The 144,179-nt window shown below is 36.3% G+C and overlaps 7 protein-coding genes across 8 annotated transcripts in view; 5 read left to right on the top strand and 2 right to left on the bottom strand.

Moving 5' to 3' along the window:
* Window positions 1-43,554, top strand: part of LOC109061811 (histone deacetylase 7-like) — an 85,032-nt gene extending 41,478 nt beyond the window's left edge. For both annotated transcript variants that reach the window (XM_042750833.1, XM_042750834.1), the window contains exons 3-26: window positions 6,675-6,853; window positions 8,120-8,207; window positions 12,307-12,424; window positions 12,527-12,627; window positions 15,406-15,528; window positions 17,095-17,204; window positions 18,444-18,545; window positions 19,692-19,854; window positions 20,969-21,150; window positions 21,412-21,594; window positions 22,474-22,690; window positions 22,777-22,910; window positions 24,566-24,686; window positions 24,909-24,958; window positions 30,754-30,861; window positions 32,315-32,370; window positions 33,649-33,736; window positions 34,407-34,526; window positions 34,753-34,850; window positions 38,554-38,672; window positions 38,803-38,936; window positions 39,143-39,224; window positions 40,329-40,467; window positions 40,569-43,554. In XM_042750833.1, coding sequence (XP_042606767.1) covers window positions 6,675-6,853; window positions 8,120-8,207; window positions 12,307-12,424; window positions 12,527-12,627; window positions 15,406-15,528; window positions 17,095-17,204; window positions 18,444-18,545; window positions 19,692-19,854; window positions 20,969-21,150; window positions 21,412-21,594; window positions 22,474-22,690; window positions 22,777-22,910; window positions 24,566-24,686; window positions 24,909-24,958; window positions 30,754-30,861; window positions 32,315-32,370; window positions 33,649-33,736; window positions 34,407-34,526; window positions 34,753-34,850; window positions 38,554-38,672; window positions 38,803-38,936; window positions 39,143-39,224; window positions 40,329-40,467; window positions 40,569-40,611 — 2,858 coding nt within the window. In that variant the 3' untranslated portion in view covers window positions 40,612-43,554. The remainder of the gene's footprint in view (window positions 1-6,674; window positions 6,854-8,119; window positions 8,208-12,306; window positions 12,425-12,526; window positions 12,628-15,405; window positions 15,529-17,094; window positions 17,205-18,443; window positions 18,546-19,691; window positions 19,855-20,968; window positions 21,151-21,411; window positions 21,595-22,473; window positions 22,691-22,776; window positions 22,911-24,565; window positions 24,687-24,908; window positions 24,959-30,753; window positions 30,862-32,314; window positions 32,371-33,648; window positions 33,737-34,406; window positions 34,527-34,752; window positions 34,851-38,553; window positions 38,673-38,802; window positions 38,937-39,142; window positions 39,225-40,328; window positions 40,468-40,568) is intronic.
* A 6,056-nt stretch (window positions 43,555-49,610) lies between these two features.
* On the bottom strand, window positions 49,611-50,828 carry LOC122134050 (twist-related protein-like). The gene has a single exon (XM_042750657.1). It carries the CDS (start codon window positions 50,358-50,360, stop codon window positions 49,743-49,745), a length of 618 nt encoding a protein of 205 aa, XP_042606591.1. The 5' UTR covers window positions 50,361-50,828; the 3' UTR covers window positions 49,611-49,742.
* An 11,641-nt stretch (window positions 50,829-62,469) lies between these two features.
* LOC109061812 (E3 ubiquitin/ISG15 ligase TRIM25-like) lies at window positions 62,470-66,764 on the top strand. The gene is made up of 2 exons (XM_042750655.1): window positions 62,470-63,310; window positions 65,093-66,764. Exons 1-2 carry the CDS (start codon window positions 62,567-62,569, stop codon window positions 65,972-65,974), a joined length of 1,626 nt encoding a protein of 541 aa, XP_042606589.1. The 5' UTR covers window positions 62,470-62,566; the 3' UTR covers window positions 65,975-66,764.
* Window positions 66,765-67,444: 680 nt separating this feature from the next.
* LOC109061818 (PTB domain-containing engulfment adapter protein 1-like) lies at window positions 67,445-70,330 on the top strand. Its single transcript, XM_042750656.1, has 9 exons — window positions 67,445-67,526; window positions 67,741-67,811; window positions 67,947-68,018; window positions 68,130-68,225; window positions 68,321-68,458; window positions 68,784-68,888; window positions 69,260-69,319; window positions 69,561-69,633; window positions 69,908-70,330. The coding sequence occupies exons 2-9, from the start codon at window positions 67,767-67,769 to the stop codon at window positions 69,955-69,957; spliced, it is 639 nt and encodes a 212-aa protein (XP_042606590.1). The 5' UTR covers window positions 67,445-67,526; window positions 67,741-67,766; the 3' UTR covers window positions 69,958-70,330.
* Window positions 70,331-74,190: 3,860 nt separating this feature from the next.
* LOC109066123 (transmembrane protein 106C-like) lies at window positions 74,191-80,008 on the top strand. The gene is made up of 8 exons (XM_042750735.1): window positions 74,191-74,347; window positions 74,700-74,939; window positions 75,820-75,883; window positions 76,336-76,495; window positions 76,860-77,000; window positions 78,168-78,217; window positions 78,304-78,357; window positions 78,711-80,008. Exons 2-8 carry the CDS (start codon window positions 74,735-74,737, stop codon window positions 78,865-78,867), a joined length of 831 nt encoding a protein of 276 aa, XP_042606669.1. The 5' UTR covers window positions 74,191-74,347; window positions 74,700-74,734; the 3' UTR covers window positions 78,868-80,008.
* Window positions 80,009-83,563: 3,555 nt separating this feature from the next.
* Window positions 83,564-89,688, top strand: LOC109066122 (2-epi-5-epi-valiolone synthase). The gene is made up of 5 exons (XM_042750387.1): window positions 83,564-83,818; window positions 85,253-85,886; window positions 87,174-87,413; window positions 87,506-87,758; window positions 89,278-89,688. Exons 1-5 carry the CDS (start codon window positions 83,640-83,642, stop codon window positions 89,367-89,369), a joined length of 1,398 nt encoding a protein of 465 aa, XP_042606321.1. The 5' UTR covers window positions 83,564-83,639; the 3' UTR covers window positions 89,370-89,688.
* A 2,772-nt stretch (window positions 89,689-92,460) lies between these two features.
* LOC109066995 (microphthalmia-associated transcription factor-like) lies at window positions 92,461-134,059 on the bottom strand. The gene is made up of 10 exons (XM_042750386.1): window positions 133,776-134,059; window positions 115,714-115,962; window positions 103,485-103,710; window positions 101,199-101,297; window positions 97,570-97,687; window positions 97,313-97,405; window positions 96,162-96,218; window positions 95,874-95,949; window positions 95,587-95,734; window positions 92,461-93,752 (listed from the first exon to the last, which is right to left on the bottom strand). The coding sequence occupies exons 1-10, from the start codon at window positions 133,877-133,879 to the stop codon at window positions 93,372-93,374; spliced, it is 1,551 nt and encodes a 516-aa protein (XP_042606320.1). The 5' UTR covers window positions 133,880-134,059; the 3' UTR covers window positions 92,461-93,371.
* Window positions 134,060-144,179: the final 10,120 nt, after the last annotated feature.

The raw sequence follows: 144,179 nt of genomic DNA, 5'->3' as shown, positions 1-144,179 counted from the left end.
AGTGAGAGAGAGTTATGCTAGTCACTCAACACACTCCTAAGGCTGATGATAGACTCTATTGCAGTCAGGGCTTGTTTTCAATCTCTTTGGAGTGCACAGATGCACTGACAGGTCTTATCTACACACCATAACCCTTTCGCACACAAAACTGCTGCCAGGGTTGAAGCAGTCATCACTTGGACATCAAACGTTGACCACTTTTCACTTTTATGGACCATATCAAATCGAACCCTTCAAGAATCCAACTTTTCAAGAGAAAATCTCTCTCTTTTTGTACTCTTCCCTGCCCTGAGGAAGCTGGTTTCTCCCCTCCTCTACTGTCAGATGAGCATAATAAACAAAAGTGGGCATTGAAATGATGGGAGCTAAAAAAGAAACGTCACTCCCTCCCTCACCAGAATAACTGTGGAGCTACATGCCAATTATGCAGCCTAACATCAACATCTCTCAGCAGGGGGGCGAGGATTTTGACCCCGGACAAGCAGATGTCACTCGTTCCGCACTTCCTGTTTTGCTGGCTGGTGTTATTTTCAGAACAGCACACACACATGCACAAATACACAAACCAGCTCTTTTTCTAGGCTCCCAGATTTACATCGACAGCTTGCCTTCTATTGTTCTCCATTTCCCATTCTGCAGGCCACATCGCTGGCCAACAGAAGCGTGTGTGTGTGTGTGTGTGTGTGTGATGTAGCTCACACTCGGCCGAAACACAGCCCTTGCAGCTGGTGTTCTTGGACTGGACTTGTTCGTGAAGGTCAAGTGGTGTAGGATAGGGCTGTCAAAACGGCTGAAAAACTAAACTAGAATTTTGTACTGAAATATTATCAATATTCGAATTATATTCGAATTTAAAAGGCATAATTTCAGTTAGGGGTAAAAAAAAAGCTTTTGGCTTCTCTCCTGAGGTCATAAGAGGGTGCAACGAGCAAATTATTACTAATGCATGTTTCTTCAAAATGTGTGTAGTTTAATACAAATAACTGAAAACCAATCAGGGGAAGTGTGTAGTGGTTAGATACAAATCCCAACTTGAAAGTTCAATCACAAATGTGAGTACTTTTCTCCATTCAATAAAAGCATTGAAGATCGAACCCAACCCAGCCGGGATGGGGCAAAAATGGCTGCCCACTGAGAGACACTGCTTGTTTGTGCAAAGTTGAACTTGATATGGGTCACCATACTTGGCTGAATCAAGGCACTTTCTTAACATGCAGTAGTCTTGTGCATGAAGATGCACGCGAGTGCAGAGACATGTTTTTTAAAAGTGATTAGATGTCCCTCTACATGGCTTTCTAAAATGCAGCTCTCTTGTGCGGATAAATATGCATTCTGTGTGAACGGCTTGGTTTCAGTTTTGACATAAACAACATCACTTTATCAACAACATTTGTTCCATTTCATTGCAAATTTTATATTTAATTACACCTAACATGTTAATTGCACATACCTTGCACAAACAACGCACTGATGGTGGACCAGTAAGATATTTAGTTTATAACAAAGTGAACTGTTATATTTTATAATTGTATTTTCTTCATTCTTACTTCTTACAACGTATGTCAGAATGGTTTTATGTACGGTTTTCTATTGCTGTTTGTTTCTATTTATGCATTTGGCATCAGTTGATGCATTCTCTCAGAAATCAAACCTACAGTTTGACCTTGTTGTTGCAAACTTCGGTTTGAGCTACAGGAACTCAATCCTGAATGCGAAAGTACTGTGCAATGTGACAAAACCACAGTCAATGAAAACAGATTTGATGTTGAGACAGTATATAGTAGAATTTTGGACCAACAAGATCCTACTGTGGGAAATGAGAAACTTTTCAAGATATAAGACATAGAAATGAGCCTGTGACTCATCCCTTCATGTAGTTGTGAATGACTTCTAAAGAAACTAAGAGTTACATAGAAGAAAATCAACACTTCTCACATTGTGCCTGATGAGATGCTGCTGCTTCTACTGAAAAATGTAATTCAAGAAGATTTTATTATAATGTTACAATCATTTTACTGCTGCAATATAGTGTTGCAATAACTGTATTCTCTGATTTATGTGTGATTACACGAGTATGAGTACCTCTATCAAGAGATCACCTTTGATGGCACCTGTAAGAGTTATTTTTGATCCACAGAGATTTTGAAGTTAGTCAGCATCTGACTATATCAACACACACCCCCACACACACACACGGCTTGACTTACAGTCAGAGGACTTTTAAACTGGTTGTGCTGGTCAGACAGGTCAGGGTGTGAAAGGCTGGAAGTGGCACTGTGTTATAAATTGGAACTTGTGTTGTTTTCTGACGCTCTGATGCTAGTAATGGAAATAAATGTCTCATTGTAAATTTTTTGACCATACACCTAGTTGTAGTTTAAAAATAGTGTCTGTTTTAGCATTTATGCACTGAAAAGACTGGTGGTGATAAATAGACCTTAAAAAGGACTTGTTGGGGCTCTTTTGACTTGAGCCAGTAGTAAATAACCACCTAGCAACTGCTTAGCACAGTTATGAAGCACTTTAAACACCTTAACAACTGCATGGCAACAGCCTGGCATCGCAGTGGCATGTTTTGCAAAGGCAAACACCATTTTTAAGTTCTACACAGAGCTTTAAACAGGGAATTCTATGTAAGACAACCCCAAAGCAATGCACTGAACTGAAGAACTTATAAAGTAGCATCAAAAAGGTCTTTAATCTTCAAACTTCAATTCAAGAACCCTGTACAGCAAAATAATAGTTCTTGGCAAGTAATGGGATTTTATGGTCTGAACTGAAGCACTGAAGAGCCTTTTAAGGGTTTGTCAGCAACTCCTTCACACTTTATGTTCTGCATAAATTACATGAACAAGTGACATATTGCAAAAACCTAAAATTATCTCTGATGTGCCAGCATCTCTTCTTCACTGCATAATGAATAGGCAGCGACAGGAAGTAATTAACTGCAGTCAAATATTGAGCAAGAATCGACATCATTTAAGGAAAACATGCACCGTTTGCCTTGTCCTAAAATACAGTTAGGTTAGCGCATCACAACTATTAATAATTACTATTAGTGTTGCTATTGCTCTTATGCCGTGATTTATTCCTTTATAAACTATCAGAATTATAGAATATTATTATTGGTTAGAATAGCAAAATTGGGAAATATTATTACAATTTAAAAAAACTGTTTTCTATTTGAATATACTTTAAAATGTAATTTATTTCAGTGATATAAAGCTGAATTTTCAGCATCATTTCTCCAGTCTTCAAAATCACATGATCCTTGAGAAATCATTCTAATATGCTGAATTTATCTTCAATGTTGAAAACAGCTGTGCTGCTTATTCTTTAGTGGAAACGGAAACCATGATTTATTTTTTCAGGACTCTTTGATGATTAAAAAAAGAAAACTTTTGTAATATTAGAAATGTTTTTACTGTCATATTTGATCAGTTTAATGCATCACTTTCTTAATAAAAGTCTTAATTTATTTTTGAAACAAACCTTACTGACCTCAATGACCTGAATGATAGTGTATTTTGAAACTCAAGTGTTTGTTCATGAAGACTAAATTAAAAACATCATTTCTCCCATTAGACAACCAGTTTGTAGTCGGCCTCACAACTCACAGTTTCCTTAGAAGCAGATTCATACTTACACATATTTTCCTGCAGACACTTAATCTCTCTCTCTCTCACACACACACACACACACATTCCTGTGTGCATTCCACTGCACATCTGCTTGTCTGTCACTTTTATTAGTGTATTTGTTGGCCTGTTTCTATTGAGTCGGCTCAGAGTTATGCTATTGTTTGCCTTTCTGAGTAGGAGTACAAAAAAATGCATGCATACAAACACACACACACCGCTTGCCTCAATGCACACACACACATGTATTCATGTTTTATTTATATGTTACATTTATTTATTGTACATTATCATAACAGGTGTTGTAAACGTATTTGGCACTGAATGATTACCATATTCATAGATTTACAAGGCTCTTCAAGTAGCGTGATAGTAGTATAGTCCTTTTTTGGACGATTATTCATATCCGTAGGGAAAACACCATATTGCTCAATTCCGCCTTTCCACTCAGTTCCTTTCCTGAGGCTGTCAAGCCTGGGCCGACAGGTCATTTCTGGGAATGCCAGGCAATGCTGGAATAATCCAGGGTGGAATATAGTACGTGTCGTGTTATCAGGAAGGGAATGCTGAGGAAAAAGAAGTGTGGGAGTCGTGTTATTTCCTGCAATACAGTGGAGCGCTGCGGATCGTGTACACTGGGTCTGGGTGGGAATACTGTATGCTTGATATTGAGAGCTCAGGGAAGCAAGAACCCAAAACACGTTTGGCATCCAGGGCTGCGGTGCCAAGATGTTCCTCCTCTCCATTTCAAGATCCTAAAATGGGGCTGAGGAGATCCTGGTCTGTATCAGAACATGTCAGGACATCCCTTGACGTGTAAACAACTCCAGCGGGTCACCTTTGGCCGTTCTCTTGCTGCTTATGCTCGTATGCTCACCAAGGCTGCATTTTTTGTTCAAAAATACAGTAAAAACAGTAATATGACAATATTGTTATATTTAAAATAAGCGTTTTAATAAACATAAAAAATAATCAAAAATAACTTAAATTATTTAATTTATTCCTGTGATGGCAAACCTGCATTTTCAGCAATCAGTTGAAAGGTATAAAATAAACATATAAAATAATCCACAATGGCTTAAATATAACAGATTTTTATAGATTTTAACATATCATCAGCATGAATTATAAACAGAAAAAAATACATGTTTTATCATATTTTTCACGTTGTATTTAAATATCAGCCTGTCCAGCTTTGATCTTGGAGACTAATAGTAAATAATATAAGTAATATTATTAAACTCTGATAAAATAATAAATTAGAATAAAATTCAAAAGAGTAAAATGTTTCATTTTTGTTTAAAGAGTTAAATTCTCCTATTCTCAACAATGCTGCATTTATTTGCTTAATAATAAAGTAAAAATGTAATATTGTGAAATATTGTTACAATTTAAAATATCAGTTTTCAATGCATCTTTAGTCATATTTTTTGACATTAGATTTAAAATTTAAATTATAATTAATATAAATTAAAAAAAAGTTAAAATAGGTGTTTTCTGTGAAAATATTATAAAAATGTAATTTATTCCTGTGATCAAAGTTGAATTTTCAGCATCATGACTCCAGTCTACAATGTCACGTGATTATTCAGAAATCATTCTAATATGATGATTTGCTGCTCAAGAAGCATTTCTCATTATTAGCCTCTTTTGATCTCATTTCTTATTCTGTTTCTCAGTTCTTGCTCTTGCATAACACACATCAGCTCAGAGGTACATATTGTTCCTCACCGGTTGAAGTCAGTCGTGAGTCATTTTCGCCGCTGCTGATTGGTCTGCTGTAGAAAGCTTTTTTGTTCTGTGACTTTTGTGTCAGAATAACCACGACAAAGCAGTCACAATTGACAGGAATACAATAGTAAGTGTGCTTTGAGGCGTCAAAAGGGCATGAGTCACTGTTTCTGAAGCACTGGGTCTTGTGAATGTGGGAAACACAGCATGACTGACATCAGTGCGGTGAGAGCCCAGATATGCACCGACATACATGTACACGGCGGCTTTGTGATTTTCCTGTCTGCTCTGTGTGAGGGTGAGGCAGTCCGTCCCATTGAGTCACTGGTACCATGCAAATATTCTTAAAGCAGCATGCAAAAGTTATGGAAATCAGGCCGACTTTATATCACTGTGGAATGTGCCGTAAGGGAAACGCTGGAACATGTGCTTGCGCTGATCTCTCCATCTCTCTCTCCATCCCTTTTCTCTTTCTCTGTGTATTTACCTGCTTTCTTCTGCCTTCTCCACCAGTGGAAATGTCCTGCAATCGAATTAAACAGCGTAAATTCTTAAATCAAAGCGATGTGGGGTGACCGGGGCTAGTTGTCACATGGGCAAGTCATTACAATCTCAGTAACTGTAATGATATTTTAATGAGTTTTATTAAGGCTGTGAAGAATATTCCACACACACGCGCGCACACACACACACACACACACACACAAAATGAAGCCTGTTTCACACACACACACACACACACACACACACAAAATGAAGCCTGTTTTAGGATCACAAAAAAACATAAATAGGTACAGAATTTAATGAGAATTATACTAAATTCCAAGACACTTGTATAAAAAAAATATCACCCATAATCACCCATAAAATAGACTTCATAGACATTTCACAAAGATTTCTATTTCAAATAAATGCTGTACTTTTGAACTTCCTGTTAATCAAAGAATCATGAAAAAAGTGTGATTTCCACAAAATATGAAGCAGCACAACTGTTTTCAGTATGGATGATAATAATAAGAAATATTAACTACAATAAAAGCAGCAAATCAGTATATTAGAATGATTTCTGAAGGACACTGAAGACTGGAGCAATGATGCTGAAAATTCAGCTGCACATCACAGAAATCTGTTACATTTTACAGTAGATTCAATTAGAAAACAGTTACTTTTAATTATAATTATATTTTACAATGTTACCGTTTTTGAGTCTAGTTTCACATATATTTTTATTCTTCTATTTCTGAAGTTTTTTAATGAATAATGAAATCAAATAGTGAATTTCCCTGTATGTCTCTGTCCATCCAGAAGACTCGGTGTCGTCTCCCACGGGCCCCGCCCCCATGGACCTGCGTGTAGGTGAGCGTCTGGTGCGTCCGGGTTCAGACCCGGCCTTCCTGTCCCCTCTGCACCCCCCTCTGCTGATCAACCCCTTCAATCCACAGCACTGTTCCCAGTACAGCCAGCAGCAGCTTCAGCGCATACAGGTACATCTCACACTGAGCTCCGTGCAGTCAGAGACAAAGACACCTCTCATACCACCGCAAAACACATGATCAGTCTGTGCAAGAAACTGACATTATTTACAAAATTAATACCTCTAATCCATAGCATCAGGCAAGCAAGGAAGTCTGATTATTTTCTGCTAACTGGTTCTTTTCAATTTAAGCCCAATAGGACACATTTTATGGTTAGGGTTATTTGACTGATGATTATCCAATTGGTTTTACACCTGAATGCAGCAATTTCAGATCCTAGGTACAACGGGGCTGAAGGTGCCTTTGAAATAATCCACTAAACCACTAGATCGCACAAAAATGTGGCGTGGCACTTTCCAAAGCATCTGCTTTTCAAGATGCACGTGTATATTTGTCTGATCCTTGACGCAAGATAATTAATAGATGGTTGAATTTTCCATTTGTTGACATGACATGGTTAGATTCAGGTGGTAAATATCATATATTATGTTGTGTGTCCATCTTAGAGATAATCACCATGTTTAGAATGAAACCATCATATTTAAAAACATGATCATATTAATCATATCATATAATAAAATATAATTTGTTGTTACTGCTGTAAATCTATATTAAATTATTATGGGATCTCCTTCAATGGTTTCAGAATCTTTACTTTTTAAAATGATTTATGTTTCTGTACTTTAAAATATATTTTTATATTAACATATTTTAATGGCAGTATATTTATTGAACATAAAATATTAATTTATCAAAATTAGCAGAAAATAGTACAGACTTTGCTAAAGTGATTGTTTTGAATGAGTATTAACTTACATTATTATTACAAACATTATTTTAGCTAAAGTATTTATATCAAAGGGGGTTTTAAAACAAAATAAATGAGTTATAAATGATTTATTTCCACACAAAATCTGTTGCTCCATAACACCTACAATAAAAATACCTATAACAATACTACAATTATACATAGATAATGTGTACCTAAACACCCGTCGTACCTTAACACCTAGCATTAGATTAGCATTAGCATTAGCTCATTTTTACCTGGACAATGAGTTTAAAGGCAACTTATCTGTAATTGGTTGCTAAATTGATGAACAAATAGGTTAAATTCATGAATAGAATAAATTTATGAACAAATAACTTTATTAGCCAAATTTATTTCATGAATGAGACCAAATGTATATGTGTATTTACTAGGCACTTAATGAGCTTGATAAACTAATCAGCATTGTTATGAATAACTATGACTGACAACTCCTCTTTTTGTAGTCATATAACATGGAGCAGCATCTACGAGACCAGGAACTAGCGAAACAACAGCTACAGCAACTTAAAAACAAGGACAAAAGTCAACAGAGTGAGTGACACACACACAATAACACAATATGAGATTCTGTTTGTGTCATTTCATGAATGAAATGCCTTTAAAATGAAGCACTTGGATTATTGATCACTCAAATGTCACTAATATGCATCTTAAGCACCGAGAAAGAGATTGACAGTTTAATTTGTCACAGTTCTTCAACTAAGAAGAACCGAACATGTATGTTGTGTTGTGGAGGTTGAACAAACAGTTTCAAGAATTTCGGTCGATATAATAAATGTACTAAATCGACTGAGAAAAAGAGTTTTCCATTGTGCCAGTGCCCTTTTTAATAGTAGCTCAACTGAAACAGGGCCACGACTGCCTCAGGAAGTAGCTCTGAGAGTAAAAACAAAACTTTGTGGTTGAAAACACATGGGAGGAGTCTGCCCTGAACATGGGAACCCTGTTGTTCTATAAAGGTATTTACTGTCTGACTGCTGCTAGTGACCTGCCAGTTACAGCAATTACAGTTCGTGCCATGCTGTACCATACAATAGCATGGGGATTTTTGCAGACATACATGAACGGATGGATAGTACTGAATAATACTGAATAATAGTTAACATATCTGCATGTATTTACCAGTTTCTCCAAGTAATTAAAATATTACCTTGAAATTTCTATGATATACTGCATCACCAAAAAATCTTGGTGCCATGTCCAAAACATAGGTAGAAGGATAGATGGAATGATATTATAGAATGATAACAAAATGATAGATAGATAGATAGATAGATAGATAGATAGATAGATAGATAGATAGATAGATAGATAGATAGATAGATAGATAGATAGATAGATAGATAGATAGATAGATAGACAGACAGATAAACAGACGGACGGACGGACGGACAGATAGATAGATAGATAGATAGATAGATAGATAGATAGATAGATAGATAGATAGATAGATAGATAGACGGACGGACGGACAGACAGACAGATACGATAGATAGATAGATAGATAGATAGATAGATAGATAGATAGATAGATAGATAGATAGATAGATAGACGAAAAACAGACTGGATGGATGGACAGATGGACAGACAGACAGATAGAGTAGATAGATAGATAGATAGATAGATAGATAGATAGATAGATAGATAGATAGATAGATAGATAGATAGACAGACGGACGGACAAACAGACAGATACGATAGATAGATAGATAGATAGATAGATAGATAGATAGATAGATAGATAGATAGATAGATAGATAGATAGATAGATAGATAGATAGATAGATAGATAGATAGACTATATGATGGATGGACGGACGGACAGAAGGGCAGACAGACAGATACAGTAGATAGATAGATAGATAGATAGATAGATAGATAGATAGATAGATAGATAGATAGATAGATAGATAGACGGACGGACGGACAAACAGACAGATACGCTAGATAGATAGATAGATAGATAGATAGATAGATAGATAGATAGATAGATAGATAGATAGATAGATAGATAGATAGATAGATAGATAGATAGATAGATAGATAGACGGACGGATGGACGGACGGACGGACGGACGGATACAGTAGATAGATAGATAGATAGATAGATAGATAGATAGATAGATAGATAGATAGATAGATAGATAGATAGATAGATAGATAGATAGATAGATAGATAGATAGATAGATAGGGATTTTGCACTTTTGCCCTCTGCATGTCTGTAGTAGCACTGTGTGTGTGTGTGTGTGTGTGTGTGTGTGTGTGTGTGTGTGTGTGTGTGTGTGTGTTCAGTAGAATTGCTCCATTGTGATCATGAGCATCTCCAGAGCACTCCAGAGCTGTGTCATGCTGCAGCGCTTGGTCACGCTGCCAAACATTAATACCACTTATGTTGTTGTTTATTTTTCACTGAATGAGAGCAGTAATTATCCTGTTGAATCGTGTTGCACTGTTACAGTTAAACAACATCTAGAGTCTGAAATCTATTGTCACCAGATTTTCTTTTAGATAAACCGCACATTAAGCAGATAGTGATTTGTTGTAACAGTCAGTGCTGTTCTTGTCAATTCAAATCAATTACTCACTTAAAAACACATTTCCACATCAGAAGTGAAGGTGATGCACAATAGTCTCTCGCACGGTGATAATTCACTGCAGCTGGAGGTTTTTTTTTTATCTAGCTGATGCTATGACTGTTGTGAGAGAAAGCACCTGCAGAGAGGTAAAATTAATCGCTCAGCGCAAACTGTAACTGTGTCAATATTGACCATATTGGTTAGAGCCAGCGTGACATAAAGCCGCCACATAAAGGCCGCTCTGGAAGGACAGGGAGGCACTGAGTCAACATTCAGTTTCCTTCCCTCGACCTCACTGCAACCTCGGCCGCACAGCTCCACAATAGAGCTCAACCACACTCACAATGCAAGCCCTCAATAGAAACATCGCTGACATTTTTCTGTGGGAGAAAACTGCCATTTTAAAACAAAATTGGGTCAGTGACTAGTAATATCAGATTTGCCATGTTTAAAAAAACTTGCCTTACTTTAGTTACTTAACATGGCCTATTACAGTACCAACTAAACTAAACTAAAATACACTAAACGAAAATAAAATATAAAATAAACAAAAAATTAGGGATGCACAAAATTATTGGACCGATATCCGAATCGGCCGATAATGGCTTTAAATGTACATATCAGCATCGGCCCGATGAATAACATGCCGATATGCCGATATGTCTTGCCGATAAGAGGAATATGTTAACTCACATGTGCTCAGGGTGTGCTAGTGATTAGATCACATCAGCAGTGTGACTCATACTTGAAGCAAAGTTTTGCCTGAATGATGATTAGATTCATTGCTTTGGATCGCTGCATTTAAATGGGGAATGCACTACAGAATGATGAGTTCGGTGAGTGATAGAGTAAACAGTAATAGCTCGTGCAGAAAGTAAAATACACGAATAACATTTAGACTATAATCCATATCTAATAAAAAAAAAAATTATACCATAAAACAAAAAGAGTTGAAAAATATCGGCATATAGGATATCGGCAAAAATCCAATATCGTAAATCACAAACATGACACTTTATTTAATTTATTCATTAATGCGTAACATGTTATATTTTTAAGAGCTCTGAAAGATCAGAATTTTTACAACTCTTTTGCTTTAGACCCTCTACAAATGTTAAATCTTAAAATAAAATGTTAAAGTTATACTGCGGCTTTCTGAAAAAAAAAATGCAGCGATTGATATATAGTTTATTTATAGTTATTTTCAAAGCTTCAATGTAATGTGATTATAAAAGAACTTCATTATTGTTTATTTGATTCTAACAAAATAAGTTCTTGTTAAAAACTAACCAAAATGAAAATAAAAATAATTTGCAAAATATCGGCATATAGGATATCGGCAAAAATCCAATATCGTGCATCCCTACAACAAGAGTTGAAAAATATCGGCATATAGGATATCGGCAAAAATCCAATATCGTGCATCCCTACTAAAAATAACATAATACATAATAAAAAATTCAAAAATTAAATTAAAAATGTAAATTAATTTTAAAATAAAAATAAACTAAAAAATAACAAACAATAAAATAATTGTAAAAAAAAAAGCAAAAATGAAAATCAATAAAAATAAAAAAATGTAATTAATTTAAAAATATTAAACCTTACAACAAAAACAAAAAAAACCAAAATAAAACAAAAAAAAAAAAAACAAAAAAATATTAAACCTTACTTTATTTACTTAAAATGGCCTTGTCCAACTAAACTTAATTAAACTAAAATAAAATAAAAAAATAAACATGATGCAAAATAAAATCAAATATAAAATAAAGAAAATAATTTAATAGAATAAAGAAATAAAATTAATATTATTGAAGAAATATTTCAAATTAAATTTAATTTAAAAACAATATTAGTATACTTGACATTGAAAAAGATTTATATTTGCATTGCCACTTTTTGTTAAAAATGTGGTTTGGCATTATTTAATTGGCTGGTTGTATTTATGGAGGGCCACACTCTCTGAAAAAATTAAATTGAGAATATTACATTTTAAAACTGAGAATGTTTTGCTTTCTTTGTTTTTAATTGGCTGCTTGTATTGATTGACAGGTGCTGTGGCCAGTGCGTTGGTGAAGCAGAAACTGGCGCAAGTGATTCGGAAGAAGCAGAAGGCGGTGCTGGAGAGGACCAGCTCCAACCCTCTGAGCAGCCCGTCGGTCGCCTACCGGTTAGAAACAGCTCTCATATCCACCCGCAACTGTTAAAGTACACATGAAAACTACATGCTTTTCTTCAGATCTTAAAATAAAGGTCTTCTGTGTTCCCTCAGGGAGCTGGTTCCAGATCCCAGCTCTTCAGTACAGCCGCTCCTGTCCTCCACAAATCCAGCTCTCAGCGAAGGGCCTGACGAACCACCCCTGAGACGAGCAAGTATGTCACCGTCACACATGCATGTAAACAACATCACATGACAGTTCATTCATCAGCATCCAGATACAGATCAGCTGAGAACGGGTGGGATGAGTGTGGAAGCCCTTCAGACAAACTCTCAGCGTCTCTCTTTCCTCCAGGCAGCAGTCTGTTAACAAGGCCTTGCGTAACTTCTCATTTACCTCTGAAAGACACTCCCCTGTCAGCCCCACGGGCAGAACACCGCGTCTGGACGTCCAGTTACTCACATGAAGCCACACAGTTTAGTGGTGCTAATCAACACTGTAATTATTGCACATATTTTTATGGGTTCAGGATTTGCTCTAAACCTGTAACTGTAAAAGTCTGTTCACACCAAACACAAATGTGTGGCACAAAAATTCAGTCCAGTTTTCACATTCAATTAGTGCAGTGCAGATAGACTCTCCGACAGAAGGTTAAATAAAGAGATGAAATTAATAAAATAAATATTGGTCAAATGAACCCCAAACAGACTGAATGAAAAGGCAGATTCACTCACTGACAGTAGGTGAAAAAGAAATAAAAAGAATAAAATAATACAATTAATATTAATAAAATTAAATGAAAATGCAAATTTACTCTTACAGTTGGTGGAAAAGAAATAAATAAAAAGAATAAAATAAAATTAACATGAATAAAATTAAATGAAAATAAAAATCACAGTCAGTCAGTCAGTGAAAAGGAAATAAAGAAATAAAAATAATACAATTTATATTATAATGCGAATGCAAATCCTCTCTCTGACAGTAGGTGGCGCTTATAGAAAAAACAGCACAAAGAACACCAAAAGTTCAAAAAGGGAGTAACAGAAAAGATAAGGAAGTAAAACAGTCGTTACATGTTTTAAAACAGCCGTTCAGATTTTTTATTCGTGATGCAATACTTAAAAACAAAAATACTTCCCTGTTATTCAGTCACTCATCAAAATAGTCTGTTTGTGTGTGTCACCAATTTGTAGTTTTATGTAACAGCGTCAACTCTGGTCATGTGACAAAAAGGCACTCATTGACTGGTCAGTTTTCATCGCTATGTGTCGGAAAAGACATTAAAACACCTTTACGTGTCAGTCTCAACAAACACATTTAAAGTTTTGTACTGAATAGTCATCTTGATATGAACAGGCCTCAAGTATTTAACTGTGCGGTTTCATTCAAATAGTACAAACATAAATGCAATATACAATAATGCAAATCCCACAGCTGGTTCAGAAGAGCCAGCTTTTACTTTATTAAATGATTGAGTGGTATGGATGATAAAAAGTGCACAAATTGTAATCACATATGCATAGGGACCAAAATATGATTCTGGAGACGTTTAAGCAGCCATCAGAAAAAGTTCAATTGTGACTCTTATCAGCCAGTTTTCAGCATCGAACAGAACGTTCTGCAGAAGAACAAGTTTTCAAGTAGTCCTCGAGAGAGTTTCCAAATACTTGACCTGTCCACTTCATATCAGTTCAGGATCACTTTGTACTCGATGGTCAAAAGAGGAAGCGTTTAACATGACGCTGCGCAGAGCCATGCCATTCACTGGTAATGATGAGCTAGTACAGCTGTGGAATTACAGTTCTCAACACGTCCGCTGCCAGAACTAGTGTTTTTACAATGACAAAAACAATTAGCAGGAAGTACAGCAGAGATTTCAGAACCACCTTCTTTTCTGAACCAGCAACAAAAGCTCAGAACTGTGACTGTGTGATCAAACAGAGGAAGTAGATGCTACGTTTGCATATACTGTAAGTAGTTACAGGTCAATAAACGTGCAAAACCACATCTACTGTAAATCAACTAATTACTGGGTTATATCAATGAGCAGGCGAATAGTTGGTCTTAAAGGGATAGTTCACCCAAAAAATTACAATTCAGACATAATTTACTCACCCTCGTCTTCTAGGCATGTTTTAATGAAAACTGAGATATTTCTGTCTGTTGAAATAAAAAAAGACAATTGAAAAAAGTTCAACTTCAAAAACTTATAAACTTCAAAAAGTTTATAAAGACATTGTAAAGGTAATCCAAATGAAGCAAACACACGTAATACAACTTTTCTGAAGAAACACGAGAGCTTTATATGATGAACAGATTTAATTTAGCTGTTATTCGAATATAAACATTGCTAAACACACATACATAGAGCTCATCAAATGTGTTAAATGCAACAAACTTACTTGCAGGACAGAATCAAGAAGGAACATCGGAAGTCCTGAAATGTTTCTTTATACTGAGCTAAAAAATAAATGTAGAGATACAACAGTTACTGCTAGACGTTAGCAAACATGCTAAACATAGCATGCTATCAGTGCACTTTAAAGCATCTCCCCTAAAATCAGAGAAAATAAAGTTACCCAAAGTTACTCAGCTAGTTACCCACCCTAATCGTCTTCTGGCTAATTTTTATTTTTTTGGTGTGTGTGTGTGTGTGTGTGACTATGTTATTTATATCTCAGGTGTTGACATGCGGTTATGTCGGCCTGTAGGTTGTCTGTGAAACACATGCTGGTTGTTTGTTGTGGTTATGTCGATTTTATTGATGGTACTGTATATTTTCATTTATACACATGGTTGTTATTTGTCATCATGAATGGTTACTTTTTAAAGGGCGCTTTGGCGACACGTCAACACAGGCGTGTGGCACAAATAAACTACAACTGAACCTGCAAAAGTACAGCAAACGATCTTGTTGACAGTTAACTAAACGACCCAAACTGACTGGAAACTTCCTTTTGGTTACGTTATTGTTGTTTTGTTGTTGTTGCAGCCTCAGAGCCCAACCTGAAGGTGAAGCACAAGTTAAAGAAGCACCTGAACACCCGTAAGAGCCCGCTGACCCGCAAAGAGAGCGCGCCGCCCGCCGTCAAACACCGCGTCCCTGATACGCTGGGTAACTACAACTCATGTGTGAACTCTTTTGATGTATTCGTATTGTATGCACAGATACTTATTTAGTTGTTTTTTTATAATTTTGTAAAAATGAAATATTGTTTAGGTTTTTTCTTTCTTTTAGTTGTACATATTTTGTGAGATTAAACTAAATGTTCTCATGTAGGCCTTCTGTCTGTTAAAGTAACGTTGTTGCATAGTTACACTCATTTAGCATACATGAGCATACAATTTTAAGAAATAGTTAAAGTTAAAACTCTTTCATCATTTACTCACTCTCATGTCATTCCAAACCTCTTCAGAACACACATTAGGATATTTTTATGAAATCTGAGAAATTTCTGTCCCTCTATTTCTGTCCCGCAGCTACCACTTTGATGCTTCATAAAGAGATCATAGAACGAATCCAAATGAATTGAGCAGTTTACATTTTTTGAAGAGACTTGATCGCTTTATATAATGAACGGTTTTAATTTAGGCTTTTATTCACATATTACATTAATTAAAGCTAGGGCTGGGCGATTCTTCAGATTTTATCAGTTTATTTGCTGCTTCATGCATGAGAGACTGCAAGAGATGCGAGCGCAACAGTCAAACACGTCCATGTTTACATAGAAAAAACTACGGAAAAGCGGTGCAAGCGAATAAAAAACCTGTAAAGAATAACTACTGTATGTCTGATATTTCATGTTTGCATCATGGTGACCGGCTGAAAAACTACAGAACATTTACAGTTAAAAATAGTCTACTGGTGTTATACCTTCAGTCATTTTGAACTTGAATTACCTTCACTTTTGAGATTTTTTTTTTTGCTCATTTTTTTGCTCATATTATTTCTGAACATGTATAAGACAAGTTTGTACAAGATATAGTTGTAGCTCATGCATCTTTTCTGCAAAGATATTTATTTGTTTAACATTTACATCATGTTGACATCTTTGTGTGCGCTGCACTTGGAATGGAATGTGCTTTAACTAGAGGGTTAATAAAGAACAAGTTACTTGAATCATGTTGCAGTAGTTATATTTTCAAGTTGACTAGTTAAAAATCGTGAAAAATCCAGAATCGGTCAAACGTTCTGAAAAAAAAATCTAGTTTTAATTTTTTAAAGCACACAATATTTACGAGGTCCGTTCTCGTGTTGCGCATTATGTTTGAGCTTCTGTTTGTTCTTGTGCATCAAGCAAGTATGACTGAGCTTCAGTTTATGTCTGATGATCAGTGTTTATATGTGAATAAAAGCCTAAATTCAATCTGTTCATCATATAAAGCGGTCAAATCTTTTTAGTAAATTTGGACCAAACTATTTGATTCATATGGATTCGTTTTACAAGCCTTTTGAAGCACTAAAGTAGTAGTTGTGTAGAGTATCAATGGAGGGACAGAAATCTCTCAGATTTCATTAAAATGATCTTCATTTGTGATCTGAAGATGAACAAAAGGTTTGGAACACCATGAGGGTGAGTAAAGGATGACAGAATCTTCATTTCTGTGTGAACTGTCCCGTCAGTACATGTAGTGATGTGCCGCTCATGTTTAGACTGACAGATGTGTGTGTTGCTCTCAGATTCGTCCCCCAGCAGCAGCAGCACTCCAGTGTCCGGCTGCAGCTCTCCAAACGACAGTCTGCCCAATGAGAACGGAGTGCTGCCCGCCGCCGCCAGCCTGTCCCATGAGGTAACAGTCCTCACACCCCCAAAATACACTCCTCAGCCCGGTCTCTAAGGTGTATCTTGGCTTCCTTATGATGGGAAGTTCTGGTAATGCAATTATAAATCCTAACAATTATGGAAAATGGCTCATTATGTAATGATGTAGTCAGTCGGTGCAGTTTAAATGTATTTAGCTTCTCCCTTTTTAAAAAAAAAAAAAAAAAACTTTTTTTTTTTTTTTTTTTTTTTTTGTGGAGAGGACAAACTCCCAGAAACACGCACACACACACACACACACACACACACACACAGAGGCATGATGGGACGGTTCTTTAATATTCCTCTGGTGGGTGTTGTTTGTTGAGAAAGCGGAGCTTGTTTCAGGAGGTTCCTGCTTCGCGCCGCCCTTTGGCATAATGACATGTTTTAAACAAAGACACAGGAGAAGGACAGCTGCAGGCAGCTGCCAGGACACCCAATCTCCAGTTTCCATCCCAAGCCTCCTCATCCCTTTATTACTCCATTTTTTATCAAGAATAAATACACACCCCATGGAAATTAATGTAAATTAAATTCTTTAACATTTTTTAACATTTATGATGGTTTTTCTTTTTCTTTTTTTTTTTTCTTTTTTTTGCAAAATCCGTAGTCAACAAAATATTATTATTTCTTTTTTGCAAAATCCGTAGTCAACAAAATATTATTATTTCTTCAATTGAATCAATTGAATTAAATATTCGGTAGGAACCAGTTCTCACTATTAACTAGTTGCTTATTAGCATGCATGTGACTGACATATCGGCTGTTCATTAGTACTTATAAAGCACATATTAATGTCTTATTCTGACCATATTTTAGATCCCTTAATCCTGCCTCATACCTAGATTTAACTACATTACTAACTATTAATGAGCAGCAAATTAGGAGTTTATTGAGGCAAAAGTCATAGTTAATAGTGAGAATTAGTCCCCAAACTGAAGTGTGACCCAATTTTATGGCTGATTATTATAAAACAAATCAACATCAAATATAAAGGTATCTGTAAATTAAATGCATGAATAATGGTTTGCTGAAACATATTATCCAAAACTAGGCCTACTGTGAATAATAGTAATCGAAAATTTTTAATTATAGAATACAGATATGAAAAAAAAAAGTCAAATGTTGACTGTCTGTGGTTGTTTTTCTTACTTTTAGCTGCATTTCCCCCACCAACACCATCACGATTCTTCCTCCCCGGTGTGTGTGTGTGTGTGTGTTTCAGGCTCAGAGGCTGCTGTTGCAGGACGGCTCTTTAGCTCACTTCACAGTGCAGAATCCCTCCGGTCTCCCCACCATCACGCTCGGCCTCCCCGCCAACACCAAGGTATCGCAATCAGCCTGACAGCCGTGGTTTCTCTTACACTCAGGGATCAGTAATTCCTTACAAGTATTGCACAACTTTAACAAACTACAGTTAAAATTATAGTTACGTACTTCACATGTGCTTTAGTTTGTTAGTCTGTTATCAAAATAAGTGTACTTCTTTAAAATATTGCAAAGGGTTATTAAAATAGAATGACTGAAAATGTACTTTAAAGTAAAATGTTTAATTTGACATTGCAAAGTTTAGTTAAACAAATAGGTTGGATCAGAAAATGTATAAACTTAAGTGGTCTTTTATTTCATTAATATTATATTATCTGCAAGTACAGTTTTTAAATATTCTTTTAAGGTTTGAAGTGCACAATTAAGCACACTTCTTTATCGCAAGAGATGTTACTTTTTGAATTTACACAAGTTTTATTTTGGAGTTGTTTTTGAGTTATTTTTCTGTTTATAAAAATAATGACAATACAAATAATTCTGTTCCTAGATGATACTTGGTCAGTATAATTCATAGTAAAAAGTAATATATTTAAAATACATTTATTTCATACAAAGTATAGTTCAGTTCAAACCTATTAACATATCTGCTGACATATTGCTCGAGACTTACTGATATAAAAATTATAATTAAACTTTATTTGGAGTACAAATTGTGCACAATGCACATTTCTTCTTATTAAGCCTAAAATGTGTTTTAATGTCACTGTTGATGAGGATTGTTCTATCTTTGAATAATATCAATTCTTGTCAACTTAAAAAAAAAATACCACTTTGAATTTTAAAATCATCCACAAGTAAGTGAGAGCCTCAGATAACATGAGAATAACTAAAATAAAAGTAACATATGAAAGTAATGAATTAACACACTAGTTCTCATTTAGTTTAAACATCAAGTGTTGACAAAATACAGTACCAAAAATTGAGTTGTGATAGTTTCATGTTGTCTTAGTTGCATAAGTTTTTTATGTTTAGTATTATTTTTTAAATGTGTCAGAACTGATAACTCGTTTAGAATCACTGTAATGTACTTTTCTAGGGTAATGCATCATACGATAATATTGATGTGAGTTATTTTGAGGCTGCAGTTTAACTCAGAAGCTGGAAGCGTGTTGTGAAGTGGTCTCTTGTGGTGGTGTGTCTGCAGGCGGAGAGTGAGCTGGGCTCGCTGAAGCTGGGTCGTGTGCCCGTGGTGTCGGGGGCGTCTCCGGTGCTGCTTCCTCTGGGTGTGGAAGAGCAGAGCGGGCCGCTCATGCAGCCCGTCCTCATCCTGGAGCCCTCCGGACTCGTACACACCCCTCTCCTGGCCGGTAAGAGATCTGAACACACTCTTGAGAGTTTGACTGTGAGGAAATGCTACTCAAGTACTATATGCTTGATGTCTCCGCCATCTAGTGGTCACTGCTTGAAACAACAGTCTAGCTGTTGGGAATAACTTAGCAGTGACAAATTATTTTCAGAATATAAACTATATTTATTTATTTATTTATTTGTATTCGTATTCATAGTGTGTAGTTTTTATATTTGTTTTACACAACAAACAAATATAGGATATCAGGAAAAATATACATTACTTTTTAAAAATTTTAATTTTTTTTATTTAATTTTATTATTTATTTTATTAATTTTATTTTATTTGTAAATTTTAATTTTTTTTATTTAATTTAATTTAATTTAATCTTTTTTTATGAAATTAATATTTTTAATTGGCAAGGAGACATTAAATTGAATTGAAGTCTTTTAAATTATTAAACAATATATTTTTGTAATAATTTTTTTAATACAAATTTTCAAATAAATGCTGTTCTTTTTAACGATGCTGAAAATTCAGATATGCATTACAGGAACAAATTTGAAAATATATTCAAATAGAAAACTGTTATTTTAAAATAATAATGTTTCAGTTTAAAAATAAAATAAATATTTTTAAAGATATTACACAATATTAATATCAATATACAATACAAAATTAATTTACTTTATTTGTGATTAAATAAACAAAACCTTTGCGAGCATAAGAGACTTCTTTCAAAGACAGTTTATATTGATAATATTTATTTTATTAGATTATTTATTATATTTATCAGATTTTATTTATCAGAAAATATTAGTTATATTATTATTAAGAAAACAAAATCCTAAACATAAAAAAGGGACAGTCTAATATTTAAATACAAAATCAATATCAAAAATATTAATTACATAAAGTATGTATTTACAATTCATGTACTATGTTCACCGAGTTCCTGATGTTATATTCATCTATTGTTATATTAAAGCCATTGTGGATCGTGTTTATTTTCTGATTTGTGTGATCTTAACTGTGTGGCATGATATTTTGATATCTAGCAGGAATATTATGCTTTCATCTCCTTCTGTGGTTCTGACAGTATAATCAGATTTGTCCCTGCTGTTTGTGATCAGTTCCAGGTCTGGGTCCGGTTCCCCTGCAGTTCAGCGCGTCTGGTCCTCATAAGCCGCTGAGCCGGACCCGCTCCGAACCGCTGCCCCAGAGTCCCCATGCGCTCCATCCTCACCTGCTCCAGCAGCAGCAGCACAGCGCGCAGCTCCTGGAGAGACTCAAGCAGCAGACTCACCTGGGCAAGGTACACTGCACACTTTACTCTAGGACAGGGAGGATGCAATGGTTTTTGACATATCAGAAGCAAATCTCTTTAGATGTTTGTAGTCTGGATAGAAAACAGCATGAAATCTGATTTATTTTACAAACCTCATCCAAAATGCATTCATATTTGATTTGAAATGCAGTTAAAATCAGATATTGGAAATGCTTTTTTTTTTTTTTTTTGTGGATGTGTTTCCCAAATGGAAACAGATTGATCCTGATCTCTGTGTGTTTGCCGCAGCTCATGTCGAAGTCCAGCGAGAAGCCTCGCCTCCGGCAGATCCCGTCAGAGGACATGGACTCCGAGGAGGTGGGGCCGTCAGCAGGCGACGCCCATCAGGGCAGGGTGAGGGCGGAGTCTCAGAGAGAGCTGGAGAATCAAGAGGAGCAGCTCAACCTGCAGCACACCCTCATTCTCAACCAGGTTAGACACAAACCACCACATGCTTGAGAACAGCAAAACTGTGAAATATTTTTACAATTTAAAATAAATGGTTTCTATTTTAATATATTGTAAAATATAATATATTCCTGTGATCAAAGCTGAATTTTCAGCATCATTACTCCAGTCTTCAGTGTCACATGATCCTTCAGAAAATTATTCTGATATTCAGATTTACTGCTCAAGAAACATTTCTCATTATTAGAGTTTTATTATGTTACAATATTTACAATATTTTGTAATTTTATAAAGCTATTTACTGTCACCTTTGAACAATTGAATGCATCCTTGGTGAATATAAGCATTCGTTCCTTATAAAAAAATAATAATAAAAAAAAAAAAACTACTGACAACAAACTATTGAACGGTAGTATGAATAATTTCAAAACCATAACAAAAAAAGTTATATTTTGTAAAGAAAATAATACATGCTTGTTTTTACCATTGGGATTTTTTTGTACATCTTTTTTTTTTTTTGAAAACAATTAAGTATGTTTTCCCTCCAGTTCTCATTTAAAGTAATGTGTGTCAGTGTTTCATTTTTGAGTTTGTTTGAAATTCTCATTATTATTCATTATAATTTCCATTAGATGTTCATAACTCCGATACAACAAAAAGGCAGTACAATGATTAAAAAAAAAGTTTTTATCATCTTATTTTATTTTTATGTTCATTGTAATTTACATAAGCTACTATAAGGTGTAAATACCATTCATATATCATACACTGTATCATAATTTTGTCACATCACACAAATTGCATGTACTGTAGTAATACTTTTCAAAATAAATTATTATATTTTATTACAGACATGTATCTGATGCGGTTTTCATAAAACATGCTGAAATGCTTTCTTTGCAGTCACGTCTGTGGGAAACGCAAAAGCAGCTCCAGCACCTGCGCAGACAGACGGCTCACATGGAGACACTGGCGGTACCCATGATGCTCGGCGCCGCACACCGGCCGCTCTCTCGTACGCAGTCGTCTCCAGCCTCCACCTCGCTAACGCTGCCGGACAAAGCCTTGCCTCTCACCACGGCGCCGGAGCCGCCCCAGAGCCAGCCGCGCTTCACCACGGGTACAGAGTCTCCACCAATCACACGCCGCTCTGCAGCTGATCATACACTTACACTGACTGACACCTCAATGTGTGTGTGTGTGCAGGTCTGGTGTATGACTCCCAAATGCTGAAGCACCAGTGTACATGTGGAGACAACAGCAGCCACCCAGAGCATGCTGGGAGAATCCAGAGCATCTGGTCACGCTTGCAGGAGAGGGGCCTCAGGGGCCAGTGTGAGGTATTTACAGCATGCACTTCCTCTCCTTTCCTAAAGGGGGCACTGATTAATCTGTCCTACCATTATTTTCAACAGTCTCTTGAACACATCCACATTAAAGGCACAGTTCAGTCCGAAATCAACATTCTGTCATCGTTTATACACCCTAATGTTGTAACAAACTTGCATGACTTTCTTCAGTGCAATGCACAATAATTTGGGTCCTTTATTAATAAAATGTATGTTAATAAGTCTCTGTAAAGCTTCAAAGTGACATAATACACAATAAAGGTGTTATTAAAGTAGTTTACATCACGCATCCAATATATTCTGTATTATAGTCCACTGTATTATAGTCTTCTGAAGCTATGTGATTAATGTGAGGAACAGACTGAAATTTAAGGGGATAATTAAAATGTAAGTTTCATCTACTTGTTCCAAACCTGTATGAGTTTTTTTCTTCTGTTCAGCACAGAAAAAGATATTCTGAAGAATGTTGGTAACTAAACAGTTGACGGTAGCCATTGACTTATATGTTAACTAAATATTATGAAAATAAATACTAGAAGTCAATGTCTACTGTCAAGTGTTTAGTTACCAGCATTCTTCAGAATATATATGTTTTTCTTTCTTTTTTTATTTTTGTGTAAAAGAAGAAAGAAACTCATAAGGTTTGGAACAAGTGGAGGGTGAGTAGCCTAAATGAAGACAATTTTTATTTTTGGGTGAACTATTCCTTTAAGTAGGGGTGCATGATAAATATCGGCCGATAATTAATGCACATTTTTTGCATTAATTTGCATTAATCAGGTTTGTGAAGGACTCATTCACACCTGTTTTGTGAACTAATTTTCAAATAGCCACTTAAAGGTAGGGGTGCACGATAAATATTAATTAATGCGATAATTAATGCCGATAATTAATGCGCATCTTGTCAGTAAAGCCGGTTCTCTAATCAGTGGTAAATTCCATCAGGTGCTGATTTCACACAGAGCAGCTGTTACTACACAGAGCCGTTGTTAACTGACAAGCTGTGCAAATCCACTTTCATTATCACCTGATGGAATTTACCGCTGATTAGAGAACCGGCTTTACTGACGAGATGCGCATTAATTATCGGCATTAATTATCGCATTAATTAATATTTATCGTGCACCCCTACCTTTAAGTGGCTATTTGAAAATTAGTTCACAAAACAGGTGTGAATGAGTCCTTCACAAACCAGGTTAATTCAGAAATGAAAACGATTTGCTCATCCTCAAGCCATCCTAGATGTATATGACTCTCCTCTTTCAGATGAATACAATCAGAGTTATAGTAAAAATGGTCCTGGCTCTTCCAAGCTTTATAATGACTATGAATGGTGGTCGAGTTTTTAAGCCCATAAAAGGACATCCATCCACCATAAAAACTTGCTCCACATGGCTTTAGGGGGTTAATAAAGGTCTTCTGAATTTAATTGATGCACTTGTGTAAGAGTAATATCCATATGAGACAGCGGCGTTCCAGCGGATGACTTTTCGAAAATTAATTCTCATCTTTTTAATTTCTCAGTTCACATTCACTGTCATTATATCGAAGAAAGATATTCGAAAGCTTCCCTGCTTTTTATAACTCCAAAGGTGACACCATGAAAATCCTCTCTCATGTCTTTGATGTTTTTGCTTCCTCTGCAGAGTATTCGGGGAAGGAAGGCCACCCTAGAGGAGTTACAGTCTGTCCACACCGAGCGTCACGTTCTGCTGTACGGCACCAATCCACTCAACCGCCTCAAACTGGACAATCGCAAGCTGGCCGGTAACACATCCTCACACACACACACACACGGTTCACATCTGATAGACATGATTCAACTGCAGCTTGGCCAACACAACACCTCATTTTTCAAAGCTAAGGCATGCAGGCATGCCAATACACACGAATATAAGCGACTTTCAAAATGACTAAAGGGTTGGAAATGTCGAGCTGTGAATGCGAGAATGACAGTTAATCTGCTTGACGTCACTCTGTGTTCAACAGGCATACTGTCACAGCGGATGTTCGTCATGCTGCCCTGTGGGGGAGTCGGGGTAAGTGAAAACACACACACAGTCGCACACACTCCGTAACTTGGTAATAACCCTGCAAGAAACATGTTAGATAGGAAATTAAGTAGACATGCATGATATGTTGGTGGCCAGTGTATTACTTGTTGATAACTGGGAAAATTTAATTGAGTGCTGTCAAACAATTAATCGCGATGAATCACATCCAAAATGTCTTTGTTTACATAATATATGTAATACATTTATTATGCATGTATACATATGTAAATACAAACACATGCATGCATATATTTAAGAAAAATATGTTGTTTATATATATATATAATGAATGAATATGAATGAATATATAAATATATAAACGTAAATATTTTCAAAATATATACTGTATCTGTTTGTATTTATATATACATAATAAATATACACAGTACACACATATATAATGTAAACGAAAACTTTTATTTTGGGTGTGATTAATCATGATTAATCGTTTAACAGCACTACTTTAATTATTATTATTGATACGGAAAGTGGATTTACAGCAATTTTAGCAAAGAATGTTACAGTATTTTCATTTTTGGGCACGTGCAGTAAGACTTAACCTGTCTCATGAATTAGTATGTGCATATGAGCATGATGCGGAAACATTTTATTTTGATGATCCACGTTCGACACTATTTACTATTACTACATACTGTAAGTAACTTTCCAACAACATGCCAGCTGTCTCTCATTAATCTGCCACTACATGTCAGCTAACTCTCATTAGAGTATGATTAGTCTGTTAGGGTTAGTAGATTAAGTTGATATGTACTTGCAGAGTTACTTACAGTCAGTAAAATGTCTGTTGGGGAAGCATCAAATAAAGTGTTAGCAGATATTATGCAGACAGTCTACTCATACTCTGATGACTTCTGCTAGTTGACATGTAGTTGCAAAGTTACTTATAGTTAGTAGAATGTATAAAGTGGACCATCAAAATCAAGTATTACCACATATGTTGTTTTTCGCCAAGTTCACATCTTGTGTGCTCTGTGAAGGTTTAATTCAAGACCCATATGTCATTTTCCATTGTGTTTGGACAAATTTTAATTGGGTTCATCTGCTATTAGTAATAATAGACCATGTGTTAACACATTAGTTTAGGGACCAATTCTCACTAGTTAGCATGCATATTACTAACGTACAGTATTAGCTGTTTATTAGTACTTATAAAGCACATATTAATGCCTTATTCTGCATGGTCATATTTTAGATCCCTTATTCAGACCCCATTCCTAAACTTAACAATGACCTTGCTAACTATTAATAAGCAATTAGGAGTTTATTGAGGCAAACAAGGTCGTAGTTAGTAGTTAGTTAACAGTGAAAATTGGTCCCCACTGAAGTGCACACAGACCATTTCACTTATTCTGTTTATGTTTTAAGAAGTAATAAGTAAAAGTAAAAAAAAAAAAAAGTGACAAAAAGCAAATGCTTTCTCACATACAAATGCTTACTATAGTTTTTGAGTGAAAAAAAATATTCTTTTATTGTTATAGTCAATTTGTGGCACATCTATTTGATGTTTTATTATAAACATATTTCGTAAATTAAAAGGGATATAATGCAAAAATACTGTTTATTGGACATTGTTATCGTCCCATAATTCACCCAATAAATGAGAAACCTGTCAAAATGTACTCACCCTCATATTGATCCAAACCCATGAAGCTTTTGTTCTTTTTCAAACACAAATGAAACATTTTTAATATTCTCAATCTATTGGTAGTCTACACAACCAAAACTTTAACACATACAAAAAATTACTAAAACAAAGCAAAAGCAATCCTCGTAAATGAAGCAGTTTAATCAAAGATTTTCACATCTATTGCTCAACACATAAAGCTCAACAAATATGGTAAACAGAAACTCATCCGTACATGTCTGATTCATAAGAAGAAACCTCATTGGTTCTCACACATCGTACAATCACGATTGAGCTTCTGTTTACCATACCTGATGTGCTCGATGTATGTACTGTATACTGATGAGTGTTTATATGAATAAAAGCCTAAATTAAATCTGTTCATTGAAGAAAGTGGATGTGTTTCATCAAAATACTTGGCTTAAAATGCTCTATTCATATTGATTATTTTTGTGTGTCTTTTTGAAGCATCAAAGTTGTGGTTTCATGGACTTTCAGTGGAGGAACAATTAGGCAAAACAACCACTAAATGGTGACCCAGCATTAATCTTGATGCACATGTATGTGTGGCTGAAGTACATGATGCCATAGAGTGTCCCATTTGTAATTGTAAGTTTAAGAACAGTGATCATGACATTTGTGGCCACTAAGTTCCCTCAAAGCAAGCCCACACTGACACCTGCTCTAGAAGAAACCACTGGCTGACACTCAATATGTTAAAAGTGGACTCGCCGGTCCCTTCTGGGACAGATCTGAGGTCAGAGAGCACTGATCCCAGCGCAGTCTATCCGGGCAGAACCGGCTGAAAATTGGGAGAAAATGTTGAAATCTTCACTCTGACGATCAAGCTCAGAGCAGGTCCATGTGGAATGATTGGAACAATATGTGCCATGAAGGATAAAAGAAATTCCAGCCCTCTCATTGTTCACGCTGCCAAACCACAAGCAATGTTAAAGTTCGGCAAAAAAAAAAAAAAAAAAAAAGGATGAGGGAAAATGAAAGAGAAAAGAGAGAAGGAAGATGTGGGGAGCAGGGCAACAAACAAAAGGGAGAGAGGGGAATGTATAACCTCATTCTTTCTTCTCATGGCCACCCCGTACTCTCCTGCCGCGTATGAATACAGTTTTATATGTAAAGTAATGATGATCTCTTTTCTCTTACTAGTGCTGTTTACTAAAGCGAGCATCACTATTGCTTCCACTCAGAGTTGGGGGTTTGTTCATATCACATGTATTAAGTTGCACTGTTGAATTATACCTCAAATTGATTTATTTAAATAGATTTTGACTTGGCGGCTGATAAAACGCATGATAAAATCCTATAGACTTGAGCACGTGACTGTTTTATCAGAGTTTTGGAGCACTTGGCTTCCCATTTAAAGGCATAATAATAAAGGCATAAATTTTGTTATATATTTCGCTACCTCAGGTTTTCCCAAACCTGTATGAGTTTGTTGGTAACCAAACAGTTAACGGTAGCCAGTGTGAAATTAGTGTTATCTGGTGTTTATTTGAGAACATATGATTCCCAGTGAGTGCCCTGTTCGAGCGTTTACTTTTACTTATGCTCTTCGTCAACTTTGTGAAAAACACTACTATAATATGGTTACAGATGTCTAAAATTACAAAAATACAAATCTGTTTAGGTTATTGATTTTTACATTTTTAATAAAAATATCTCAATATGTTTAGCAAATATTATGTAAAATAAATATAATTTCAATTACAGAAATTCTTATTCATGTGTTAATTACTATCATTAAAATAAATTGTGCAATATCATATAGGTCTATTTCAACTTTATATCAGGCATCAGCCACCCTCCACCCTGCACCCTAAGAAATATTAATATTAACCTAAGACATAATTTTTTTTTTAAAATTGTCTGTTTTGTGCCAGTGTGAAAGTGTAGCTATGCAACTACCCAAAACATCTAAGAAACCATCTAAACTTCCACTAGCAACCAATCAGAACACCCTAGCAACTGCATTTAAACACCCTTGCGTCTAGTACATTTCAAAAGTTTGGGGTCATTATGATTATGATGATTTTATATATATATATATATAATACTTATATTCATCAAAGCATTGAATTAAAAAAAATGTCACAAAAGATTTCTGTCAAATTAATGCTGTTCCTTTCAACTTTATAATTATCAAAGAATCCTAAAAAGGAATTCTATTATGGTTTCCACAAGAATATTAATCAGCACTGATAATAATCAATGAAACATCAAATGTTTCTCGAGCAGTAAATCATCATATTAGAATGATTTCTGAAGATCATGTGACACTGAAGACTGGCGTAATGATGATTAAAATTCAGCTTTACATCACAGGAATAAATTACATTTTTAAAATATATTAAATTAGAAAAACAGGTATTTTAAATTGAAATAATATTTCACAATAGTACTGTTTTTACTGTATTTTTGATCAAATAAATGCAGCCTTTACAAACATATAAACTTGAGAAAAATATAACATTTTAGGCATGATAACCTACAAGCCGGTGTATCGATGAGAGGCCATGTTTATGGGAATATGGAGACCACACACAAAGAATATTTAAACATGCCATTAGTATGACACATAACAGGAAATCAATTTATAGTTTCGCTCACTCCAGCCTCTTTCTTTCAGTGTATTCTTGAAATGTAGTTTATGTTCTGTAATTTGTAACACACACTTCGCCTTGTGGATGCTTACAACAAAAATAAGCATCTAAATACTTTAGCACGCATGAGTGATCTTTATACAAATATGGTTGGATAAACATGTTTCGTCAATGCCATCTGTTTGAAAGCATACAGCTGGTTATTCATTCATTTGAATAGGATTACACTCAGTTTACTGATTGGTTTAAATTGTGGATTAAAATTGAGATGGTTAAAATATGAGTTCAGATTCCACCTCGTCTTGCCGTCTGGGGTGTTGTTGACGAGCACATCTCTAACGCATCAGTTTGCTGTATGTGACGCTGGCATCGTGCAGCCGTGCCCTTCAGTTGAACCGCTGTTTGCGGCTTTGCAGATTTATGAACGCTGATCACGGCTGTCATAATGATAAATGTGCTAGTGTACGCCAAGACAATTCAGCTACATCATTTTATTCTGGCGGAATGGGTGACTGACAGAGATTATTTGTCAGGGATTACATGAGCCAGGGCTTGGGTGGAGGCGCCTACTCGCAGCAAAAAACTGTGAAACATTCACAAAATCATGTGTTAACTTGGGTTTAAATGCACATGAATCACTGGAGCAAAGCAGAGTGGTTACATCTTAGTGGATTAGAAGACTCAAAATCTGCAGAGGGGTAATTAAATGTAACAAATAATGTAAAAATGTAGCATATTTTGGAAATAAAAAATTGCCTTAATCTTGCCATAATCTTTTAAACAATTGGGAGATGTTGAATCACCTCAGTTTCTGCGAGGGAAGAACACATGTATACTCGAGTGCATTATGTATTAGGTATGTTATGGTCTTTGACAGACATCATGTTATCAGGCCGCTGTTTTATTTTTTCTTCTTTGAAAGCACTGGTGTAGTCAAAACATCAGCTAGTGTGGGTTTTCCAGGAAACGCATGTAGTCTCGTAAATACTACCGCATATTGTGCGTGTTATTTTTTGACAGACATTGATGTTGTTATGATTCAAATGATGTGGATTTGAAAACAGATGGACCGTAAGTTAATAATTATTTATTTTTTAGCCTGTCGCAAGTTTTCAGAGAAGTGGTCGAGGCCGATGTGAGTGTGATGTTGATGTTTTTAGTTCTTATATACGTGAGGGGTGAACTACCTGAGTGTTTTTTGAGTCCTGGAGATGTTCGAAGTGCCTTTTGCGTAGTTCATTATGCATGTTTTATGAAATGAAAGTGTATATTGTGGCTTAAATTAATTACATGTTACTCAGAGGTTGACATGTTTGTTGGTCAGAAATGTTGCATATAGCAGTTGCAAATTCGTTGACTTTAAAAGAAAATCAAGTTCATTTCTTTTTACCGGAAAAGGAGTGGTTTTGATGCACAAATTTGTTTTTATTGTCTCTTATAACAAACATATTTTGTTTAAACCCATGAAAATGCAGATCCCGCTGTAAATAACTAGTGTTGTGCTTGTATTTCGACAGGTGGACAATGACACCATCTGGAACGAGATGCACACGTCCACAGCGTCCCGCATGGCGGCCGGGAGCGTGACAGAGCTGGCCTTCAGAGTGGCTAAAGGAGAGCTTAAGGTCATTACAAAAAAATATACAAAACACTGTTGATACCTAATAGGTCAAATGCTTCTTCTTAGACAAATGAGTACAGAATAACTGACAATGAAACATTGTTCTACTGATAATTAATGCAAGCAGCAGCTTGTCTGTGGCACTAAGGAACATTCTTTGCACCTTGTTTACCCCTAAACAGTACTATCTTAAGGGTATATATTACTTTTCTAAGGTACTAATATGCACCTTTTATGGGTAGATATGGTACAAAGCTGTCCTTTTAAAGGTACTGTCCAGTACTTTTCAGGTGTGCAGCAGCTTTCTTACACCACTGGTTAAGTATCTTACTAAGAAACAGCCCGATCTGATGTTACTAGAACTGAAACAAACCCTGAGCTCTGTCATAGCTGTGCACAGTGTTGATGAAGCTGCGTTGAAACTGTAGCTTAAGAAACTACAAAATACTCAAAGTAAACATCAACATTACAACAAGAAAAAGAAAACATTAAAATGTCGTTAGCCTAAACATTTCAGTGTAAAATGAATCACTGAATCATTTATGTGACCATGCAAACAAACTGATTCACTAAAATGATTCAGACTTCAGTAAGTATGATTACAGAGTGGTTTTATTTTCTCAGCTTGCTCTGCTGTAAAGCTGCATGAGAATACAGTGTGATTTAGCATTTTGTCACGCTATAATGCAACTTGTTGGAAAAAGTTGCTTGTTGCTATTTTGATTCACTACTTTCAATAAAACAAGTCTACTATCATGCTACTGAAAAATGCACTTAGTGCCACCATCAGCTGTGCACCAACCCTGGCTGTGCAGTTATAGAAAATTCAATATTATGCGTGTTCACGTTGCATTGAAATTACCATAATTACAAGATGACAACTCTGAGATAATTACTTCCTTAGGCACAGAACTTAAGCTCCAGAGTGAAATGCTTTGCATTAATTTACCTCTCACAATGCTTTGAAAAAAGAAACCACACCAACTACCACTGGTTATGGTAAAACAGCATATCAAACGAGTATGTGTAGCATTTTGGTGAAATATTACATGAAATGAGTCTTCTGTAACTGTTTGTTGTAATTCTGACATTACACAAATGCATCTTCAATCTAAACACTTGGACCGTGTGTCAACCAATCAGAATCAAGTACTTTTTTCCTTCAGAGGGTCTTTGTAATTATCGTTGCTTCAAATAAAATTTAACCAAGTAGCAAACCGACCAGATCAAGCTGATTAAGACGTGGAAAACTGTAACGATCATAAAAGAATAGTTCAATCACTCGAGTCCCCTGCTGGTAATTAAACTTAATGAAGGTTATAGGGGATGTTTCAGTTTTATGGCTTTAACTGAAAGCGGAGGCCAGCTTGTTGAAGCAGTTTGGTGAAAACATGGTTTCTGTGTGAGAGGCGACTGGTAAATGCGGAGTTAATGACATGTTGGTTTCAATCTTTCAGAACGGCTTTGCTGTGGTCAGGCCACCAGGACATCACGCAGACCCGTCAAACCCCATGTAAGTCTGCCTGTTACATTCAGAAATGCCTCTGGACATAATTTTTTCGCGTTTAAGGATGTGGGTCTAGTGGTGGTTGCAGGTTCGAGCCTGGCCTGCGTCATGTTTCGATCATTTTTTTGTGACTTTCTGTCTGCTTTTCCACTACTGTAAAGTTCTTCAGATAAAAGAAATGCATAAAAATAATACAAATTTAAAAATTATCTTAGATTTAGTTAAGTTTAATTGTAGATTTGCCATTTTTTATTTTAAAAATGTCTGTATAGTTTTTATTCATTTTTATTTCAGTTTTAGTTGTAGTTATTTTAGTACATGTACAGTAGTACATGTTTTTTTTTTTTTTTTTTTTTTTTTTTTTTTAATTGGTCACACTTTAGTATAGGGAACAATTCTCACTATTAGTTGCTTATTATCATGCCTATTATTAACATATTGGCTATTTATTAATTAATACTTATTAAGCACATATTCTGCATGACCATATTCTACATTCCTAATCCTACCCAAATTTAACAACTACCTCACTAATTATTGATAAGCAGCAAATTAGGATTTTATTTATAAGTCGTAGTTAATGGTTTGTTAATAGCAAGAGTTGAACCTTAAAATAAAGTGTGATCATTTTATTTTATTTCACATTTATTTTTTTATAGAGAAAAACTGAATGGTTTTAGTTTTAGTTAACTAGAATAATCCTGTATAGAGTATGTAGTGCCGTTGAGTTTGGCTCTGTTTATTGTGGACATGAAGTGAAATTCTTCTTCCTGTACATGTGTGTTGATGGCATGTTTTGAGCAGTGGTGTGTTTGTGTGACGTGGGTGTTTGTGTGTGCACTCTGTCACCTCGCATTCGGGCAAGTGTGTGTGTGTGTGTGCAGCGTCAGCACGCCTGTCTGTGTGTGTGGATATTTATGGCTTGATAATGAAGGTTTGGAGGGAGCGGGAGGAAAGACGCTGATTTATTTCAGCAGTTATTAGCCTGCTGAGTTCGCTCTTTCCAAATTTCTCAGCGTTTCACCTCGCTCCCTTACTTCCAAGTGCATATCTAATCATCTGCTGGAAGATTCCACGTTTATTATTTGTGTATATGGACAGCATTTAAATGCTTTTAGATGACTTCAAGAAGTTATAGTGAAAAATACTAACAGCAGACCTGCACATCCGCTGAGTTCAGTTGCGTGAGAAAACTTGTACATAGTTTTGTTGTTCCGTTTCCAAATCCTCTGGCATTTAGTGTGGTTGGATGCCTCACTTTATCTCTTTCTCTCACTCTCTCAGGGGTTTTTGTTTCTTCAACTCGGTGGCGATTGCTGCTAAGCAGCTCCAGCAGAAGCTCAGTGCCAGTAAAATCCTCATCGTTGATTGGGTGAGAGCTCTAAACTCAGCCAGTGTTAGTTCTAGGGATGCAACATTCTTGCACATACCAACAAGAACTTGATTAGTTTCATGTTATGGCCAATAACTGATATGATGGCTGATACATGAAAACCATACTATTATGTCTGTTCAATTTATGGAAATTAAAACAATAATGCTGCTATCAAGAGTTTATTAGTTAATGCAGCACAACAGAGTGACACAGAACGACAATAGAGAACAATTTATTTCAATTAAATAGCCAATAATGGTAGATTAAATACAGTATATCAGCAAAAAAACAACTAATATTCTCTTATAATCAATATATTACCAATACACTATATATAGTTGGCTATCAGTGCTAAATGATTACTAAAAAAACACTACAATTATTCTGGAATATTTAAGTGATGCCTATTTCAACATATTGTTCTGAACTGATGTGAATCTGAGTTACTAAACTGTATTGGTTAACAAGCTGAATTGATTGAGTTTATCAGTCACTGAATCAAATCACTTCCAGATTTTGGTCTTTTTTCGTCCTAATAGACCAGAAACGAAGGTAATGCTGATGTTAACTGAACAACATCCAAAATGCTACCATTAAAAGCTAACAAATGTTAAACATCTTAATGTGAATGATAAAGTAACCTGATTGTGTTTCATCAATCATGCAGGATGTTCATCATGGCAACGGCACCCAGGAAATCTTCTACAATGACCCCAGCGTCCTCTACGTCTCTCTCCATCGCTATGATAATGGGAACTTCTTCCCCGGGAGTGGTGGACCGGCAGAGGTTAGTACGCAGAGATTATTGATCATAACATACGAGCAAATACAACACTCCTTAGTTTGTTTAGTGCTGTGAAACACTATAAGCTCACAAAAAACTCAGTGTGTCACACTTGCGCAACTGTGTTCCAAACCAGAACTGGTTGCATCATGGCCTTCAGCACAAAAGGATCACAGTGAGAGGATGGTTTTCAGTGTTTAACAGCAGTGCCGTGTTTGATTTGTCCCAGGTGGGTTCTGGTGCCGGTGAGGGATTCAACGTTAATGTGGCGTGGACCGGTGGTCTGGAACCTCCCATGGGCGATGCTGAGTACCTGGCTGCCTTCAGGTATTAGTTTCACTTGGTTCATTTGCTGATTTAAACTAACTGAGGGGAACAATTCAGCAGGGACAGTACTGAGTGGAAACCAGGGGTGTCCAATCCTTCTCCTGGAGGGGCAACGTCCTGCAGAGTTTAGCTCCAACACACTTGTATAGAAGTTTCTAGTCATCCTGAAGACCTTGATTAGCTGGTTCAGGTGTGATTTATTAGAGTTGAAGCTAAACTGTGCAGGACAGTCTCTCCAGGATAAGGATTGGACACCCCAGTATAAACTGTGCCTTATCTGAATATATGGATCCATTTTCACTTAAATAAATGCTTTTGGTTTCATAATAAGTGAAGAAATGGGAAGATACCGTAATTATTTAATGAAATGAATTTGCTGACTGAAGGGTGTTAAGACTATGCTTTAAGAGCTAGTTGAGCAAACTAGCAGTTAGTCAAATTAGATCAGTCCAATTTTTTATATAACTGAAGTAAAAAAAAACATTATGACAAAGAAAAAAGTTAGAGGACTTAATGCCCATTCACACCAAGGATGGTAACGATAACAATATATTTCACTCTAAATCATTCTAAAATCGTTCTAAATGTAAAAGAATAGCCAAGCCCCCACTCCAACTATAATGGTACAGAAGAAAACTGGATGATAAAAACATTGACAGCCAATCAGAATCCATCCTGCTTTATACAGCTCAAGCATTTAAAGCGGCAGATGACAAAACTGCAGTGCATGCTTAAAATAAACAGAGCGTTAATCCAGGCCATTTATAAGGCCATTTATAATTAAGTCTTTTTGTACCATTTAAGAATGTTAATGGCCTTAAATTTAAACAATTAAACTGAGGACCCGCAGAAACCCTATAAGAACAGAAACCGCCTAAGAACCGACAGTTCAGTGCAAACATTTCTGTCATGCATTTGGCAAAAAGGTTTTGTTTACTATGCATTTTACCTTTGAAATTTGAGGCAAGTGCAAGTGTTTGTGAGCAGTGGTGTGATGGTGATTTAAATAAAATACAGATTTCCAAAAAATCCAAACATATAGTTATCCCCTTGAACTTGGTAAAAAGATCATCTGTTTTCCATCTTGACTGAAAAATACTGTGTTCATGGTCAGTTTTTCATTTATTATTTGCTAATGTTAGTAAATGTTTACGTTTGAGTGCACGTCCTACTGCGCTGTAATTAATAGTTGAGCGGTTGAAAACTAGCGACCTCTCCTGTTTGGAGACAGTATTAACATCATAAACTGAAAGCGATCTTTTTCGTGACTTACTTTTCAGATGTTTTAAAATTGATCATCTGAGTCTAATATGATCCAGCGGGCTGTACTAAAATGGCCTGCGGGCCGCCAGTTGCCCATTCCTGGTCTAGACACTAATATAATTTTAGTTATCTTTGTAATCATTATTCTTGGGATGAACAGGCCTATAAAAGGGATAGTTCACCCAAAAAGAAAAATGTTGTTATCCATTTACCCTCACGTCGCTCCAAAACTGAATGAGTTTCTTATGTTGAACACAAAAGAATGTATTTTGAACAACGCTGGTAATCAAACAGTTGATGGTCCCCATTGACTTCCATAGTATTTCTTTCCTTACTATGGAAGTCAATGGGGACCATCAACTGTTTGGTTCATTTTTGGGTGAACTATAACTTTAAAGGGATAGTTCACCTTCAGTTGCTGGTCCCCATTGAAGGTAAACTATCCCTTTAATTTTAACTAGTCTAAGCAGTTCATGCAACCGGTTTGATTTATCACCTGAGGAAATAACGCCCTGAGCAGCATACCAAGATTAATTACCCAGTTGCTCACATTTTATTACCCAAACTTTAATTTCAGCTTCAGTTTCAGTTTTTGGCTAAATGCAAACTTTTATTCCGTTTTCTGTGTTTCTAATAAAAATTTCTGCAATTTCTGTGATGGTCTTGTTAGTTTCCATTGTCGTTTCACAAACACAGTAATTTAGCATTAATCCTTATGGTCTGTGGTTGTGCTAGTATTTGGTAAACGATAACCGAAAACGCTGTCTTGGGAGTAAGCTGGTGTTAAGTGTTGTGTCAAGGACACAATGGTGTTAGCAACTCTTCTTTCAAGGATCTCCTGTGGTCCAGATGTTTAACCACAACCCCACCACAATGCACTTTATATGTCTTGTAAAGTCCTTACATGGCCTGATTATCATCAGGTCAGAGTTCAGGAAGAAGCATTTGACCTTCCATCATGTTTCGCCAAAGAACCTGGTCTTCTTCATATGGGCGTCCATCATTATTGCATTGGTTTCTCTCCTGCGTTCTTGTGCACTAGTGTTTGCACTGAGACATTTGGGATTTTGTCAGGAATTGGACGCCCGATCATATTGTGATCAGTCTTTTAAGTTGGACTTCCCCCTCTGCGTCTGCCAACCTGCATCAGTCAAGGTGTTTATTATAGTCTGAAACGCTTGCAGGGCTTCAAATGATTCCCAGCTTTTTCATTGTGTTGGGATCAAACTCAAGCTTGGCCACTTCCACATGCCACTTAATTGCCGCCGGTGGGTGGTTTTATTAAACGTTTTTAGCATTTTTTGAAGGAAGCCTGCTTCGGGATTTTGGTTTCGGTCCAAGGAGGCGCTGCTAACCACACACTAACCAGGATCCCTGTGTGAAAGTGGGTGGGCGTCTAAAAGGACCTTTAAGATCTTTCAGGACTGAACATTTTGGGAATGTTCTTCCTCTAACCAGCCTGTCTCTCTTTGACTTCCTGTGTCTTGTACACTCTTTCTCGTCCTTTTATTGGTCTTTAATGAATGCTGCGCTCTCTCTCTTTCCCTCCACCCAAACTAAAATTATTCCTCTCCACACAGGGGAGCGTGGGTAGTTTTATTGGTCTAGAGGGGAGGCGGAGTTGGTTACAACGGTGAGGGTAGGCGGAGAAGGGGGGAGTAGTGGAGGATCCTGGGTAATTAAGGCAAATGGCTCCCAGATGGTGGGCTGTCAGTGACGTGAGGAGAACGACAAGCTCCAAATGGGAACCAGATGCAGCGGCGGTCGCTTTGAACTCGCCGGTGATGCGCTCAAGAGGCGAAATCGCTGGCAGGGCTGGCGTCCTCCGAGCGCAAGAAAGAGGGAGATGAGGAAAAAGAGGAAGGAGGACGGTTATTAACAGAACCCAATTCAGACACTTTAGTCACTGGGATTGTCACACTGTGCTTCGGCCAGCTTCATTTTTGTCAAATTTGTCAAATATAAGAGGAACGCCACTAGTCTTTTTCTTCTTTTGAGTCTTTTGGCCAAGTTTTTTGCATTTTTGGAAAGGTTTGATCAGATCTGATGTTAAACTGACAAAACAATTTATCTGAAACTATTTAACAGCAATTTTACAAAATCGACTTCTTAAAAAAATCTACTAATTAAAGATAAATAGTTTTGTCATTCTCGTGAGTTAGATTGTTTTGATGAACCAGATGATTCATGTTCATAACTGAATGATACGATTCATTTTTCGAGTTCAACTCACTAGTTGCAGTGGTTAACGGGTGAAGATTATCTATAAATAATAAACTAAATTGGAATGACATGAGTATGAGGAAATGATAGCTATTAACCAGCCATTTAACTATGGTTTAAAATTGTGCATAAAGATTTTGAAAGAAAATGCAGTCTTATAAGTGCAGATATAACATTAACCGAATGTTTTTTTTTTATGCATTGTTCTGATGTTTAGGACGGTGGTGATGCCCATTGCTCAGGAGTTTTCCCCAGACGTCGTGTTGGTCTCTTCAGGGTTTGACGCTGCAGAAGGACACCCTGCTCCTTTGGGAGGATACAAAGTCACTGCTAAATGTAGGATTTTTCTTGCATATGAAATATAAATTCTTATAAACAGCTTCAAATTGTATCGAATTTATATACATTTTTAAATAGTCACAGAAAATGTACTGCGACGCTAATGTTGTCATTGGTTTCTCCGCAGGTTTCGGCTTTTTGACTCGGCAGTTGATGGCGTTAGCAGGAGGACGCGTGGTTCTAGCATTAGAGGGAGGTCACGACCTCACAGCCATATGTGATGCTTCTGAGGCCTGTGTCAGCGCTCTGCTGGGACTGGAGGTCAGATTTCATGCACAAGCAAACATCATCACAAGAATGCATTTATTATAGCTTTATAATCCTGTTGTACCATTGCTGGTAACAAATAATCAGCAGTGTTGTTATGTAAGGGTGTTAACATTACTTTTCTGGCAAAGTCTTGCATGACGTGCTCTTTGTTTTAAAGGAAAAACAAAAACACCCTTCTTCATCTTGTTTTCTCTTAGGAGCCTCTTCCTGAGTCGACTCTCCTCCAGACGCCCAATGCCAACGCCGTGCTTTCACTCCAGAGAGTGCTGCAAATACAGAGTGAGTGTCTCGCGCTCCTCTCGTCACAGTCTGCCTCTAATTATCCTGAAATGCACGGGTTTCCTGGTAGCACACATTTGTTTAATTCTTTGTAATTAATTATAATCATGATCGTCGTTGTTTCACCACATGGTTCCTACTGAGCCAAAATATTCCTATAAAACAATGGTATGGGATGCACTACGTGGCGTACACTACCTCTCTCATGCTTTCTGTGTGCTACTGACAGACATCTATTTCCAGTTTTCAACACTGTTGTTGGTTAGACTTGTAATTGTCATTTTAAAACCTGTATGACTTTGTTTCTTCAGTTGAACACAAAAAGAAATGCAGAAAGCTGCTTTTTTCTGACCACTAAAGTGAACAATGATTCATAAAGTTGAGGTCCAGTTGTAGTCTGTATGAGGTCATACAATATCTGACCAGAAAGTCACCATTATCTTTCCCTCTGCTGTAGTTCTCAAACAACATGGAGACCTCACTGGCTCTTGCACATCAAGCTAGCATGTTTGAGCTTGTTTACCATATTTGATGTGCTCTATGTGTGTGCACTGAACAATGTTTATATGTGGAAAAAAGCCTAAATTAAATCTATTCATTTTATAAAGTGATATTGAAAAGTGTATCTCCAGAAGACTTGGATTAAATCGCTTGGTTCATATGGATTACTTTTAGAATGTCTTTATGAACATTTTAACACGTCAAAGATCTGGTTATGTTGAATTTCCCAAATTTGGGACAGAAATCTCTCAGGTTTCATTAAAAATGTTTTAGTTTGTGTTTTCAAACATCTTATGGGTTTGGAACGACATTATTATGAGAAAATAATGATGGAATTGTAATTTTTGAGAGTACTGTCCATTTAAATTTCAGTCTTTTCTTCACACAAAGGCTTCAGAATACAGCACACAAGTTGTATGCAGTATTTTGCGATTGCTTTTAATATTTTCATTTTATGGAAATGAGCAGCTTTGACATTCTGCAAAATATCTATTTTTGTTATTCAATTCAGATAGAAAGTCATACAGATTTGGAATGACATAATGAGTGGTAAATTATGTCACAATTTAGTCCAGTCTGTTAATTGTGAGATTTCTGTCTCAGGTCAGTATTGGTCATCACTGAAGCCGTTGATGGGCACAGTGGGGCAGTCGTTCCTGGGTGCCCAGAGGAAAGACTGTGAGGAAACGGACACAGTGAATGCGATGGCGTCCCTCTCCGTGGGGGTCTTGACCAACAAAAGGTGAGATCTGATGAAGAAATTGTGTTCGATGCAATTAATGCAATTGCTTCAGAGCTTTTGTTGCATTCTTCGATGCTAAACATAAACCTATTTTTTTACAGCCTTGTTGATGAACCCATGGAGCACGACGAAGACTCCCTTTAAACCAGGTCTTTACACGTCTGAAAACTGTCCAGTACCAAATGGCGCTCCACAACATGTGAACGAGCCGTGCCTCAAGACCAGCAGTGCCTCAGGGGGCGTGGCTTCCTCATCACGGCCCCTCCCCCAAGACACCACCTCAACACTGACCACCAGCGCAGCGCGGCTAAGCTAACAACCCGCAGCCACAGTTCTGCCGGGGCTCTGGGATCCACGTCATCTTCTCCATTCACGTACCACACAAACAAACACACTAGGACGCATGAGTGTGTTTTTAACATTCACTAATGCGCTGAAGGACCCCAGTCGCTCAAATATTCACCTCCGGTGCCTCAAAAGAGACTATTTACTTTAGCTGGAGATGCGAAAGCAGATTTGCAGGAACGGTTGAGGATTATTTAACCTTTTTTAAAGGCAGCCCACTTTACTACCCCGACAAGCGGACTGTGCTGAGAGAAAAAGAGGGGTTTCCTTGCACCTGGCAACCACAACGTGGCTCCACTCTATGATGTCATTAATATTAACCAATTTAACCACTAAAGAAGAAGAAAATTATCTCGATAACTGTGGGTTTTATAAATTGTATTTTTTTTTTTTTTTGCACTGTGCATTCCATAATGTGAACCGTGAAATTTTCCAAACCTCTGGGAAAAGAAAGATCTAATTCTCTATCTAGTTTTACGCTTAACGTTCATTTTTTTTTTTTTAAGTGAAGCAAAAAACAGTTGCATTCTTGTCAGGTTCAGTTACATTCTACTTGCATTCCCAGCATGAAGGCTGTAAACTTGAATACTTCGAGATACTTATTTGTACTGATTCTGTGTATCTGATTCAATGCCTCATGTTTTTAAAGGCCAGAGGGACAAACCAGCTATGAGCAAGTTTATTGCACACACCCACCCACCCAAAAAAACACACATATACGCCCATATTTCTGTGCACACGGCGCATCCTTATGACCACTGTACAGTTAATATCGTGGACACAGGAAGTGCTTAAGCTTTCCCTAGACTAACTGTAACGCAAAGTAGCTCAGTCTCTTTTTTTAGACCAAACTAATTTGAATATGATGTCTATATGTGTGTGCGTGTGTATCTATCAGTCATATCTTTTATCTGTTCTGTACTCACAATCAAACCTTGATTGACCACAAGCAAAAGTGCAAAACGACATTTGAATGGGCTCTCGCCGCCACTTTAACGGCAGTGTGTGAAATTCTTTTATAACACAATTGTCTGTAGTATTCACTGATCTTTGTTGTTTTGGACGAGGGAAGTGACCAGCCTGTTAACCTGTGGAGAAGACATGTCTCAAGTTGGTGCGCATTTAATGAGTTTCTTTCATTGCTGCGCACTTACATTTTTTAATAATTTTTTTACGAGGGATGCATTGTTTTTGGATGGCGTTCTGTTTTCCACAGCCTGCACATAGATGTCTAATTCACACCAGTTGTGTGGATGAAGTTTATGGTGATATTAAATATGTCTCTCAGCCTCTGGGATTCACATTTACGCCATCATCAATGAACCGAAATGAATATCACACCAAAACGGACAGACCTCTTTAAATACTGTGCCACTCATCAGCATGTCCGGTTTCAAAAACCGTGTAATTTCTAAACAAAAATCTGTCTAGTTGCGTAATCCTGATGGGCCAAACCGCCAAAAATATTGCTCTGGAAATATTTCTGTAACACATGCTGTATCAGTATCTCAACGTTAATGCCGTCTGGATGGTCACTGGTCGGGACATTACATTTGACTAGTAGCACAGTTCATGGTGCTTGTTTGACTTTTGCATTATGCTTTTGGTTTAATGAACGCCCCGACGGCTCTCTTACAAGTTTCGGATTTGTATCGATATGCATTGACCAAATCTCACCTTTTTGAGTTTGTGTTACTCTGCACAACCCTTTAGCTCTGCATTCACAACCAAATTCACACGTTGACATGCTTTCCTGCGTTCACTACAAGAAACAATCGTGACCTGGCAAATTGCTGTTATTGCGAACATGTGGAATAAAAATAGAGGCATTCCTTGTGCGAGTTTTCTGTAATGCTGCAGATACAAGTATCCAGCACCTGCCCGACCAATAAGTCTTTAATTCATCCCTTTCTTGCCTTGTACCAAACCACTGTGGATAGTTCGACATTTGTATGATTCCATGTAAATAGCACCATCCATTTATCGATGTTTTGTGAGGTTTCATGAAGACCCTGGGTAGCCTTTGCCCATCAGACCCCCGTGAAGACTGTTGCAGACGTTCACTCATTAATGAAGTCATAGCTAATCGTTCAGAACTAGCGGCGATCTTGCTGCATATTTATAGTACTTCAAACAGTGCACTTGCATTTCACCATCAACAAAACATTCCTGTTCATCATCAGACAAACTGAAAGCAAGTTGGTTAGCAACAATTCGACAGCACTTAGCCACAGTTTCACCGCTGTGACTAAAAACAGATCTTGACATTCTGTTGCAGTTTGGACACTGATACGCGTCTTACATACAGTTCTATTTTAGTGGTGTATTTTTACAATAGCTTTGTGCATTTGTACTGTTTTGATATACCTCTCAAAGCGCTTGTATTCTCTCATCTCTCCGAACCCTTTATGAAGTAAAACGGAGAGCGTGTGCTGTCGTCATCGCTCGTGTAAAAGCAAACCAGCGTCGTCTTAATTCTGTCATTTATTCCCTTTTGCCTTCTTGTATGGACAATGTAAATAGTTTCATACGACCAAAAGACTTCACCTACGTGCCTTGAAGTACTTTACCTGTCGACCCCACTAACTGGATCTGTTTAACAAAGCATAACAGAAATTATGTTTTCGAATCTTCCCTGTTTATTTCCCATTTCTTTTATTTCTCTGTGTAGAGAAAAGAATGTCTATTTTGTACTGTTTCTTTCTTCCTAATTAAAAGAAAAGCATTTTTTGTTTGCCTGAATTTCATTCGGTTTTGTCATTTTTGTGTGTACAATCTATTCTGCTTATAATGTCTGAACATCAAATACCAGCGAGCTGAAAGAAATAAATCAAATCCATTCGCACACATCCATTTGTTTTCTATTAATTGAGAAACATTCACTCAGATTTACAGCATGCTCTTTTTATTTTAGCATAGCAATGCTGTTAGAAAAATATAAGATAACTATAGTCCCTGCTAGAAATGACTACAATGCCAGCATTTTCCACCAAAACACAGCTGATGTTGCTGTTATTACTAACTATTAAGTTATTACTAACTTGTAAAACTTGGGAAAAACCACTAAATTCTTCAAAATAATAATAATAAAAAAGCTTACTCTAAATGCATCTCATACTGTTTAAAGATGCCATATTTTAAGTTTAACATGGTGCCATGATACATTTTTTAGAGGTTTTTTCATGCATCTATTGAAGCATCTAAAAATGAATCATTACAATTAAATATTGCACATGCACACAATTCTGAAATGCTTGATTAATGACTGGCCTGAAGAAACTAAATTGCCGATACTGGTTCATCTGGTCACTGGTTTATTCAAACACATTTAGGCTTCTGCTTTAGTTTGGGCCACTATGGCCGTGTGTTTTGCACTTCGATTCAAACATGTGTCTTGTAATTGCTTTACCTAATTACACGTACTAAACAGCAGAACGTGGCACTCTTGTGGCGAGGCGGTCTGTCTTATTTCTTGCCAACCAGACATATATTTATTGAAGCCTCAAACTAAACTGGATAATGCCAAGTTTATGTGCAGACCAAGTTTAGCTGACTTTTTTTCTAATTAACTAATTAGCAGTGTCTGGATTCTAAAGAACTCGTACGAGCAGAACAAGAACACCTCGATCTATCACTTAAATATTTTTAGATTAATTTCTGGGTTTTTTCAATTTCAAATTTGCTAAATGATTTATTTTTCTTCAAATGTTTTTTACTGCACTAAAAGGCATGAACATGCTTGTTTTAAAGTAGCTCTCATAACTTATGAGTGATAGTTCATCCAAAAATGAAAACTCTCACCCTAATGTTGTTCCAAACCCGTAAGACCTTCGTTCATCTTCGGAACACAAATTAAGATATTTTTGATGAAATCCGAGAGCTTTCTGACACTGCATAGAAGGCAACACAACTGACACGTTCAAGGCCCAGAAAGGTAGTAAAGACATCATTAAAATAGCCCATGTGACATCAGTGGTCCAACCTTAATTTCATGAAGTTATGCAAATAATTTTTGTGTGCAAAGAAAACAAAAATAATGACTTTATTCAACGATTTATTCTCTTCCGGGTCAGTCTTCGAGAATCACAATGCATGCGTGTGGTGCTGCTGACGCAGGAGCTGGTGTTCTGACGTAGAACCTGGATACAATTCATTAAACACAAAACATTCTTCGTAAACACGTCTTAAGATTTCAACAGAGAGGATGAATTACTTATGCGAACCAGAATATACAGACGATGAACTCTCATAAACGTCGAAGACTGACATGGAAGAGAAGAACATTTTTAAAGTTACTTTTGTTTTCTTTGAGTACAAACAGTATTCTCGTAGCTTCATAAAGTTAAAGGTGAACCACTGATGTCACATGGACCATTTTATCGATGTTCTTACTACCTTTCTGCGCCTTGAACGTGTCAGTTGCGTTGCTGTCATGGACAAAAAGCTCTCGGATTTCATTGAAAACATTTTAATTTGTGTTCCGAAGATGAACGAAGATCTTACAGGTTTGGAAGGACATGAGGGTGAGTAATTAATGACAGAATTTACATTTTTAGGTGAACTATTCCTTTAATGCATTTGCTAATCACCTAGTCATATTGCAGAATTAAACTTACAGCTTTATTTTTTAAAAACGTAACAACCTTTACATTTAGATGAATGTGGTATATACCATGACACAATTGTTACACTGTCACAGAAGCAATAATGTTGGCTAATATACAGCATAAATGACAAGCGCAACAACTCTGAAATGATCAGATCTGTATATCGGGGAATATAGTGAGTCTACGTAGCATTTTTCCATCAGGCTAGCTGGTATAGGTTAGCTATAAGTGTAGAGTCCTTATGACAGTCAATATCTGCTTCTGCGTGTCCATACATAATCAAAGTCAACGAACGCTGATCACAAATCAGCACTCTGCCACTCAATCAGAGTCATTTCCAGAGTATGATTCAGAGTCGTGTGGAATAATCTGAACAATTTTAGTTCCTTTAGATGGTGGAGGGTCATTTTTATATTTATTTATTTATTTATTTTTTTCGCATTTTGTTGTATTGCTCCATTAGAAGAAGGGAAGGATTGTTGGCTTGTAGTCGAAGCATGATGTCCTCTGGGATAGTGGGATACTGTTGAGACAGACAGAAGGGGAAGAACATGTCAGAAATGTGTAAAAGTAAAACATTTATATGGACAGTATATAGTCATTTTTATATATGCATGGGTTGTTCACAAATAGCTTTTGTGGTCAAAGAAAATAATAATTTAAAGACTGCATGGAATATTTAGCAATTTAAAAAATGCATTTGTCACATAGCATTTGAAAATCGACTTGTGAAGGTGTAAGGGTTTGGATTAAAGACAAACATATTGGATGAAACATTGAGGAGAGGAAGTATTCGATGTCTGGATCTGGATTACTTCATAAACAGCTTTATTTAAATTGCTCAATCAGTTTGCTGGAATCTGCTTATCATCTCAGCCTAAAGCGAAAGAATAATTCCCATGAACACCGACAAACACGTTGACTCATCTCGCATAAATGAAAGACATTGCTGAAGTAATACAGTATGTGGTGAATATGAATAGTCCAAGGAAACCACAGCCTAAAATAAATCCTGACAAAGAGCCGTAGTTACTCTGTTTCCATTAACAGCACACATTTTTTCACAAATTAGCCAATCAAGACTGGATGACTAAAAAAAACAATACCTGAAAATGCAATTTTAATTTATTAAGATAATGATAACTGCCAGAAATGGGTAATAAAAGTGGTACAAAGTTGAACTTCAATGGTATTTGAAGATTTTATTTTATTTTTTTGTTATTTGCAGTGTTCTCAAACGATTAATCGCGATTAATCACATCCAAAATAAAAGTTTTTGTTTACAGAACATATGTGTGTGTACTGTTTATTTATTATATATAAATACACACACACATGCATGTATATATTTATTTCAAACAAAACTTGTTTATTTATGAAATATATTTATATAACATGAATTATATGAATATAAATATATAAATGTAAATACATTAAATATTTTCAAAATATATGCTTTATGTGTGTGTGTATTTATATATGCATAATAAATGTACATAGTACACACACATATATTATATAAACAAAAACTTTTATTTTGGATGTGATTAATCGCATTTAAATGCAGAATGTAAGAAAATGCTTCATAGAAAAAAACATAAAACTCTGCATACCTGTCATTTCTATTGGTGCCAGGGTAAGTTCTGCACATCCCTTGCCTGTTCTTTTGTTAAGTATTTAAGTTAATTTGATTACAGTGACAGCTAGATACTCCAACAGCACATTTTCTCCCAAACTCAGTGCAGAGATGTGAAAAATGTTCACAGATTTAATCTGGACCTGGGCTCAACTAACTTGTTGCTGAATATCTTTGTTCAGTTGCGTTTACAGGGGAATTTCACCATCCTAAAACTACACGGTGCCAGCTAAATATTTCCCAACTCTCGAAGTGCCCAAAAATCAATACCATCGATAAGTCACACGTTCACTAAAATCCTATTCTTCCTATTTGCTAACATCAAACTGATATATATCATCAAACTGAATTAGTGTGTGTTGTATGGCTAGTATCTCTTACACACACACACACACACACACACACACAGACACACACACCTCTGTAACACCCCACAACTGTTTCCAATCATTAGGTTCCTGCATGTCTAGGGCCGGTCGCCTCTGATTGCACGACACTGGATACGAGATCCCGTGAAGGGCAGAGGGAGGGCGATTTACACCCGTGGGCTAAAGGAGAGTCCTCTCCACCTTTCCCTGCTTCCTGTTCACTCACTTTTCTTTTCCTTTAATGATTTTTCTTTGTTCCCTGTTATCTTTAACAGCAACACATGGCCCCTGGTGCAGACTGAGATCACAGTGAAAAATGTGAAATAAATACATATTTGTTTTAAATATGTATTAATTACAAATATATAAACATAAATTTAGCTATAAGTATAGAATATGTATGACCAACACAAAATTTCTTTTATTTTTTTTTTTTTTTTGGAACTTTATAAAAATGTCTGTTTTTTTTTTTTTTTGTTTGTATACACAAAAACAAACCATGGTGGTGTTGTTGAAAAGATACTTACGTGCAGTATGTTTAAATGTACTTGTGGTTAAGGCAATACACACTATGAAATCCAAAGAAAAGGCTACACCAGTAGGCCTGCGTATGATAACCTCAGCAGCATATTATCACAAGCTGGAAGCTGTGCTGAGTCGTATTTAGGTAAACTTGACAAGTCACATGAAATGAATAAATAAGAAAAACATCTGTTTTTATGCTAAGGTGTGTATAAGTGGAAACTCCAGAACCTTAAGAGGAGTTTCGCATTCATGTTGTATTATCAAAAGGGCTATTATCTCTCAAATTATTGAGACAGCATGTTTTTTATGCATTTCATTTTCATACCGTTTACCTGGGGGTGAAATTATTATTATTATTATTATTATTATTATTATTATTATTATTATTATTATTATTATTATTATTATTTTAATTTAAACCAATTGACATATGTTTGGAGTTACAAATTCCTATTGCTGAATACCAATTCCTATTTGCTCAAATCTTAAATTGTTAGCATTTAGTCTATTATAAATGAGTACAACATTAAGATCAGATTATTTCTGCAAAGAATTATTATGTGGTTAGTAAAGCCATTAATATCCAGCACATTGTAAAAATGTCCCCCCCAGACAGTTATAATAAAAGTAATGTCTTGACTGGTTTTTTTGTTTGTTTGTTTTTTGTACCTTTCTGTTGTGTGATAAATAAATTAATAAATATACAAACAGTTTGCTTGTAATGCCTGAAGATCTTTAACCAGATATTGAGTCTAAAGTCAAGATAAAAATTAGCACAATACTTGGAAAATTATTATGCATTATATTATGCATTTATATACGTGCATACGTGCACTTCAGGCATTTATTTATTTATTTGTTTGTTTGTTGTTGTTTCATTCTATTGAATTTGCTGTGTAAATGTGATTCTGAAACAGGTTAACTGTTCATTAGACCAATGGCATCAGTTCAGCGGGCGAGAGCTACTCCAGCTGGTTAAAGGTCCAGCCACAAAAACAGGTTCTGTTCCAGTGCTGCCCAAGCCACAATAAGGGCCGGGAGGCAGTTACAACAAACCCCTGAGAGAAAAAAAACAAAAACCTTCAGGTGTTAATACCCTTACAGATTATTATATTACTAAAAATAATTCTTAATTTGAGGTTTGTTGTAACTGGGCACAGAGCGTCCACGATCAGCGCTATTTAAAACAGCACACAGTACAACCTCTGTCTGTATGAATTCTGATATATATATATTTAATAAGATAATTCACTCTGCATTCTCTGTGGAATTAATTCAACAACTTGGGTTTTGGGTGCCTGTTTGATTATGCATGATTCCACATACACCATAAATGGAGGAAACACTGATCGTATGATGTAGCCTGTGTAATAAAATAAACCCAACAAGTCCATAATCAATGAGCAAGTCATTTTTTTTGTATTTGTGATAGAGAAGCTTAAACTGGCAGATCAACAACTTGGACTAAAGCAGATCCATGTGCTCATATCAGCTACCATATTTCATTTATAACATTTCACTGACATACCTGTAGAGGGTTGCTCTGAGAAAAAGTCAAAAGTTCGGTGTTGGAAGGTCAGAGGTCAGCTTTAGGCAGGGTCAAGTCATGGCAGCAGGAATAAGACTGCTGCTGCTGAATAATAAGAAACAACAACAAATAGACAGCGATAGATTTAAAAGTCAGAGTCACTTTCTCTGGGGCAGAATGCAGGTTCAGAGTTCAGAGGCTGGTTGGATCTGGAGGGTCGTATAGGGCTGTAGGGTCGGCAGGTAGGATCAGGAACGGCTGAACGTCTAGTGAGTGGCGGACATGGACCAAGCGCCCTCCATCCTCCACACAGAGAAGGCATAGCTCAGCCTTTCGTGGGCCAGGTAGTTACAGCTGGCCAGCTTGGCATCCATCTCATCGCTCTGGAGAACCTGGTAGAGAAAGTCGATGTATCTCGAAGCCAGTTTGAGGATCTGAATCTTGCTTAGTTTGTCTGAAGGCAACGTGGGGATGATCTTCCGCAGCGAGGCGAAAGCGTCATTTAGGGACTGCGTACGCTGCCTTTCCCGGACGTTAGCGATTACTCGTTGCGTATGGAGGTCCTCGAATGGTTGCCCGGGCACAGGTGACACTGAGCTCACGGTGGGCACTAGGGAGGCCGCAGAGGTCGATGAGGAAGGAGGAGAACTTCTCTTGGGCCGCTTGGGACAAGAGGGAGCGAGCGTAGATGGGCCCTCCAGTGACTTCTTGTCGTCCTCTGTTAGGGGTCCACCAGGCTCTTTCTTGGGACCTGTCAGCCGCTTTCGAGCACCTGTTGGTGGTGCAACAACGACAGGGCACTTGTTAGGCCGACGTTCTTGCTCCTCTTCACTGGGTAGGACCCCACCCTCGGGAAAGTCGCCACAAGACTGTTCCTCTCGCATGACGCTCGGCCGTCCTTGTCAATCCCGTGCTTCTATCCTATTTCGCTTCTTCGCTTGCGCCCCAGTTCTTTGCCTTGGACAATTTTTAAAGGAAAGCAAAAAAAATGACTCCAAAAAGCGAGAAGGTGCTTTTTCTGAACTCAAGAAGGTGCCAGATTATGCGGCCATTCATCTGGGTTCTTAAAATCGCCCGTCTCCTCAGTATGTCAAGTAGCTCTAGGTCAGTTCTTGAAACCTCAAAACCACTATCTGGTTTTCAGGTCTTTTATAAAGTCTCCCAAAGCCCTTCCTACTTTGATCAGCGATTGGTTAAGAGAGGGATTGGTTGGGGGTGGAACCAGCTCAAAGGAAACAGGAAGGCGATGCACATCGCAATTGGAGGATAGAGCCAGAGGGAGGAGCCACCATCTAAGGTAGCGGCAAAGACTCTGCTGTAGAGTTTTCTTGAAATTGTCTAAAGCATATTGGTTCCAGATTTCTCCATACACACCCCCTCCACCACTCCAACACCCCCCACCTCCTCTTTTTTCCTCAGCACAGCCCAAGACAGACAATAGGAAGGAGCCGAGAAGCAGGCTTGCTGTTTTGCATGCTGTTTCATGCTGGCTTTATGGCACGGTGAGGTTTTCAAGGGGACACTCAACTTTATTTTGAACATGCTGAGTGAAAACTAAACATCGCTGAGTGTCTATCTATGTCGCGTGTCTATGAACAAGAACACTTCTCAGACCTGTACTTGCATTTAAAAGTGAGACTGTGAGTCAGTTGTTGTATATTGCTGATTGTGTCAAATTCATCTGTGCATGAATATTCACCTGTGTGTGAATATGCATATAGGTTAGTGGGAAAAGTTGCTATCTCACATGCACATGTAGTTTCAAATAACCATAACATAACATAAACACATAAATAAATGAGTGTATCACATTTTGTTTCACTTAAAATATTTTAAAGCATCATATCATCATATCATATCATATATTTGTTTGAGTCTAAAGAAAAACGGGCTGAATCTGGACATGGATTAAAACATCACATCAATATTTTTAGCTTTATTTTGACCTATGACTAAATACGATGTGTCAATTTAAATGAAACCAAACCTGCCTTGATTGTATCCTGTCATTGTGATTGTTCATTTTCATTTCAGCATCTCATAACGAGTGTCCTGCTAAACTTAATTGGTTTCAGAACCAAAGCATATGCTATGAAATTCAAAAACACAATTAATTCCTTTCTGAACAGAATCGGCGCTCTAATCAACAGTTAAATGCAAACAATGGGCCTCATTTTTCGGTCTCTCTCATGTCTCTCAAGCAGATTAAGAAAACTGACAGATCTGTTATGTAGCCGTGGGGTGCAGCAATCATTTTGAAAGAGAGAGAGTCAGAGCGTTGAGTAGAAGACCAAGACATTTCTGATCAATGACTAAGTGACCTAGTCATGTAATTGTATCCTATTTGTATTGTCTTGCTATTTTTATTGTTTGGTAATAAAGAACAGAACATCATGCATTTTCAGGAGTGATCAGAAGCCAGGCTTGGGCTGAGCTGTGTGTGTTAGATCAGTGTTTCTCAGCACTGGTCCTGTAGTACTCCACATCTAACACACCTGATTCAACATTATCAGCACATTAACAGAGGCCCCATGAGCGGAAATAAGTGCCAGAGAAAAATGTGCATTGTTAGAGGGCTATTCGCAGTTACATCTAAGAGATACTATGCAGCATACAATAGCTCCAACTTGTATATTTCAGATATGCAATGGACACAATTTTCAGTAACAAACCTTTATCCCTTGTGCTGTGCTGAAACTCTTTTACCTAAAATCCTTTATTTGTGAATGGTGCTCACTTTTATAGATGTTTATATATATGTTTATAATTTATAATATATATATATATATATATATATATATATATATATATATATATATATATATAATATATATATATATATTATACATATATATATATACTATATCATATATATATGTGCATGTATATATAAAAGAGATGTGCATGTACAGTGACCCTTTCCACACTGCTCCATTTTGTCACAAAGAGTTGGAGGCACTTTCACTGGCATTTTAGCTTGTTTAGATTTGCACCATGGTGGTCCCTGTCAAAATCAGCCTCCAGAGCAAATCTGATCACATGTCCTTCCCACACCGCGCACCTGCGTCTGATCAAGACATTTATACACCACAACGTCACCGAAACTCTCTGACAGGAAATAAACAGCTTAGGGGTACCAGAGTTATGGAGAAACTATACGCCGGCTGACATAAACAATGGTGCGCTGCGAGAGTTTTGGACAGGAGTAGATTAGAATTGGGTCAGTGAGAGTAACACAGTAACCCTGGTGAAAGTGGTACTGGGGTCCACAAGCCTCTTGAGTCTCTACAAACCTCTGTCCTGAATATGAAGACCAGGGCAGATAGAGGAACGGTAGCATGTGCACGCGGCACATTACGGGCACAATATCTAAAACCTTATCAAATGTTGCATCTGGTGATTACAGTTTACTCTTTATTTGTGTTATTGCTGTGTTGTTTTGGCAACACTTTAGCATAGAAACAATTGTCATTATTAACTAGTTGCTCATTAGCATGCCTATTATTAACATATTGGCTGTTTATTAATACTTATAAAGCACATATTCTGCATGAGCATATTCTACATCCCTAATCCTAAACTTAACAACTACCTTCCTGACTATTAATAGGCAGCAAATTAGGAGTTTATTGAGGCAAACGTTGTAGTTAATCATTTGTTAATAGCGAGAATTGGACTTTATTATAAAGTGTGACCGTTATTTTTATATGTTTTTAAATGGGCCAAAATATGTGTAATGTTATACATTGACACAACATAAACTTATTTCTTCAAAAGGAGTGTGTTGTAAAATGCATGACCCAATCCTTTATTTTTTTATGTATCTATATCTATTAATTTGTCCCAAATCACATTAAAATTAATTTCAAACATAGAATGATGCCTCTTTTATGATGAGCATGGTTAATTCTTGTATTAAAATTTATTTTGGTACTTTTTAGGGGAGGCATAAAGTTGATTAAAAAAAAATAATAATAATAAAACGTCAGGTTGATACAACTGTCCAAATATTATACAAGAGAAGAAAAAAAGCCTCATTAAAGGATCATTCTTGAGAAGAAAATGTAATGCTTACTTAATTACATAAATTAATTCTTAATTTAAATTAATTAATTATTAAATTAATTTTTAAGAAGATGTGGCCTATTTTAAAAGAATCAGGTTTCTCTTTTTAGGTCCCCCCCATGTGGTGTGATCAAAATGCAGAATAGAATAAAAATAAAACAATAAATAATATTGTAGCGAGGACATGTCAGTGTTTATAAGGGTTTTTTTTTTTTTTTTTTTTAATATCAGAACATTTGACCTTTTTATGACAAATCCAAGTCAGTTCAGGTATAAAATAGTCATGTGGTGCACCTCCCCAGAAATTAGTGATATTTGTGATATGTATATTAATAATTAATTATATTTATTAAAAATTAAAGCAACACTATGTACATTTTGGCGCTCTAGCGGTTAAAAAAACAGAACTGCACGCATCCCGCGGAAGAACATTCCTACCGGAGCTACTTCTCCGGTAAGTTTATGTCTATGGCGATTCACGCAGGTGTGTTATTCCGCAGCGGTGACGACCCGAACAGGCTACAATAGTCCAAAAAATAATCACTTATTATCAGGGTGCGATTTGCCGGGGGGGATGGGGGGATTTCACTCTGGTCTATGCATCCTTGCCTCTTCTGAATAACTTTTATCCCCGGTGGGGATAAAAACATTATGCAAACCCGCTCTGAAGTCCAGAATCTGAATCAAATGATTCGCGATACACGCTTTGAAGTCCAGATCTGAATCAAATGATTCGCGATACACGTGAATTGTGATATGCATTAATAAAATCATTCGCGATACGCGATCCGATTGGAGCGCTTCGAAACAGTGAATCATTTTGCGACGCAATGGTTTAACTGATTCGGAGTTTCAAAAGCTTCGTTGTGTTCTTTGCTCGCTTTCTCTATGTAATTTGTTGTTTGAATAACCGTGGACAAAAATCATTACAATTAATAGGCCTAACGTAGGCTACAATGTTTTATTAAACTGAGATCACACTAAATACAATTTCCGTCGTATAAAAACATTTCATAAAATTTTTCAAAAGCATCCCCCCTCTGTTTTTTTTCACAAATCGCACCCTGCGTATTATAAATGTACCGTAGTGATTTGGGATAAGACAAAAAAGGCGGTTTTGGTAGATAATTTATGATGTACTCGCTCATTATATACATTTTGCAAATTTTGATTTTAGAAATAATAATAATAGATAAAATAAGATGTGTGCACAATAATAATAATAGATAAAATAAGATGTGTGCACATGTCAAGGTGTAAGGAAAACGTTCATTTTTACTTGATGGTTACACCACATGACATAATTTTTTCGTTTGAAAATGACATAAAAGTTTTTCAAAACCATATGAAACAAACAAAAATACAAAGAGTACATTTTTAATATTTGGTGCATGTTTTAAACTAGATTTGTAAGATTTTTCCTAGGTTTTTACATGGACACTCTCCCTGACCCATATACAATCCATGTGCCTTCATGCATTTTTCTGCACAATCTTTCACATGCGCAAATGCATGCCAACCCTGAATTACCAGCACACACATATACGACATCAACCAATGAATATACTGTAACAGAGTATATGATGCTACAAACAGGACCAGGAAAGAGAAACATGAAAGAGTGTGCAGAAAAAAGGAAGAAATGTTGGCGAGACGAGTGTGAACCAGAGAATCTGTGGCAGGTTTGGTTTTCTTAGACCTCTCACCTTGCGTGCTACCACGTTGTTGCCTCAGTAACGTGGAGGAATTTCTGACGGGGAAAAAACAAAAGGCCCGCTCTCAGAAAAGAAGAAAAAAGCGACTGAGAGGCTGAGAAAAAAAGCAAAGAGGGAAAAAGCAAAGCACTGGTCAAACAGAACCATATGGGAGAGTGTGGGGCTGGCTTTGATCTTGGCCCAGCGCCTGATTGATGCTGCGCTTTTCATTTCCTCGTCAAGGCCGTGACATAATGTTTCACTAACACTGGAGACCCCTCGCTCTTCTCTTTCCTCGTCTCAATCCCCTCGTGCCTCTGATTCACCCTGTTGCCACCTCACCGACGAATGCTCGGGGACGAAAAAGTTTGTGCCTCGCTAAACAACACATCCGTCAACACGGCTACATCAGAGAAAGATGTGATCGATACATGGACTGGGATGAGTCTTTCAGTATCTGAAGGTGGACATCTGCGAGGCTTGTTTGATACGGCTGCGATGACCTCACTGTTGCTAGCGTGTGGAAAAAGCCGTGTCAAAGATGAAAGACCATTGTAATCTGTGTTTGTGAGTTTGTTGCTACTACAATGACAATGCAGACATAACAAACGTCCTTGTTAAGCCTCTATAAATTAACAATGGTATAAGAAAATAATGGGATCAGAAGAAAGTGCCAAACACTTGCAATGGCTTCAAAAATGTCATTGTAGAGCCTTTGGCTGCATCAGAATTTTTTATTTTTTTTGAACATTGATCTCCTAACTGTGAGTTGCGAAAAAAAAAACTATCAAAACTAGAGATGTTTTTGAAGATACCTTGGAAGGTGTTTAAGATATCCAAAAATGTTTCGAGAGATTTTGACTGACAACTCTCGGAGGGATTGGCATGGTAATGTACATGACAATGTTAATGTGTTTGGTCTTGGTGGAATAGATCTACTATGCTGCTGCTGCACCGAGACTTGCTACTGCCAACACATCCACAACATGCTGCTCTGAGCATGTTGGAAATACTGCTGCTGCACATAAAACATATATGAAATAACTCCCATAGCATACATGAATCACCCTGTAGCAGATCTATACAGGTGGAGCTGGGGGAGGTGGAGGGTTTCTGGGGAGCGCTGCAACTGCTGCAGCAAGCACTAGCTGAGTATTTAAATGTTGAGCAGCAAGCTCATTGCCTACTGGGACAAAAATAACTAATCAGATGAACTATACGAAATAATAATGACATTTTATAAAATTTCAATAAACACATAAATTACTACCCATCAAAATATCTAGTTTGAACTATAACTCCTATCGGAGTTTCATGCCAGAACTTTGTATTTTGGGGACCAATTCTCACTATTGCCTCAATAAACTCCTAATTTACTGCTCATTAATAGTTAGTAAGGAAGTTGTTCAATTTAGATATCAGGTGGATTAAAGGGTTAGTTCACCCAAATATTAAAATTATGTCATTAATGACTCACCCTCATGTCGTTCACGGCTAAGACCTCCGTTCATCTTCTGAACACAGTATAAGATATTTTAGATTTAGTCCGAGAGCTTTCTGTCCCACTATTGAAAATGTATGTACGGTATACTGTCCATGTCCAGAAAGGTAATAAAAACATCTTCAAAGAAGTCCATGTGACATCAGACGGTCCGTTAGAATTAATTGAAGCATCGAAAATACATTTTGCTCCAAAAATAACAAAAAATACGACTTTATTCAGGATTGTCTTCTCTTCCGGGTCTGTTGTGAACGCGACTGCTGTGACTGTTGACGTACGACGCTGCTGACGTGTTCTCTGGTGCACCCAATATAACAAAGATAACACATCAGCAGCGTCGTACGTCAGCGGCGTCACTGCAATGTTGTGAACGCGCTCACAACAGACCCGGAAGAGAAGAAAATGGTGAATAAAGTCATAATTTTTGTTATTTTTGGAGCAAAATGTATTTTCGATGCTTCAATAAATCCTAACGGACCCTCCGATGTCACATGGACTACTTTGATGATGTTTTTAATCACCTTTCTGGACGTGGACAGTATACCGTACATACATTTTCAATGGAGGGACAGAAAGCTCTCTGACTAAATCTAAAATATCTTAAACTGTGTTCCGAAGATGAACGGAGGTCTTACGGGTTTGGAACGACATGAGGGTGAGTCATTAATGACATAATTTTAACATTTGGGTGAACTAACCCTTTAAGGTAGGGTGAACATATGTCCTCTTTTCTCCGGATATATCCTCTTTTTGAACCAAAAAAAATGCGCACGGTCGGGATTTCTAAATCGCCCAAAATTTCCGGGAATCGGCTTTTGCTTTCTACAGTTGCCCTTCATTGTGTGCGTTTTTGTATTAAAGCCCTGTGCGGGACTGTTTCTGGCCCGCTCCCACAAACATTCTAATATTGAATATAATTTTCGTGCATCAGGAAGCCCCTATTAATTCACGGAGTATTTTAATCACTTTGGATGAAGTTCATGTTGGATGCAGGGTTGCCAAATCCACATTTTTTTTTGCACAGAATTGGGCTGATTTTAAACTGTTGTGGTGGGTTGATTTTCTCCCGTGGGTTAAAGGTTTGAAATATTGAATAAATTACATTTGACTGAAATGCTTATATTGAAATATTTAGCATTCTACCTGTGATAATTTTTTTATAGATGTTAAGTTTTATGAAGGGTGCACTGGTAGGAAGCATTTTAGCTGTGTTTAAGATCAACCTGCATAACAGTGACTATAAAATATGTATTTTAGGAATGGAAATTACATGTTTTGAGTATTGATATTTGGGATATGGACAGTGCACTACTTTGGGGGCTACTTTAACCTCCCTCAAACCCAACAACCAGTCAATATGCTATTGACTGCTATATTAATAAGCAGCTAGTTAATAGCAAGAATTGGTCCCTAAAGTGCTACTGAAACATCATATAGCAGTGTCCTGTTTATTTACAATTAAAGGTTTAATTTAAGAGAACAGTGTAAACCAGTGCAATGAGAAATGCATCTGATTTTTGTTTTCATAACAGAGTATAAGCAGATGAATTGGAGCATCATGTTTTCAGTCAAAGTTACAAATGTGTTTTTCTTACGCAATCCCAAACGAAGGTTGTGACACTCTGTTGTCCTTCTTCTCTTCTTCCCTCAAGACTGACCTTCGCTCACCTCTCTCCCCAGAGCTCTGGGTCACCTCCACACATCTGGGAGCCATTTCCTCCCCAAAGGACTCGCTTCCTGTGGGCAGCCGCTTAACATGGAGGTGTTTCTGCAAGAGGTCATGGTGGGATCATAGGAAAAGGTGAGACTGATCCAGTTCCAGGTCATGAGAAACCTACGGCTGACCTCTACGGCAAGACCAAAAATATGTTTTATTTTTAAAGCAAGAGTACAATAATGAAAATCCCATCAGTTACTCACCCTCATGTCATTCCAAACTTGTTTGCTGTTATTTAGTCTGTGGAAAGTTTGAAGAATCTTCACAGACCTTTTTGTTGCCAAGCTCCAAAACAAAATCACCTAAGAACAATATGTATGAATAACCCTTTGAAAGCATTTAGTTTGCAAATCAGTGGTTGATAGAACATTTATTCATAAATCCATAAGTACACAAAAATACTGACTTTTATGAAATTAAATATCCTAACACTTACCCTGATTCTGACTTCATATATTCTAAAAACAGCTTAAATTTTAGTCGAAATGCCAAAGGCATCATAAAATTGATTTTCATTAGCTGACCAAACATCAAAACAAAGCAAAGTCCCACGGCACAGGCAAAGCTTTAAAGATCTAAACAGAACTGTAAATTCTGATGGATATTGCATAAATAGCTTTGGGCTTTTGTTCCGCACACGCGGCATTTCCTTAAATTCGTTTTGAAGCTGCGTCTCCAAAGGACCTTTTAATGTCAGCATGGGCATCTGGTTTCTGCCCGATTCAAGATGGGTTCTTTTCATTCATGTCTTATGTAAATGCTATTGAACAAAAATAACCGCCAGGCCAGAGGATTCTTCCCATAACCCCATAACACCATATGCCCGCTCTCATCTTTACTGCTCTTAATTCACATCACTAATGCATCATTCAGTCTTCCAGCAATGAGGCTGATGAGCACAACTGTGCCGGAAACACAATATCTCAGCTAGCACAAGGCTAGAACAAAAGATTTATTCACATTAAAAGACGGTTCATTTTTTTTTTTTTTTTTACAAAATTATTGTTTTCCTGGATTAACTAGGATATAATATTGTATAATATAATAACAATATGTCATTTTGCAAATCTCATTTTCTCTTAACATATGCAATGGAACTAGCACTAATTTAATAACTACCAAAAACTATCAAATCTGATATCCCCAAAACAGGGCTGTCAATTGAATGTTAATTTGCAGTGATTAATTATATTAAACACATACACAAGCATTAAAATGAGTGTAATTAATCAAGTCAACTGACCCTGAAAATTCCATGAGGAATCCCACCATCAGAGCAATTAGTCTAAAAAATGTTGCAGCCATCAGTTAAAAAAAAATAATAATAAAATAAAATAAAATCATGTATTCACCCTCCTGTTGTTCCAAACCTCCAAACACAAAAGAAGATCATATGAGAAATGTCTCAGTGTTTTTTGTCCATACAATGGAAGTCAAGTAACCATCATCATTCAAAATATCTTCTTTTGTGTTCTGCAAAAGTAAGTCATTTTGGATTTGGAAGGACATGAGGGTGATTAAATCATGACTTTGGGTGAACTTTACCTTTAAGTCAATTTTACAAACCTCTAATGACCAAGACTAACATACAAGACGCCATCAGATAGGCTAAACTACAAAGAATGAACACAGCATTGTTTCCCTGGATGTATTGCTGCCTAGTGCACCTTTGTTTCAATTTTTTTATTTTATTACAGCCTAATTAAATTTAAGAGGCAGAACTGTGTGGTAGGTTGTGGGGAAAGGCAAGGTCTGCTGGGCTCATGTTTGTTCCTGTGGGAGGAGGGGAGCCAGAAGTTGATTTAATAGCGTTTCCACTTCAAAGTGTCTGTTATTGCTGGGTTAGGGTCCCCTATTACCTGCACAACCCACGGATGCTTTAACAAGCACTGAGGAAAGGAAAGGCCTCTTTGAATACTGAACCTCTGTTACAACTGGGTCTAAATGGGAATTACAATTCCATCCTTATTATAACTGTGGCTTATTCACAAAAACGTATGCACATTTGCTTTTTAAATCATAGTAAAGACCACCCAATGACTTGAAATGAAGCCAATGATATTTATTATTGACTAACCCTAATTCGGTGCCTATCTCTAAACAGAGTCTGTAGTTTAGTGTGTAGTTTTCCTCATTTGGTCCACAGTGTACTCACAATTTTTGTGGAAACTTTTGGACACTGTAGTCCACATTGAAAAACTGTAGTTTTGCTTTACTTTAAACCTGAAAATAAACCAAACATGAAGAAATATTTAGAAATCCTATCTGAACTTCTTTGCACAGACGAGCAGATGTTCTCGCTTCCATTGAAGTACAGTACAAGATGCTCGCTGGATCATTATCAAACCATGATTGTCAAGTTTTGTTCATGTCAACTTAAATACAGCTGACATTACAGCAGAGGAGTCACAAACCAAATACTAATGTATTCTGAAATTCCAAACTCAACTTTACTGATCGTTACATTGATAATATAATTATGTAAGAACAGAATTATTACTATTATTATTACATTAAAATTGAGTGCAAGGCATGTTCACTAGTGTTCTCAGACTTTTTATAATGCATCAGATATGTGGTAGACCACGAGATGGCAGACATGCATGACACTGAGAACGGTGTTCTGCCTGGTGCCTTCACTCCCAGCTGTTCCTTAACTCCCAATTCTGTGAAGAAAACGTACTAGGAATATACACCAATTTCAAGATGCTGATTGTTAATATGAATGAATATCACATCAAAACAAATACACATTGTGAGAAATCCAAAAATGAAACTATCTGAAATACAGCTTGTCAATTCGATAACTTGTATTCCACAGCAATAAAAGGTTTGATTGATATGAATGTATGAGTTGGTGATGAAGATAAAATATTCCAATGAAACGGATTTCATTTTCATTTTAAACCGAAAGCGTTTGTCAAATGGGAATTGGCATGAGGCCTATAATTAAACCTGATGCACAGGTTTGCATAGGTAGATTTGCAGGATATACTGTTACGATATTTTTTTTCCGTATCTAAAGGGCTTTGCTTAAAGATTCCACGCAGCAACTTCACATTCTTCTGAATGAGACAAGAAGACAACAGTGAGAGGTTTTTTCTCTTTGATCACAACACCTGGACGTCTCCCACAAATCAAACGACAGCTGCTTATAATTTTTTTTTAAATATATATCCTACAGATGGGATGCTTTTCCTGAGGAGCTTCAGTTGTCTGACTCATCCTTAAGAGACACTTGAGCACTTTCAGAGTTTGATAAAAGAGTCTCGAGATTTGCTCTAGACTTGTCATGCACTTACTCAACACTTGCAAATTTGAGTTGTTTCTATGCCTTGTTCTGACAGGACTGACTGTGGTATAAAGTTCTGAGCCAATCTATTTGTTCATCTTTACAAGACAATCTGATAGACACACAAGTATTTACTTTAAGATTATTAAGCTTTGAAATAAAAGTATTATCTTCCCCTGAATCTAATTTCTTCACCAAATATGTTTCTAAATATTTCAACACAATCCAAAGTACTGGATTTCTATTCCTTCTCAAAGAGGGCATAGCGTGACTGTGTTAGACCACGTCATTTTCAGACAGTCATATCCTTTCCTTGACAAAAGTACCGAACTTTTCTGGTTAGAGCAACAGGATGAAACACTCTCAAGGTTTTCAGATGTGGCACAAAGAGAGCCCCCACATGGAGGAATTAGAGTTTACTATAAACACGGAGAAGCATAGCACATGTTCTTTGTGAAAAGTTGCTTTCATTATTATTAATTTCCTCTGGTTTCATTTTTTTTTTTTTTTTCAATGACCATCTGAATGTCCACCATTGAGTTGTGACCGCAGAACATGATGTGCTTTATAAAAAGCCTAATCAGCACGCATAGATACCCACAGTGTTTCATTTATCCAATATTCCATTAGAGATTGTTGTTTTGTCCATAAACATCATGTCGTTACTACAAAGCATTCTCACCATGCTGGTAGAACCAATTGCATTTCTTGGCAATGTCGTCTTTACCTGGAATGTTGCAGCACAGCCTCAAAACAGGCTATACCAGTAACCGCTTCTCAAAGCCGACACGCAGAAGTGCTTTCACGCAGTACCTGTAGACATGTCTCAAAGCAAACCTGAGGAGCGTCTAGCTTTGGAGTTGAGCTGTGCAATCTGTTTGCAGCTGTATCGTGATCCTGTGGCCCTTCCATGTGGACACAATTATTGCTTGGGTTGTATACAAAATGCTGCCAGCGCAGAAGATCCCAAGTCCCCAAAACGGTGCCCGGAATGCAGGGAAGAATACGGCAGCCCGGAGATGCTTCCCAAGAACTTCAAGCTTAGCAGTATCGTGGATGGGTTCCTAGTGGCCACGACAGGCGGCGGACTGAAAGGAGGCCCTACTGTGCCATGTGACCAGTGCCTGGACGACCCTGTAGCTGCGGTGAAATTCTGCACACGCTGTGAAATGTCACTGTGCCCCGGCCATCTCAAAAAACACGAGGAACGGCACCGCTCGCTACACGTTTTAGTGGAGCCGTCTGCAGAACGGGATGGGAAGAGGTGCCCGGTGCACTTGAAGGTCACGGAGTACCTGTGCGCACAGGAGCGCCTGTTCCTCTGCTCCGAGTGCTTGATGGAGGGCACTCACCAGCACCACGAGGTGCAGACATTCGAGGTGGCGAAGGAGGAGATGAAGAGAGTTCTTGAGGAACTGGGGAAGTCTGTATCTGACAAGTTACAGATTACAGAAGCTCTGGTGAAAAGTGCCAGTGAAGGTCCTACAGATAAGGCCGAAGATAAGCTGGTGGCCAGAGCAAACATACTGCTGGACAACATGACTTCACTTATAAGTACATACAAGGTAAGAATGAGGTAAAATGATGCTACTAGTTCAGACTGATGTGTTCAGACAAAATGTTCATGATGTGGAGGCAGTCTCTTTTGGTTTTAGTCAACCCAGACTCATTGGAAATACGTGCTTTTCCACTGAAAACAATTTGTACCAGGAACTTTTTCCCCCCAGACGTGTTCCTGTCTGCATTTTCATCGTGGGCTAAAGTACCATGAAGAGGGTATAATGTCGTCAATAAGTGAAAGCAATGTGTGTCACTATGGTAATGCAGGTCGAATGTGTTTTGGTAGTAGCCTACTGTGTGATTTAACAGCATATATTAGTTCTGTGAAACAAAGGAAAACCAATGTTACTCACCTATCGAGAAGAAACAAAGCAACCTCGTCATCCGATCGCAGGCCTTCCGCTCCTTGAGTTCTGCACTGAGCGCTCTCTCCTCCTCATCATGAGTAGACACGCCCCTTACTGCTGATTGGCTACAAGTTTGTTTTGGTACTGGGCCCGACTCAGTTTTCTAAAGTGTTTTTGAAAAAATACATACCCAACCTTTAATAGAATAACAGAATAAAGATCAAATATTACCTGTTAGATTTACCCCAAACAAATTATATCTATATCATATCATAATATTATATCAAATTATGTATGTTTAACCACTACAGAGACATCAGAGCCAGCGGCAAATGTCAGAAGGACTAGCTGAGTTGAAGCTGCTCTCAGTGGGATACATGAGCACTGAGTGCCTGGTGATCGCATGGAGCTCACGTCTCCGAAATCGACGAAGCACATTTTCAAAAAGATGCTGTCTTTATAAATAAACAGCAGATTTGAGTTTTAAACAACTACATTCTCACCTGAAATACTCTTGTACATTTCATGACAAAATAACAGTAATATTTAAATATATATATATATATATATATATATATATATATAGCATGTTCAAAGTTCAAGTCCCGCCCCCGACAGTTCCTGACCTTTGAAAAAGTACTACCGCATGAGCAAGGACTTTCTGAGGGGCAAATTTTTACCCAGAACTTTATTTAGATCCTGGTTCCTGTGGAGGAAACACCCAGAGTACTGGCCCAAAGTCCCTATAGTTCCTGGGGAAAGTTCCTGCGATGGAAACAGGCTTTTAGAGGTGACATTTCATTATCACCGATACCTCAGTGAGTGGAGCTAAAACACGCTTTCAATACGTGCCGTTACATGTTTTTATTACGTGCATTGTTTCAGGTACATATTGCGCTGTTCAGAATTCAAATGTCTGGTGAGTGTCGCCAACAGTTAATGATCTATCGTGTTGGAAAATTACATACCCCCTACACCAAACTTGACCCTAAACTTGACCAATATTGTTAACAAATGCAGAAGTCATATAAAAAGCATATCCTCAACCCAAAAACTCAAAAATCTATCAACAAATCAACAAAGAATAAATACAAAACAGGATTCAAATCTCACAGCATGTAAACTTGTTTTGAAGTCATAACAGAATATTTCGCGATGAATTGTGTGAAATTAGGCTTTCTTAATCGAAACTCGGGCCCTATAAATCATACTTCGCATGGAAAGGAATGAAAGTTGTCCGAGTTTTATTGCCTCTAGTGTTAATTTCAACTGGAAACTGCAGTGATTTGTATGTATTGGTTTTTTGAGTTTTGCAGAAATTTAGATAGAGGCACGTATTTCCAATGAGCCTGGGTAGGTTGTAGTGGTCATGCCAAAGAAATGTCACCATCACTTATGTCGAGAGCAACAGATTTACACCTGTTTATATGTGATGTTCTGAGTCGTATGAGCACTGTGATGAACGATGAGCTTCATTCTCGGGACAAAAGCTGGCAGGCCAATCTGTGCGACTTGGAGGGTTGTCTACACCAGCTGCAAGAAGCCCAAAAGTGCACCGGTGAGGTTCTCTCTCAATCCTCAGAGTTTCTCTTCATCCAGAACTACATCAACGTCGAAGCAAGGGTCCGCCAGGCTGCTAACGTCACCATTCCTGCACTACCTTCACAAGAGTCTTCCAATGCCAAGCAGCTGCGCTCGATCCTACGTACAGATGCCTTCCATGCCGAGATGAGTCTTCTGTTGGAGTACCTCCATGGCTTGATGAACCCTCTAGACCTGACCTTCAACCCAGCCACGGCCCATCCTAGTCTTCTGCTCTCCAGCGATCTCAAAACAGTCAAGCAGTGTCCCGGAGTTAAGAGCAGCACCGCTGGAGATCAGAGCGAACGCTTCTCCACGGCCACTCAAGTCATGTGCACCCAGAGTTTCTCCACAGGGGTTCACATGTGGGCAGTGGAGGTTGGTCCTGGGTGTATGTGGTCTCTGGGACTGTGCTATAAAAACATCTCACGTAAAGGTGACCACAGCAGGCTGGGGCATAATACCAGTTCCTGGAGGTTGCAGTGGAAAAACAAGAAGCTGACGGCGTGCTATGACTCGGCTAATGTGGCCGTAGCTGAAGGGCTGGTCATGCCGCCAAAGAAGGTTGAAGTGACCCTGGATTACGAAGGAGGAACTATTGCATTCCACAGCTCAGGTAATGGAGGGCGAAGGCAGCACCTTCATACATTTAGTGCTGTGTTCAAGGACACAGTATATCCTGCGTTCGCGATCCACTCTACTTCGGAGGAGTCATGGATAACTCTTCTGACTGGAGTTTGACTGACACCAGCATGCTTTCATTTTCACTCTTGCATCATTCTCTTTGTCCTTTTTTCATTCTTTATGCATTATTATGCCTAAACATATGCACTTGTAAAGAAACACCCATGTCATGTCATGCACATTTAATTTAAAATATTGTAACAACTTGGCAGTTCTTGATGTATAGGAAAAATGTTGGTATGATATTAAAGTCTTCATTTAACATGTTAAATAAATAAACCAACAACTTTCAATGGGCATGATGCTTCTGGAACAGTCATAAAATACCAGAGCAAAGCAACCAAAATTACAAACTTACTTTTGAAAAACTGTGAATGAAATGTTTGCGCAACACCTATAAGTATTGGCATAAACATAAAAATAGGAGAAACTGAATGGGTTTTGTTTAAATGTTACATAAAGTATAGTTTTTTTGGCCCTAAATAAGATTTAGAAATGAAGAAAGTAGGCTGTACAAAGTGTGTTATATCTAGAGGTCAGATTTTTTTTGTCTCTGGGAAACAATCAAATTCAGACGCTCTTTAAGAGCATGAACATTATCAGTGCATTCGAGGTATGTCATAAGAGTTTTGCTTGTAGTTTGACTTGAACAAATGCTAGGGACAGTAAAAGAATGCACTGCATGCACATGATGAGTACATTTACACACATGCTAATGAACAACATTCTTCAGGGGCATATATGTGCTGTTTTACTAAATATGCAAAAACACCTGCAAAGTTCTCTGTGTATACCATGGTCTGAACATGCTTTCACACTGAACAGAAATAAAAGCAAATGTACATAAGCTTGTCCTGTAAAACGAGAATTACTTGTTCACACTTCCTTATCACATCATTTAAATAGTTTTGACTCAGATCAGTCTGACCTGACATAATTTCCCCTTCAAAAAAGTCTCTGTCTGCATTCTTTCTAATGCACTTTGACAATAAATCTCAATATATGTAGAGTGTATGTTACACAGACTGGATGTACAGAATACACACTGTGTTGTGTATGAGCTGATTACTTGAGGTTCTTGAATTATTGCGATTCGTTGCTTTATTACATGTTCAGGATTATTTAAACTCATTTGATCTGCCAAACCTACATCACTTGAATGGTTATAACTTGTAAATTAGCTAATTATGTAAGATTTTTTATTTTATTTTCGTCCGTTTATTAATTGTCAACACATTATGATTTTTTTTTTATCTACAACAGCACCATCTACTGGTTACAGCAAACTTGTTCTTAATCTGTATAAAATTTCTTTCTGATCAGTTAACCTCGCTTGCACATATAAACTGACTATAGCATAAATTTCAAATATTAAACTGAAACAATAATTCAGGTAAATTTTTCTTTAACTTTTCTGTCAGGCTACATAACATGTTCAGAGACAGATATGACATAAAAATTAATAGATGGTAATAGCTGACTTGTTATCAGGCCTAATGTGCCATAAAGAAATGATGTTTTACAGTTAACCATTAACATCATACGACTTTAACCCTGAAAGGCCGCGGAAGAGAACATCACCTCAGCGATACGAAGTTCTCATCCAAACGTAAGTGCAGAAACAATTTCTCATGTGTGTGATCCAGTTTTGGATAAGTAGCATTTTTGTGCTTTCTGATTTGTGTTAATAATAAAAGGGAAGCTAGTTCTCAGAAAAGTAGTCCAAATATTTTAGGCCACAGCGTGCCATTGCTTTATTAAACTATTTGAAATATGTCATCTTGCCTTGTTTACTACTCTGTGTATTTTGTCATTTTAAACAGACGCTAGAGAGGATAGAGGGGTGAAAATGAGTGACATAGATGACGATAGCGAAATATACTTCTCAGTTAAAGTGAGTATCAATTAAAGCATATTGTTTCTACATGGTCTAATTGCCAGCAATGTTGTGTCATTTACTAAATAACGCTCTTAAAGTGATTTGTTATCAAAACTGCTGTTACTCACTCACGTATGAGCTTGGGTGTAGTTTTTGGGTCGTATCCAGGTGGTCCGTCCAGGTGGGATGCAGATTCTGACAGATGCAGTACAAGCCCTACAGGTGATAAAACCATAAATGTCACTGTACTGTAGTCATTAGAGATAGAGATATTTTATAACTTGACCCTTTGTCCTGTGTCCCATTATTATCATCACTTTCCTTCCCTTTTAGGATCCAAACACAGAAATGGATGAGAAAATGAAGAAAACTAAAGTACATCTGTTTCTGACCAGAAGTGCTATTGACATTCTAGAGCATAAAACAAAGGTGTGACTGAGGACTATGTACTCAAACTCAGACAGTGACACACATGTGTACGATGGAGAATAACTGTCGTCACTGTCTCCCTCTCGTTTTCTCAGTTCATGCTGTACTCCTGCGCTCTGCCCTCTGTTTCTTTCTGCGCAGTGCATCCGACTCGGCCCAAAATACTCGGCTTTGTAGCCAGACACCCAGCGGCGGACATGTACCACTGCTACATCTTCCAGAGCAAGAAGTTTGTGAGTTCTGGAAATCCTAGAAGCATCACATTTGATATGCATGATGCTTTTAGTTCACTATTTTTTCGGGCCCTATAGTTTTCATAGTCTTCTTATTGTTCTGCTTCCTCCTCTGCCTGGAAGCCTGTGGAAAGCACTTGAACTGTTTTAAAGGCAAGTCCGTAGAAAATGTACTCGCAGTCTAAAAAAGCATCTTGTGCTATGTGAAAGCAGCAGATGGCATGCCACACCATCTTGCATAAACCTTACATAAACATTGTTGCAATGTTAAATCTTGCCTTATATTCTTTTTCGAGTTGATTTGCATTGTTTTTCTTTCTGTCAGTCCCATTTGCTAGTGTCTATCATTGGTGACACCTTTCGGGCTTATAAGCAGGATGAAAGTCTGCAAGGCGATCGTGACATGATTGTGGAGGCCCTGAGGCACAAGGTAATGCGTCATCATACAGAACTGTTTAATTTGGAGTGATTGGAGAATAGATAGAAAACAAACTATAAATAGAATTTTTAAAAAATCATAAGAAAAATCTGACATTTGTGAGGCATGATACATTTTAGGGCATGGCATATTAACTTGTCCCTGCAAACAGTGACTCACACAGTCATAATAAAACGCTTAAAGATGGCTACAAGGCACACATGAGTCATGACCCAAGCTGTTGACCATTACTGCTTTGTCCAGTCGTACAAACGGAAAGGCTGTCTTTTTTAGGTTGTTTGTTGCTGTTGGATGTTGTGGCTTTGATCGAAGAGTGTCTATTTAAATGCCTAAATCATCTAATATCTCCCTCTGCTGTTCAGAATAAAGTACTGGAGCGAGAGAACGCAGAGCTGAAGAGGAGACTGCAAGCCAATGGAGAAGTGGGTTATGTGTCAGGCATTGAGCTAATGCCACAAAAGCACACAGAGGCACACACTTATCTGAAGTGTATCAATGTACTGCTGAAAATAATAATTTTAAAAACTTAAGATAAGAAAATGATAACACGGGGTTTAAGAAAGCATTTTGTGTACACATAAATCTGTAATATTGAGTATACAGTACTGAATTCATCACAAGCAGCACTGGTGTCCTCTGTGAACACAGATATCTATCTTGCAGAGCGCTGATGGAGACCAGACCATTTATGAAAATGAGTCTGATCTTGATCAGATTTCATCTCGATCAGGACAGGGTATGTACACAACACACATCATCATCCGTATATATGCACATATCCTTCCTGTTCACGCTGTTTGCAATGGTTTGTACCTTAACAGTAGAATTTAGAGATTTTTATTTACTCTGAATGTATGGAATGTTTTTCATGTGTGAGGGATCCCACCATGTTTTGTCATAGTTTTGCTCAGCCTTTCAAGAAATTCATCACCATAAGTTGGCATCGTTAAGATGATGTGTTGGTGATATGCAGGCTTTTGATTTGTCTCGTTTTTGTTTTTTTCCCCCAGTGAGATTCTTTTCTGAAGATGACAAGACTCCTTTGCACAGAAACTTCTAAGAGGAAACGTGAAGTCAGATAAATGTTCAAGAAACGATACTGACTCCTAAAATACCACCAACATCTCCAGCAGATGTGTTGAACACTGAGCTCCTTCAGACACTTCAAAATATTCCTAAGAACATCAAAAAAAAAAAAAAAACTTAATTATTAAAAAAGGTGACATTTACGAATCTGAAGGATCTGTAAACAAACTTGCATGTTTGAGTTGCTATAAGGCAGTTGTTTCTAACTCAATCAAATGCCTTTTCTTATCTTGCAGACAGCTAGCATTGATTTACAGTAGGCTATGTAACATCACATAATCATATTAATGCAATATATGTACTTTGCTATAATTCTAGTGCAAAACCATTAAAATCATGAATACTGAGGTGGGCTACAGAGTAAAATTGTATATTAAATTTGAAGTAGCAACTTTTTAATGTGGGAATGACAAAAACGTTTCGTAAACTGAACATCTTCTTAACATTAGATTAAGTGGAAGCTAACTTAATATTGTATCTTGTTTATAATGCATATTTTTTTTCCAGAAAAAAATATCATAACAAGAAAATATCATAAAACTGTTGGTTGCAATTCACTGCCATTATAAAGCTCGGAAGCGTCAGGGTGTTTATTAATATAACTCCGTTTCGATTTGTCTGAAAGAAGAAAGTCACATATGGCTTGAGGGTGAGTAAATCATGGGCTAAATTTCATTTTAAAGTGAACTAATCCTTTAAGACTTTTAGAACCACACAACCGATTCAGTTGAATGAACGAGTCATTTATGCGGAAACGGCTCCAAACGGTTCAAATTAAAAGATAATTCATACCGGTTGATAAGAAAAACGATTCAAAAAAAAGATAATTAATTTTACTTATTCCATAGAAAAAAAAAAACGGGGATTCAAGTTTCTGATCCACTGCATCAGTACAGGTGCTGGTCATATAATTAGAATATCATCAAAAAGTTGATTTATTTCACTTATTCCATTGAAAAAGTGAAACTTGTATATTATATTCATTCATTACACACAGACTGATATATTTCAAATGTATATTTCTTTTAATTTTGATGTTTATAAATGTTGATGTGTTAAACTGATGTTTATAACTGACAACTAAGGAAAATCCCAAATTCAGTATCTCAGAAAATTAGAATATTGTGAAAAGGTTCAATATTGAAGACACCTGGTGCCACACTCTAATCAGTTAATTAACTCAAAACACCTGCAACGGCCTTTAAATGGTCTCTCAGTCTAGTTCTGTAGGCTACACAATCATGGGGAAGACTTCTGACTTGACAGTTGTCCAAAAGACGACCAGAGAGGCATTGCACAAGGAGGGCAAGACACAAAAGGTCATTGCAAAAGAGGCTGGCTGTTCACAGAGCTCTGTGTCCAAGCTCATTAATAGAGAGGCAAAAGGAAGGAAAAGATGTGGTAGAAAAAAGTGTACAAGCAATAGGGATAACCGCACCCTGGAGAGGATTGTGACCCATAAACCCATTCAAAAATGTGGGGGAGATTCACAAAGAGTGGACTGCAGCTGGAGTCAGTGCTTCAAGAACCACTACCACAGACGTATGCAAGACATGGGTTTCAGCTGTCGCATTCCTTGTGTCAAGCAACTCTTGAACAACAGACAGCATCAGAAGCGTCTCGCTTCAAAAAGGACTGGACTGCTGCTGAGTGGTCCAAAGTTGTGTTCTCTGATGAAAGTAAAATTTGCATTTCCTTTGGAAATCAGGGTCCCAGAGTCTGGAGGAAGAGAGGAGAGGCACACAATCCACGTTAATTGAGGTCCAGTGTAAAGTTTCCGCAGTCAGTGATGGTTTGGGCCATGTCATCTGCTGGTGTTGGTCCACTGTGTTTTCTGAGGTCCAAGGTCAACATAGCCGTATACCAGGAAGTTTTAGACCACTTCATGCTTTCTGCTGCTGACCAACTTTATGGAGACGCAGATTTCATTTTCCAACAGGACTTGGCACCTGCACACAGTGCCAAAGCTACCAGTACCTGGTTTAAGGACCATGGTATCCCTGTTCTTAATTGGCCAGCAAACTCGCCTGACCTTAACCCCATAGAAAATCTATGGGTTTTTTGTGAAGAGGAAGATGCGATATGCCAGACCCAAGAATGCAGAAGAGCTGAAGGCCACTATCAGAGCAACCTGGGCTCTCATAACACCTGAGCAGTGCCACAGACTGATCGACTCCATGCCACGCCGCATTGCTGCAGTAATTCAGGCAAAAGAAGCCCCAACTAAGTATTGAGTGCTGTACATTCTCATACTTTTCATTTTCATACTTTTCAGTTGGCCAAGATTTCTAAAAAATCCTTTCTTTGTATTGGTCTTAAGTTATATTCTAATTTTCTGAGATACTGAATTTGGGATTTTCCTTAGTTGTCAGTTATAATTACCAAAATTAAAAGAAATAAACATTTGAAATATATCAGTCTGTGTGTAATGAATGAATATAATATACAAGTTTCACTTTTTGAATGGAATTAGTGAAATAAATCAACTTTTTGATGATATTCTAATTATATGACCAGCACCTGTAGATGGTGGAAAAGACCAAATTTTCCCATTTGGAACCCGCTTTGTCCGCCAGAGATAAACAAACAATGAAAGTGAAATCCCTGAAACGTGACCCCACTATTATTGGTGATTTCACTGCTTCATCAATAAAATATCGTCGTTACTGAAAAGACGAACCTTTTGGAATGAATCGAAACGCCACACGCTGTGGACACCTATCAAAAACTCCACAAAACATTCATAAAAACAGCTCTTTTTTTGAATGTTTTGTGGAGAAGTGTAAAACTCCTGTTTTACACTTCTCTATTAACTTTTTAGCATGAGTAGCAAAAGTCAGTCTTTGATCCATCCATCAAGGTATTTAACTGCGCCACTTGCGCCTGTGGATACCTATCAAAAAATAACTTGAGATCCACAACCTAAAGCCCCATTATTTGCCCATAAAACAGCTTCCACTGCTTGTAAACAAATAATATTACGTCCTCTTTTCCAATTGCCCCATCGCTGCAAATATACCTATTTTAAGATTATTAAAATCATTTATCATTATATAAATAACACTGGACTACAAACACTTCCTTGAGGTGTCCCATTATCTATCTTATATGCTTGGAATACTCTACTCCTACCCTTACTTGTATTGTTCTTTCAAAGAAAGTCCATAATCCAACATTTTCCCTCCGATCCCCATGCATTTAAGTTTTATTAGAAGGCCCTCCTTCCAAAGCATATCATATGCCTTCTCAATGTCAAAAAGAACCCCAACCAGAACTTCTTTATTTACTTGAGCTTTTTCTGATATCAGCTTCCAAGCTTAACACAGCATCCATTGTATTTCTCCCTTCCCGAAATCCACTTTGTATGGTGACATAAGTCCTTTACTTTCCAGAACATAGTTTAGCTGTATATAATAAATTTTCGCCATCAATTTACACAAATTGGAAGTCAAAGCAATTGGTCTATAACCAGTTGGGTTTGATTTATCTTTACCCGGTTTACCTATTGGAACAATTATTCCATGCTTCCAAGAGGGTGGAAGCTTTCCCTCATTCCAAATCCTATTAAACAGACATAAAATCATATTTAAATATCTTCAGTCAAATGCTTGATCATTATATATTAGTCTTTTCAGGAGATGTATGTTTAACTCCACCTAGAGCTCGTTTTAATTCATATAAAGTGAAATCTGTATCTAAAGCGTCTCCAGAAGGATTCCTTTTAATCATCACATCTGGGTGCTGATTCTTATTCTGCTCTCTAAGTCTTTTTGCTTCCTCTGATACATTATCATCACTATGAACTCTGACAAACACTTTAGCCAACATTTCAGCTTTTTCATTGTCGGTTACTGCTATTATTCCTTATCATTTTTTAAAACTGGAAGAGTTTGACTTCTATATATTCCACCCATTTTTCTTATTGTCCCCCCACTTCACTTATTATCAACATCATCTCCAGTTGTACTACACCAATCTCTCCAGTATTTCTTTTAGCAGCACGAACAGTCCTTCTGACCTCAGCTTGTGTTTTCTTATATTTAATAAAATCCTCAAATAAATAAGTTCTTTTAATTTGTCTAAATGCTTTATTTCTGTCCTGTACAGCTTTACTACACTGTTCTGTCCACCAGGGAACCGAAGCTTTGTTCAGTAAGTAGCCGAAGCTTTGTTCCGATTATGACACGCTGATCGTATATTAAACCGTATGCAGTTGATCTCCAAAGCGGCAGGTGGCGGTAGAGAGTCGATCTAGTGACCACTGACTTCAGACAGAGACCGAGAGAGACACAAACACAAACAACTGAGAGGAGTCGAACCGCAGCAGCGCTGATATCTGTGTGTGTCTGTTCAGCTTAATAAAGGTAAGCGATGCCTTCTCAGTCTCACGAGCTCGACCTATACTTTATTTATTTATTTTGGGTAACACTTCATTTAAAGGTGTCCTTGTTACATATGTTACATGTTCTTACTATTATAATAACAATAAATTATGCATAATTACACGCAAGCAACCCTAAGCCAAGCCTTAAACATATAGTGAGTGCATGTAGTTAATTAATATTACTCAGTACTTCAATGTATAGTTACACTGGAACAAAGACACCTTAAAATAAAGCGTAACCTTTGTTTTGTAATGAAATGATGCAGTTCTGTCACGTGTCAGTAGTTCCTCCCCAGCACTGCTCTTACTGACTCGTGTTCATCTGTCTGCAGTCGCTGGTTCAGGCTGGAGTTGGTGTGTGCCTCTCATGGGTGCATCTGTGGGCCGGCACGGCCGCTCGCTCCTGTCCCGTCACAGCAGGGCCGGACACAAGGGCTCTCTGATGGGGGGGGGTGACTCTCTAGACGGTCTGGACAGACAGGAGGACATCGCTCAGTTCCCATACGTGGAGTTCACAGGCCAAGACAGCATCACCTGTCCCACCTGCCAGGGTTCCGGACGCATCCCTTCAGGTGCGGGTGTCAAAAAACACACATCTTACATCTGAGTGTACGGATCTGGAGAAAGCATGTCCAGGTCATATTTCAGCTTAAACGAACCAGACAAAAGAAGTTTTATGCACAGAGTTAGTCATCCCAGTATTAGAATGACTTCTATTATAATCATTCAATATTAGAAAAACTTTTACACCGTGAAGGATGAGCTTTTTTTTTCAGAAAATTCTCATTATTGTAATGCATCTGCACAATTTATTCTAATGTTGTTGTTGTTGTTATTATTATTAGTGCTTTCAAACGATTAATCGCCTCCAAAATAAACATTTTTATTTACATAATCTATATATATGTGTGTGTGCTCTGTCTATTTATTATGTGTTACAGGCAGTAATCAACTTAGCAGTAAAGGACAGAGACGAGAGCTAGTGGTTGCTTTCACGCTCCTCTTTGTTGTCTTTTAATGCACATTTGTATTTTTAAGAGTCAGTAAGACACGTTGAATCACAAGACGATTCATAAACATGTTGGAAAAAATAATACACAATGTATAGATACTTAAATCACAATAAATAAACAAATAACGATATGCAACTTCAGCCATACGTACAGAAATGCTCTAGTTCTTGATATGGCATTTAATTAATTTAACTAACCTTAGCAGTAAATGAGGGAGACTGAACTGTTCAGTGTTTAACTTCATAATAATAATAATGATATCCAAATATTAAAGTCTTTACTTTGCATTTAAATTCTGAAGCAATTTAACTCAATGATCAGATCCATTGTAAGGTGTTGTGTAAAAGCAGATAGTCTGTGCTATTGATTGAGGTCATGAGGTTGTATAGATGACCACATGCACTTTGGTCTGAACGGTTTATTTCTCTCTCTCTTTCAGGGCAGATGAATGAGTTAGTTGCTCTGATCCCCTACAGCGATCAACGGTTACAGCCAAGGAGAACGTATGTTATCACACGCGGAGCATTTTCTGTTGGAAACAGTCTTGATGTTTGTAATCGGGATAGTTCACCTAAAAATGAAAATGATGTCATCTGCAAACCATCAAGTTGTTCCCAACCTGAATGTGAGTTTCTGTTGAAAACAAAGGAAGATATTTTCAAACCAAAGACTTGACTTCCATGGAAACAAAATATTATGGAAGTCATTGGGGACCAGAAAGTGTTTGGTTACCCACATTATTCAAAATATTGTGTGTGTGTGTGTGTGTGTGTGTGTGTGTGTGTGTGTGTGTGTGTGTGTGTGTGTGTGTGTGTGTGTTCAGCAGAAGAAAGCAACTCGTACAGGTTTGGAACAACTGGAGGGTGAGAAAATGATGACAGAACTTTCCGTTTCTTTGAAATATGTCTTAACAGACAGAAATGGATTCTTGATTTTGCAGTTCTTCTCTTGGCAGGAAGTTATATGTGGTGCTGTCAGTGATTTTGTGTCTGCTGGCGTCTTCTTTGGTGGCGTTCTTCCTGTTTCCACGTCCTGTGCTGGTTGTTGATGATGGCATTCGCTCTGTGACTGTGCATTTCGACCGTAACAACAGCAAAGTGATCATCAACATGACGGTGATTTCTGTTATATGTCTTTTTTTAGTTTTTATGATGGATTAATTAATAATAAAAAAAACTGGTTTAAATTGTCCCGAGGCCTTTCTTCTCAAGCCTTGTTGTTTGAAAAATAACATGGAATCAAAATTGCCCCTTCATAAAATGATATTCATATGTAATAACTTATATAATGAATCTTGTAATATGCTGGGAGCGATAGAGTTCAAGTCTGGAATTGTTAAATTGGACATTAAAACATTGTATAATGTGCAAAAAACTAAGCTCTGATATTATTTGCTTCCAGTCAGACAAATATTTTAAAGAAACACAAATTTCGGCTTTGAACTGTACTGAATGCTGTTTTGTTTTGTTTTGTTTACAGAGCTCTCTGAACTTCAGCAACTCTAATTTCTTCACGGTGTGGGTGGACAGCGTGAGCTGCCAGGTGCTCTACATGAAGACGGTCATCGGATCTCAACAGCTTGACAACATCATCCACATTCAGCCTCTCAGCCAGAGACAGGTGTGATGAGTGATGAGCCCAACTTCTGTTTTCTGCTGTTCAGAAGTTTATGCTTGGTCAGATTTTTGAAAGAAGTCTCTTCTGCGCACCAAGGCTGCATTTATTTGATCAAAAATACAGTAAAAACAGTGATAGGTTATTATATTATTATAAAAAATAGAATAGAATTGAATCGGTTTTTTTGAATATATATTAAAATGTATAATTATTTCTATAATTTATTATGCAAAGCTGAATTTTCAGCATCATTACTCCAGTCTTCAGTGTCACATGATCCTTCAGAAAATTATTCTGATATGTGCTGATTTGCTGCTCAAGAAACATTTATTATTATTATTATTATTATTATTATTATAAAATTATAATAAATAAAATAAATAAAAATAAAAATAAAAATAAAAATAAAAGGAATTATATATATATATATATATATATATATATAAATTTATATATATATATATATATATATATACATATTTTTTTTTTTTTTTTTTTTTTTTTTTTTTTTTTTTTTTTTCATGCTATTCAAGATGAGTTTGTTTCTTCTGATAAAAACATCACAATAATCCACAAGTAATCCACACAACTCCACAACGAATCCTCTGCAGTGAATGGGTGCCGTCAGAATGAGAGTCCAAACAGCAGATAAAAACATCACAATAATCCACAAGTAATCCACACAACTCCAGTCCATCAGTTAACATCCTGTGCTTTTTCTTAACCAGATGTTAACTGATGGACTGGAGTTGTGTGGATTACTTGTGGATTATTGTGATGTTTTTATCAGCTGTTTGGACTCTCATTCTGACGGCACCCATTCACTGCAGAGCATCCTTTGATGAGCAAGTGACAGTGCTACATTTCTTCAAATCTATTTAAGAAACAAACTCATCTTAATCTTGGATGGCTTGAGGGTGAGTAAATTTCAGCTTTACATTTCAAAAGGACAACATTTATTTGGAAAAGACATCTTTTGTAACATAATAAATATCTGTACTGTCTCCTCTGATCGATTTAATATGTCTTTGCTGAGTAAAGAAATAATTTCTCACTTTCTTACTGACCCCAGACTTTTGAACACTATAGACAATCCTTAAGTGGGAGAAATGACACAGACACTGATTGTTAAACACTGGATAGTAGATGTGCTGTTGTTTTTTAATGCAGGTCAACTTCACTGTCAGTATGGAGATTGGAGGAAGTCTCTCTTACGTTTAGTGAGTATCAGAAATCAGTTCTCTTTGGAAGAACAAGCCTGTGTATCTGATCTTCTGTTTTTGAAATATTTTCACTGTTTTCTCAGTGCCTTTTGCACCATGGCAAGCATCAAGGTCCACAACATTGTGGTGTTTCTGCAGTAAGTATTTCATCACTGTGTTTTCACATCCTTTTTTGTCTTCTGCTGTTGTTCTACATTTGAAAGCTGGAGGTGAAGTGAAGCTTAAAGTTACAGTCCCGTGACGAAAGGTCACAAGCAAGAAAAGGTCCATGCCACTTATTTGTGTGATCAGCTTGAACACAAACAAAATGTACAAGCACAACTCCAGATTGCATGGATTTCTCCTGAAATAACTGGGTTTTACCTGTGAAGTTTTGTCGAGCAACACTAAATGTGGTCCTTAAGAAGTTTTGCCTCTTTTTTTGAGTATGTCGAGTGTTATTCTAAGTTCTTCATGAAATGGCCCTGACCGCTTCTCTTACACACCCCAGGACCTCTGTGAAAACCTCCTACATGGTGCGGGCGGCACAGAACACACTGGAAGCTTACCGCTACATCGACTGTGGCGCCAACTCCACCATCCACCAGCCCTCAGGATTGGTTTGGTCTAAACCTCACGTCCCTCTGAATGGGAAACCGCTCGGGTGAAGCATCAGCCGGCGGACGCTTTTGATGTTCCATGGCAGCTCAGTTTCACCAATTTTGACTCCAAATTTTGTGCTGCACTGAAACTGAACCCATTGAACAGAGCAGCTGTGGTGTAAGATATTGCTTGAATTGTTCTCTCAGTACAGATGATGATGGTGTGATAACTGCTAAATGAAAAACAAAGTCTGTAATGTTAAGCGATAGTCTAATATAAGGGTGTTATATAATTTTGCAGTGATTGATAAAAAAAGGAGATTTCATTAATGGGTTGTCATTGATGAGGTGCACTTTGATGTATGAGCTGTTCTGTGAAATATTTTGTACAGTCTTGATTAAGTCTTATGCAAATGTCTCTGCAATGCCAAAGATTTCAAGTCATTTCTCCGATCGATGGGTTTTGACACATTCAGCAATATCAGTCAACTCAGATCCATCCATCAGTCCAAAGACTTAAGTGTCAGAACAAATGACGTGTGTGTGTGTGTGTGTGTGTGTGTGTGTGTGTGTGTGTGTGTGTGTGTGTGTGTGTGTGTGTGTGTGTGTGTGTGTGTGTGTTCTCATAGGGTTTGATTTGTTGTGAATTGAAAAGTGTTCAGACTGCAGTGTGATACTGAGAATGAGGGAACTGTTACAAAACGGTAGTGTGCTTCTGTGATGCCACGAAAACTGCGATTGAGGACATTCGATGTACAATGGCAGGATGTTTTGTTCTCACTCAAACATTAGGGCTTTCACCAAGTTTTTGACCACCAGAATCAGCTTACTGGTTTAGACTCTGAAAAAAAAGGTACAAAAGCTATTCTTGGGTTTGTACCCTTTCAAAAGTACTAATATAGGGACTAATATGTACACGGTTGGTGCTAATATATAACTTTAAAATACCAATATGCATGTTTACATGTAAAAGATGTGCAAAGCTGTACTTTTAAAAATAAATAGATAAATAAATACCACCGCAGTGACAGCTTTTGTACCTTTTTTTGTAGATTTTTAAGAAGGGCGTTTGTTTCTATTTGAAGTTGCACATTTTGGATAATTTATTGCTATTTTTATATTTAATCTCCTTATCGTGCCTTGAGATTTGATTGTGTTTTTCATTGTATGAACTGAGAAAAATAAAATGGTAATAAAAATGCTTAAAGCAGGTTTTGTTGTGAGTTTGCAAAAATAAATAAACTTTTTTTTTTTGTCAATATGTTTGTATTTTTGCATAGCCACCGTTTTTACAATCACCACATGCCATATTCAACATTTTGAATATAAATCATCAGTTTCACTTCAGTAGGACAAAGCTTTGCAAATAGCCTGACTTTTCTCTCTTTTTTTTTTTTTTTTTGTTAACTTTATTGTAGTTACTCTTGTAAAACATGTTAGTAGCAATAAAACCAAACTGCTCCAACAGAAATTAATAAAAAAAAACACCTCTAATGTGCTCCATTTCTGCTCCAACAGTCCTTGATATAATTACACACCTATAGAGAGTTCCTGTCTGTAAGGCTTTACACGTGGCATTAGTCTGATTCTGTGCAGCCACACATGTGCTAAAATCACATGTGCCGATAAAAGCATGCACAGAGGTTCAAACATCTCTCATCCCGTCTAGAACGACTGATTGCTGCCATTTTCAGTGTAATTAGAGCAGCCTGCACTTAACTCAGAGCACGGATGTCTGCAAAAATAAATAATGTAGTGTTGACCAGCACTTCTGAAAGTAAATGTGCAAGGGAATGTTCATTAAAAATAAGTGAATATGATCTTTTACAAGTATTCATGCAGCTAGCACTGACAAAAAGTACTGTACTATGGTATCACCATGCATTTTGGACATGATAGTATGATTGTGCCATGCTATAGCCACTGTACTTCTATTTTAAAGGGTCATTTCCATCAAATAAATTATTAGTAGTGTTTGCTAAAGCATTGTTTCATTATTATTGCCACCCAGGGACTGTTCTAGACCTTTTAGCGGGCTTCAGACCAGGCCCACAAAACAAATATAGTAAACTACTAGATTTAGTTTAGACTTTGACGATTTGGATCTTGACTTTCTCAGCCACCCAGAAGCACCTAGCAAGCATTCCCTGGAAACACTCAAGCTTGTGATTTGAGGTTCTGCACAGTCAAGCAAGGCTCACAGTTGAATCCAGAGTCTCTGAAACATGTTTATTTGTTGATTTGCATCTCTCCAGATGACTGCGCCTCCCTCCTGCTGGCTTGCCTCTACTGCCGCTTCTGTGACGTCATGGCCATGCTTCCTGACGCTTGTGAGCGAGCGTTCGGCCGCTGCTTCCCCTCTTACAAGTATTACAGCACCTCGGATGAGCCGGCCAGAGGAAAAGACTGCTGCAGCTGTAAGGTGGATTTTGACTGTGGTTTCATGAACTCCTGTCATGAGGCCAGCGAGCTGATAGAGCTGGCGATGGAGATATCTGAGGTCTGCTACCGCTGAGAGCCTCTCCACTGTCTGGAGATCAGAGCAGATCATCCTGGATGGAGATTCTCCATCGGTGCTTGATTCCTGACTCCATATGGTGCACGCTTCTAAAAGACTCGGAGTTACAGTTATTCACCGTCACTAAAGACATTTGTGATTTCATGCAGGAGAAACCAGGGTAAATGTCACTTCTGGTTTTAGGCAACAAAATAAAGCATGTGACTGCATTTTCAGGACGATATCATTATTTTTATTTTATTTTCTATTTTTTTATTTTCTGAACTGAAACTTTTTACAAACATAACAATATACACATAGCATTTACTTAAAATATGAACAGTCAAAAAAAAAATAATAAGGATAGGACAAGTATATATTCAAAATGGAACAAGCATATGCAACTGAAATAAATAAATAAATAAAAAGAAAAAACTACAAAAAGCCCCTGACAATATTTCAAAGACCAAGCAAATATGTTTCGATTAGTGTTCAGGTCTGTTGGAAAATGTCCGATTTCAGCAGTCATTTTCTCATATATATATATATATATATCTGATTCAGTCTCTGTGTCCATTCTGTCAAAGTAGGTTGGTGCATCTTCATCCAGTTCACAGTTATTATCTTCCTAGCTGCTATTAATAATATATGCAGTACAAACAGGTGAGATTTGATCAGAGGGGAAACCATTAAACAGGGAAAAAATACTTGGTGCATTGGTATTTCATATCCTTACTAATTGCATAATTAGTAATTTCATAAACTTTACTAATCTCCCTTTTAACCCCCTGCTGATACACTTGTATTTTGGGGCATTCCCAAAATATTTGAACATAGTCCCCCACCTGAGATCATCATTTAATATAAGTACATGGTGGATATATGTGCAATAGGATTTATTTTGTGTCCAAAGTTGAATTTTCATACAAATTACGGCTTAGTTGATGCTATCCTATTCTCTGATGTGACAACTGAACCAAAATGTGAATGTCTGACTTATCTGTTGTGTAAAGCATGAAAAATGGTCAGTGTGGGTAAATTGAGCCAGTGGCCACCTTTATGATACATGAGTGAATGTAAGATAGTAAAAACCTTTACATGTCTTTCTGCCTTATAAGATGTCTTGTGATTTGCTTATGACCATTACAAAGTCTGAATATTCTGCAGAAAGGAGTCCTAAAACCCAAAAACAAGTTAGTGTTTTGGTACATTTAGTTCCATTGTTTTGAATGGGTTTTTGGTCAAATGCCTGTGACACGTTCTAGTAGCTACTATTAACTCCAGTTAACAAGTTATTAACTCACTTGAATGTGCTAGCTAATCAGTTTTTTTTCATACCTACCCAAGAACTACTATAGAACTACATACACTTTCATAATTTAAGCTTATAATGCATAAATAATTCTAAAATGAAGATCGAGTGCGGCTTACTATGTTAATCAGCTTATTGTTTCTTGATAGTAGTTACTAGAATGTTAATATTGCATTACACATTTGTTACCATGTAGTTATTTAATAATGAAGGAACAGTATTCATTTACCAATTATCCAATTCTTCTGTTACCAATAAATTCTGTTAACTTTTTTCTTCATTCACAGAGCTTATTTTCTGCAATTAGCCAAAAGCTGAAAATTCTTTTGTGGCGGGAACCAGGGTTTCTGGGTTGTTACACAAAAACAAGTCATCCCTGAAATGTCAGCTAAAGTTTACTGATGCCCTCTGGAGGGCAATGCGGGTAGCACTTCATAAACCTCAAATGTTACTGATCCAATAGTCAGTGTAGTCAGTGACATGGACACCATGAATGCTGGTCCAACAGATCTACTGATCCTGCATGAATAAAAGAATCTGAAAACACACATATTTCTGTTAGCATTCATATTCACTGACCAGTGGTTTGTCTGGTTTGTGGAAGTACAGTATGTGATTTGAGGTTGTACTTTGTAGTAATAAATAAAGTCCATATTCTGAAGGTCTTTCACAAGAGTGAAGATGTTCAATCATTTTCATTGTTTCATTTCAATGATTATATATGGATCCATCTATTCTCCAAGCCACTTGTCCTATGTACTGTAGAGTCATGGGGATGATGGCGCCTATCCCAGCGTCCCAGAAACACCATGTCCAGTCCAATGGATAGTCCACACATCCATTCATTGGCCCTACCTGCAGAGTAAACCAGGGACCACACCAACTCCTGGAGAACATGGGAACATTGAGTCGAAAGGCCTGGTGGCTGAGCCGGGACTCCATACAGATCTTTTACTGTAAATCTATTTATAGCATGCCTACACTTCCACCCTCCACCGTCACCTCAGCAGTGGCTTCAGTTACTGTTATATGCTTGGCACGAGTCGGCAACATTCGCATTTCAACTTCAATATGTCTCATGCTTCAGAAATCAGTGACGGCGCCTGTGATCATGTGACTAAATTCAGATTGGTGCATGCAGACTGTACGTGGAGCAGACAGACTGCAGACTGTCAGCGTGTCGAGGGACGACTGTCAGACGCCAGGATGTGAGTGTATCACCAAGATTACCATTCTGATGTTACTGGTTCGGGCTGGACATACTGGGATAGAACTTGGCTGAATGAAACTGTTGAGTTTTTGCATTACAGAATACAGTCAATAAAATAGAATATTTTTCATCGTTTTTTTTCTTTTTGTAATCGGTTAACCTTGAAAGCAAGAGTGAGTTGTGTACTTCATGTTGCAGTGCTTTTCTAATTTAAGAACTGATCTTACAGTTGGAAAGCATGAGGTCAAGTTCACAGTGTGTGTATTTTGGGTAAGTGGGGGAAAGTGTCTGTAGTCTTTAATAGACACTATTCTCTGATCTTACAAAAATGGTACTGGCATGGTACATTAATACAGGCTATACACCACAACTTCACAGGGTAATTCAAGATATTACAAAAAATGACATGGCACCACTATGGTACTATTTCATAGAACATGGTATTACTATGGTACATGTACCATTGTTTTGCCAGTCTTTTTGGACATTTCATGAAATGGAATGTGAAAAAAAAAAAAAAAAAGACACAAGAAACTGGCAAAACGGGTATATGTCCAAACAAAATGGTATTACCAAAAATAAATGTGATTTTACCTTGGTAAATTCCCCCCAAACCTGGTAAAACAACAGCAATTGTCCAAAAAACATGGTACAGATGTATCATATAAAAAATAAAAATAAAAAAAAACAATCTAAATGTATACAATGTTTTTTTTAAGCATCCCTTGAGAAAAAGGAATGTGCTTAATGTGCACTTGTAGTGTACTTCCGATCCTAAAAGTATATTTAAAAAAAAAAAAAAACTGTACATGCAGATAATATAATATTAATGAAATAAAAGGCCACTTAAATGTACTTAAAGAGAGTTACTTAACACACTTAAGTACACTTTTAAAAAGTGCACTTTGTAGTAATATCAAATTAAAGGTTTTAAAAAAAAATTTTTTTATCTTTTGTTGAAGTACACTCATTTTGATGTGTTGACTAACATACTAAAGCACATGTGAATTACATGCACACGTAACATTAATTAATAATTTGAATAATGTATTAATACTTTTAACTGTGTGTTGTGATATTACATTTAAAGTTCATATACAAATGTGTAATTACAAATATATGTAAATGCATGACATGTACTGTATAATGAAGAGCAACTGTGTAGTGTACAAACCTAAGAAAGTACTGGCTAAGGTAACTCACAGAAATAAAAATAGGTTTAGGGTTAGTACCAAGTTATTACCCAGTTATTGTAATTACTATAATAAGTACAAAGTATAGCTACATGTGAAACAGGGCTTTAATTATTATTTCCATATGACTACTTTTTTATACAAGTATGCTGAATTGTACTTCTTAGTGATTTTGTTTGACATTCAGCTTCTGCTGAAATACTGAATAAAGTAGGCCTATGGTTAATTTGTCCCCACAGTTACGAGTCTTCATCAGAAGATGGAGTCACATGGACAGTGGTCAGTCCTGTCGTCTTCACCTATCGAGTCGTTCAGTGTGAGCGGCTTCTGGATGCAAGCAATGACACCTTACTGTTTGGCCATATCTCCAGCCCTACGGAGCTCCAGGCCCTTAAGAACAACAGTGAAGTAATGAAGCGATTCATTGTGATTGACGAGACTGTTAATGATCTATACGGCTCCCAGGTGGCAGCATATTTCCAAGCGAGAGGAGTGACATACAAGATCCTTCCCTTACCCACAACTGAGGAGAACAAGTCCATGACTCTAGTGACCAGAATCTTGGAGGAGGTCCATAAGTTTGGGATTGACCGCCGTACGGAGCCCATTATTGCTATCGGTGGTGGTGTGTGTCTGGATATCACAGGTCTCGCTGCATCACTGTATCGCAGACGTACTCCGTATATCCGTGTCCCTACTACTCTGCTGGCTTACATTGATGCCAGTGTGGGGGCAAAGACTGGGGTCAATTTTGCCAACTGTAAAAATAAGCTAGGGTCATACATCCCACCCGTGGCAGCGTTCCTGGACAGGAGTTTCCTCTGCACTCTGCCACGCCGCCATATTTCTAATGGAATGGCTGAAATGCTGAAGGTACATGTACTGCATGGATGGCAATACAATACTGGACAGTTTCTCAGATGTTCGCATTTTACACATCTACATTGCATTTTATGGTTCATGCACTGACTTGTAAAAAAAAAAAAAGTGCATTTAATTATATTTAATGTGCACTAGTAGTGTACTTAAAATTTTATAAGTATATTTAAAAAAAAACTGTACTTGCACGTAATATTAATTAAATAAAAAGCTACTTAAGTGTACCTAAAGAGAGTTCACTTTCTTAACACACTTAAGCACACTTTAAAAATGGACACTTTGTAATAATGTTCGTAGTAAAGTACATTTTAAATCAGTTTTAATAATCATAATAATCTTTTAATTAATTGTGCTTTAAAGAAGTACACTTATTTTGATGTGTTGAATAAATGCATACACTCTGAACATTGTGTTTGGTGGAAATATATATTAAAAGATGTGTTTATTTAAGATTAAAGGGATAGTTCATCTTCAGTTGGTCATCACTGACATGCATATTGTTTTTTCCCCCATACTATGGAAGTCAATGGGGACCAGCAACTGAAGGCGAACTATCCCCTTAAAGCTAAAATATTAACTTTAAAGTATTTATCTCTTTTAAGGTGTTTTTATTTTCTCTAAATGTAGTCTTTTTGTTATATTCAGTACCTTTGGCACAAATGTAATGCCATATCAATAATGCCTTAAATAAATAAACAAACAGATAAACAAACAAACAAACAAATAGGATTTTAAAATCTAAAAAATAAAATAGAAAGAAATTTTAAATAAATAATAATTGTATTCAGCAAAGATGCATTTAGTTGATTAATAGTGACCACAAAGACATTTATAGTGAAAGATAAATTTGTGCAATTGGGAGATATAGTGAAAGATTTCTGTTTCATATAATTGCTGCTAATCTGAACTTTCTATTAACTGAACAGTCCTAAAAAAGCCACAGTTTTCACAAGCAGGAAATAAACAGGAAAAACTTTTTTTTTTTTTTTAAATAAACCAACTTCTGAAGGATCATGTGACACTGAAGACTGCAGTAATGATGCTGAAAATTCAGATTTGCATCACAGGAATAAACTACATTCTAGAATATATTTTCATATAGACAACAGCTACTTTAAACTGTAATAATATTTCACAATATTACTTTTTTCACTGTATATTTTTTGATCAAATAGCCTTGCAGACTTATTTGAAAAACACTTGAAATTCTTACCAAACCCAGACTTTTATTGTGAAGTCTAATTGAGGTCTTGTGTTACCAATGCTGGTGATTTCCTACAGATGGCGCTGATGAAACACAGAGGACTCTTTGAACTTTTGGAGAAGGATGGCAGACATTTGTTGGACTCCAGTTTCCAATCATCAGGGAGAATGCCAGAAAATATACATGGGGACGCAGCGAGTGTATCCACGAGACTGGCCATTGAAACCATGCTGGAGGAACTTGCCCCAAACTTGTGGGAGGATGACCTGGACCGGCTGGTGGACTTTGGCCATATCATCAGTCCAGAGCTTGAAATGGTTATGCATATTAGGACTCAAACCAAAACTGCACACTGTGTGTCAGACTTGAATTACTCTAATAACTGGAGTCACTCTTTTCTTTGATACAGAAAATACTTCCTGCGCTTCTTCATGGAGAGGCGGTGAACATTGACATGGCTTTCATGGTCTATGTGGCTCACGAAAGGGGCTTTCTGACAGAAGAGGAGAAAAGACGTATCATTGTGTGTATGCGGAGCCTAGATCTTCCAGTGTGGCATTCAGACTGCACTCTGGATCTAGTACTGAAGTCCCTTACTGAACGACTCAAGCACTCAGGAGGATTTCTGAGAACGCCTCTACCCACAGCGCTAGGAAAAGCAAGTATGTGAAACATAAAAAGAAGAACTACACTTTTGCCCTTAAACATTAAAGGTGTATTCAGTAGTTTGGTGCAAATTCAAACAGTTTTACACATTAGGAAATAGTGTTTTTGTAAGGAGTCATCTGAATGGTGTATAATGAAATTAAGAATTTACTAATAATTGTTTTCTATAAGAAGTGTTTACCACCATACACCAGTCCTCACACACATTGACTGTATGCTAGTAGCACAGTGTATTTTAGTGATGTGAAGCACGGAATTTAGACAATGAAACACTACGTCATTTGTTGAAAAGATTTAAAATGGGTCATGAACTGAGAAATCAAAATTCCCTTGATCTTTTGACATAAGAGGTCATTGTGCTATAAAAACATCCTGTAAGTTTCAGAAATCAAAACTTTCTCATTAGTCTATAAACAGCTTATATTGAAGGCAGTCTGCCAAAACAACAGCTTGTGGAATGTTTTACGCTATGATGTAATAGTGTGGATAAGCACCGCCCCCACAGAAGAAGTTTAACGCCTGCTTCTACACCACTACCTGTTTAGCCCCGCCCACCGATTCTACACCACTACCTGTTTAGCCCCGCCCACCGATTATACATCACTACCTGTTTATCCCCACCCACCGATTCTACATCACTACCTGTTTAGCCCCGCCCACCGATTCTACATCACTACCTGTTTATCCCCACCCACCCATTCTACATCACTACCTGTTTAGCCCCGCCCACCGACTATACATCACTACCTGTTTATCCCCACCCACCGATTCTACTGTACATCACTACCTGTTTATCCCCACCCACCGATTCTACATCACTACCTGTTTAGCCCCGCCCACCGATTCTACATCACTACCTGTTTAGCCCCGCCCACCGATTCTACATCACTACCTGTTTATCCCCACCCACCGATTCTAAATCACTACCTGTTTATCCCCCCGCCCACCGATTCTACATCACTACCTGTTTAGCCCCACCCACCGATTCTACATCACTACCTGTTTATCCCCGCCCACCTATTCTACCCCACTGACTGATTAGCCCCGCCTACCAATTCTTCATCACTGCCTGTTTAGCTCCGCCCACCGATTCTACACCACTGACTGATTAGCCCCGCCCACTGATTCTGTTTCTCTGCCTATTTAGCCCCGCCCACCAATTATTCGTCACTGCCTTTTTTAGCCCCACCACCTATTCTACATCACTGCCTGTCTAGCCCCGCCCACCGATTCGCACGTGTACTGTAAATAGCGAGAGAGGCGAACACAGGTCTATGCAGACACCAAACAATAAAGATGCTCTGATAACAAGATGCAGTGCCAAGTTGTGAAAAAAAAGTCTTTCCATTGCTTTACTTCTGATCTCAACATTAGGAAAAAGTGGATGACCTTTATTTTTAAGAGTTTAGTCCAACTTTAAGTGCTCAGGGCACATTTTAGCAAAGCACCATAAGACTGTGACATACTGTAGTTTGTTTCATTTCCTTCAGTCTGTCTTTTTCATATACCCCGCAGGAATCTTCAATGACACAGAAGAGAGCATTGTGTGTCAAGCGTTCAAGAAATGGTGTGATGAACAGTGTGAAACCACCATGAAACCAGAATAACACACCACAGGAAATGTTGAGTCTGATTATATTCCTGAACCAAGAAAAACACGTGTGCTGCAAAATGAAACGCATCAAATCATGAATGAAACCTCCAGAAATTGTGAAAACCACTCAGTTTTATTTCAATGTCTGTAACAGTTTCATTCTCAATACACGTGACAAGCTTTAAAACCCAACAATGAAATGCTACTTTCCTCATAAAGCTCACATTAAGAGTGAAAGGTGACTTTCCCAACAGGTTTAAAGTGGGCTGGCTTCCAGAACTGAATTCATAGGAAATTAATGCTTTGTAAAGGAAAAAAAAAAAAATCAACATTACAAGCTATCTTAAGTCCTTTCTTAAATAATGTTTGGTTAAGCTTCAAAAATATAAAACAAAAGTATTTTAACAAAACGAAAGCCATTTCTAGCCAAGATACTTCTATAAAAGACAGACTTGTGTTTGTTATTAAAAGATATTTGGTTGAAGTTCCACAGAAGCCTGTTTTGAAGGCACCTTTCATCGACGTCACTGATACATATGCATTCATATAGGAGCCTTGTGCTTTAACTGTTACCTGATTGTCTGAATTATTGCTCAGAAAAAAAAAAAAAAATTGCAACAGCCAGTTTTGCTATAAATTCACAACGACATACTTAACAGTTTCACTGCATATTTAGACTCCACTTGGAATTTGGCCACATTTTAGTAGTCAACACTGTGTAACATTACATTCAGAGGAAGTTTTGTAGTGCTTCAAGACACTTCAGCTTTAAGCCAGAATACAATACAATCCTGATCAAAACCTAGGTTCGGTGGTCCTACTGAGATATCATCCCCTCTACTTCACCCGAGGACCGAACCCGTTAGGTTCCACAGTCTAAGACTAAGTCTAAAATCACAAATATAGAACAGAAGATTTCATTTAAAGGGATAGTTCACACAAAATAGAAAATTAGGAACATCGTCTTCTTACTCTCATGTAGCTCCAAACCCATGTACTGTACATTTTTACAAATTTGGGGTTTATTTTTTTGTCCTTTTTGGAAATTAGCAGTCCCTGTGGAAGCATGGAACAAAAAATAAATAGGTAATTGTGACTTTCTAGCAATTCTGAGATCCCCCACCCCACCCCTCAGATTCACAAAAAAAAAAAAAGTTTTTATTTTTAATTTTGTGGCAGAAACAAACAAACAATTGCATGATATAAACTCACAAAACTGAGAACAAACGTCCAAATTGTAAGATAAAAATTATCGAATTGCAAGAAAAAAAAATGCAATTACCATTTATATTTTTTATTCAGGAACAATAGCAGAAATGGAAGACAAAATCTCAATTCTGAGAAGCATACTCAGAATTGTGAGACATAAACTCGTAATTACCTTTTTTTATTTTTTAGTCTGCAAAAAAAAAAAAAAAAAAAAAAAAAAAAAAAATTGTTGCGAGATGTCAATTTGAAAATTATAAGAAACTTTATATTTTGCATTTTTTAACCATTTTTCTAAAAATTATAAGTTTATATCTAACAGTTATGTTTCTTTTTGATCTCAGAATTGCAAGAAAACAAGTTAAAATTGTGGCAAATTAAGCTGCAATTATGTTTTTAATTATTATTTTTTAATTTGTGGTGGAAACAGTCCCAGTCCCCATTTACTTTCATTGTATGCAAAAGAGCAGCATGATTTTTCTGCTAAATATCTCTTTCTGTGTTCCACCATAGAAATAATGTCCTTAATGTTTGGAATGACACAAGGATGAGTGACTGATGAGAGAAAGTTTTGGGTGAACTACTGCTTTAAGTGACAGATTTGTAATGTAAGGCACTTTACAGTGGTGTTACCAACGCTAAACTCATCATCTTTACAACATCTTTCCATTACACACAGGCTGATTTCTCATCTGAAAGTTATCTTTGCATAGTTCTATTAAACAACACATAATAGTTGCACCTACATGATCAAAATAGTGGCACAAATTGGATGCTACTCAAAGGCAAACATCAGTACATCTGAGTTGAGCACAGTAGAAATATACAGTAACAGTACAGCTTATTATTACAAACATATTCAGTCATTTTACAGCAGGTAAGAATTAAAAAACCCAAACAAGTGTTAGGATAAAATATAAAATATTTTTTCCTTCGTCTTTTTTTTTTATCTTCAACATATTATCATACTTCCAGTGTTTTCACCCTCAATATATATATATTAAAAAATGATTTTTTCATAAAAAAAACAAAACAAAACAAAACAGAAAACCTTGGACATTGTAATTAAAATGTATGGCCTATTAAAACAGAAATGAATCAAAATGTTAGATTAAAAAATGTTTGAAGGGTGATACATTTGAATTTGAAGTTTGAATTACTATATGACTATTCCTTTAGTCATCAAATATGTGTTAAGAAATGATTTCACATTCTTATGGATTATTTCAAGCTATGCACTGTGTTAAAATGCATCCTCAGGGTATCTTATGAGAAATGCATGAGGTGAAATACATTTGCATAACTATATAGGCACTGCATATAACCACAAGAAGAGTTTTTGAAGGCTTTCAGCAGAGTTAAAACTGAATATTGCTTATTGCTTGGCACATTCCACAGGACATCTGGAAATCTGTTGGATTTTTCAAATGCTGTGCAAAAACTGTCCTTCCACATGTGCATTTCTTTAGCCTCTGGGTCTAAAGATTATTCCACAAATCCACCGCGCTACGTGAAATTCTCCTGGACCGGAAACATTAATACTGAGAGAATATTGCCAACGATTAATAATGGAATGAAAAAGTTTAGGGTCAGCTGTTTCAGATCAGCCTCGTAGCAAACATACTCTGTCCATCTACTGGTTGTGTGCGTTTCCATCTGGAAGATACGATTTGTAGAGCATTTGCTCAAAAGTTTCCTTAACATTCAACAGAAATTTTCACAACATTTATGAATTAGTTACGATTAATGCAGCTATGCTAAGGGAGCATTTCACCCAAAAATGAAACCTTCACCTTTTTACAATGAGAAACCATATAAACTTTGATTTGGCCCCTTCATTCAAGTGCTTGTTTCATGCATGCTCATATCGGCGATACAACCATCTACACACTAACATCTTGAGGAACTGGAGCACTGAATCAGTTCATCATAGGAGCAGGTACGCGCTGCTATTTTGGCTTATTTTCAGTCGGAGTGACTATTGGACATTTGAAAGTGAGTTTTGATTGAGTAACTTGTAAATCTGTGCTGCTTGAGCCATGAACTGTTGTAGACGGTTCAGTCTGATTTAAAGAATTATTCATTCATGAACCGAAAATCACAGACTGATCGTTTCACGTCATAAGACCTCAATATATCGTCAGGAGCCATGGGTTTTAATTTTGAGTTGCCTGATACGCTTTTCAACATTCAAAGTGATGGTAGACCTTGACTCGCATTTTATGAATCACCAAGGACCACGGTTTCTGCTAAACATCTTCTTTACTGTTCTACTGAAGAAAAAAGTCCCCTACATCTTGGATGACCTGAGCAGATTTTCATTTTTGGGTGAACTAACCCTTTAAACATCAACTGTCTGTCACTTAATATCTACACGTTAAATGGGAAGCATTCTGCTTAAGTCACTCCTTCACAAGGATATATATATTAAAAAAAGAGAAATATTCTTCTAAACTGTGTGCAAACACACTACTGTACAACCAAAGAAATCACCTTTCAAGTGCACTTTTATATTGTCCCAAAGCTGATTAAATTGTTCTCTAATACACCTATGTGAAGTTACACAAATCAATCTTTTTATGATACTGACCTTGATTATTTTGATATTATTATAACACAATGAAATTTGGGTAGACGAAACTGGAATAAGGTTAAAATACAATAAAATAAAATGAGTGTAAACATAAAAATAATATTATTTCGCACTTGACAAAACAGGCTGTGCTTCTTCCTTAGCAGTCAATGGTGTTTCCGGAAAACCACGACAATGACCAGCGGCCCTGAACAGCCAGACGAAGGTTTCCTTGCACTAACAAACATGCTCGTTCTCCTCCATGTTCACGCTGTCCTTACAGCTGCTTTCGTTCGAGGCTCCGGACGAGACGGAGGTGAGGAGCGGGTCGCTTGTTGCTACAGATGACAATGTGTCGTCCATCAGGATGTCGTCGAGTTTAGTGCCATGTGCCTTTGGGACAAGACCATAAGCATCGGTGGAATTGCTAGAGTCGTTAAAGGTGATTGTGCCGTCGTTTAGGTCTAGGGTGCTGGAGCGGCCCATGTCGGGGCAAGACGGGTGTGCGTGAGGGAACATGTCCTGGGTGCAGTCGCCCAGGACCGGCTCCTGTTTGATGGGCCGGGCTGCTAGTGTAGTCACGGCCAGTCCGTGAGCACGAGCCTGGATTTCCAGCTCCTGGATTAGCATGCAACGGATAGACAACAAAGCAAGAACTGAAACATATACTGTAACTAACTTAATGAATCTACAAATTGACACTTTTCTGGATTTATCTAGATTCAAACATACAATTTAAATCTAGAAAATATTTAAAAATATAAATTAATAAAATGATTAAATATTTAAAATATAACACTAACAGCTTGCGCCAATGCAAACCGTCTTTTGGCATTAAAATAATACTGGATTTACTAAAGACGTGCAGTGATGAATCAGTGCTGAAAAGGCGTGGACACAGTTATTGAATATGCATTTTTAGGCATTTCCCTTTCAGACGCAAAATTTATGGAAGGAGAGTATTCAAATGAATCACGCAATGCGTTTTACTAACGTTTGCGCTCGTCAAATTAATGGAATTTACGCCATTATTTAACGCCCAATAAAAGCATGTCTTAAACTATTTTTGCTCTTGAAATTGCTGCAGTTATTGTTGCTATGAGGAGGCACCACAGAGAACAGAGAGCGCGTGGTAGAAGGGAGAGGATATTTTCGACATGTATTAATTTATTTGGAAAGAACACATTATCCGAATATATCGTTTGCCAAGCCATGTTATTTTTAATTTGATTCAGGAAATAAAAGACGACTTATACCCTCAACTAGGAGTCACACATTCCAGCTCGATCTAAACTTCATACAACCCTTCATTTTTTTGGCCTCCGGTTCTTTTCAACGTACTGTGGTTTCTTTATTTCTTTATTCTTTATTTGTGACTACTGAAAGAATATGTTTTGGGTTGAAGGTCACTGCAAAAATTTCTTATATTGATGGCTAATACAAACTGGTTAATAATCCTTGTGCCTTTTTTTAATAATGATGAACAATTTATAATAAACAATGCAACATTCCATAATGAAATGAGAATTTCAATTCAAGGTGACTTTTAAGTGTCTTTAAAAACTTTTTTTTTTTTTTTTATAATTCTTAGAAGAAAATGCTTTTTCTACAATATTTAGTTCTAGTCATTGAAATTGACCCTTGTGAAAAAGAAACACCTAATTGTACTTAATGTGCACTTAAATCTTGAAAGTATAATTAAAAAAATACTTGTGGATAATTTAATATTAATGAAGAAAAAAAAAACGCCACTTAATTGTTTCTTAATACACTTAAATACACTGGATTTCTTTCTTATGTTAAACACAAAAGAAGATATTTTGAAGATAACACATTATTTATACCTATTGACTTCAGTCAACGTCTTAACTGTTTGGTTACAAACATTCCTCAAACTATCTTCTTTTGTGCTCAGCAGCTGAAAGAAACTCATACAGGTTTGGAACAACTTGAGGGTTAGTAAATGATGACAGGATTTTGTTTTTTGTGTGAACTGGCCCTCAAGTCTATTCTATTAATCTGGGCCTCTTCGGTCACTTTTGACTGAACAAAATTGACATTTTGACATTTAAAAAATCTTAGCTTCATTGGAATGAGATGACTGTTGTTACATTAGCTATGTGAACACACAACAATGATCATGGACATGATTTGAATATCTTAAAAGGCTGAAATCTAAAAGAAGTAACACTTGGTACCTTTACGGTAAAAAATGACCAAGGGAAAAAATAGTAGCTATACATTTCAAGGCTTTGGTCACTTTTGAAGTGTGATCCAAAAAAAAGAGACCCAGATGGTTAAAGCGTGTTTTTTTCCCATAATACAGTACATGTGCTAAAGTTCACTTCTTTTTTCAGAAGGGTAATTTTGGACAGCGTACTATTTCTGTATGCCATTCCACTGTATGCTGCAGTTGTATTGTATAGTTAAGTGTTGATGTGTCTGAACTGACCTGTATCCTGAGCATGAGGTGGCGGTTGGCGTGTTCCAGCTTCTTCTGACGGTTCTCCAGCTCTCTGGCCCGCTGCTGCTCTCTCTGAAGTTTCCTGATGTAATCCACAGAGGCCTTCAGGATAGTGCCCTTGTTCCAGCGCATGTCCCTGAGCAACACACACAAGCAGCTGACACCAGCACATCTGACAAACCCTCTATCAACAGCACTAGCCTCTGCTGTGATAACAGCATGTATTCATCTGCTTCATGTGTAAGTGTGTATCTACTGAACACTGCGGTGCTTACGGATCATTTGATTTAGGAATCAGAGTCCCCAGTTCTTTGATTCGATCGTTAATGTTGAATCTCCGTCGCCTCTCAACTGAAACAGATGAAAAATGCGTGTTATATTACACACTTGTATTTATAAACTCAAACAAAATCACATTTACAATAATTCACTTACACTCAAAGTCTATGGGACAAAGACTGTAACTTAATTATGTATTTTTTACAAACTGAGGGACGAAGGAAAATGGTTTTCTTTTGTAAAACTGGAACAGGCTGCTACCCTACATACAAAAGCAAACTCACTTAAGTTATGGTTGTCCTTTTTTTGCCTTTCCTTTGCGAAAGCACGAACTTCTGCCTCTGAAAAAGATAAAGGAGTGTGAGAAGAGAAACTGAAAGCAGGACGTTTATCTGCCATATGTTTTGGCACCCTTTAAATGTCACTGCAGTTGTCTTTTATAGTGCATTTTCTCTCACCAAAATCCCTTTTCCACAAAATCTAGATCATTTTCTGTATAGATTATGACCAACAGTTTTTTTTTTAATGCATAAAGTACCCAGACAACCTGCTACATTTGCCATAATATACAGTATACAATAAATGCATGGAATACTGTATCCCACAATGCAATGTGCTAGACATGACCCTTTTTTGCCTAGTTTTACATAAAATCAAACTAAAAACGCAAATAAGTATTTATTTCCAAGATGATGGTTGCCACTTAAACACAACTTTACGAGGTCCCATGAAAATGTAAAGATTAAATGTTTATTCTGGAATAATACCTACTGTTTTACATACTATTTAAAAATAGTAGCCAGCAAGTAGTGTACACTACACAGTATTATATACTGTGTTTTTAGCAGTAAGCTAGTATTTAATTCTAAACATGATTGAACTTGAATGGAAACCAATCTTATATAACAATTGAACAATTTTATATAACAGTAGAGCGTTCAGGAAGGTTTTTTTTTTTAAATACATTATTCAACAAGTCTGAAAGCTTGTTTCTGCAACTGAATGAAAAATAAAAAATCTAGTTACAACTTATCTCACAATTTTGACTTTTTTTCTCAGAATTGCAAGACATAAACTCGCAAATGCATGTTACAAATTTAGAATTGCGTGAGACAAAGTTGCAATTGTGAATTATAAAGTCAGAATTGTGAGCTAATTTTTCTCCCTTAGAATTTATATCTCACAACTGGAGTTTATATCTCACAATTTTGAGAGAAAAAAAAAGTCAGGACACAAACCAAGAACTCAAATTTACATCTCACAGTTCTGAATTTGTATCTTGAAGTTCTGACATTTTTCTCAGAATTGTGAAAAAAAGTACAAATTGTGATATATAAATTAAAGAAGAAAAATCAACATTGATAATACTCAGAAAAGATTATATTTTTGTTTTGTTAACAGACATGCAGGCAAGTAGAGAAAGCTTCAGACGTACCCACAGGATACCCTTCAGGCCTTTGATAGCTCTCAAACTTGCTACAGGAGCTGGGCTTGTCCATCATGTGCATCATGGCTGGAGATGGAGTAACTATGTAGCATACGAGCATATGTTTTCATATTTCTCACTCCTATCATCATTCACATGACATTTCTACCGACTTTAAAAGGTGAAACACATTTCAGTACATCGTTGAAAGGCCTGGAGAGTCTTAGACGGTAAAAACTGCATTAACTAATTCATATGACTCTTACCAGAGAATTCCCTTTTAATGTCTGGCAGGTTAGCAGGGCACGAGTTACTGATAGAGATTCCCGGAGGCGGCATGCCTGGGTTACTATACATGTCCAAGAGGTTCGCTGACACAGGGATCTATAGAAACATAAGAACATGTATATTATTGTCTCTTTTTTTTGTTCTTTTTGGAGCTCACTGTGTGGAAAAGAGTAGCATGTGTGTTCTGCCTACGACATGAGAGTGAGTAAATGAAGACTATTCACTATTCCTCTGCAGACAGCAGTCAGACAGATATTAGATCAGGTGTTGACAGCTGGATCGCAGGGCCTCCTGCTATACTGACACCAGCCACAGCTCTGATTGTGTGAGATGACAGAAAGAGACAAAGTCTCACCAAGTTCACTACTAATAGAAAAATACACTTTAGTTCTTGAAACTTGTAGACAACGTTGGGGAAAGTTGCTTTTTAAAGTAATGCATTGCAACATTGTGCTACTCCATAAAAAAGTAACTAATTGCATCATTATGGAAAGTAATGCATTATGTTACTTTTGCTTTACTTTTTTACACCTGGGCTGGGCTTGCTTGTTTGTTTTTTAAAAACAACCCCCCAAAAGTTGTATTATTGGCAACTGTAAAGGCCCTTTCACACCAAAAGTGAAATGAATAAGCCTCAGGCTGAAGGAAGTGTGCCTGCCTCTGCACTTATGCCCAGTTTCTCTCAACATGGGGACAGGAGAGCTGTCAGTGAATAAATGGGAAAACAAAGTAACGTGTATTACTTACACTATATTGCCAAAAGTATTGGGACACCCCCTTCTAATGAACGGGTTTGACTACTTTAGTAATTTCCATGAGTACAAATCTTAATGTTTAAGCATACAATGATATTTTAGGGAAGCAACAGTTTGGACAGGACCCTTTTCTATTCTAACATGACAAATCCACACATTACAATAAAAGAATCAAAGAGAAATGATTGATTCAGTCAATCTTAATTGGTCCCAGTCCTACTCCCAGCAGAACACCTCTGATGTGACTTAACATGCAGACTACATTATAACTTTTGCTATAAAATTAGAAGCACACAATTCCCTAGAATATCATTATATGCTTAAACATTAAGATTTGCACTCATGAAAATTACTAAAGTAGCCAAACCTGCTCATTAGAAGGGGGTGTCCAAATACTTTTGGCAATATAGTGTATTTGAAAATGTAACTCAGATATTTTCTTGCAAATGTAAAATTTAATGCATTACATAACTATTTATTTGAAAAAGTAATCTGATTATGTAACTCGATTATGTAATTATATTAACTTTTTTTTGCAAGCAAAATAAAACAAATAAAAAATAAAATAATACCTATTTCATTACAGTAACCATTTTGTGCAAACAAGTTTAACTGAATACTTATTTTGTATTACATTACTACTGTTTTTTTGCAAGCAAAACAAAACAAAACATAACACACCAAAACATCCATTTGTATAAATTCCCTTCCTATAGTGGTGTGTGTGTGTCCCCTTGATTGCCTTAGGTACTGTAGTTCACCTGTGTCTAGTTAATTTAGTCATTAGTTCCTCTTCCATTTGTATAAATTCCCTTCCTATAGTGGTGTGTGTGTGTGTGTGTGTGTGTGTGTGTGTGTGTGTGTGTGTGTGTGTGTGTGTGTGTGTGTGTGTGTGTGTGTGAGAGAGTGAGTGAGTGAGTGAGTGAGTGAGTGTGTGTGAGAACCCTTCCTTGTTCTTGTGGATTTAATATTTATGTGTTTAGATTATCTGAATCGTGTGCTTCTCATCTTGGCACCATGCAGCCACGTGACAATATCATTATATTAATAGTTTTTTTTTGCCAGCAAAATTAAATAAATACATTAGGGGTGTCACACTATACCGGTATTGATGATAACTGTGATATTCAAAGCAACAATTATCGATATCGTGTTAATTTAGTGTGTGGCGATATACCGCAATATTTAAAATGAACAGTTCTCTTATGATAACACCACATGTAAATACTCCAGCGCCAGTACCTGGTTGAGCTCCCAGGTGGCAGAATTGTGTTTGACGATGACACTGTCACACAAGAAGAAGACCAGCTACTCTGAGGAGAGCCTTGTTTGTCAAAGTTGTCATTATTTTACTAGTCATAGAATGGGAAATGTTATATTAACCTGTTAACAGCGGTTTTCTGTGTTCATATATTTAAGTAAAGGGTGATTATTTTAATTTAGTACCGTGTTTTCTTTACTTGTCTTATTTTTGTATTTGCAATCAATACGGCCTGTGCATAGTAACACTTTATTTCTTCGTTCAAATCTATTAACAGTTACACGATTAAAACTGATCTTGAAAAACCGAGGGACCACATTGCTACATAAAACTCTGTAAAATGTTAAGTTGGTCGCAGGGCCATGCACTTAATGCCTCATCTGTGGTCATTCTTCATTAAGGTTCATTAGTTAACATTTACTTAATTCCATTAGTTAACATATATAAATAACATAAATAATAATGAATATTTCCACAGCATGTATTAATCTTAGTTCGTGTTAATTTCAGCATTTACTAATGCATTATTAAAATCACAAATTGTGTTTGTAAACTTTAATGCACTGTGAACTAACATGAACAATGAATGACTCTGTTTTTATTAACATTAACAAAGATGAATACATTGTGTAATAAATGTATTGTTCATTGTTCATTCATGTTAGATAATACATTAATGTTAAAAAATGACATCTTATTGTAAAGTGTTACCATTAATACTTATTCATCATACTGTTGAACGTGACAGTATTTTCTCTCTTGTTATTTCATAGGAGCTGCAAAGAAGACGGAGAAAGCCAGAGTCTTGCGCCATGCGTTTATCAATATCCTTATGTTCATTGGGTGAAAAAGAAAAACTCAGAACTCAGAAAAAAGTCAATAAACAATCTTTCCCCCAAAGTTTCTATAGAGTAAAAATATAATTTGAATTCTTATGGCCACAATAACCGTGAAATGAAAAATTAATTTCGTGACCCCAAAGTTTCTTATAGATATTTTTTATTTTTTAGAACCAAACAATATTAATAATTAATATTTCTTTTTATTACTGTTTTTGAAGCAAATTTAAATAATCACATATTTTATTATATTACTACTTTTTTTTTGTTTGTTTTTGGAAGCATCGTGACAGCCCTAAAATAATAATAAGACAATGATATTTCCTTATATTAGCACTGTTTTTTATTTTTAGCAACCAAACAATAAAAGATAAAATTAGAATATAAATAAATATAATAAATTATTAAAAAAATATTGTCATTAACATAATAATTTTTTTTTTTGTTGTATTTTTGCAAACAGGTAAATACATAATAAAAAAATTAATAATGTAATTATATAACTATATAGGACTCTTAAAAGCATGAAATAGTGATATATATTTTTCTATGGTAGTCATTAGTCAATGGTTTGGAACTTTCCATGTGCTTCTGGTGACTTCAGCCAATCAGCACTATCACACAACATATATATATATACAGTATGAAAATATGCCTCCTTCCACATACTCATATTAGTATTAGTATTTAAGAGCTGAAGATGCAAAAATGAATAAATGAGGTAACAGAAGAAAATATAACAGTGTTTATACCGTGTTGGCCATCTGAAGTCCGGGGTCCAACGACAGTCCCATGATATCATCATTGTAGCTGGATTCCAAACTAATGATGTCGTCAATGACATCATCCATCTGAGAAAAATCAAAAGCAACAGATCTCATCAGCTGTCAGAAGTCAGCCGCTCAGCTACAGTATAACGCATTGTGAAGTAAATTAACCCTGGAATAATGCAAGAGCTCAAATCAATCCATAGCTATGCTGAAAATCACTGGTTAATCTGACGCACATCTAAAAGAGCTATGCATTTCCTCTCAGCGTGCCAATTCCAGACTCTGTCTAATCTATTAACACTTGTTTTAGCGCATCTCTCTCTCTCTCTCTCGCTCTCTCTCTCTCTCTCACACACACACATAGTGAGCAGTGACGCAATCCACGGCAGCTGCTTCAGCGAGAGGTTCACAGAGACACTAACCGTGATGCTGGAGCCGCTTTCACTGATTAGCAGGTAATGAGCTCTAAAATGACATCTTCATAATGTCTCTACCTGTTTATACATCATTTACTGATGCGGCTGGATTTGTGGGAAATATGTTTGCCGTGCTCTTGGCGAACCTGTCAGGATCCTGTCGCCTCTGTCTAGTCTTGTTTATGGTGTTCATGTTTTGTTCTTGTCTTTGTGTTGAGCACATGCTTTTTGTTTTGTTCATTTGCCATGTGCTCAGTATTACATCTTGGCTCATTTTTAGCCTCCTCATGTCCTCCCCTTTATATTCTCCTTGTGTGTTTTGTCCTGGCCTGGTTTGTCTTCTCAGTCCCGTCGGTCAGTCTTGCTGTAGTCTAGCTGGTATAAACCCTAGCAAAGGGCCTTTTGGTTTGGCTGTGATATATTATATGTTTATGCCCAGGTTTGTGGTATATTTAGGTATTTTTGTTTTCCATAAACATCACAAAATCAAGCACTTTCAACACTTTCAGCGCTCTTTCAGCACTTGGGTTCTGTCTTAAATCCTGACAGAACCTTGTATAGAGCATGTCTGGGTCATTTTTTTTATAAAGAAAATATTTTGTAACTTCTTTGCATTGTGACTTTCTTTTCATGGCAATTCAAGGTTTCATTACTTTTTTATGGACCACTTATAAATGTCAGTAATTTTGTTTTGCAAAAAAAAAACAAAAAAACAAACAACAACAAAAAAAAACAACAACAATTGCTGTCAAACAATTAATCGGGATTAATCGCATCCAAAATAAAAGGTTTTGTTTACATAATATATGTGTGTACTGTGTATATTTATTAAGTATATATAAAGACACACATGCATGTATATATTTAAGAAAAATAAGTTGTTTATATTTTAAATATTTCTTTATAATATAAATGATATGAGTATAAATATATACATGTAAATACATGTAAATATTTTGAAATATATACTGTTCGCGTGTGTATTTATATATACATAATAGATGTACACAGTACACACACATATATTATGTAAACAAAAACTTTTATTTGGGATGCGATTAATCGTGATTTGACAGCACTAGTATTTATATTAATTCATGATTTTCTACATGCATACATAAAAATCCATTAAAATTCTGTAAAAATATGATTTAGCAAAATATATATTTTGTTTATTTTCTCTTTTGGTTTGCTCGATTTTGGTTCGTTTGGTTCCATTTTTTTTTTTTTTTCAGAAATATCATATTATATCCACTAAAAGAATAAATAATAGATTATAATCTCACACATATATTTTGTGCACTCAGTTTTTCAGTTTGTTAGAAATTGCATGCAAGTTACTTAACGGTTTTTACAATGTCTGCTTTATGAATAGATGATTCTTGAGTTCAAGTAAGTCATTTAAATGTACTGAATTTATTTTTACAATATGTTTTACACCTGTAAAAAAAATAAAAAATTAAAAAATAAACTGGATTTTGGATAAATGGATAAACTGGATAAATGTCCTCTTAATTTTTTCTAAATTTGATCCCCAATGGCCTGCTGTCAATGATTATATTATTTGTCCATCAACTATGCTGAGTGCATTGTTATGGTTTGTGATATTTTTATGACTTCAGTTCAAATAAAAATTTTAATTTGAGGTTAACTCTAATATAGTAACAACATTAAAATAAAGTATAACCCTCTGTATACATGTGGAAAATCATGAATCAATATTAAATACAATTAAGAAATATCAGAAATAAATATCAAATGACTTTTTAAAAATTAGACAAAGTTACACAACAATTATACTAATATAGCCATTATTTTTAGAAAGTGGAATATGACAGTGTTTTGTCATTACCTCTTTCTCGCAGTTGGAGTTGAGGGTCAGTAAGGCCATGGGACTGTTGGGGGCGCTGTTGCCCGGCCCCGGAGGCATTCCCCCGTGGTCAGGAGCCTGGTTGGGGCAAGGCAAGCTCACAGCCTGCGAGCCGAGCTTTCCTCCCAGCGTGGTGGACAGATACGCCTTCACCTGCTGCCTCTGAGCCTGCTGGATGTGATACTTCGTGGGGTTTTCAAGATGTAACCTAAACACAAAACAAAAGAGAGAGAGAGAGAGAGAGAGAGAGAGAGAGAGAGAGAGAGAGAGAGAGAGAGAGAGAGAGAGAGAGAGAGAGAGACAGAATCACAGACAGGAAATAATCACACATCACACATGATGAGGAAGTAGCATGTAACACATTTAAGAATTCAAGTAACTAACTAATCTAAAACTACAAAACTACATTCTAATTCATTTTGCTGTGCTATTATGTGAACTCTTTTTTTTCTGTGGTTGTTACATTATATTTGTAACACACTATAACACACTGAACCACACAATAAAAAAATAAATAATAATAATAATTCTAAGATCCACTTATTAATATCAGTACATTTTTTGCACTTAAAAATACATAAAAATTTTGTAAAAATAGACCTTTTTTTCTTTAGGTAAAATATTTTATTTTTATATAATATTTATATAATATAATTATATAATATAATATTTTTAAATAAAATGGTTATATTTTAAATAGTAAATAGTAAAATATTTTATGAAATAATTTTTGGTTATTTTCTCTATTGGTGCTGTTATGTAAATTGTTTCTGTTTTGCTGTTTTTGTTGTTGTTGTTGTTTCCATTGTGAAATAAAATGGTCAAATAAATTAATTAATTTCTAGATCTAAAAATTACAGAAATGGGTAAAATGCCTAAAAATGTTCCAACTATTCACCATTAAATCCATGTGAACATAATAATTCACTATTTGTAATAAAAAAATATTTTTAATAATGTATTTTATGATATTACTTAACAACAATTATAATAATAATTATTCACAATAAAAAAAACTAAAGACAATAACCTGAGTCATTTTATCCCACTTCCAAGAATTCTGTAATCACTGTTCCTTCGTCAAATCAGTAATAATTACTGTAATTTTCCAAAATAGCCTCCCATTCTATTCATAGCTCAGTTATTCATCTCTTAAGAGTCCTCAAGTTCCTCCTCCACATGAGCCATGCAAACATAATGACCTTTACACTCAGAGGTCACGACTCAGACCACACTTGACACACTTAAGTGTGCAGGAAAAACAGAACAAGCCCTAGAGTAGAGTACAGACTGCAGTTTTAGTATAGGTATTATACAACTTATAAATGATTATAATTATGTTTGATCACTTTACTGTTGTGAATGAATCCTCAACTATTAGATCAACTGAAGCGAGTATCTATTTAATTGACTTGACCAATAAAGAATGCAGCTGGTTGTGCCTAAAGAGGTCTGAATAACTGATTAGTTTTGCCTGTTGGACAATTAACACAAGACACAACAAACACTACTGAACTTGTGCTGTTTTATGTCAAAATATGCCTTCATGGAGCAACTGTGACGTCAATGTGAGGTTGAAACAATGCAGTCTTTCTGTGGCTCATAGTGACTCCAGCACAAACGTCTCCCACCTCCGTCCTGTGAACAGAAGAGAGGCTCTGCCTGCCTCATTCAGATCTCAGCGCTGCAAACGTGAGAAAGACTGACGAAACACAGGCGTGATCTTTCACAGCTCAACCCTCACTTCTCCAGCTGTTCTCTGAGGAACGATAAAGTATGCATGACTAAACCGAATGTGAACCTCATAACAACGCAGCTCTGAAAGACGGCATCCGGAGTCTGTGCTAATATGAAGGAATTTCTGTCCGGATTTTTCACAGGTGTTCTACCTGCATTATCACTATTATCACTGACTATCACTGTACACTGAAGCATAACACTGAGCTTGTCATAACAAAAATCTAGTTCTTTAACTACTTGCTTAAATTATAAGATTGTATGATCTGTAAGAAACTGAGAATTAGCAATAAATAAAGACAATTCAAATATAAACAATTCTGGTCACTCTATATTTTAAGGACCAATTTTCACTATTAACTATGACTTTTGCCTCAGTAAACTCCTAATTTGCTGCGTATTAATAGTTAGTAATGTAGTTGTTAAAGGAATAGTTCACCCAAAAATGTAAATTCTGTCATTAATTACTAATCCTCATGTTTTTTCAAACCCGTAAGACCTTCGCTCATCTTCTGAACACAAATTACGATATTTTTGATGAAATCTGAGAGCTTTCTGATCCTGCATAGACAGCAAGGATATTACCACGATCAATGCACAGAAACGTAGCAAGGCCTTTAAGTTAAGGTATGGGGTGGGGTTAAGAGATGTACAATATAGTCATACAGAATAAGGCATTAACATGTGTTTCATAAGCACTAATAAACAGTTAATATGCTAGTAATATGCATGCTAGTTAATAGAGCTTTGGTCCTTAAAGTGTTACCACAATGTAAATATAGTATTTAATCAAGCAAACCGGAACGGTAAATTACAAAATGTAATAAATTATATTTCATAACATATTCACATAGAAAACACTTATAATAATATTTCATAATATTACTTTTTCTTTTTTTATATATATAATAAATGTAGCACTTCTTGGGGCAGACCTTCCATCTTTTCTCTTGAAATAAGAGGGGTTTATTCTCAACATGGCCTGAAGGGATGGACTGGAGTCAGAGGTTGAGGTTGAGGAAGTCAATGTTTCAACCATAAAGCTATAACAATTCCACCCTAAGGCAAGAACTGAGCAGAGCACAGTCAAAGCACTCTTTTAATCTATGTGCTGTGCTATATATGCATACTTCTGTATGGCATCCATAAACAATCATGAGACTTTATGAATGCTTTCTTGATTAAATGGCCATTTACAGCTTTAGCTGAGCCAATGCAACTCAACACATCCCTCCATTAACCACAGCTTACTGAATGCTCTGTGTAGTGCTGCTAATAAAGCTTACTTATAAAGTAAAAATGGTTTTCGAGATGTTATAATCTTGGGCATCAAATTTAAAATCATCCCTTTAACCAAGAAAAAGTCTGTTATCATTTACTCACTTTAAAAGTAGCAGATCTGACTTGTCTGCACATATCCAACTTTGCAAATACGCATTGAGAGGTGTCTCGTCAGGTTTGATGACAACAGCTCGCACATGGTTGTCTTGTGATTGACGTCAAGCCTGGAGCGACACATCTTGATATGCAGTATTTTACTGTTTGGTGCTTTACAATCTCAGATCACTTTCAATGTACAGAAAACTACAGCTCAGATTTTCTGCAAACTTCTGCTTAAACTTCTGCTTGTCACGTAGCTGTGCTCTAAGGAGGAGCACGACACAGAAGTAATCCAATAACAGTCTTTAATTATAATCCACAAACCAAACACAAGGAATCGAGGAGCTGGGGTAATACAACGTGTAGACCAAAATAATAACCGATCATGACAACAGAAATGGGGAGAATTTATACAAATGCAAGAAAGAGACTAATGAGATAATAGAATGAACACAGGTGAACAGAATGAACTAATCAGGGCAACCAAGGAAAACTAGGTCACGCGGTGCATAACACAGTGGAAACACAGAACAGACAGACATCACAGAAAAAGACAAAACTAGTTCATAACCCTGACACTGCTAAACTAGTGTTTGGTTAAGTTATGTATGACTTGAAGCTAAATAAATTATGTATTTCCTGTTTGCACAAACTATATTCAAGTCAACTGCATTGGATTATGTGCATACTGAAGTCCCAAATCTAAAGTTCAATAACAAACCGTTTCCTACGGCTGAAAGTTTCTCAAACATGTTTTTGTTAAAGGACATGCTCAAGCAATTGAGAGGGCAAAAGGCAAATAACAAAGCTTGGCCTTCTTCGCCTCGTCTTTGCTTGTCTTGTGTGCTGGTCTTTGCCGCCGGCTAGATACTGTCACAAGAACATCCTCCTCAGTGCTGAGACTGCATTCAGACACACTGTCTGGGGTTCAGCAGATGCACTAGTGCAGCACTGAACTATCATGTCGCATGCGTATAAAAATGTTTTTGTTTAACATGGACAAGACTCTCATTGATTCGTATGTGTGCTCTAGGGGTTCTTACTAGTGCTCGATGGATATGGGTGCCGATAGATGATAAAACACAAAATCACACTTTATACACTAGCAGTCAAAAGTTTGGAATGATTAAGTTCTTTAAATGATTTTGAAAGAAGTCTCTTATGTTCACCGAGGCTGTATTTCATTTGATCAAAAATATTCTTAGAATTAAAAATGAATACTCTTTTCTATTTGAATGTAACTTTAAAATGTAATTTATTCCTGTGATGCATAGATCACAATTGATGAGTCTTATTACTCCAGTCTTCAGTGTCACATGATCTTCAGAAATCATTCTAATTATGCTGATTTGCTGCTCAAGAAACATTTCTGATTATTATCAATGTTGAAAACAGTTGTGCTGCTTCATATTTTTGTGGAAACTGTATGATACACTGATTGGTTCAAAAGTTAGATTAAAACTGATCAAAAGTGACAGTCAAGACATGTATAATGTAAAAAAAATGCTGTTCTTTACAACTTTATATTCATCAAAGAGTCTTGAAAAATTAATTATCACAGTTTCCACAAAAATATTAAGTATCAAAACACTGATAATAAGAAGAATCATATAACTGAGCATCAATAATCATTTTGATATTAAATTGTACATAATAATATAATATGGAAGAATGTACCACTATGAACTTTTTTAAAAATCTTACTGACCCCAAACTTAAAAATTTACTACAAACATATGGAAAAGAACATATCCATGGATAAAAACCCGGATTCAGTTTTCTGAAATGTTTTAAATAAGTTTCACAAATAGTTCAATTTCATCTGTGTTTAGTTTTGGATAGTCAGACTCTGTGTCATCTAAAAAAAAAAAAAAAAAAAAAACACCAAGGTGCACATGGACACACTTGACACTATTTCCCTGTTTAATACTGTAAAGCTGCTTTGACACAATCTGCATTGTTAAAAGTGCTATATAAATAAAGGTGACTTAACTTATCTTTTTTTAGCAGGATGTCCAGGCTGCTCTTATTCATACACTACGAATAAATGGAGACTGAAGCTGTTGGGCTTCGAAAATTGCAATAATTACCACTAAAGTACCATAAAAGTCTCCACACTTGTGATCTGTAATATTCTCTAAGTTTTCTAAAAACATACAAAAGTGTTGTGTGAAGATATAAAGAGATCAAAAATAAAGTCACTATTCACTGAAAATCTTACTCTCTGCCACAGCGTTACACTTTTCCTGAAGAGTAACTACAAAGCACTACTGATGATGATGATATTATTAGAAGCATGTTTGGATTACGATACAATGGCAGCAGTTTCACAGACTAGTACAAACTATATGTTTAAGACCTCGTTTTCACTGAAACAGTATTAGGTGGCGCCAAAAGTCAAATCCATAAGCTGTGTCGCTAAACATATTTCTTGTGTTTTGTGTTTTTTCTTTGAAATATTGTGAAATTGATCCCTCGGCTATGATCCTACATCCCACTTTTCCAGCTTATTTTCCCTCTTCCCAGCGTTAAATATGCGCTGGAATGAAACGAGTGCTCCTAATTACAGGCATTCTTTGCTGAATTAGCGTTAGGTGTGTGCTAAGACTGTTCTTGCCTTTGTCTCACTCCCAAACCTGATCCTGTACTTATTTCTGAAAAGATCAAAGGTCACTTGGCTAATTAGGGGCCAATCAGTCTTTAGTCAAACTCATCTGAGCTTAATGTTTTCACTTTTCAAGTCCAGCGGCTCTGCCTGGTACACCTAAGCTAATTTCACATCGCTTTGGGAAGGGGACGACTAAGCTAGTTAGAGACAGCCAGGCTCAAAGCTTTCTTTTGATCGTTTGCTGTTTTATTCTCATAAAAAAGAGAGGAAAAGCTTTCATCTCCTCTTGTATAACAGGAACTTGTAAAACTTCAAATCTGTCATTTATAGATTTCAGTGGGAAACCATTTAAAAGGCAGAAATGTATCAAAGATCTTGTATCCAATGTATCATCTTAGTTTCAAGTGGTTTCAAACATTTTATTCACAACCAGTTGCACTTTCTCTATTTTACTAATATTTTTTTTTTTTTTTTTTGGGGGGGGGGGGGGGGGGGGGGGGGGGTTTGAAATGTCTGATTTCACATAGAACTACTGGTTTTCTCCCAATTAGTTAATATACAGCCTATTAAAATAATGCTGTAAATAAGAATCTGAAAAGAAAGAAGCTTCAAATAAATATTTTAACGTGTGTAGATAAATCCAACCACCCCTATAGATTTAAGTTTCACTTTCCATAATCCGTGACTGACAGAGAAGCTTCTTGGCGGCAGGGATTTTAAACTTTAACAAGACTCAAACTGACACAGGCAGAGCGAAAGACTGGATTTTTTCGATCAGGTAGGGTACAAGTGATTTCAAAACATTTCAACAGGTTTATATATACTGTGTATATATTATTTATCTTGTATAAGATGCATTTGGTTGAGTTGCGGGGCAGTAAAGTGCTTCATTGTAGTAATACTACGGTGATTATCTCTTCAGCACACAGAGCGAGCAGGACAAACAGCAATGCAGAATAATAATAACTATGACTGGGACTATCATATATATAACTATAATAATGAAAACACTATTATAATAAAACACTGTGAATTTTTTTAGTTTAGTTGCCGTGTTTCTGCACGTTGTTGCGTGAAGAACGCGTTCACAAAAGGAGTTTATGCATTTGGGGCATTTTGTGCAGATAGCCTATAAGTCGTAATATTAACGTTATGTTGTATAAATAACGAAGCATATTCTACATGAGATAAATGATGAGTTAAATCCCACTGATTAAAAACCTGCTGCTTCATTCTACTGGTCATCTTCAGTGGGCTATTGTAAAAAAATGTTGTGAATTCTTAGGGTTTCGCTGACATTTAATGTTAACTATCTTTTAATCAAAACATAAAACATTATTTACCCCGTTTGTATTTGTGAGGCATCCGTTACACATTTTCCCTGTGTGTTAACGTAATTAAGACTGTCGAATGTCTGACTTGTATTTTGCCCCGCCCCCAAAACATATAATTTGACTATTAGTCGAATATCGGTAAGATTCAAAAATTCCAATTCGATTGTAAAAATCCTTATTTGGAGACACCCCTACATTTCTAAAGTTTCTACTCACTCTTTCTAGACTTTTTCTACTAATTTTTCTACTCTTTTCTAAATACTTTTAATATACTTTTAACTTTCTTCTCATTTTTCTACTCTTTTCTAGATACTTTTACTATACTTCTAAGTTTCTTCTCATTTTTTTCTACACTTTTTTAGATACTTTTACTATACTTATAAGTTTCTACTAATTTTTTCTAAACATTTCTAAATATTTTTACTATACTTCTAAGTTTCTACTCTTTTTCTACACTTTTATAAATACTTTTACTATATTTCTAAGTTTCTTTTAATTTTTCTACACTTTTATAAATACTTTTACTATACTTATAAGTTTCTACTAATTTTTTCTACACATTTCTAAATATTTTTACTATACTTCTAAGTTTCTACTCTTTTTCTACACTTTTATAAATACTTTTACTATATTTCTAAGTTTGTACTCATTTTTCTACACTTTTATAAATACTTTTACAATATTTACTATTTCTTGTTCTCATTATCTGATATTTATTTATTTTATTTATATATTTATTTTATCTATATTTAAGTATTTAAGTATTTGATGTCCGTGTTTTATTGATTGTGTTAATTGTCTTGGCCTAAACCTATCATGAATGGATTCCAATATATATTTCTGTTGTTGAACTAAATTAAAATGTAATATGGATAAAAATATAAACTACAGTTTTCAGGATTAGGGCCAACAATCCAAACTAAACTGGCGAAGGAATTCAATCCCTTTAATCTCTTAAACTGTCTCCTCTACTCATTTATGAATGAACAGAAATCAAAAGGGAACCATTTTTCAGAGACTTTTGGCTACAAAGTTACAAACTATGATATTATGCCTTCACATACTTTAATAGGTACACTGAATTACTCAAATACGCATTATACTCTATTTCTTTCTTGTCTGTATTGTATATATTGTTGCTAAAACCAAAACACTGTGGTATGACATTGTTTGTGGTAAGATGAAAGCATGTGTTGTGTATTTTAATCGTTGACAGCCGTTTGATGGGTTGAATGACCAGCACCCGTCAGCTTAGCATAAGTAACGACTGACTGAACATAAATACTACGTTATGGTTACAGAGTACATGCCATGCCCTTTTTATCCTTTGATATAACCCACACAAAATCAGACACTAATGTATCAGTTGTTTTCAAACACAGCTAAAGTGATTAAGCAAGGTTTCAATAGCATATTTTCTCTCTGGAAGCCATTTATTTAAAACATTTCCCCTTTTATTAAACATTTATATTCCATCTTGTTGCTCAGTTAAAGGGTTAGTGTCATTAATTACTCACCCTCATGTCGTTTCAACCTCCATAAGAGCTTCATTCATCTTCAGAACACAAATTAAGATATTTTCTATGGAATCTGGAGCTGTCTGACCCTCCCATAGACAGCAACGCAACTAAAATGTTCCCAAGTCCAGAAATGTAGCAAGGAGAAATGTAAAATAATCCATGTGACATCAGTGGTTTATCCGCAATTATACGAAGCTACAAGAATACTTTTTGTGTGCAAAAGAAAAAGAAATCAGCTGTGTCACACAGAACAGCATACGTTTTTTTGTTTTTGTCTTTTCACACAAAAAGTATTCTCGTAGCGTTGTATAATTGTGGATGAACCACTGATGTCACATGGATTATTTTACTGATATCCTTGCTACGTTTCTGGATTTGGGAATATTTCAGTTGTGTTGCTGTCTATGCAGGGTCAGACAGCTCCAGATTCCATCGAAAATATCTTAATTTGTGTTCCAAAGATGAACAAAGGTTTTACGGGTTTGAAACGACATGAAGGTGAGTAATTAATGACAGAATTTTCATTTTTGGGTGAACTAACCCTTTAATGTATACTGGAATTTAGAAATTAGTGTTAACAAAAAATCATGAATTACGCTAGACCTACAGCATAAAATATCAAAAGTGCCATTCACTTTTCTTTCATTTTCATTAATGACACAGTATTTGGAATGGAAAGCTACATTAGCATGCTGGGTGGTCTTAATTTGTGTGATCAGCTTCTGTTGACAAGGGAGTGTCACACATAAAAATAGTACATTTCACATGTCGAACAAAAACTGTTGTGTGAGAATGAAAATATGGGAGCATTAATTGCTTCATAAATATCCCTAAGGTGTTTCAACACAATATGAACAGTTATTAATTAACAGAAATAAATTAACATCACACCTGAGTATAAAGCCATGTTTCCCTATAAGAAAATATATGACTTTTTATTTCTACTTGTAAAAAAGTGTCTTATTTAAGAATTAAATTTAAAATATGGTTTATTTATAAAATACAAAAAAAAAGTAAAAAAGGAAGCTTTGAAGTGGCAATATATATTTAATATATAGACTGATAATTTAATTAGACTGATAATATTATAATTGAATCTAAAATTAGGATTATCTTATAAAATACACCTAAGAAAAAAAAACATAGTTAAAAAAACTGAAGTGGAAGAATATACAATAATTAAATGGAAAATATTACAGCAAACAGAACAATTATAAGAGAAACAATAACAATGACTTGAATAGGACTGTAAGAAAGAATAATATTGTCCATGAACTTGATGTCTGAACTTAAAATATAACCAGCGCATGTTAGTTAGCTTATACCTTAACATAGGTAAAAAGGCCAAACACAAACTAGACAAATACTAAAAATATCTTAGTCTTAGTCATGCAATATCACTATTATCAATGCAAATTTCAACAATCATTGCAGCTGAATATTCTAGCACCAGAATTAAACAACAATCAACGCACATGACTGTTCCCCATGCCTATCAAATACAGCTGATAGCAAGGCACTTACTTTTCCCCGATAAATGACCAAATCTAACATAACAGCTCTTACCGAGTGACATTAGCAGCCCGAGTCCTTTGGGATGTGGCAGATTTAGTTGTAATTATCGCAGTCTGTGCACAATAGAACAGAAACCTGTAACAGTCTATAGTTCCGCAGACTAACAAGGAATCAAAGCTATGAAAATTTTTTGAATGTAGCTGAGCAAATAGGATTAAAAATGGCTAATTCCAAGAGGCTGGAGCACAGCATGCATTAAAGAGGAATTCTCTGGGGAAAGATAATCCCCATATGCGTTTTAACACACTTCACTGTCCCCTGCCCACCCCGCTCCCTCCCTCCCTCACGGACAGTATCATAATCAGACACGCTTCAGCTGATAAAGACTCAAGTACAAGTTGAATTGAGCAGTCAGCACCGAAGAACAAATGCATTATATGCTAATGTCGGCACAGCCAAAATATTGGCAATTTGTGCAGAATGTCAGAGTAGAAAACATGGTCAACTGAGGCTTTGCTGTGAAATCTTCAGGTTTTTTGATTTTACATGCTGTTACAAACCAATGTGCGTCAGAATTCACAACAAAATGCAAGTATGTGTTGCATTCTTGGTGTCTCCACAAGAGGCGCTATATCGAGCATTAGCATAAACTGTCTTTCTATGTGAGTTTTCTATTTCTGGTCAAATACTATCAACAGTTGCAGGACAAGTTAAGCGTGGTCAAACTAGATTTAATAAAAATGTACACTGCATTGGTCGTAATATATATATATATATATATATATATATATAGAGACATAATGCAACATATCAAATATCCAAAATGTTATGTAAACATGTTGTCTACTTCACTTTACTGCAACACTGCAATCTAGCAGATTTGTTTAAGTTCCTTTAATTAAGCTGAGAAGGCACTTTTATTGGTCTTCTAATAGTCAAATGTCTTCAATGATACGAATTTACAAAGCAAGTTCACCAAACGTGAACTTCGGAATATATGCATCCTTTTTTTGTCTTCTGCATTCGCATTATGCATTTGAATGGAAGTCAGTAGAACTAATATGTGCAGTATGAGTGGATCTTTAAACAGGACAGTGCACCTATCCAACCATTCACCATTTTCTATTGCGAATTTGCCATAATTTCACACTTTTAGTACCATTATATTTGTCCATTTATTCAAGTGTAACAGTAGTATTATTTTGCAATTTGTTTAGAGCAGTAACCATGCAGTTATTATTTTGTGATGCTGGATAAGATTCCGTTCAATTTTATTTCAATTTATAAGATCTTGATTTTATTCATATTTAATTTAATTTGCCCAATTTTGTGATGCTGGATGAGATTAAGATTCAGTCAAGATCTTGATTCACATTTAATTTGATTATGAAACAGTTGGGAATATTTCAATTTTAATTGTCCTATACATTTCAGTTATAAAGTTGGGCAATTTTGCTTGAATATGAAAAAATATATATTTTCTGTAATGGTGCACAATATAGGGCCGTGTTATAGACACAGTCAAAAAAATTTGATCTTTTCATTTAAAAAATACCTCAGAGTAATTTCTTTGGAAATTGGGAAGCACCGGCCATGCTGTACATTTTTGATTCATTAAAAAGAACTGGCTCAAATGAGTCATTTCTTCATGAACGAGTTACTTGTTCATGCATTGGACAACACCAGTCACACTGTATGTTTGTTTTTGCATGCAGCCTGGGAGGACAACTCAACAGAAAGGCATTTTTACTGTATACAATTATGAAATTTAATGGTAAAAGACAATATTTTAGTATTTTGGTGTTAAAATTATTTTATTAAGTTCAATCTGAAAAACGTTCTAAAGTAGCTAATCAACATCCTGAAAATCATGCAGCTTACTTTTTTTTTTTTTTTACCATACATTTCAGATTGGTTTTACAGTGTGTTATTTTGCTGTACACTAACTTTTCATTGCATCACACTCAATGCAGACTTTAAATTCACTTTAAAACTTCATAAGATCAGTTGCAATTTCAAACATTCAGGCTAATATGCTTAGAAAGTGACTACAACATAAAGGCAACATGCAGTAAATTGGAAATTCATTAAATCCTAAGAGAATGTTTCTGGTCTGCATTACCTTCAGCACTTCCATGGGCACCTGGGTGGCACTGGGCTGGCCGGCGGGGGCGCTGACGTTGATGGCGGGACTCTGGGTGACGGAGGGCTGTGCGTACGCTGAGCTCTGCCGTCTCTGCTGCTCTCGCCGCTCCTGCTCTTGGAGCTGCTCGCGCATCAGCTGCTGGCGGAGCAGGATACGAGAGGTCACGGCCGACGAGCACAGCGGGGGCTTAGAGGAGCCATGCTGCTGCTCAGATGGATTACTGCAGTCAGACAGACCGACAGACAGAGACACACAGAGAGAGAGTTTACTCAGGGAAGAAAGTGGAGCTCTGTAGAGGGACAGTGTTTGGTACACTAGGTGCTGGATAATTGAATTATTTTGAGATCCTGGTAGTGGTTCATTAGGAAGCATAATGAGTTTGACCACAGGGATAGAGTTGGATTGGAAACATGGAAGCTACTTAGACAAACTGACAGCAACGCTAAGCTAAGATAAGCATCACTACTATACGGTAAGGAATTTGAACAAACCCCTAAGTATTAAACTTCAGTGCATAACTTATCCCACAAATGTTTGTTCTACAGACATGAGTGATATGAAAATTGTGCAGCTTGTTGAGGACAGGTGTTACTCTTATAAGTGATAAAAAGTTTTACCTATTAGATGATATTATAAGTGAAGAAAATCCTTCAGACTTACGCTAAAAAAAGGTCTAGTAAGCAATAACCTAGCAAACCCTTTACGACACAATCTTAGCAACCACGCAATAAAAACAGGTCACACACAATCACATAGCAATGCTCTACCCTTGTGAAAAAACACTTTAGCATACATGTTAAATGCAATTATATGAAAATGTATAAAAGTGTGTGAATTCACATTAAATGCAATTATTTGTATCTTTATATGAAATTTAAGATGTACTTTAAATGTATTCCTGAATGCACTGACAAGCATTCACTGTAAACTAAAATATACTTTAATGTCATTTCTACTCATTTGTCATGTATTTAAGCATATTTTTATTGCACATTTGTTATGAAGTTTCACTTTAGTACATGCCTTTATATATAATGCAAGTAGTTCCCTTTCAGTCGGTCACTCTCGATGTCACGTCGGATGACCGACGAATTGGGATATCGCTTAGATAGACCAATCTACTTTGAGTGTAAACTAAACGAGCCAATGCACACTGGCATGCGATTATTGCATCCAGCTGCCGCTGATCACAAGGTGAGTATAAATAGGCAGCAGGTGCACCACATATTCAGCTTTTCGCTTCAGAGCTGAGCGGTTCTATCGTTCTGCTCCTGATCTACTGCTTTGAGTCTGCAAGATGAGTCAAGCACGCTCTTCGAGGGCTCTCATGTTGGTGGTACGCGCTTCAGCGGCAGTGGTTTTCCCATGTCGAGTGGATTGCACACAGCAGGCTGCACTATCCCCTGTGTGTGTTGCAGGCAGCCATCTCCCCTGAAAAAGAGCAATTTCTCTAAAAGGGCACTCACAGGTCGAACGTCTTTTTAAAGACGCGTGTTTTTGAAGATGCCTTTCCATCTGTGCATTTCTGGATATAGTCTTTACCTGGCGAAGCACACTGAAGTGGCTTTCGCGGACGACTCATGCTCCCATTGTGGGAGGATGACCGTCTCGGAGTTGTGGACTAGACATGAATGCCGAGATTTGGGGTTCCCAATTTGGGGCGCACTATTTCTGTCACCGACCGGACTGGTTTTACTATGATGGTGAGGAATTCCCCTTCGAGGGGTAACCCTCAGTCGGTCGGCGCTTCAAAACCAGTAGAGGTGTTGAGAGAGCAGGCTGGACCCACTGCGGGGGTACCACCTGTATCTTCTGCGGCTCCCCCGATGATCGGATGTCGTTCGCTGCATCGGAGGGTGAGCCAGACTTTTCTGGGGTGGAAGATCCGTCAGCGCTTCCTACCTCTAGGTGGCCAGCGGTGCTGGATTCGGATCCAGAAATGATGGCTATGCTTTCCCGGGCCGCCGAGAGTGTCGGGCTCAAGTGTAAAATTCCACCGCGTCCCAAAACTTCGAGGTTGGACGATTGGTATCTCGGGGTGGCTCCACCGAGGGCGGCCTCCTTCTGCCGCCCCCGCTCCTGCACAGCAAATGCAGCAGCCTTCAGCAAAACAGCACCATGGAGCCGGCCGCAGGGCAGCCGCCCCGTCCATCCAGGCCCCCACCAAACCTGGTGGCAAGTGCAAGAGTAAGTGGCCCTGAGACGGGTGACCCCGTGAGATGGAGGGACATGCTCTTCAGGGGGGTGGTGAACACACTACTCCCTCTCCCACCCTCCAGATGCCCCTGTCTTGCGTGCAGAGATCGCAGTCCTGCTGGCAAAGGATGCGATAGGGCCGGTTCCTCCAGCCGATATGAGGACAGGGTTTTACAGCTCCTACTTCATTGTACCCAAGAAAGGCGGTGGGTTGAGACCCATCTTGGATCTGCACGTTTTGAACCGGGACCTTCACAGCCTCCCGTTCAAGATGCTCATGCAGAAGTGCATCTTCAGGTGCGTCCGTCGCCAAAATTGGTTTGCAGCGATCGACCTAAAGGACGTGTACTTCCAGCCTTTCGGTCTGTCCCTGTTGCCCCGTGTCTTTACGAAAGTTGCGGAGGCGGCCCTGGTTCCACTGAGAGAACAGGGCATTTGCATTCTCAACTACCTTGACGACTGGCTCATACTCGCTCAGTCTCAGGATCAGTTGTGCGAACACAGGGACTTGGTGCTCTCACACCTCAGCCTGTTGGGCCTTTGGGTCAACTGGGAAAAGAGCAAACTCTCCCAGACACAGAAGATTAAGATCAAAATTGAGATTAAAATTACAACCCCATACTTTGCATGTGTATGTTATAGTCAACACATCAAAATAGGTGTACTTCTTTAAAACATGACAAAAAAATTGTTAAAACATAATGGTTTAAAATAATGGTTTTAAATTTATTACAAAGAGCACTTTTTTTAAAGTGTACAGTACTAAAGTGTTACAAAAGGTCATGAAAGTGAACTTTCTTTAAGTACACTTAAGTGGCCTTTTAATTAATCATTTGCAAGTACAATATTTTCAAAAATTTACTTCTAAGATTTGAAGTTTTACTACAAGTGCACACATTAAATAAAATTAAGCACACTTATTTTAGCAAGGTTAGTAATCACCCATAATATCCTATAGAATCATGTCAGCATATTTCCATAGGCAAACATGACTGATTTTTTCTTCAGAAAATGATAAAAAAAAAAATGTTTCCTTCTATCCATGGTAGAGAGCACAAGATTTGGAGGAGAAAAGAGGAGGAAATTGAATTAAGAAATGATGCAAAGTGGCTTTAAATTTGTACCACAGGTCAACATGTTGGAGCAAGCATGCTAACCGCTCCAAAAAGTTTTCTTTTTTTTTTTATTTTACAGATGTTTTGCCTGTTCTTGTTAATTCTTGGTGTGTAGCTGATGTGTGTAGAAAAATCACGGAACTGGGACGGACCTTTCTGATGCTGATTCAATGTGACGAATCGTAACAGCGATTCAAGCACATCTCAGCCTTATATGACATTCTTTCTCCCTAGAAAAGCTATATCTGAAGGTGAAAACCCAAATAATGCAACAAAACCGGGCTTCCTCTACATCAGCTGATGTTTTGAGTTATGCGGCTGTTTATGTTTTCTTTCTCCCACAGTTTTCCTCCCACTATTTCGCCATCCGTTTCTTCTACAGCACCGCAAAGATCCCAGTTCCAGCTGACAAACACAGAGGAACTTACACAACGCTCCCCCATGCACTTTCAGTTCTCTTCATTATTCTATAGAGGAACTGCTCGCTCCAAACGCCGCGCGTTTTTCTGACCAAAAACTCAGACGATGTGCCGTGCAGACGCTGTTGAGATGAGGCCCTCTAGCCGCTGATCCTTTTGATGCGCCCTCCGCCAAGGAGCCAGCCAATCCAGCTGTGCAGTAATCGCTCTAATTAGCCTGTCTGGCCCTGTCAAACACTAGTCCACAGCACTTGCTTAGCATCGTGGTTTAAACAAGTGTAATCTCATTGCCTACCACTTTACATTTCTGTTTCTGACAGACTTATTAAGAGGCCATTGTTCATCAGAGCTACACCTCAAGTAGCACCAACAATTTTAATTGAATCCAAATATAGACAGACAGACAGACAGACAGACAGATAGATAGATAGATAGATAGATAGATAGATAGATAGATAGATAGATAGATAGATAGATAGATAGATAGATAGATAGATAAGGAACAGTTAAGAAAAATGTAGTAGATTTGTGCAAATACAAAAAAGGGGGGATGCACAATTTGGGCAAAATGTTGTGATTATTAATATGGCTAAAATAAATAAATTAATAAGAATAATAACTATGGCAAGTATGGCAAAATGGCCGAAGCATGTTAAAGAATCCCAAAGTCAAAATGCGAACACTGGTGGATAATGATGTGCTCACATGTAAATGAACACAGTGCCACGCTGCACTCTTAAAAACACAATGTATGTAATTATTTAATTAAATCACAGCTTTTGCAATTTGATAATAGCACTAAGCCCTATTAATAGTTTAGCCCTATGTTTATAGCAAACGAATGGTTCTGGGCAAGACCTATTTTCATTTTATGTCTTCGTTTCATTTTTGTTCACTGAATGATCAACATCAACTTAAACAAAAGCTCAATGTTCTGTCCCTCACAGCTTCCTTTTCATCCGAGTCAAAATACATACAGCATGCACCCTGACAAAAGCCCATCAAATCTTTACACAATCAAACTTACGAAACAGTTGCAAAAATTGGGGAAGAATAATAAGAAAGGAGAGAAAGAAGAAATGCAGGAACATTGATTCTGGGTCAGCGGTGTGTAACGCGTGTTTTTGATGCATCATAGTTCCTCAGTTTAAAAACTGATCGTGGCTCGTCTGGCACAACTGAATCATGACTACTGAATCAAAGCAGTCAATGAGTGACTCACACAGGACTAAAACCACTTCAGAGCACTTTTAACACCCTTTACTGATGGGGCTTTGATATTCTGTAACTGTATCTGTTTCTTTGATGATTATAAAAGTGCCTGTTTGCTTTGCTAAAGCAAAATTCATGAAAAAGTACATTGACTTGATGAATTATCATGTTACTAAAGTTTCAAATTATGAAACCTATTTATGCAATCTCTTCAACAAATGCTTTGCATTGTGGCCTCCCTCTTACAGTAAGTATAACAAATAACATGGACATGATTTGTCTTTTGATTTGCCACCAAATTTAGCTTTTTGTGCTCATAGATGGTCAGTGTAACAGATCAATATTCCATTTAATAGTTTCTTAATGAATATGTGGAGGAAAAACTGAATGATAATAATTATGTAATATATCTTTATCTAAAATGTATCTAAAGTATAGCATGTCACACTGCAGTACATAGCCTATATGATTGTATAATTGGTAATACTTTAATTTAGGGACCAATCATCACTATTAACTAGCATGCATATTACTAGCATATTTGCTGTTTATTACTACTTATATTAATATTAACACATATTAATGTCTTATTCTGCATTACCTAGATCCCCTAAGCCACCCCATACCTAAACTTAAAAACTACCTTACTAACTATTAATAAGCAGTAATAGGAGTTTATTGAGGCAAAAGTCATAGTTAATAGTTAATTAATAGTGAGAACTGGACCTTAAAATAAGTGTGACAGAATAGTTTTGTATTCATGTGATTTAGTGATATTACACACCTCTGATGAACAGCACATACTGACTTTGGTGTTTACTAACAAAATTTTGCCTCCAAAACAGGTGATTGAGATAATATGAGGTGGAAGTTAAAACTCCAAAGTTCTGATAGTGAATTCATTTTCATGAGGGAATTTAAGAGTTTTACAAGAAAATGTAAAGTTTGTCAGGTAAACACAAAACATTTACATGACAGCGCAAAATTTAGTGAGTAAACACAAAGTTTCTTAGGGAAGGCAAACCTTGAGAAAGAGAACACAAATGTGTTGCAAGGAAGAGCAAAGATTCTAAGGAAAATATGAACGTTTTGTGAGTAAGGAGGAGTTAAATGTTTTTACAGTAAATGCAAAGTTTTTCTTCTGGGAAACAAAATATTTGTGAAAGAGCGCATGAGTGAATTCAAAAAGCTTCTTTGGGAAATGGAAAAGTTTTGCGAGTGAAAACATAGTTGGTCGGATGAATACAAAACTTTTGCAAGAGAACTAAATTTTGTGAGCCATTGCAACATTTTGAGGCAGAACTCAAAGAGTTTTGTGAGCAAATGCAGTTTCATGTGGGAATTCAAAGAGTTTTAAGAAACAAAAAAAATTTTCTAAACAAACAAAAAATATTTGATAAAAAAAAAAAATACTTATGAACAAAATAAAATTCAATTGCACAAAATAATTCAAGCAAAATCAAAAAATTCTAGCAAATTTTATGAGAAGATGTAAAGTTTGTCAGGAAAACAAAACATTTGCAAAATTTGCACGTTTTGCATTTGTAAACGCAGTGTTTCTCAGGGAACGCCAAACTTTTACAAGCAAATGCAACACCGTAAAAATGTTGAATTCCTCATGAAACTTCTTCCTATAATCTTTCATTTTCTTTGTGTTCGCTTGCAAGTTTTTTGTTCTCCCCAAAGACGTTGCATTTACTCATTAAATTTTATTGGGAAAGGTCCACAAGCCAGGATTTAAACTCAGGATGCCTAAAGTGAACAGCACTATATGTCAGCACACTGGCCACGAGGCTATCCACACTTACAATTCAAGAGTTTTACAATGCAAAAGTTTTGCAAGTAAATGCAAATTTTTTAGTTGAACTAAACTTTTGCGAGACAACTAAATTTTGCGAACAAATGCAAAATTGTAAGGGACCACACTAAAAACACTAACTAAAACTTCACTAAAATTTTAGTTAGGGGAACAACACACATTTGAGAGACACAACAAAACAAAACAATTACACCAAAATCAACTCATCAAATGGAAACCTTTTGCAAGAGAACAAAATTTTGCGAGCAAATTCAATGTTTCTGGGGGAATTCAAGAGTTTTACAAACATTTTGTGAGTGAACGCAAAGTTTCTTGGGAGAACGCAAAAGTTTTGCGAGCCAAAAATACAATTCTTCCTTCCATCTCGTAATTTATTAACCCCTTTAGGGGCACCATAGAAACATACCATGATATAAAATTACTTATACCATTATTTACAATTTCAGTTATACAGGCTTTAGTTTTTAATATGGATATAATATTAAGTCCATGTCTCTTTAACTTAAGAGCTTATAAACTACATGCCAGCACTACGTCTACACAACAGCCCTTATCATGACAAGCAAATCTCTGCCGCTCAACTGGCCACATTTTCTGCTGTTATTATAAAAAGAATGTGTGTGTGTGTGTGTGTGTGTGTGTGTGTGTGTGTGTGTGTGTGTGTGTGTGTGTTTGCAATGCTCAGGGTAATTTTCCATTTTGGTGTGTGTGCGGCATGAGTAGATGTGTGTATGTGTGTGTCAGGAAAAACAATGAGTACACAGTCCTTTGTGGCCACACCCCCAGACCCGGACACTGCAGTAGCCAATCACAGAGCTGCGTCAGAAGGAGGCTGACCTCCTCCACTCACCTCAGAGCACTGCCATGTACTGTTAGAGCACTACTACATTTGAGACCAGTCCCATGATAACACGTGAAAAACAATGTATGTCAAAAAGGAGATTTACGTAGTGCAGCAACAACACTGCATTCAGGGAAAATCGAGAAATCATACACCCAACTGCTAAATACTCATTGCATATTAAATCACCATCAAATGAACCTTACACTGATTCTGTCCTTAAGTTACAAGATATTTATAGTCACGGAAGGGCTTTTCTATCTATAACGCACCCAAACAAACACACTCTAACTGAACACACACAAGCCAGCGTGGCTCCTCCACAGGTACTCACAAGCGGCTGCAGGGAAAAGCGTAGGGTCTTTGCACTTGGACGCCCAGAGCTTCCATCTTTATCTGGTGTGCTGAAGGTGCACTGCGCGCCCTTGGACAGCTCTGAGAGTCACGCTGCTCCGGCTGTGCAAAATCAAAGCTCGTCAAAACACGAACCCACAACCATCCAAACCTTACAAATAAAACACCCCTACACAAAACCACATCAACTCACACATGTGAGGAATGAATCTCATGAAAACTCTCTGTGGCCAGAACAGTAGGAGTTTCTTGCACTGACATTGCATTTTCATGTACTTTTTCCTCCACATTATCATTATTAAAATGCAAAAATATCTTTATCATCACTTCATATTTATTATATTTTGTTAATTGAATGTAATTCAAATTATAAAGTTTGTATGTCATGGTAGTCATTGTTTTATTTACTTTTGCGATCTTTAAATTAATGCAGATTTTAATTATCATATAAATCATTGTATTACAATACATTCTAATGTAATTCTTTAATATAACTGTAAATGTACTGTACAATTAAAATGATAAAATATTTATATATTATGGTGGTATTTGTTTAATTTTTAAAGTTTTTTAATTAAATGTAAATTATAATAATTTATAGTAAATAATTCTAAGTATTATATGTATAAATAATTTCTACTTTAATACATTAATATTTCTGTAATTGTCATTTTTACTCTTTTGTATGATTTCATAATTTGAATGTATTGTATGAGTGTATTAAATGACTTGTTGTCAAAAAAAAAAAAAAATAATGAACAGTCATTAAAATAATGATGTCCCATCATGGTTGCATTTTTTTACTTATATCTGCATAAGCATATTTGCATATTCACTTTTGAATTTTTTATTAATGTCTTTTAATACAATTTAAATAATTTATAATAATAAATAATGTTCCATCAATAACACTTTAATAGTATTTTTTTCATGTATATTTGTACTGTATTAAATTATATATATATATATAATAAATAATTTCTACTGCAATCCATCAATAACACTTTAATAGTATTTTTTTTTCATGTATATTTGTACTGTATTAAATGGCATTAATTGTTATTGTAAATGTTTACTGTATTTCATGGGTGTATTTAATGTTTTTAATTTGTGATGTATTTGAAAATATTACCTTTGAAAATAACAGGAAATAATAATGTAAAGAATATAACAGAACAAACTTTATTTACTTCATGCAATGTATACATTTATACAATATATTTGTGTATATTTTGGTTTTGGAGTCAAATTTGGACAAAAATTGACATGTTTTCATGAGATTCATTGCTAAACATGAAATGATAACATGATTTTAACGCACTTAGTCTTTATATCAACTAATAACATTCGACTTTGTCAAACGTCTAACAAAGCAATATGTCAGATGTGGGTGATGTTTATACGCATGACAGCGCAGAGGTTATGCAGTCCTGTCAAGTTCCTGAGGTTAGCTTTAAGAACACGTACACTAGAGGGCGCTTTCTCTGTCACGTTTCACCTTCACAGTCACCTTCTGTGAGAGACGCCGGTCATTACAGGTGGAGAAAGAGGAGGAGGAGCAGGACAGGTGCAGCTGCCAACTCTCTGCAAACTCGCTCTCTCTCACTCCCTCTCTCTCGCCTGGCAAACACTGTTGTGTTAATTATAACTAAGCTTGTTAGAGCGCACACTTTCCTTTCACAGCTCGACAGGCCTCCGCCACCACACACACACACACACACACACACACACACACACACACACACACACACACACATACACACACACGTTTGTTTCTGTGAATTGTGGGGACTTTCCTTAGACTTCTATTACTGTTATACTGACCAAATGATATATATTTTATCCCCTAAACCTACCCCTTACAGAAAACCTGTTTGCTTTGTTACACTTTCAGATAAACATCATTTACTATTTTTACTTTCAAAAATTTCAGGTTTTACTGTCACTGTAGCATAAACATATTAAACAAACACACATCAAACACACACACACACACACACACACACACACACACACATTTTTTCTACATTTCTATATTGTCATATGTCAATATTTATTTATTATGTCTTTATTTATTTATTCCTTTTTCTATTTTGCCTTTCCTTGTGAGCTGCTAAACAATCTTTTTGTGGTTTTTAAAACAATGACAATAAAAATTCTATTCTATTCTATTCTATTCCATTCTATTCTGTTCTGTTCTGTTCTGTTCATAATACTTTTACCCACACATATTTCAACAAACAGATTTTAGAACATAACAAACGCCATGTGGGACATTTTTGTGTGATTATCAGGCTTGTTATATAAAATAAATTAAATGAAATATATATAGATATATAGAGATTACTGTCTAATTTAAGTTGAGGTATTAAAATGGCTAAAACTAAAAATTACAACTTAATAAAAACTACAGACACATTTGAAAAATTAATACAAATGACAAAAACACAACAAAATTATATATATATGTGTGTGTGTGTGTGTGTGTGTGTGTGTGTGTGTGTGCGTGTGTGTGTGTGTAAAGAACTGAACCAAAATTAAACAGATAAAAATACAAATAAAAGCTAATTGAAAATATTAACAATAAAATATCAGTGATATTGAAATTGTTACTGTATGTTAGCAGTATGCTAGAATGCTATTCCAGACATCACTTTGTTTCAGAAGGATCTTTTCCAAACAAATGTAGTTTCTATGAAAAGGTAATAAAATGGCTTTACTGTATGTTAACAAGTGAAGAAACATTAAAGAGAAAGGAGCTCTTTTCAGTAATGTTTACAGTCTGTTGTCAGCCGTCACAGCTGACATATAGTGGGGCTCTTTGTTGTAATATTTACAGGATGGGTGGGGAGCACTTCATTCGATTTGTTGCCTCCCATTTCCATAATTAAGTTTTATTCATCCTCTCCTCACTTGTTTTCTGGGCTTGAACTCTGTCTTACAGTTCAGGCTCTACTGAGGCCTAGACAACACACACGCTGAGAAAACACACAACAACAACAAAAACACAACTATGTTACTGGACAGTACTGGAACACACTTTAGATCTCATATTCTTCCTCATGCAAGTGTGCTATTTTAATACTAAAACATAGCAGGCCAGTCTATTCAGCAAGTACTGGTTGACCTATATGATGTTTAACTGCTGATATCTAAATTAAGGTCCCCACTATATGCCATTAACTATGATACAAAATGTGTGCAATACAACAAACTTTTTGATTTTAACTGAAAATAAAACAGACAGGACTTGATTTTAACAATGAGACTTGGCGACCTTCAGCCGAATAGTTATTATAATTTAATTATATATTACAATATTCATAAAAAAATGGAATAATGTGCTTCAGAGCATTTTATTTGATGACACTATTATTAAATGTACAGTATTTTTTATTACTTATATACTGCTCTAATATTTATTTTAAATTAGCTCTTATTTTAATATTTTCAGTTTACTTTTTTATTTTAGTTTAAGTTTTAGTAATGCTTTGTCAGTGTTATTTTTTGTAATATTTCCATTTTGCTAAATTTATTTTTATTTCAGTTTCAATTTTAGTAATTTTAGTATTCAAGCATATTTTGAGATTTTTTTTATTATTTTATTTTAGCTTTATTTATTTTTGCTTACTTTTTTCTTTATCTCAATTAATATTTTTTGTTGTTGTTGTTGTTGTTGTTGTTGTTTTTGAGAGATTTCAACGGGATCACCGGATGCAAAATTCACTTTTACATGTTGTCTGAGCTGAAATGTGTGTTGACAGTCTCTGTACACATCCACTCTATATAATGATAAAAATCCACCCAGTGCTTTTTTTAAAATCCTCCAAAATCATAACCCCTTTCTCAAATCAAGCCGATCTCAGATTCTTGGCTCTGTGACGTCACACAGACCCAAACTGAAATCTGTTTATTATCAATAGATTTTGAAAAAAAAATAGGAGCAAGTAGGTCTAACTTCTCCAGGCCTAACTATGCTGCAATAATTATTGGATCAATGCACTCGTGTCAGATTGACTCAAACTGTTGGTCTATCAGTACTGCAAATCTTCAGGACATTTACAAAGGTTTACAAAGAGCATGCGATTGAAACCAGAGGTGTGTTTAGAGTTTGTGGGCCCTATCAAGCATTTCCCCCGGACTGCAGAGCCCCACGCGTTTGCGTTGGTTGCATGATGCTTAAACACGCTACAGTTTAGGCACCGCTGTAACACTGTAAGAACAAACCCCGGAACCCGAGCAAATCGAAAAGTTACATCAAACTGTTAGCTTTTAGCATCTCTAATGAAAATGGGCACAGTGTTTGTTCAGAAGCAAATACAAACACTTCTTTGTGACGCTAATCTGTAAATCTCAGCTCTGAAGTCAATGAAAGAACAGACTGAAGTCCTACCTCTGGGCTTGTGTCTTTAACCATGGCTCTTCTTTACTCCGCTCTTCTGTTCACACCATTTATTCTGCCGTGACTCAATCCACTCTTCTCTGTATTTGTCTTCACTCACTCAACACTCAGCTTTATCAGCTCCGCTGGAAACACTGACACACTTCACAGAATGAGGTGACGAGGAGGAAACTTTTTGGGTGAACGCAGCTCTCCACAGATTTGATCTGTTTTACAGCAGCTCTCCGCGATGATTCGTTGACTTGTCATCAATTATTTTAAGCATCTGCTACTAAGTGTTTTAAAACATTGTGATATTCAATAAGTCCTACACTAATTTCATTCTGAGTCCAAGGATGTGAACAGCTCCACATTAAAAGTCTGGGTTATAATTATAGTCTTTACAACATAGCATGAATGCAGCATCACAACCTTATCTTGTAATACCTTTTTTAATCCAACATTACATATACAAGCAACTTGATTTTAAATGTTGTTCCTGTTACAGGTCATATTTATCAGCCGAATGTGGCCTGAGAGCACAAGGCACCAATTCATCATTCATAATTAATATAATTTTAATAATATTTTTAGCAATAAAAAAAAAACATTCAGTCATGTTATGGTATAAGTTAAATGAATGAATAGCACATACCAAAAGACCAGCATGCAGAGATATCTGTTATTTGACCATAATAATACTCTAGTAGTACTCTGCATAAATCTATGTTGTTTACATCACGCTAGAGGCTCTAGTTCAGGTTTCCTTACACTGTCAAAGGGTCTCCGATCTTCCCCGCGACCCATAACCCAGATGACACAACACTGATTTCACAAGAGCATGCTGCATCTCACAGCGCCAAAAAACTTCAGGAACAAAGAAATTAACTGGAAGCCTGTTTTACTTTCTCTACTGGCAAATATTTTTAAATAATAGTTTCAAACAAGTCTCACTATTTTCTGTAATTTGCTTTTTTATGGATTATTTGATTAATAGAAGATTCAAAAGAACAGCATTTATTTGTCACATTTGATCTTTCCTGAATCAAACTATTTTTTTTTTTTTCAGAGAAATTTTAGCACACACACACACACAAAAGAATTGCACACCAGAGAGAGGTTAATATAAATGCACGTTTGAAGGTTCACGCCTGAATCTTTTTTTGGGAATTATGGGAAGTCTTGAAATCTGACTAAGGAGTTGCACTGATGACCACCTAAAAATACACTCCACCGTTCCGGTGTCTTGCGTCAAACTCCCAAACGCAGTGGCCTTGTAATCGACAAAGCTCTGAAAAAAATCAAACCAGCTTGCAAGTCCTTATCTGTTATTATGAACTAATCAGCTATACTGAGAACAATCATCTTCCGTCTCTGCCCTTTTAAGAGGAGTATCTGTATCTGTTGACTCATTGTAATCAAAAACATTTTCATGAATGAACATAGGACTCTGAAGAAAAGAGGATCGTGAGGAGTGCTGGACTTCATCCAGTGAGCGAGTCGAGGATGTGAGGATGTTCTCGCTGATGGCCAGCATGGTACTTGACTGCAAACACCTGCTCCTGCCACTCAGCCTCCGGCTCTGCTGCCAGATCAATATCAGGAGCGCAGAACTACCTCTGACATCCAGACACCAGCGGCTACAGGCTGCCATTCATGCCAGCCTCTTAAAGCTCAAGGGCATGTGGCACTGTATCTAAATAAATGATCTCAAAATCACAGAAAAATCCCTTTTTTTTAAAGATGCTCCATAATGGTGCATTAAAACCAAACAAATAAAAGCTACAAAAAACATATTACAAATACACACACACACAGTTGTGCTCATAAGTGTACATACACCTTGCAGAATGTGCAAAATGTTAATAATTTTTACATCATGTGTGTTGAGTTATTTCACGTAACAGATGTTTAATACACCTTGCAGAATGTGCAAAATGTTAATAATTGAAACAAAATAAGATGGACCATGGAAATTGCATGTTATTTTTATTTAGTACTGTCCTGAATGAGTTATTTCACGTAACAGATGTTTACATGTACTCCACAAGACAAAATAATAACTGAATTTATAAAAATGACCCCGTTCAAAAGTTTACATACCCTTGAATTTTAATACTGTGTGTCATTTCCTGGATGATCCATGACTGTTTTTCTGTTTAGTGATAGTTGTTCATGAGTCCTGTGTTGGTCCTGAACAGTTCAACTGCCTGGTGTTCTTCAGAAAAATCCCCAGCTCCTGCACATTCTTTGGTTTTCCAGCATATTCTGCATATTGGAATCCTTTCGAAAAGTGACTGAATGATTTTGAGATCCATCTTTTAACACTGAGGACAACTGAGGGACTTGTGCAGAACTATTACAGAAGGTGAAAACATTTACTGATGCTCAAGAAGGTCACACAATGCAGTAAGAGATGGGGGATGTAAACTTTTTAAATTAGATGATCAGGGTAAATTGGTACTTATTTTGTCTTCTGGGAAATATGTAAGTATTTATGTAGCTTCTGAAGTCCAGAACTAAATGAAAAAAAAAACAAAAAAAAACTGAGCGTTAAACAAAATGAGAAGAATGTACACATCATCATCCTGTTCAAAAGTTTACAACCCCCCCAGCTCTTACTGCATTGTGTGGCCTTCTTGAGCATCAGTAAATGTTTTAATCTTCTGTAATAGTTCTGCACGAGTCCCTCAGTTGTCCTCGGTGAGAAAAGATGGATCTCAAAATCATGCAGTCACTTTTGGAAAGGGTTCAAATAAACAAAGTATTAAGATTGAAGGGTATGTAAACTTTTGAACGGGGTAATTTTTATAAAGTCAGTTATTATTTTGTCTTGTGGAGTATATGTAAACATAATACTGATATTCAAGGCTCTATTTATTTTCAAATGTCAAACCATAAAATGACTTATTTTGAAAGAAATATGCAGGGAGCCCTTAAAGCTTATTGTTTGTAAAGTGTTTCTCATTACAAGTGTCCTAAGACAGTTCCTAACTAAACAGTTTAACTTTATAGCTGAAGTTTGTATGATTTTTTTTTTTTTATGTTAAAACACATTTTCTTTACACAAGATATTGTTCATTTATTACTATATGTATGCCATTCATAGGATTGTCTCCCCCAAAAGTGCAAACATTTATCCTTCCACGCACCAGTGAAACATTTAAAGTGGTCTGCCCATATCTGTCAATCATTCCAGCTCAACCAATAGCGAGAGTTTGGGGGCGTGGCTTCTGTAGCAAGCTGAGCCAAACTGTGTTGAGGAGGAGTGAGATCATGGGATCATGATGCGTTACATGGGGAAAAAATCATTTACAGAATTGCAAGCCAAAATACATTTGGGGTAAATGGTGTGAAACAAGGGTAGCCCTCAGCTGTATTTATACAAGAGAGTAACTAGACTGGATCTTTGGGTTACTATCAAGATGCTGAACTTGAGGAGTTTGCTCTTGACAGGTAAGCTAAAGTTACCATAGCTGAGAACTATTTACTGTCAAGACCCAGATAAAGTAGTACAACTTTGTAAGGATAAGAATAATCATAAGGATGTGATGCATGTAAGGGGCCTTTGCAAATGCTGTTTAAAAACATGCTTTATTTTTATAATTGTAAGTGAAACCAGTTGCTCAGAAGCTGCACACTTTATCTTTAAGTAAGTAGTTGACAGTGTAGGACAGAGATGCTCAAAGCAGGGCTTGCAGGCCAAAGTTGTCTCGTTATGACCTTTGATTTGGCCCACCATGTCACATTTTCTGTTTTTAACAATTTTGTTGTATTTTTGCATTGAAAGACAATATAACAATTTTGATAATTTAATAATTTAATGTAATTTTGATGCAATCAATTAATGTTAGTGCAATATTTTGCATCCAGTTATGATCTAACACACCCGTTATTACGCTCAATATTTTAGCAACAAGCCAAGATAGCCCCCAAAATGTACCCACAGCATCTGAGGTATTAGCCTGCGCTTCTATATTTGTGTTGTTAATTTTCACCTCATGGCGACCAGAGCCGTCTGCCTCATCTAAATTAAGATCTCACCGTCTGCCAATGAAGCTGTATGTGGTGAAACAGTCTGGGAAAATGCATTTAGTGCTGATGGGCAAAAAAAAAAAAAGACTTATCATTTGCATGCCTCAATGAGTCTTTGCATTCGTTTGATAGAAATATAACGTTGTTGGAGAAGAACTCGTGCATCAACGTTCAGATAGCAAAGCTTCAGAAACTGTCCAGAGTCTGACTGCATATGCACATATATCTGAAAGACGTCAAATATCACATCAACTTACAGCTAAAACACTTTACACTGCACTCACACGAGCTATGAACAGCAACAACGCATGACAATAGAAAATAATCCAATATATCTTATTTACTTCAAAATGTATGTAAAATAAAATAAAAAATAAAAAAAAAAGGAAAAAAAAGTTGACTGCAATTTCTGATCTGGTCAAACTTTTGCCTGAACAGCAGAAGAAGAATAAAAAAAATAAAAATAAAAAAAGTCACGTCTTTGTCTCAGTTTTGAATATAAATTCATCTGTATGATCATTTAATAAAATTAAATAAAATAAAAAGCAAAGCAAAATAATAAAATAAAAATTCAAGTAAAAAATAAAGTTACAACTGTCACTTCATAAATTTGTAAATATGCAAAATGTCTACCTCATATGAAACACTGCAGGCTGCACTTTATAACTGCTTCGATAACAGTAAATAACAGACAGAGATCATTAGGGAATTATTATTGTTAGGAAATATTTTCATAGGTGAGACCTGGGCTAGTTGTCACAAGCAAGAGTCAAAAGTCTGAATGCACAAATGTTTTTCTCTCACAGTGGTTTATATGTGGGTTTCAAACATGCAGTTTTAAACGCTCTTAAATTACACTATTTTTTTCTCATTATTATCCTCAAAAAAGAAAAAAAAATTCTAGTACCATCATATTTTTTTTGCAATAGCTGTTGGTAACAAGACAGTTAACAACAATAAATAACAATAACAAAGAAAAACAACAAGAGATTCAACTTTGCTCTCAGTGCAGTGTCAGGTCGGGCAAGTTGTCACATGTTTTAATGTTAAAAATTATAATAATGAATAAATAAACTTATACAATTTATTAAATTATTTGTTTAACATATTGTCTTTTGTATTTTTGTTTTGGGTTTCAAATGAACTATCTCAATGCAAAACTTACACTGCTTGTGTCACGAAAGTTCAGTTTGTGTTTAATAGGCTTTATATTTTATCCAGGATAGGATATGTAAAATATATACCTATATGTTAAGTCCAAAAATAATCTAATATTCACCGGAATAAACAGGGCTTGACTTTACATAATGTTTATGAAAGTGTCGCCAGAGTTTCAAAAGAGTTTCGTGAGTGAAGTCTTCATACAGACACGGGCTGCATGAGTAAATATTTGCTGATGATGTTGTATCCCAAGGCGTTGTCTACTGTAGCACCCATACACTATATCTATAGCGCGACGCGCCTCAAGCGCTTCCATTATAATGAGCGCGTCCGTCAACAGCGCGAGCGACTTCGCGTGGACGGAGAGAGCGAAGCTGACTCTTATTAGAAAGTGGAGATTATCAGAATAACTAATACAATATGCAAACAAATACCACACTTTTAAAAGCATGCAGCAGAGAACATGCATGTGAGAGCTGTCGCACGCTCCATTCACTGACCTGTTTTTCAGCGGCTGGCTCTTCAGCTCGTAATACGTTTTAGGCTCCTCGTGAAATTCCTCTCCGACATCAAAGTCGGCCACGATCCCCGATTCCGACTGCATTTTCAAAGTTGTCAACTTTTGTCAGCTCCCAGGTGTTAAATAACGCGTCAGTTCAGAGCCGTACTTCCAGACGCACGGAGTGCCAGCCACCGCGATGTCAAGCTGTCAGTGCGCTCCAGCAGTTATCCGCTAGATCCGTTTTGTAGTCCGTCAGGAGGGCTGAGTGACCGCGGCGAATGCGGCCCAATGGAGTGTGGAACTACAAATCCCAGGAATGACGAGCCGCGTGTCAGCACCTTTTGATTGGCTGGCACCAAGAAGGCGGTGTTACCCTTTACAGCAACGTTTTTGATTTTGGGTACAAATAAAAGGACGTTATCTACATGCATTACTTGTTCAGTTATCATTTAACATTATAATAATAATAATAATAATAATTATTTTATTTTTATTTTTTAATAGTTGCGCTATTTAATCTCCATGCAATTTTATAAACAGTACAATCAATGTCCACGCGATGGCAGTTTAATCAAATATATGAAATATCATCAGCCTTCAACGCTATTACTTTTTTAAATTAAAACTAACTTAGATTTATTGCTCAATTTGTACCTACTGTTTGAACTAGTCTCTAACATCACTAATATTAGACGTCTCAGTTATTCATCTGTCAAAATAAGTAGATTGAAAATTGCATTGTAGAACACATACAATCCGCACAAAATAAAATTCAAGACAATTCCACACAAAAGAAACACAATGACTAATAAAAAACTATTTCATAAAAACACTAATGGTCTTATATCAGTCTTATTATTCTACCTGATGATTAATTGATTGATTGATTTAACATTAAACATATTAAACATGCACGTAATTTGTAGTGTTAAATTATAATTTCATAAAAGGTTTACAGTAAGGCTATATTATTGAATATATAGTATAAGCTGGTTTCAGCTCTGTGTCAGACTATCAGGGGGGAAATGTAATCAACAGGTTAGTCTCAGCATTATAATGTGACATTAGGCATTCAGCATTGTGATGTGATGCCTAGTTATCACCAACTGCAATGAGTTTAACTGAGAAACAGACTAATATAGACTATTTGTAGCCCCCCTTAAAATCATATGTTTGTGTACGACTCACATCATTATGACGCTGAACTTCAATCCTACAGTATGCTCGTCTGATTTAAGCTTCCGGTTGTGATGAACAGTGATCTGCTCGCTCAGTGCAGATGGTGTTTGTGTGTGTTGTGGGTGGAGGGTGATGGGGGCATTCACACAGTGTGAGAAGATACACATAAACCAGGCCCTTTGTTCAGATGTTTGGGATATTGCTGTCAAACCCAAAAAGCTGATCCAGTATGGTTGTTCATGGACTACCCTTTATAAAAGCTTTCAGCTGTTGTAAATGCTGCACAATCTATACATGAAGAGTAATGAGTGTGAATTACAGCCGCTCACAGAAGAGCCGAGGCATCACATTTGTAGAGGAGGCGCCTTGACTACAGGTTCACGTGTGCAGCAGAGTTTTATCTAATAATCGTGAAAAAGATTTTCTAATTACAATCACAATATCTTCAACCTAAATGTGATTTGAGACATTTTATAATTGCCTCAATGGATAAGGAGTTTCGTGTTTAATTGATCACTAGCCTAATAATGTGTAAATGCACACAGCACCACAAAACAGACTGATTATGCTTAGTCTGTTATTATTTATTATTATTATTATTATTAATATTATTATTATTCAGTAGGCTTGCTTTTGTAATGTTAACTGAATGATTATGCTAATTAATCAGCACATATTCTAGCCTCATTTCAAAGAAGGATTAGTTAAATAATTAACTGAATTTGAACAAATTGAATTAATTAGCACATATACTAAGCCATTAATCACAGCTAACAACGACAACAAAAAAGTTTTAAGAATGTTTTGCCAATGTTCTCATTAAGTTATGAAAATTTTATTTTTTAATGTTTTCTGAATGCTCAAACCACCAAATTTTCTTTTAATATATATATATATATATATATATATATATATATATATATATATATTATGGGAACGTTCCATTTTATCGTTTCTGTTTTTTCTATGCAAATGTTATAAGGGAACGTTCCATTTTATCGTTTTGCAAACATACTATTTTAATATGATACTTTTGAAAGTTGTCTGAACGTTCTGAAACAACAACAAACTAAAATGTTTCAGAAAAAAAATGTTCCTTGAACAATGTTTAAATAACGTTGTGGCAACATTCTGAGAACATTACGCCTATAAATGACCGGATAACTCTGAATAAACATTCTATTAACACTCTGAATAAACATTCTATTAACACTCTGGATAAACATTCTATTAACGTTACTAGAAGAATGTTTGTTCATAACCTCGAGAGAACCAGAACATCAGCCAAAGTTCTGAGGATGTTCTCTGTTAGCTAGAATTAGAATTACTCAGTTTTCTTTGTATTTCGTAAGGTGCGGCCACATTAGCAATATTTCTGCAAAATTTTGTTTTCAGAATGGTCCATTGTCTATTGTACTGCAGTGCTCACGAGTCACTTTAAATTTCGAATTGTTAGCAAGGCAAATTTTTGTGTGACCAACTTTAACATTAGCGAAACTTCAGCGGGGACTTGGTTTTTACGCGATTCTTGGGTTTCGCCGACTAACGATCACCGTGACCGCACCTTTAAAGCACTAATCGAACGAATCAGTGAATCGAGTCATTTAATTTAAACGATTCATTGAATCGATTATCACGTGTTAATCAAATATGGTGTGTTTAAAATGCACAGTTTCCCGGCAGCATCAGTGAGGTCGGTAACAGCGAGCTGTACAGTGAGCGGAGGGCGTGTGTAGGGGATCCACACACACTCAGTCTGTGTGTGTGTGTGTGTGTGTGTGTGTGTGTGTGCGTGCGCGCAGATCACGGCATGGCCCCGGTCTGTGTCTTTGTAGCCGGTGAGGGGAAGGCGTGGTGAGTGTCTGATCACAGATGAACTGATGAGGGAACGAGGCAGATGTGCGGCGATACATCCGACAGCGAGCGCGTGAACTGAACGGAAACGCCCTTATAAACAGAGGTAAGGTTTATTCGCTCATGTGTTCATCCAGTGATTCGGTTTTGTGTTATTTGTCGTTTTACGTTTGTTTTGCGGCTTTGACAACAGGCTGCACCGGAGCACGTGAAACACGATGGATTAACGGGACGATGGTCTTGGTGTTTATTTTTAAATGAAGAGGGATTGTGTACGATCATATGCAGTTATTCGCATTTATCTGGCAAAATGACTACGGGCTATATGTTTTTTTTTTGTTTTTGTTTTTTGGTGCAATAGAAAGGATCCGTGTTTGACCATTCATAGGATGCATTTATTAATTTCATGGTCACTATGTTCTGTTGAAGCATTTTAGTGAACTGTGAGGTACAGGATGCATTATAATCTAGGCAGTTCACTAGCTTACAGTCAGAATGGCTAGCTCTGCTCTGGTTATCTGTTTCTGAACATAGACAGTATTGTGTCACATCACAGACATAGTGGTTTGTGAAATGAATATTTTCTCTTTGATGAGGACGCCGGAAATTACATGAGATGATGTCATGACATTTTTTTTTTTCCAAATGTCATTAAGTAATTGCATACATAAGTAGATTTGCATTGGTTATTAGGCTACTTGTGCTAGGCTACAGTATTTTGTTATATAAAATTGCAAACTGATTTAAACATGTAATTGTCAAGTCTGTGTGTTTATGATTCTGTTTTTTGAACACAATAATGCTAGATGCAAGCTTAGCAATTTATGATAGAATTATAATTTTTGCAGTCTAAATTAGAAATGTATACCTGTAATGACATTTGTGCAAAATGATATTATGTATCAGTTGTGTTATTTTTCGCAACACTTTCAAAGTGAAATCTCCAGTAAGTGGCATTAAAAGTGCGTTGAGTTTTAACAGATGAACGTGAATCGGACAACTTTTATGTTAGCTGTGTATCGCAGAATGCTAAAAGGTTAATGCCCTTTAGCTATTTAAAGTAGTGTACTACCTAAAGTAAACCCTACTCTAAACTCTAAGGGATGGTTCACACAAAAATGAAAATTCTGTTATTAATTGCTCACTCTCAAGTCTTTCCAAACCTGTAAGATCTTCGTTCATCTTCGGAACACAAATTAAGATAATTTTGATGAAATCCGAGAGCTCTCTGACCCTCCATAGATAGCAAGGGTCCTACCACAATCAAGGCACAAAACATAGTAAGGACATGTGAAATAGTCCATGTGACATCAGGGGTTCAACCATAATTTTATGAAGCTACAAGAATACTTTTTGCACGCAGAGAAAACAAAAATAATGACTTTATTCAGCTATTCTTCTCCTCCCCATCACCCTGGTGCCATTTTGTAAAGTATTACGATGCATGCATATGCTTTGATCTGCATGTAAACGACGCACGCGCTGTGCCTTGTTTACATTCAGAGGACTATTTTAACGATGTCCTTACTATGTTTCTGTGCCTTGACTGTGGTGGTAACCTTGCTTTCTGTGGCGGGTCAGAAAGCTCTCGGATTTCATCAAAAATATCTTAATTTGCATTCCAAAGATGAACGAAGGTCTTACGGATTTGGAACGACATGAAGGGGAGTAATTAATGATAAATTGTCAATTTTGGATGAACTGTCCCTTTAAGTAAAAGTAAAGATGATATAAAAGGGCATTTGCTGAAGCAACATGCTATTTTAGTTTGCTTCCACAAGTGTTTGAGCTCTTTTATTGTGACCTATGTTTAAATGGACTCGAGTGCTTTGCATCTCAAGTGTGCAGTGTTGTACCAGGTGAGCTAACGAGCAAGTTTAATATGACAGGAAAACCATACATATGGAAATATTACTAAAAATATTAATTTACAAATTATGCACTACGGTAAAGTGTTTTGAGGTCATATTATAAAAAAAAAAATTCCAAAAATATTTACTTCAACCAATAATAATTTTAGCTAGAAACTGCAATGTGGACATAAATGAAAGTTGTTGGGGTTACTGTGTCAAGTGTTCATTTCAGATAGAGAATTGTATGTATAGGTGCGTTTCTGGAGTTTAGGTAGTGGCCCATTTTTTTCAGTGAGCCAATGTTGTTATTTTTTGGGTGAACTGTTCCTTTTTCGAAGCTAATTTAATACAGCTTTGCTGTTATTTCTAAGGTCAGTGTACAGTTGCTATGTACAGTCTATGTAGTTTTTTTACCTTTCTATGTTTAACTACCATTTTTTCTTATTAGCTTCAGGTTTTGGAGGTAATTTGGGGAGCAGACGGGGCACTCATGTTTCCAGGACACTAGCTCATTTATATTCGAAGTCTTACCTGAAAGTATAATAAGGTCATGCGGCTGGAGGAATATTTGCATCACTTTATTTGCACGCCATACTGCTGGAGCTGCACAAAGGGGCGATACTTTCTAAAAAGCATCTGAAATCTTGCTGTTACGAATTTTAAAATAAGCTACAAATACCCAAAAGCATTCACTGGAAAATTAGCAGATGCACCAATAGCACATGCACAAACCTGAGATGTTTCATTAACATTGACACATTTGGCAGACGCTTTTATCCAAATCAATTTACATTGCATTCAAGGTGCACATTTTTATCAGTTATTAATTTCCTTGGGAATCGAACCCACCAACCACCCACTCACCCATCCCTTCCTTTCTTTTTTTAAATAAAAAAAAAAAAAAAATGTAGTTTATATCACCGCCATGGCGTGAATTTGCGAATACAAGTCAGAGGCATCCATTATTAGCGGGAGGAGACATTCTCGCGGAAACGACTGAGTGCAACCTGATGTCACTGATATTTTATGTCTGTTTTCATGTAACAAAATAAACGTTAATTTTCAGGAGTACACTAGCCTTTTTATGTAAACAATAATGGGGTCTATAAAAATTCTCATCCGTACATTATATCTCTATGCCCCTTCACCTGTTTTTATTTTTTTATTATTTTTTTTTTTTTTAGCTATTTTGTTTTCTTAATATCTCTCAGGAAAAGACTCTTTGACGTATAACTGCTTGTAAGGCTTGTAAACAGGAATTGGTAGTTAAAGAAGAGTCTTTGGACGTGGAAACAAGCTGCAAGCGTCTTTTCTGTGAGAAGCAACTGCAGGAATTCATCTTCAGGAAGCCCTGTCACAAACAGACAGCAACTAATTTTAAACACTAAATTAAGATAACGCTCATTGTTTCTGCGTTGGGTTGCCCTCTGAAAACAGCAGGTCTGTGGAAGTGACAGTGTTTTTCCATGACAGTATATTATCACATCCTTTTCACTAGTAGCACATTTTCCTGTGAAGCGTTTACGTTTGAGTTCAAGGTGCTTTTAAGTACAAATTTAGTTAAGAGCAGATGACCTAGGGTCTGAGCTTATTTTTAGTTCAGTGTCGCTTCTCCTTTCCATCTCAGGAAAGCTTCTTGAAAGCTCTGCTTCTCTCAGCTCAACTGGCCGTTTGAAGCCTCTGAGTTTAATCACTGCAGGTACATATATATTTCACTCTAAAATAAAAAAAAAATTGTCATTTTGCATAATGTATAATGCATAAGGACCAAGGAATTGTTCACCTATAAATGATGCTTTTAAATATTTGAACAAATATTTATGAGTCAGTTCTGTACAATCAGGCTGAAGATCCAGTTCATAAATTGGATGTTTTATTTTTTTATAATTATTTTTTTTTTTTTTAACAAATTATATTGATCCAAGTTTTGTATGACATGAAGTACAACTCAAAATTTTGGGGTTCAGTAATACTTGTAACATTTTTAATTTTTTTTTTTTTTTTTTTTTTTAAAGAAGTCTTTTAGCAAACAGTTATATTGTTAACTATTATTGCAATTTAAAAATAAATGTTTTCTATTTAAACATAATGTAAAATGTAATTTATTCCTCTGATCAAAGCTGTATTTTCAGCATCATTCCTCCAGTCTTCAGTGTAACATGATCCTTCAGAAATCATTCTAATATACTGATTTGCTGCTCAAGAAACATGTATAATGAGTGTTGAAAACAGTTGTGCTGCCTATTTTTTTTATTATTTGATAAATAGAAAGATCAATAAATCAGCGTTTATTTGAAATAGAAATCTTTTGTAACATTATAAATACCTGTATTGTCACTTTTAATCAATTTAGTGTGTCCTTGCTGAATAATAATAATAATAATAATAATTAATAATCACAATTATTAGTAAGTATAAGTAATAAAATAATAAGTATTATCTTCTATATTTTATTAAAACAAAATGCTGACCCAAATGTTTTAGTGGATAACATTGTAACAATGTTTACTTGACATGACATAAAAGCATTTTTTTTTGTGTTTGTGTTTTGTATTTTAATAAATTATGAAATCTTAGAATAATATCATAACATTTCTTTATTACAATAATGACAATTCATTTTTTTTTTTTACATTACAGTAATTATAATTTTGGAGGTGAATATTTTTATTTGGAATACAAATCATACAAAACAAAAACAAACAAACAAAAAACAAAAATTAAACTTCATAAAACATACCTAAACTTATTTACAAAAAATTATAATTACATATTTTTATTTATTTATTTTTACGATAAAATATTTCCCACACATGATAATCACTATTTCACAGAACCTAAAACCCAGTTCATCAAATCCAAAGTAATTGCTCCCAGTTCCCATGTGAATAATAAACTGACCAAGTTCTCACTTCCGTGGGAGACCTCAGAAGAAAAGGGTGGTGTTTGGAAGAAACATCTGATAATCAGATCAGGTTTTGGTTTTAATTCATTATTGTAGTACAGCTGACCTTCAGAATCCAGAATAAACTCTGTTTCTAGCAGCTCCTGTTTAGACTATGAACTGCAGGTGGATTTACTGATGTCCCTGAGGGTTGCAAACATACCTAATCTCTTGCCCAAGCAGCTGGCAGACAACCAGCTCTAATCACCCATAGGATATGAGCTGCCGGCGGGACAGTGTGTGTGTGTAATCAGTCTAGAGCTGGATCCTATGACAGGATATCGACCTCTGTTGTTGTGAGAAACAGTGGTGTAACCTGCCGGATCTGTATGAAGACCAGTACAGTGGATTTCACACCAGAGGAAGACTTTAACTGTATGTTACCACAAGTGTCTGCTGAGTCTGATTGAGTCTCAATACAAAAACTGTGTCACAAATGACGCACTTATACACTATGTACTCATCCATTTAGTGAATGAATTTTATAAGGTTATTTTGTCATTAATAATCAGAGTCTGATAGCCCCTCCCCCTTTGCAATGTAATTAAAGCTGCGACAATTGAGTGCATAAAGTATGCAACATTCCACACTTCATTTTTTTCGGTTGTTTAAAGAGATTCTCCACCCTAAAATAAAAATGTTGTCATTAATCACTTACCCCCATGTCGTTCTAAACCCGTAGAAGCTCCGTTCGGCTTCAGAACACAGTTTAAGATATTTTGGATGAAAATCGGGAGGCTTGTGACTGTCCCATAGACTGCCAAATAAATAACAGTGTCAAGGTCCAGAAAAGTATGAAAAGCATCGTCAGAATACTCCATCTGCCATCAGTGATTCAACCGTAATGTTATGAAGCGACGAGAATACTTTTTGTACACAAAGAAAATAAAAACAATGACTTTATTCAACTATTTGTCTCATCTGTGTCTCTCCAAATCAGTTTAGCACCATTTTGGAGAATATGAGCTGTATGCAGGCAGCGTATGCTCTTCTTTGTAAACCGTATTCTCGTAAAAAGTATTCTCGTTGCTTCATAACGACGAGAGTACCCACATTAGGGCTGGACAATAATTCAATATCAATATGTATCGCGATATTATTTTTTTCAGTAACGGTGATATGGTTTTTAAACACATTTCTGATATTTCGATATACCAGTGTTTCCCATACATTGATTTATTTGTGGCGTTTGACTTCGTTGAATAAACATGAGCACTGCACGTTTCAGAATCAAAACACGTCGCGGGTGTTTTATATGAATGTACATTTGAAGGGAACCAACGGTTTTCAGAAAAGTTTCGATGGCATTTTCTTTTGATCTGTTAAAGAAGCGTTCATGAGCGGAGCTGCTTTGATTACAGCATTACTGTGGAAACCGCTGGTTCTGCCGCTCTCACAGCGCCTCCTGCTGGCAGACAGTCAGTTTGCATTCAAGTCTTTTTTTTGAACAGGAAGATTTTTAATGTTTTTTTTTTTTTTTGTATAATGTTTTTATTTTAAATAATAATTCTGCTCACCAAGCCAAAGTACTGCTCACCAAATCCAAAGTACTGCAAAAACAGTTACATTTTTAAATATTTTTTACTATTTAAAATAACTGTTTTATTTTAAAATGTAATTTATTTTTGTGATCAAAGCTGAATTTTCAGCATCATTACTCCAGCCTTCAGTGTCACATGATCTTCAGAAATCATTCTAATATGATGATTTACTGACTATCAATATTTAAGAGAGTTGAGTACTTTTTTTTCAGGATTTGATGAATAGAAAGATCCAAAGATCAGCATACTGTATATCTGAAACATAAAGCTTTTGTAACATTATACACTATTCCATTCAAAAGCTTTGAGTCAGCATGATTTCTTTCTTTCTTTCTTTTTTTGGGAAAGAAAATATAGAAATTTTTATTAAGCAGAGATGCTTTAAATTGATCAAAAGTGATGATAAAGACATTTATAATGTTACAAAAGATTTCTATTTCAAATAAATGTTGTTCTTCTGAACTTTCTATTCATCAAGAAACCTGAAAAAACTCTACTCAGCTGTTTTCAACATAATAAATTAGTTTTGAGCAGCAAATAAGAATATGTGTATTTTGGATCAAATAAATTCAGGCTTGGTGAGCAGAAAATAATTCTTTAAAAACATTACAAATCTTACTGTTCAAAAACTTTTGACTGGTAGTATATATTAGCCTACAGTTTGAAGTTAAAGATATAATTTTAATTAGGTGAGTCTGAGACGATTATTTGAAAGTGATTTCACATTTATTGTTTGTATGAAGGCTAAATAAAAAAAAAAAAAAAAAGTTTTTTTTCTAAAATATTACATGGTTTTAAATGAGCTGTCATAGACTTGGCAAATTCATTTTTCATAAGTTTATATACACAGACATCTGTTGTGGGCGTTCTTGGCAGTTTTTATCAGGCTTTTTTAATAGTGTTCATATCGATATCGGAATTATATCGTATCGACCAAAATTAAGAAATATATCGTGATATAAATTTTGACCATATCGTCCAACCCTAACACACACTTATATTACATAAACAAAAACTTTTATTTTGGATGT

Source organism: Cyprinus carpio, chromosome B23, assembly GCF_018340385.1.
Source record: "Cyprinus carpio isolate SPL01 chromosome B23, ASM1834038v1, whole genome shotgun sequence".
NCBI lineage: Eukaryota > Metazoa > Chordata > Actinopteri > Cypriniformes > Cyprinidae > Cyprinus > Cyprinus carpio.
The sequence above is the reverse complement of the archived record's forward strand: the minus strand, read 5'-3'. Positions and strand labels throughout refer to the sequence as shown.

Bases quoted from the DNA above. Each gene is read 5' to 3' on its own strand.
- LOC109066123 (XM_042750735.1), top strand. From the start codon at position 74,735: ATGGGTGCATCTGTGGGCCGGCACGGCCGCTCGCTCCTGTCCCGTCAC. The intron at 75,884-76,335 runs GTATGTTATCAC...TTCTCTTGGCAG, and splicing joins CGGTTACAGCCAAGGAGAAC to GAAGTTATATGTGGTGCTGT. The intron at 77,001-78,167 runs GTGTGATGAGTG...TTTTTAATGCAG, and splicing joins AGCCTCTCAGCCAGAGACAG to GTCAACTTCACTGTCAGTAT.
- LOC109066122 (XM_042750387.1), top strand. From the start codon at position 83,640: ATGCTTGGCACGAGTCGGCAACATTCGCATTTCAACTTCAATATGTCT. The intron at 87,414-87,505 runs GTTATGCATATT...TCTTTGATACAG, and splicing joins TCAGTCCAGAGCTTGAAATG to AAAATACTTCCTGCGCTTCT. The intron at 87,759-89,277 runs GTATGTGAAACA...TATACCCCGCAG, and splicing joins CACAGCGCTAGGAAAAGCAA to GAATCTTCAATGACACAGAA.
- LOC109061812 (XM_042750655.1), top strand. From the start codon at position 62,567: ATGTCTCAAAGCAAACCTGAGGAGCGTCTAGCTTTGGAGTTGAGCTGT. The intron at 63,311-65,092 runs GTAAGAATGAGG...TGTGATGTTCTG, and splicing joins CACTTATAAGTACATACAAG to AGTCGTATGAGCACTGTGAT.
- LOC109066995 (XM_042750386.1), bottom strand. From the start codon at position 133,879: ATGCAGTCGGAATCGGGGATCGTGGCCGACTTTGATGTCGGAGAGGAA. The intron at 96,219-97,312 runs GTACGTCTGAAG...TATCTTTTTCAG, and splicing joins GCCTGAAGGGTATCCTGTGG to AGGCAGAAGTTCGTGCTTTC. The intron at 93,753-95,586 runs GTCAGTTCAGAC...ATGCTAATCCAG, and splicing joins ACCTCATGCTCAGGATACAG to GAGCTGGAAATCCAGGCTCG.
- LOC122134050 (XM_042750657.1), bottom strand. From the start codon at position 50,360: ATGCGAGAGGAACAGTCTTGTGGCGACTTTCCCGAGGGTGGGGTCCTA.
- LOC109061818 (XM_042750656.1), top strand. From the start codon at position 67,767: ATGAGTGACATAGATGACGATAGCGAAATATACTTCTCAGTTAAA. The intron at 67,812-67,946 runs GTGAGTATCAAT...GCTTGGGTGTAG, and splicing joins AAATATACTTCTCAGTTAAA to TTTTTGGGTCGTATCCAGGT. The intron at 68,019-68,129 runs GTGATAAAACCA...CTTCCCTTTTAG, and splicing joins ATGCAGTACAAGCCCTACAG to GATCCAAACACAGAAATGGA.